General features: G+C 43.5%; 3 protein-coding genes across 11 annotated transcripts; 2 read left to right on the top strand and 1 right to left on the bottom strand.

Moving 5' to 3' along the window:
• The first annotated feature begins 31,698 nt into the window (after positions 1 to 31,698).
• Positions 31,699 to 43,747, top strand: LOC125454505 (frizzled-5-like). The gene has a single exon (XM_048535372.2). It carries the CDS (start codon positions 32,580 to 32,582, stop codon positions 34,296 to 34,298), a length of 1,719 nt encoding a protein of 572 aa, XP_048391329.1. The 5' UTR covers positions 31,699 to 32,579; the 3' UTR covers positions 34,299 to 43,747.
• Positions 43,748 to 60,400: 16,653 nt separating this feature from the next.
• Positions 60,401 to 122,777, bottom strand: ccnyl1 (cyclin Y-like 1). Of its 2 annotated transcripts, none has more exons than XM_048533694.2 (10): positions 122,257 to 122,777; positions 104,918 to 104,992; positions 96,421 to 96,455; positions 88,405 to 88,505; positions 87,565 to 87,600; positions 81,285 to 81,336; positions 77,859 to 77,978; positions 69,211 to 69,377; positions 66,397 to 66,559; positions 60,401 to 65,118 (listed from the first exon to the last, which is right to left on the bottom strand). In XM_048533694.2, the coding sequence occupies exons 1-10, from the start codon at positions 122,450 to 122,452 to the stop codon at positions 65,002 to 65,004; spliced, it is 1,062 nt and encodes a 353-aa protein (XP_048389651.1). In that variant the 5' UTR covers positions 122,453 to 122,777; the 3' UTR covers positions 60,401 to 65,001. The 2 variants fall into 2 exon arrangements, with proteins under 2 accessions (XP_048389651.1, XP_048389652.1); XM_048533695.2 differs by lacking the exon at positions 122,257 to 122,777 and adding an exon at positions 103,263 to 103,351.
• Positions 122,275 to 131,875, top strand: mettl21a (methyltransferase 21A, HSPA lysine). 8 transcript variants are annotated; one of them, XM_048533697.2, is made up of 5 exons: positions 122,305 to 122,338; positions 124,057 to 124,300; positions 128,785 to 128,967; positions 129,641 to 129,752; positions 130,716 to 131,875. In XM_048533697.2, exons 2-5 carry the CDS (start codon positions 124,292 to 124,294, stop codon positions 131,111 to 131,113), a joined length of 702 nt encoding a protein of 233 aa, XP_048389654.1. In that variant the 5' UTR covers positions 122,305 to 122,338; positions 124,057 to 124,291; the 3' UTR covers positions 131,114 to 131,875. The 8 variants fall into 8 exon arrangements, with proteins under 8 accessions (XP_048389656.1, XP_048389654.1, XP_048389658.1 ...); XM_048533701.2 differs by lacking the exon at positions 124,057 to 124,300 and adding an exon at positions 127,998 to 128,170 and having other exon boundaries at positions 122,306 to 122,338; XM_048533696.2 differs by having other exon boundaries at positions 122,309 to 122,441.
• Positions 131,876 to 144,179: the final 12,304 nt, after the last annotated feature.

The following is a 144,179-nucleotide window of genomic DNA, read 5'->3' as shown; positions in this document are numbered from 1 at the left end:
AGCGGTCGATACAGAGAGGGGGCCCTCACCTCCTTTCTCCTTGAAAACCTCCAGGAAGCACTCGCAAAGCTTGGTACTCCTGAAGGTCACATCGTAAAAACCTCCTCTAGGGAAATCCTGCAGGCAGTAAATGTCCGCAGCAGCAAACCCACAACAGTCCAACAGGACCCTCTTCACGAAGAAGGTGCGGTCCACAGGTGCACCTTCATCCACCTTCTTCACGGAAACACGGATGGTGTTCTGGATCCCCTGACCTGGGGCACGAGCACTTGCCGCAGCCATCATTGCAGGTTGGCAGCTCCCCTGAACGAGCGTTAGGCCGAAGCCAGCATTAAGATCCACTGGTCGCAAGGGTGCACAGCCAATCCGACATCTTCCTTCCACCTCCAACACAGCGCTCTCCTCCTCTCGGTCCACAAAAGAGTGGGTCTTTATTTTGTTCCGGATGTAAGCTGGTTCACTGAGCTGGAAGGTTAGTTTTCAGACGTTTTAACACCTTTTTTTTATTTGAAAAAATATACTTTATTCGTAAGATGTACAAAAAATAAAACATATTTACACACCTACCCAGTCACGCAAGCCGCTCTGGGTTACGCAGGGGGTACATACACCAACTAAAGGAAAAAAAACAAAGCAAAGAAAACACCCCGGCAGTCGTCACCCCGCACAGTCCCCGTTGGCCCCCTGACCAGTTGGGGACGGCGCCAGCTGGGCCCAGCTACCAGATAGGGTTCTTTTTTCTATTCTGGACGAGGGGTTTCATACGGTGGTCTTTTCCCACCGCGCCTTGGCGGCGGCTGCCCCACGCTTTAGCGCGTCCCTCAGCACATAGTCCTGGACGTTGGAGTGCGCCAGTCTGCAACACTCGGTCGGGGTCAGTTCTTTCAGCTGGCAGACCAGCAAGTTGCGGGCAGACCAAAGGGCGTCTTTCACCGCATTGACGGTCCTCCAGGCGCAGTTGATGTTGGTCTCGGTGTGCGTCCCCGGAAACAGCCCGTAGAGCACGGAGTCCCGCGTCACGGAGCTGCTCGGGACGAACATCAACAAATACCACTGCATCCCCCTCCAGACCTCCTGCGCATAGGCACACTCCAGAAGGAGGTGATCAACAGTCTCGTCCCCCCCGCAGCCACCTCGAGGGCAGCGTGCGGTGGCGCAGAGATTCCGGGCATGCATAAAGGATCTCACTGGCAGAGCCCCTCTCACCGCCAGCCAAGCAATGTCCTTGTGCTTGTTTGAAAGTTCTGGCGATGAGGCATTCTGCCAAACGACTTTGGCAGTCTGCGTGGGGAACCACACGACGGGATCCACCCTCTCCTTTTCCCGAAGGGTCCCGAGGATACTACGTGCTGACCACTGCCTGATGGCCCTGTGGTCGAAGGTGTTTCCTTTCAAAAATTTCTCCACGAAGGACAGGTGGTACGGGACGGTCCAACTACTCGGAGCGTTCCGCGGCAACGAGGCCAGGCCCATCCTTCGCAACACCGGGGACAGGTAGAACCTCAGTAAGTAGTGACATTTGGTGTTTGCGTACAGAGGATCTACGCACAGCTTGATGCAGCCACACACAAAGGTAGCCGTCAGGGCAAGGGTAGTGTTCGGTATGTCCTTGCCCCCATTTCCCAGGTCTTTGTACATGGTGTCCCTGCGGACCCAGTCCATCCTCGACCCCCAAATGAAGTGGAAGATGGCCTGGGTAACCGCAGCGGCGCAGGTCCAGGGAATAGGCCAGGCCAGCGCCACATACAACAGTACTGAAAGCCCCTCGCACCTGACAACCAGGTTCTTACCCGTGATGGAGAGGGACCGGAGCGTCCACCTGCCCAGCTTCTGCTTCAATTTGGTGATACGCTCCTCCCAAGTCTTAGTGCACGCCCCAGCTCCACCAAACCAAACACCCAGCACCTTCAGGTAGTCTGTCCTGACGGTGAAGGGGATGAAGGAGTGGTCGTCCCAGTTCCCAAAGAACATGGCCACGCTCTTACCCCTATTGACTTTGGCACCCGAGGCCAGTTCAAACTGGCCGCAGATGTCCAATAGCCTTCTCACCAACCGACGATCGGTGCAGAAAACGGCGATATCGTCCATGTACAGGGAGGTCTTGACCTGAAGGCCTCCGCTGCCTGGGATAGTCACGCCCTTCAGGCTCACGTCCTTCCTGATGGAGGCGGCGAAGGGCTCTACACAGCACACCGACAAGACAGGAGAGAGCGGGCAGCCCTGCCTGACTCCAGATCTAACAGGAAAACGGTCTGATTCTCACCCGTCGATCGAGACTGCGCTAACGATGTTGGTGTAGAGCATCTGGATCCAATTGCGGATGCCCTCCCCGAACCCCAATTTGGAGAGGACGTCCCTCATGTAAGCATGAGAGACCCCATCGAAGGCCTTCTCCTGGTCCAGGCTGACGAGGCAGGTGTCCACCCGCCTTGTCCTGTACGTAGGCGATTGTATCCCTGATGAGCACAAGGCTCTCAGCGATCTTCCTGCCCGGCACAGCACAGGTTTGGTCAGGGTGAATCACTGACTCCAGGACAGACCTGACCCGGCTGGCTATGACCTTTGGCCAGGATTTTGTAGTCCACGTTCAAAGGTGAAATGTGACGCCAATTCTTAATTTCTTCCCTCTCCCCCTTCCTCTTGTAAATGAGGGTGATGATGCCCTTCCTCATGGACTTGCACATTTTCCCTGCCCGAAGCGCACTATCGTACACCTCCAGCAGGTCCTGGCCAACCAGGCCCCACAGAGCGGAATACAGCTCAACCGGTAAGCCGTCGCTTCCGCGAGTCCTATTCCTCTCCAAGGACTTGAGGGCTCTGGTCAGCTCGTCCAGGGATATCGGCCGGTCCAGCCACTCTCTCGTGCCGTCGTCTAAGACCTCCGTGATAGACGACAGGAATGACTCGGAGGCCGTGCTGTCCATGGGCTTCATGTCGTACAGTCCGGCATAGAAGGATCTGCTGATCCTCAAAATGTCGGGCCGAGACGACGTCACCGAGCCGTCGTCCTCCTTCAGCCGGCTAAGCTCAGAGCTCTCTTTGTGCACCTTCTGAAAGAAGAAACGCAAGCACGTCTCGCCCCACTCCACGGAGCGGACCCTGGACCGGAAGATTATCTGGGAAGCCTCTGCGGCGAAGAGCGAGGCTTGCTAGCGCCTCACCTCGCGGAGGTCCTCCGTGACATCGACCCCCATCAACTGCAGAAGGAGCAGGTTCTGCACCCTTTTCTGGAGTCGCGACAGCTTTCCCCGCCTCTCTCTTGCCTTCTGAACACCCTGGAGGACAAAAAACCTCTTGATGTTCTCCTTCACCGTCTCCCACCAGTCGCCTGGAGACTCAAAGAGGGGTTTCACGGTTCTCCAACCGGCGTACTCCCTCTTAAGCTCCTCGACGTTCTCTGGGGTCAGCAGAGTCGTGTTGAGCTTCCACGTCCCCTTGCCGGCCGGCTGGTCGTCCTGTAAGTGACAGTCGGCCAACAGGAGGCAGTGGTCAGAGAAGAACACCGGCTCATCGCCGGTGGACCTGACAGAGAACATCCGTGACACAAACAGGAAGTCTATCCTTGAGTGAATAGACCCGTCTGGCCGCGACCAGGTGTACCTCTGCTGCGCTCCTTCTGCAGGGGTGCTGAAGACATCGAGCAGCTTGGCGTCCTTCACCGTGCCCATCAGGAATCTGGACGTGACATCCAGTTGACTTCCCCCACCCGCTGTCCCCACGCCGGATCTTCCATCTGCATCAATGATGCAGTTGAATTCTCCGCCTAGGATGACCGGCCTGGACGTAGCCAGCAGGGGTGGAAGCCGCTGCAGGACGGCCAACCACTCACTCCGTACCGCTGGGGCATACACGTTGATCAGCTTCAGGGGAGCATTCCTGTAGGTGACGTCAGCCACTAGGAGGCGCCCCCCCAGCACCTCCTGAACTTGAGAGATGGTGAAGTTGCGCCCCCGCAGCAGAATAGCCAGGCCCGAGGAGCGACAGTCGTTACCCCCCGACCAGATCGAAGGCCCACAGGTCCAGGCGCCGGACCATTTCCCGTGCCTGCCAAGGTGCGGTATCCCGCACTCCTGCAGAAACAGGAGGTCCGACTTGACGATGGTCAGGTAGGCCAACGTGGACACACATCTCGCGGTTGACCTGACACTGCGCACATTAATGCTCGCAACTCGTACCGCCATTGTGGGCAGTGACCGCAGTATCCTCCCCAAGTCTAACGTCCAGCCCCTCCATCTGTCCCATCATGCCCATTGCCCGGGCTAACTGCTGGACGCTCTCCGGGCTCAGGAAACCGCCCGTGCTGCCTTCCGGGTGGCATCCCCCCGTCAGGGGTGCGGAGGCAGGAGGGTCCGGCTCCGGGTCAGGCTGGGGACGCGCTGTTTCCTCCTTCCCGCCTGGAAGTTCCGGGGGACCCTCCAGTGCTCCAGCGGCACTTGACTGGGTGTCGGAGGGAGCCTCACGACGCCTCCCATCACCTGGAAGCGGGGTGCTGCTTTCCTTCTCCCTCGAGATCTTTAACTTCTGTTTCGGGTGGGCCCTCTCCGAATCCCCCTCGTCAGAGGAGCTCTTATAGCCCCCCTGTAGCTGCCTCTTCCCGCCTGATGGTTGCGGTTCCTGGGCCCGTCGACGCACCTTCCTCCTCACTTTCCGGACTGTTGTCCACTCCCCTGGGTCGCCTGTCGCCGCCTCCATCGACTCCTGGTTTTCGGCGGGGGAAATCAGAGCCTGCAGGGGTGCTTTGCTGTCCTTGGGCCCTCCTGCATGGCCTGTCCCTCCTGCACATTAGTGGGGTCCTTGCAGGGCCCTGGTGCCTTCCTCTCCTCCGGGGGGGGCTGGCCCCGCATTGCCACTGCCGGCGACCTGGGCGTAGGTGGTCCCCCGCTGCAGGCATGCCCTATAGAGGTGGCCCGCTTCCCCGCAAAGGTTGCAGCTTTTCTCTTGTGGGCAATCCTTTGCAAGGTGTTCCTCCTCCCTGCAGTTCCTGCAGATGGTGGCTTTGCAGTCGGCCGCCACGTGACCTGACCTACCACAGGCATGGCAGACTTTAGGTTGCCCTGCATAGGTCAGGTAGCCCTTGCTCCCGATCGCGAAGCTGGACGGTGGGTGTACGACATTCCCGTCCACGCCCATCCTCAGCGTCACCTTGACCTGCCTCTTACTCGTCCAGATGCCAAAGGGCTCCATGATGTCAGTTAGGTCCCCTTCCACCTTCACGTACCTTCCGAGGAAGGTCAGGACATCAACTGCTGGCACATGTGGGTTGTACATGTGTACAGTCACCATACGGCTCCTCTGTGCTGGCATCACGAACAGTGGGACAGCGGTCAATACAGAGAGGGGGCCCTCACCTCCTTTCTCCTTGAAAACCTCCAGGAAGCGCTCGCAAAGCTTGGCACTGCTGAAGGTCACATCGTAAAAACCTCCTCTAGGGAAATCCTGCAGGCAGTAAATGTCCGCAGCAGCGAACCCACAACAGTCCAACAGGACCCTCTTCACGAAGAAGGTGCGGTCCACAGGTGCACCTTCATCCACCTTCTTTACGGAAACACGGATGGTGTTCCGGACCCCCTGACCTGGGGCACGAGCACTTGCCGCAGCCATCGTTGCAGGTTGGCTGCTCCCCTGAACGAGCGTTAGGCCGAAGCCAGCATCAAGATCCACCGGTCACAAGGGTGCACAGCCAACCCGACGTCCTCCTTTCACCTCCAAGACAGCACTCTCCTCCTCTCGGTCCACAAGAGAGTGGGTCTTTATTTTGTTCCGGATGTAAGCTGGTTCACTGAGCTGGAAGGTTAGTTTTCAGATGTTTTATCACCATTCTAGGTAACATCATCAGTGAGCCTCCGATGAAGCACTGGTGTTATGTCCCGTTAGGTTTCTTTGGGTTGGTGATGTCATTTCCTGCATTGTTGATGTCATTTCCTGTTTTTCTCAGGATGGTAGATTGATTTGGAGCCAATGTGTTTGTTGATGGAGTTCTGCCAGTTTGTCCAATATAGTGTTTGTCACAGTTCTTGCAAGGTATTTTGTAGATGACGTTCGTTTTGCTAGTTGTCTGTATAGGGTCTTTTTAGGTTCATTAAGCCTGCTGTTTTAGTGTGTTGGTGGGTTTGTAGGCTACCCTGATGCCAGCGCTTCGTCAGAGGCTCACTGATGATGTTACCTAGAATGGTGACAAAATGTCTGAAAACTAACCTTCCAGCTCAGCGAGCAAACTCACATCCAGTAGTGTATTTGTTTGGCAGTAGAGACTCAATGCGCTGAAGGGCCTCCTCTGTGCTATCTGATTCAACAACAGATCTTGTGACACTACTTTGGAAGATAAGGTAATCAGTATAGATACACCTGGATGTACAACATTAGCTGGTCATGAGATGGGCTTTGGAGAGTCAGTACCAGTAAAACAGTACTCTTTTCAATGAGTTCCAGAAAACAAGCTCAGGTGGAAACAAGGTTCAATACATTTAGGAAATCACTTGAATTTTGTTTTATTCATTCATGGGTGAGTGTTGCTGGGTGAGCCAGTATTTATTGCCCACCCCTAGGTGCCCTTGAGAAGGCAAGATTGAGTCACATTCTTGAGTAGCTGCAGCCCACTTGGTATGGGTGGACCCATAATGCCATGTGTGTGTTGTCTTTATCCCTCTAGATGCTACTGGCCATGGGTTTTGAACATGCTGCCAGAGGAGCTTTGCTAAGTTTCTGCAGCGCATTCTGTGGATGGTACACACTGCTGCGACTGAGCGTCGGTGGTGGAAGGGAGTGGATGCTTGCGGATGCGGTGCCAACCAAGCGGGCTGCTTTGTCCTGGAAGGTGTTGAGCTTCTTGAGTGTTCTTGGAGCTGAACTGATCCAGGCAAGTGGGGAGTGTTCCATCACACTTGTGGCCAGTAGATGGTGGAAAGGATTTGGGGAGACAGTTACTGTGGTATTCCTAGTCTTTGACCTGTTTCATAATCAACATAATGTAAGTACAGTCCAGTTCAGTTTGTGGTCAACTGTAACCACCAGAATGTTGACTATGGGGGATTCAGTGATATTAATACCATTGAATATCCAGAGATGACGGTTAGATTGTCTGTTGCCTCTGAGAAATTACTGCAGAGATGTCCTACAGCTGATATTCTTGATCTCCAACAACTTCTATCATCTTCCTCCGTTCTGAAGATGGGTCACTGCTAACTCTGATTTCTCTTCACAGAAGCTGCCAGACCTGCTGAGATTTTCCAGCAATTTTTGTTTTTGTTTATAGGGTAGATGTTGTTTACTTGGACTTTAGCAAAGCCTTTGATAATGTTCCGCATGGAGGAGGCCAAGGATGGACATGTCACCAGGGGAGCGAGAGGAGGAATTAAAATGGATGGCAACTGGAAAGTCGGGTTGTTTGATGTGTGCAGAGTGCAGCTGCTTCACTAAATAGTCCCCAAGTCTGTGTTTGGTCTTCCCAGTATAAAGGAGACTACATCAGGAGCAACAGATACAACAGAGCAGGTTGGATGAAGTGCAAGTGAATCTCTGCTGGATCTGAAAGGATTGTTTGGGGTCTTGGACAGAGGTGAGAGGGGAGGTGTAGGGGCAGGTGTTGCACCTGTAATGGTTGCAGGGAAAGATGCCCTTGGCTCGCGGCCCACGGCCCACAATGCACGCCCACCACCTTTTCCAAAACTTTCCCCGGTCCACAACACCTCATCTTCACCATGGAGTTACAGCCACTGTACACCTGTATCCCCCCACATGGAAGCCTTAAAAACCCTCTGCTTCTTTCTCTCTCGTAGGCCCAACCAGACCCCCTCCACTGATTCACTTGCACTTCATCCAACCTGCTCTGTTGTATCTGTTGCTCCTGATGTAGTCTCCTTTATACTGGGAAGACTAAACACTGACTTGGAGACTATTTAGTAAGCATCTGCACTCCACTGACGTTTTCACTAGCTTGAAGGAACTGGTCTTCACCTTCAACAATTTTTCCTTCGATTCCTCCCACTTCCTACAAACCAAAGGGGTAGCCATGAGCACCCCCATGCCTGCCTCTTTATAGGGCTTGTGGGAACTTTGCCCTTCCACAACTGCACTGGCACCATCCCTCACCTCTTTCTCTGCTATATTGATGACTGCATCAGTGCGGCCTCATGCGCCCATGAGGAGCTCGAGGTGTTCATCAACTTTGCCAACACCTTCCACCCTGCCCTTAAATTCACCTGGACTATTTCTGACATCTCCTTCCTCTTCCTGGACCTCTCTGTTTTCATAGCCAGAAACAAATTCACCACCAGCATCCATTTCAAACCCACTGACTCCCACAACTACCTCGACCACATCTCCTCTCACTCACGCTCCTGTAAAAATGCTATCCCACACTCCCCATTCCTCTGCCTCTGCTACATTTGCTCCTGTGATGAGGCGTTCTACTCTAGGATATCCTAGATGCCCTCCTACTTTAGGGACTGGGACTTCCCCTCCACTGTAATTAATGATGCCCTCAACTGCATCTCCTCCATTTCCTGCACTTCTGCTCTCAAACTCCCTCCAACAACAATAAGGATTGAGCCCCCTTGGTCCTCACATATAACCTCACCAACCTCTGAATCCAATGCACCGCCCTCCAACATTTCTGCCACCTATAATCAGACCCCACCTCCAAAGATACTTCCCTCCCGACCCCTGACGCTTTCTGCAAGGATGTTCATTCCATGTCAGCTCTACACTCCCCACCAATTTCTCCACAACACCAGGCCCCTTTCCCTGCAACTGAAAGAGGTGTAAGACCTGCCCCTACACCTCCCCTCTCACCTCTGTCCAAGGTCCCAAACAATCCTTTCACATCCAACAGATGCACTTCATCCCGATGTGGTCCCCTCCGTATCGGGGAGTCCAAACGCAGACTCGGAGTCCGGTTCGCAGAGCATCTGCACTCTGCACACATTAATCAATCCGACCTTCCAGTTGCCACTCATTTTAATTGCCTGTCCCACATGTTGCCATGCCAACATGTCCATCCTTGGCCTCCTCCACTGTCAAAGTGAGGCTGAGTGTAAACTGGAAGAACAGCACCTAATATTTTGCATTAGGTCCTTATAGGCCTCAACATTGACTTCACCAGCTTCAGAATGCCCCCACACCCAGCCTTATCCCGTGTCCAGCCCTCCCCCCCCGCCCCTCGCCTACCCGACCTGACCTAACCTGTCCATCTTCCTACTCCCCTATCTGCTCCATCCTTCCCACGGGACCAATCAAAATACCTATATCCACCTATCACCATCTCTCCTCCCTATCTGCAGTCCCAGCCCCTCCATCTATTTATTTCTGGGGTCCCCTCCCCTTCCCCAACAAAGGGTTTCAGCCCAAAACTTTGACTTGCCTGATCCTCAGATGCCGTCTGACCTGCTGTGCTTTTCCAGGTTCACATTTATTGCCTCTAGATTCGAGCCTTAGATTCAGTCCTTCCTGTCTCCTATTATTAAATTGGAGAGGGCTCAGAAAAGATTGACCAGGATATTGCTGAGAATGGAGGGATTGATTCATTAATATAGGCTGGGACTTTTTTCTGTGACGTGTAGCAGGCTGAAGGATGACATTATAGAAGTTTATAAAATCATATGATGCATGGATAGGGCGAATAGCAAAGATGGGGGAGGTATCAAAACTAGGGAGCACATTTTTAAGGTGAGAGTAGAAAGATTCAAAAGGGACATGAGTGGGCAACCTTTTTACACAGAAGGTGGTTAATGTAGGTACAGTTACAACATTTAAAATACGTTAAAGTAAGTACATGAATGGGAAAGGTTGGAGGGATATGGGCCAAGCACCAGCAGGTGAGACTAGTTTAGTTTGACAACATATTTTGCATGGACCGGTTGGACCAAAGAGTCTCCTTCCTGCGCTGTATGACTCTGACTCTGGTGGGGAGACTGTTACACTGAGGTCTGTCTGCCCTTGGTCATAAGACTCCATGGAGCTATGTCAGAAAAGAAAATGGGAGTTTTCTTTGTTACCATGACAACTTTTTTTTAAAATCCCTTGATCAGCATCCCTATAAGACAGGCATGACAAAGGCTTTTGGCCAGAAGTGTTGAATTACCTGCTCCTAGGGTGCTGTCTGACCTGCAGTGCTTTTCCAGCCTCGCACCTATAGATTCTAGCTTCCAGCATCTGAAGTCCTCTTTGTCTCTATCATCATCACGTTGCTGTTTGTAGAAACTTGCTGTGTGTAATTTGGCTACAGTATTTGCAACCATAATGCATTTGGCAGAAACCTGAGGCTGTGAAAGGCTCTATAAAAAAAATTCAGGTCAGTCTGGAGACAGCTCTGACATTCTACCCCCCAACCCTCATTGAAATGCCTCAACTCGTTCCTGTAGTCTAATCACAGTAACTGCAAGGTGTGGTAGCTTGCGGTTGACATTTCGTTGATGCATTTCATAGGATATTCCTGCTTTTTTACTACTTAATATTTCTTTTAAAATTACGACAGGTAAGTATTCCAAAAGCAGGACGCAAGCACTTGCCTGACAACACAAAGGCATTGTTGATTGCATCAGGATGCTCTACCTTCACAGTGGTGACAACACCCTCTTTGAGTAAGTACATTTATAAATCATTCACACAGAGCTACACATGCCTGGACTGTTATCGAGCTGTGGTGTTAAAGGGTAAACAGTTCGTAGATAACTCTCTGCTGTCTCACCTCATTCCAGCTGGCGAGAGATAACACGTTTTGTGTAAAACTGAGAGCGCCACACCATAACGAAAGGATTGGCATGAAGTCCTCAGAAAACTGAAGCTAATCAACAGCACAGTTCGGCGAGAGACCCACAGAGGAACGAAAGCTCTTGATGGTTTTTTTTTCCACAATCTTTGAAGACCTTCTTTCATTAGTTGTAAAGAAAGGCATTGGGTTCGTATTAGGAAGGTTGTCTGGCTGGGTGAGATGGGAGATAATATGATGAAAAATCGCCCAGGAATGGATCCAACCAGAACTGTTCTAACCCACTAGGGAAACAACTTACTGATCCGATGTTGTGTCCATATGTGTGTACATGGACATCCCAAAGACCACCAAAACAGCCATAGCTGCTGAGAAGCCAAAAGGAATGCTCTGTTCTTTGATAGGAGTGAAATTTAAGGAGGCACTGATATGTACTTGCTAGCCTTTCCAACTATCCCCAGGTTTGGAAAAGAGCAGGTACATATCAGAGCACACCCCCCAAGTTCCAGATTTTTAGTGTTGCATATCCTGCAACACCCTTTCACCAGCGCCAGCCTCTTTCATATTCTGTTCATCGTCCCATCCGAAAGGTCTCTGTGATACAAGTTTGATTTGTATAATCTGTCCCCACATTTAACATTGTCAATCTGTCAGATCTGTGCCATACCTAGTCCAAGGTTATTGTATCCTTGGAGTGGTGCCCAAAACTGAAGACATAGACCTGCCTTCCACTGATGGCTGTTGAGTTATAGACCTGACTCTGCTCCCAAATGAGGTGGCGTGGCGATGGGATCTTTGTCTTCTGTGTTCCTTCTTCAACACTGTATTTCTGTCATATCTTTTGGTCCAGTGTCTTCAATCCCTCTGACTCCAGTAACAGTTTCTACCCCTGTAACTGCCTTCCTTATATTTGAAACCTACCTCTGTCCCTACAACACTCCTTATCTCTGTAACATCCTTCAGACCCAACAACCCTCCTCCTTTCTGTAATCTCCTTGAACCATTAAAAGGCTTGGTTGCTAAAAGAAACCACCTCCAGTCCCTCCCACCCTTCCCATCTCAGTAACATGCCCTACCTCAGTAATATCCTCCTTCAGTCATGACGCTCCCTGTCTGTATAAATCACCCATCCTAACAAAGACCCTGATCACTGTAAACAGCTCCTGCCCTCCAAACCTCCCTGTCTCCATGAACTGCTGCAGCCCCTACAGCTCTCCATATCTCTGTAGCCTTCTTGTGTCCCTACAACTTTCGCTACTGTGAAACCTGTCGCAGCCCTACACCTCTCCCTATCTGTAAGTAGGGGAAATTGTAAAACCTGGAGGATGTTACTGAGGTAGGAAGGGTTGTGAAATCTGGAGGCTGTTACTATTTGGTACTTTTTAGATGCAGGGTTAAATCAAGGATTATCTGATCAGACCATGGGATTACAAAGCAAATTCACAAGCCTGGGACCCTGCTTGGTTGATTTTGAAGCTCAAATCAAGAATGGCTAAGCACATCTTCAGGTTTCCAGGCTGGGAGGTGTGAGTTCAGATATATATCGATTTGTCCATTCTTTGTGTGCCTAACACTGATCTGGTGCTGCTCTGGTAGATAGCACTCTTTATGCATTTGGTGACTCCCAAATCTGCAAGACTGACCAAAGTTCAGCTCATCAAAGACTTTGTTTGGAATAAGTTTTTTTTTCTGATCGTTTGAGAGAAGCAAAAATTAGTTTCCAAGTGGAGAGAATGAAATCTTTATCATTGACCCTGATCCATGTGGTGCAGTTTCATGGATTCAGTTATTTTCTACAGAATGTCAATAATAGGATTGTTTAAGAGGGCATCTGAGTACAGATTTCCTGTGCTTGGTAAAGTTAGTCATCAAGTGAATTTAATAGTTTATACCTTAAGACCTCTGGTAGGATATTGTATTCCTAGACAGTCTGTATCAATGTAAATACCAATTCGATGCTATCTCACCAACTGGCTCAGAGGTTACTACACTGGGTCCTGAGCAGCAAGAGCTGTAAAACCTCATGTCCTTTGTATATCAGGCTGGGCACCAGATCTGGGCGAGCGCAGCTCACTGAGGAAATGTCATTTAGGAAGCTTGGGATCTTCCTGTTCTGTGTATGCCTGTGCCATGGAGCTATCTCCCTCTCGTTAAGTGAGCGGTTCCATTCTCCAGTCCCTACAGTACACCCTCACTGTAAGCACCTCCCACTGCTGAACATCTTCCATTCTATCTAACCACCTCGAGCCTGTGCAGGGAGAGAGAGGAAGGCATTGATGACGGGTTTATTGTTTGAGAAACACTGACAAAAACGGTTCCACAAACTCCTCTTTGGGATCAATCTTCCCATTGTGATTGTCTCAGACAATGTGAAAATTGAAGGTCCCCGGATTTATCCCAGTATCTTTGATACAAATTCCAATAATTTCCTATTTAATGTAATGCCTGACAATACAATACTGTTGGGAGGTCAGAAAACTGCTCTCCTGTTTAGTTTTCTGACACTTCCTATTTCTAACTTGCATTCATACTGATTCCACTTCATAATCTGGGAACAAATTCTTCCTCGGTAATGCCTTTGTTTTCCCGACCCACTGGTTTATCCTTCCTGTTTTCCCACATGGCCTGTCTCTCCACAATGTGGTGCATCCTCAAACGTTGACTTCCCATCTTTTCTTCCCCCTGTACCCACGTCTCCCTGATTATGATTTGTTCTTAATCATTTATCCATTTGTCTATCCATCATATTGCAAATACATCATGAATTCTATTAAAGAACGTATTTGTTTACTTTTTGCCACTATTTCCTGTCACAACTTATTCACCAAATTACTGATGTTGAATTTTAATTAAACTCTGTTCCTTTGTGTTTGTCCTAACCCACATCACCTTGCTTTGGATTTGGAAATCTTTTTCTCTCCTGAATGCTGCCCCTCTTCTCTGTCAATGTAAAGTCCAATCCTTAAACCTATTTGTACCAGTGGAGACCCTCAAATGTCTTGCTCACTTTCCCTGAACAATGATGCCAGTGCCCCTAAATCTATACTTTTTTGCTTCCACACCAGTTTCATCCTGAAATCTTCCTGCCTTCTGGATGAAGTGGTAGATTCTGATTTTGATTTGATTTATTATTGTTGTGTGTACCTAGGTAGAGTGAAAAGTTTTGTTTTGTATGCAATACGGGCAGATCATACCATACAAAGTGCATTGGGTAATAGAACAGGGCAAAGAATGCAGTGTTACAGCTGCAGAGAGGCTGCACCAAGAACAAGATCAACATTAAATTTAAACGTCAAGGGGTCCATTCAGAAGCCCGATAACAGCAGGGAAGAATCTGTTCCTGAATCATTTGGTTCATGCGTTTAAGTTTTTGTTTTGTCTACCCAATGGAAGAGGTTGGAAGAGATTATAACCGGGTTGGGAGGGATCTTTGATTACGTCAGCTGCTTTTCCGAGACAGTGAGAAGTATCAATGGAGACAATGAATGGAAGGTTGACTTGCGTCTTGCACTGGGGTGTGTTCACAGCTCTCTGTAGTTTCTTACGGTCCTGGGCAGAGCAGTTGTCACACCAAGCCCTGATGCATCAGATTAGGATGCTTTCTATGGCGCATAGATAAAAGTTGGTAAGAGTCTTGGTAGGGTATAGGTATGGTTACAACATTCAAAAGACATTTGGACAGGTACGTGAATAGGAAATATTTTGAGGGCTATGGGCCAACTCCACCCCAACTCCCCACCTACACTCACCTTTACTGGCTCCATCCCCGCCTCTTTGACCTGTCCGTCTCCTCTCCACCTATCTTCTCGTCTATCCATCTCCTCTCCACCTCTCCCTCTCTCCCTATTAATTTCAGAATCCCCTTCCCCTCCCCCATTTCTGATGAAGGGTCTAGGCTGAAACTTTCCAGCTCCTCTGCTGTTGCTTGGCCTGCCGTGTTCATCCAGCTCTACACCCTGTTATCTCCAATACAGTGAAGTATTGTTTTGAGTGCAGATTGTACCACACAAAGTGCGTCATGGTAGCAGAACAGAGTGCAGAATTTAGTGCTACAGTTGCAGAGAAAGTACAAAGAGAAAGAGAAATCAGAATTAACATTTGAGAGGTTCATTTAAAAGTCTGATAACAGTGGGAAAGAAGCTGTTCTTAAGAATCTATTTGTACATGTATTCAAACTTTTATATCTTCTGCTCAATGGAAGAGGGTGAGAGAGGGTACAACCAGGGTGGGAGAGGTTTTGATTATGTTGGTTGCTTTTTTTAAGCAGTGGGACGTATAGACAGAGACAATAAACTTCCCGAGATGCATCGGAGAAGCATGCCTCTATGTTCTTTTGTCTATGTTCGATTATAAAATTTGATAACAAACCACAAATAGAGACATTAGACACAGGGAACGAAATAACTTGACATAAGGGCTGTTGTAAATTGAGACAGAAATGAGTAGAAGTTTAAGAAGGGAAGCCTGTCCATTGGCAAGTTTAAGATAATTTGATTGAAACTAAGGATGACCTCAACTAATTAACATACAAAACGATTACTTACACAGATATTTACCCGAGAGCACACCTGTGAGAGGCCACCAACTATGGGTAATTCGACAAGTAAGTTTTACAATATCAACATCTCTTGAACAAAGGCTCTAGACAGTCAAAATTAGGGCAAAACAAATAACCATCCAGGAATTTATGTACTGAGGGTGCTAAATGAAATTGGAGACAAAATCGACTGAGTGCTGATGGTTATCAGGAACGAGTCAATGCAGACAAGGGAGATCAAATGAATCCTATCTTATTTTTGAAAAAATGGTGATGACAGAAACATAGTTAACTATAGCTCCCAGAATGTTGATTATGTTTCTCAAACATTGATGGCTGCCATAAAAGTTGTAGCAGTTTAGGTTTTATAAATATTGGCTTAAAGTACAAAGTAACGAGATAATGATAAAGGTGTTGGCTGTGGCTAAGTGTGTAATGCTCTTGACACTTAGTCAGAAAGCTGTGAGTTCAAATCTCACTCTAGAATTTACGTTGATGCTCTCAGTGCCGTACCTGTGCTTGAGATGGGATATTAAACTGACAGCCTATTGGACCTCTCACGTAAACGATGTGTCTATTTCAACAAGTTCTCTCTTGTGTCCTGGACAAGCATTTATCCTACAAACAATATCAGCAAAAGCAGAGTTTCTGCCCATGATCACATTGCTGTTTGTATGAGCTTTTGCAGCCACACAGCATGGAAACAAACCCTTTGGACAACTAGTCCATGCCGACCATGTTCCCAAACTAAACTAGTCCGAGTCAATAAATGTGAAGCTGGGAGAGCACAGCAGGTCAGACATAAGGGGGAAATAAATAGTGGGGAGGGAGGGTAGATGGGATGGAGATAGGTGGGTACAGGTTAGGCGTTATTGTGGTCGGTCAGTGGGAAGGGTGGAGCAGTCAGATGTGTCAGAAGATTATCAGGTTGGGGGTGGAGAGATTTTGAAGCTGGTGAAGTCAATATTCAAGCCATTGGGCTGTAGACTCCCAAGGCAAAATATTAGATGCTTCTGCAGTTCATGATTGGCCTCCTCCAATGTCACAGTGAGGCCAATGATGGACATGTCACCCGGGAAATGGGACTGGAGTCAAAGTGGAGAGCAACCAGAGAGTAGGGGTTGGTTGGTGCATGCAGAGTACAGATGCTCCATGAGCCGGTCCCCAAGTCTGCGTTTGTAGTCCTTGATATAGACAAGACCACGTCGGGAGCAACGGATACAGGCGATGAGGTTAGATGAAGTGCAGGTGATTCTCTGCCAGACCTGGGAGGATTGTTTGGGACCTTGGACGGAGGTGAGAGGCGAGGTGTAGAAGCAGGTGTTGAACCCTCCTGCAGTTGCAAGGAAAGGTACCGGGTGTGGTGGTAAGGTTGGTGGGGAGTGTAAAGCTGATGAGGGAGTCACGGAGTGAGAAGTCCCTGCCTGCATTTGGCCCGTATCCCTCTGCATCCTTCAAAATGTTGTAACTGAAACTGCATCAACCCCTTCCTCTGGAAGTTCATTCCACACACGAACCACTCTGTGTTTAAAAAAGTTGCCCCCAAGTCCCTTCTAAATCTTTCTCCTCAACTTAAAAATATGACTGCTAGTTTTGAACTCTCCCGCCTCAGCAAAAGACCGTTGCTTTTTTACTTTATCTACGTCCCTCATGATTTAACAAACCTCTATAAAGTCACCGCTCAAACTCTTGCACTCCAGTGAGAAATGTCCCAGCCTCTCCATCACTCAAACCCTCCATTCTCGGCAATATCCTGGTAAATCTTTTCTGACCCCTCTCTCTAGGAGTATCTTTCCTACAACAGGGTGACCAAACCTGCATATAATACTCCTGAAGAGGCCTCTCCAACATCCTGTAAAACCTCAACATGACATCCCAACTCCTGTACTCAAAGATCTGAGCAAGGAAGGCAAGTGTGCTAAATGCCGCCTTAACTAGGCCTGTCCACCTGTGACACAAATTTCAAGGGACTATGTATCTGAACTCTTGGGGCCCTCTGTTCTACAACATTACCCAAGGCCCTACTGTTGATTGTAAGAGTCCTGCCCCTCATTTGTTTTCCCAAAATGCAATACCACACATTTACCCAAACTAAATTCCATCTGCCACTCCTCAGGCCATTGACCATTGCTCAAGATCTCTTTGTAACCTTGGATAAACTTCCTCACTGTCCACTATGCTACCAGCTCTGGTGTCATCTACAAACTGACTGAACCATGCCTCCAATATTCTCCCCCAAAGCATTTGTGTCAATGACAAACAAAAAGGAACCCAACACCGATGCCTGTGGAACACTGATGGTCACAGGCCTCCAATCCGAACAATAGCCCGCTACATCTACTAGTGCAGGATCATGGAATTCAAAAGCACTTCAGAGGCTGTAAAGCACTTTGGGATACTACAGAAGGCACTATGCAAATGCAACTTTTCCTGCGGTGTAAAATTTGAGTAATAAATGTGTGGAAATATCAGTTTTATTCCAGAAGGAAAGAATTGGCCAGGGGAAAGTCCATCACCTGTCAATCACAATGATTGTGGAAATGATAGGGCAAAATGATTTCATCTCCCCTGCAGGCAGGCCACTAATGATGGTAAGTTATACCATTAAATATTGGTCAGTTGATTATTTTCACAGTCAGTCCAGCAGAGGTTTTCGGGATGTTGTTTAACTTGAGAGGGTGCAGAAAAATTTTACAAGGATTTAGTTGATGGGACTGGAAGGCTTGAGTTATGGAGAGAGGCTGAATAGGCTGTGTCTATTTTCCCTGGAGTGTATGAGGTTGAAAGTGACCTTATAGAGGTTTATACAATCACGAGGGGCATGGATAAGGTGAATAGCCAAAGTCTTTTCCCCAGGGATCTAGAAGGGCATAGGTTTAAGGTGAGTGGGGAAAGATTTAAAAGGGACCTGAGGTGAAACTTTTTATGCAGAGGCTGGTGCGTGTATGGAACAAGCTGCCAGAGGAAGTGGTAGAGGTAGGCACAGTTACAACATTTAAACGGCATTTTGAATAGGAAGAGTTTAGAGAGGTATGGACTGAATGCAGGCAAATGAGACTGGGTCAGATTGTTACAGAGAAAGTAGGAACTGCTGATGCTGGAGTGTTTCGGCACTGCCTCGTGCTCCCACGAGGAGCTCGAACAGTTCATCCACTTCACTAACACCTTCCACCCCAACCTTAAGTTTACCTGGACCATCTCTGACACCTCTCTCTCCTTCCTGGGCCTCTCTATCTCCATCTCTGGCATCCACCTGGAAACCGGTATCCATTTTAAGCCTACCATTTCCCACAACTACCTAGAATACGCCTCCTCTCACCCACCTTCCTATAAAAAGGCCATCCCATATTCCCAATTCCTTTGCCTCCACCGCATCTGCTCCCGAGATGAGGTATTCCGCTCCCAAATATCCCAGATGTCCTTTTTTTTAAAGGACCACAACTTCCCCTCTACAGTGATCAAAAATGCCCTCGACCGTGTCTCCTGCATTTCCCACAACTCATCCCTCACACCCCCATCTGCAATAACAACCAAAACAGAAACCCCCTCATCCTCCATACCACATTTCTGCCATCTACAGTCTGACCCTACCACCAAAGACATTTTTCCCTCCCCACCCTTATCTGCTTTCCAGAGGGACGACTCTCTCCGTTACTCCCTTATCCGCTCCACGCACCCCTCCAGCTCCACCAGCCACGGCACTTTTCCCTGCAACTGTGGGAAGTGCTACACCTGCCCCTACACCTCCCCCCTCACTCCGATCCCAGGACCCAAGACCTTCCACATCAAGCAGATGTTCACCTGCACATCTGTCAATGTGATATACTGTATCCGCAGTTCCCGTGGTGGCCTCTTCTACATCGGGGAAACCAAGCGGAGGCTTGGGGCCGCTTTGTGGAACACCTATGTTCTGTTTGCAACAAACAACTGCACCTCCCAGTCATGAACCATTTCAACTACCGCACTCCCCCACCCCCCGCCCCGCCGACTCCCCGGACGACATGTCCATCCTGGGCCTCCTACATTGCCACAATGATGCTGCCCGAAAGTTGTTGGAACAGCACCTCATATTTTGCTTTGGAATCCTGCAGTCCAAGGGTATCAAATCTCTCCTCCCTGACCACATGCCAAAACTGGCCCAGCTAGTCCCTGCCTCCCTGACCATTCCTCCCACCTCAATCTCCACCCCCATCTCCTACCCACTAACCTCATCCTGCCTCCTTGACCTGTCCATCCTCCCTGGACCGATCTATCCTCTCCCTAACTCCCCACCCACGTTCACCTTCACTGGCTCTAACCCTGCCTCTTTGACCTGTCTGTCTCCTCTCACCCTATCTTCTCCTTTATCCATCTTCTATCCGCCTCCTCCTCTCTCCCTATTTATTTCAGAATCCCTTTCCCCTCCCCCATTTCTGAAGAAGGGTCTCGACCCGAAATGTCAACTTTCCTGCTCCTCTGATACTGCCTGGCCTGCTGTGTTCATCCAGCTTCACACCACGTTATCTCTGGGTCAGATTGGTTTGTCTGGTCAGCATGGATGAGTTGGACTGAAGGCTGTTTCTATTCTGTACAACTCTGGCTCTGTAACTACTTGCAGATTACATAAATATAACATGCAATAAACTTGTTCTGTCCCCGACCAGAGCCAAGCTTACTTTGCCCAATACCCGATGGCATCATTACAATGGGTGGTGTTTACTGCGCTCAATCAAGTATTTTCCCTTTCAGACTCTTTCATCCCCATATACTACATCTCCCCTAGAGACTGTTTACCTTTACACCAGTATAATTTGACGACTGGCTCACCGTCTCCACACGCCCCCTATTCCAAGTCTTTGCAAATCCAAACAACCTGGAGGTTGAGAGATAGTAGGAACTGCCAATGCTGGAGAATCCGAGGTAACATCATAAAGACTCATCAGAATTCTGGCTTAACTCACAATAGTCACATCAACCCCATTAGTTGCCTCTCTCCGTTAACCTGTGGAGATCATTGGTGAAATCACTCAAGCATTCACCTGCACTGTCTTACTGAATTTTGTCCTTTCAATTACTTTATAAATTCTGAGGTTGAAATAATTATCAAAGGTTTTCAATATTCCTTCACGTTTGACTGATGTTTCACTCGTCCTTTGATGTGCTACACTTCCAACTGCATATTGTGGTGATCTCAGCTGATGTTATTACTGAATAAATCGGATCCCAGACTGAAACACGGCTTGATAGATGATATATTATTTAGTTTTTTATTTAACAAGGTGGAGTTTCACTGAAAAACAAATACAAAATGCTGAAGATGTTTTAAAAAATTAAAAATTATGTTTATTACACAAAAGAAATGAAGATAAAATAGAATAGATCAAACTATTACATAAATCAATGTGAATGATTTTGAAATGCACAGGACAAATATAATCCTGTTTATCTCAACACCATCATTTTTATAGTTCTGAAATACCAGATAAAATTCACTTATCAATCACACCTATAGGTATGATTTAAGACCAGGAATTTTAAGAAACAATTGAGAGTTTGATGGCATCTTCCTTGTATATACAGATCTTTGACTTTCTTAACTTTCAATAATCCATTCAGTGTTCTCACCAAATACTGCTGGTCTGGAATTTGTAAACCAAAACTCTTACACTTAAGGTATCAAATTTCCTAACTTTTCAGAACTAACTCCTTTCTCCAGGAGAAAGGGTTTCATGCTTCTGACATCATCCAGGATTACTGGAAAGTGAAAATAAAAGTGTTCTGAGCTAGAATTTGGAAACTATTCTATACGGTCAAAATTCATTTCTCAATGCTGCTATTTGGCCCATCTCCGGAATTAAAACTTCCTGGCAATACAACTTCTGATGTCATTGCTTCCTATAGTGCTTTGGGAAAATGGTCTGGATTGTCCAATGGCCATACATTATTCAACTGTTGATGGGAGTTTTTCATGGGGGTCCTGTGGAATTCCCATTGAAGTACACTCTGAAGAAATTGCCTGGGAAATGATTCCTTCCGCTGGGCAATTCATCTATTTCTGGAACCTTCTGAGTCTCCATTTAAATGACCAGTAGGGTTCTGAAGAAATTAAGAAAGTAATTACTCAGGAAACGTTAGGCTATTCAATACATAGTCTGACTCCTGAGTAACTTTTCAACAGACTCCATACTTACTTCACGTACGCTCCCAACTGCACCTCCCCTCATATGCCTTACATCCCCCAAATCCTGACCCAACACCCATGATGTTCCGAATTGCCTCTTGACCCCCGATCCTATTCCCCCAAGACCAGACCTGACTCAATGCCTCTTCCCTTGCTACCTTTCTCACCTCCTGGCTTTCCCTGCTCTGTACATGACCCATCAAGTTGCTTCACCAACATTACTGGACGCAGCCGTGTCAGACCTGTGCCCTGGACCTGACAACACTCCCTTCAGATTTCTCCCACCCCCACCCCAACTTACACTGCATCACCTATCTAGCCCCTTTGTCACCTTGTACCCTGGCATTCCAACCCCTTCCCATATGACATACTACACATCGGGGACTCTTACTCCTAATCCTGCTGGCACCCTGCCTACTACTCAATTGGCATCTGATATCATGGAACCACACTCCTTCCCTAGCTAATACCATAATTACCTGCACTCTACCCACCTGGCACTCTAACCTCACCCACATGGCACCCTTTCCTCCCCCTTAACCCATCTGGTACCCTACCCTCATACAAATTTTGTTTTCTGACTGTTTGCCAGCAGGTGTTGAAGTGGCTGTCTGGGATTTTGATCTTTTAAATGTCAAAACACAGCAGCTGGCAGCTCTGAATAAGACAGGTGACATTCACCTCCTTCTGGCTATTCTACACTGTGAAGGAGCTGTCAGGATGGAAGTACGGCTCCAATCTGAGACAGCCCTGATCGAAATCTCCTCTTGGAAATGCTGAGCTCCCTTCCTTTGTGGAAGGGCAGGGCTGGAGTGCCGCTCCCCGAAAAGCCCAGCCCTTTATCTTATCTGCTTTAAATATTTTGATCAGCAATTTCCTGGCTCTCCACACCCTGAATAAATGAATTTTCCGTGGTGCTCCTTTTTTGTTTCTCCAGCCCTGCCTTATGGGAGGTGATAGCCAGTCAGAGCTGCAATCTCATCTTTTAAATTATTGCCCTTTCAACTTGAATTACTGTGTCATTAAGGTTTCACCCATGTGCACAAGGGACTTTTGACTTTAATTCAAGCAATCCTTGATGAATGTTTGACTTGTTGGTTTAACTCTGATCAGAACCACTCCCACAGACCCATTCCCTCATGATACTGGCTACATCTCTGCCTTGGAGTTGCAGATACGTTTTGTCAGGCCTGAAATGCTTTCTGTGTCATTATGTGGGGCTCACTGTTGTCAGCATTATCTGTTCGTCTTGAAGTCTTCTGGGTCAGGAGCTTGCTTTTTTTTGTATTTTTTGCCTGTGCAGACTCAGAAACTAATTTGCCTTAGTTGGCAGCATGTGGAGAAAATTGCCAGTGACTGGACCCTCACAACAGGGGCCACCATTGTCACCATGCCATATGAGTGTGTGCCTGTGTGTGAGTTTTTGTCTGTGTGTGCCTCGCTGTCCCGCGTGCCTGTTTGTGTGTGTGTGTGTGTGTGTGTGTCTGTCTGTCTGTCTGTCTATCCTATGTGTCTGTGTTTTTTGTGTGTGACTGTCTGTGTGTAAGTGTCTGTCTATGAGTGTGTTTGTGTCTGTGTGTGTTTTCTTTCAAGCCCAGCGTGGTGTTGGGTGGATGAGGGCAGCTGCTGCAAGAGTCTTGTTCAGTACAAAAGATGATGTTAGTTGCGTTAATGCAGCTATTTACAGATTACATGACATTACTACAGACACTCCAAGGAGTTCACTAGCCCCAGGTCCATCTCCTCCTGCTCCTTCTTTGCTCCTGCTTTACTCTCCATCTTTAGTCCTTACTTCAGTTCTTCCTTGACTTCGTCCCCACTGCCGTCTTCACAGTGGACAACACTTACCTCATTCAATCAAGTATTAACCTTATTAGGAGTAGGAAATTGATGTGTCGGACCTATAAAAGGGTCTAGGCCCACAATGTCAGCTTTCCTGCTCCTCTGATGCTGCTTGGCCTGCTGTATTCATCCATCTCTACACCTTGTTATCTCAGATCCTCCAGCATCTGCAGTTCCTACTATCTCTGATACAATTTTAACTCCACTGCGAAGCCTATTAAGGATGCCTACCTTACAAACCATCGGGTATTTTTGGAAATGCAGCCAATTTGCTCACAAGGGATCATGATCGTGGTCAGGTACTGTTTTTGTCATTGTTGATTGAACAACAGGGAGGTCTGCCCTACCCTTCATTGAAACAGCATCATGGCATCCTTTACATCCACCAAAGAGAGCAGATGGGACATTACAATGACACGCCTGAGAGTTTAGCATTCCCTCAGCATTGCACTGGAATATCAGCCGAGGTTTATGCACTTGCATTTCTGAGTGGGATTTGAACCCTTGCCAACATCACTGGCTAGATCAAAATTTTGTTGCCCATCCCTAGTTTCACAGAATGAGAAGCGGGACAAACTCTGTGTCTAATCTAAATCATACTCTAGGGAATCACACTGTATTCTTAACCTACCTCAATAACCTGGATTCAAACAGGTGATAGAAATTGGCTAGGGAGCGAGCAATCCAAAAACTGTGCAACATTGAGTGGAACTTAATACAGCTTCAGCATTAACTCTTTCAGAGCGTCTTGCCTGACCCTTGTTGGTCTTCCAGAACAAGGAGTTGGCCTCAACCGAGTGTTGCAGACTGGCACCTTCCAAGGTCCAGGACTATGTGCTGACGGACACACTAAAGCTTGGGGCAGCTGCTGCCAAGGTGCAGTGGGGAAAGACCACTGTCTGAGATCTTCCTGCTGAAGTTAAATGGGGGTCCGTTCAGTTATTGGACCCTCCCAGAGCGTCAAATGCATGCAAATGAAGTTTTGTACAAGAAAAAGATGCCTTTGGCCTGTTTATTGGATAGAGTTTAACTCTAATGTTTATTTGTGTATGTATGTATGTATATTTATATATATACACAGATTTTTTTTATGAATAAAGTATATTTTTGAAATAGAAAAATCTTTTTCCAAGTTTATAGAAAAGGCACAAACCTGATCCCTGGAAAAGACAGTTTTAACCTAACTTGCTAGGTAAGGATTCCATGGGTCAAGTTGGAACCTTAGTCTTGCATCCAATCTGATGTTACTCTCCATTAGAAAAGGCTACATGCATTTATATAGCACCTTTTAGAACATCTAAACAGCCAGTTAAGCACCATTTGAAGTATTGTAGCACAGGTAACATGAATGTCAATGTGTAAACTGCAAGCTCCTACAAAGAGCAATGAGATAAATTATTTTGGTGATGCTGGATGAGAGGGTTATGACTGTGGGAGAGCTCCCCTGCTCTTCATAAATGAAGTTCAATGAAGGAGGTGATGGCCTACTGGTATTATTACTGGACTGTTTAATGCAGAGACCTAGAAAGCATTCTGGGAGGCACTGGTTCACATCCCACCATGGCAATTTGTGGAATTTGAATTCAACAGAATATTTAGAATTAAGAATCTAATGATGAACATGAATCCATTGTTGGGGAAAAATCCCACCTGGTTCACTAAGCCCTTTAGGGAAGAAAACCATCATCCTTACCTGGTCTGACCTCCATGTAACTCTAGACCTACAGCAATGTGGTTGACTCTCTGTTGCCCCCTGGGCAATTAGGGATGGACAATAAATGCTGTCTGGTCAGTGATGCCCACATCCATTAATGAATAAAAGAAGAAAAAGAATTAATGAAGATTAAAGTTGCATGTCTTGTAAAAGCAGTGTTGCACCCGCACTTAACAGTTCTTGGATAGTTTTGAATAGCTCTCAAAGCTTTGAAAAGAAACAACTGAGCGAGTAACATCCCAGAAGTGTGTGCCAGATTATGGACAGTTTGGAAATGCTAATTGCGTGCACCCCTTTTACATTTTCTGAAGAAGGGTCCACACCCGAAGCGTTAGCTTTCCTACTCCTCTGCTGCTGCCTGGCTTTCTGTGTTCATCCAGCTTTCCACGCTGTGTTACCCCTTTTCAGGTTAAACCCGACCACAATCAGGAAGTCTTCATCACGGAGGGGAACAGTACCTGGCCCCACAATGAGAAAAACACTGTGGCTATTATGGGCTCAATCATCTGGACTCGTTCCTTTGTAATTGTCCTGCGAAAGGGTTAAGCCAACCTCTTAGCACCGTTCTGAGACCTGGCAGCATCTTGAGGGTAGACTGGAAGGGTTAACGCAATTCGCGTTGTCATGCCGAGGGATTCCAGAGCACCGCACGCTGTCTGACTGGCCAAAGAGCTAAATGCGCTGTTACTTTCAGCAGAGGCTTGCCTTTCTGCTGCCAGCCTGTGCTGGTGTCGACCTACTGTTTCGTGAGCCTCTTCCTCCGAAAGCAACTTATTTGAGGAGATGAATCATAATTCCTGAAGCCATAGAAACCCTTTGGAGAAACACCCTGACCTCTTCAAGGCTGAGTAAACACGCGTTTGTTATATTACCAAAGACGTTTATTTGCTGAACATTTCCGATACGAAGAGAGGGTGCAGTGCAGTTAAGATGAGCTATTCTTTGGCCTTTCTTTACGCCGCTTTCTAACTCTTCACTAGCTCACAGTAACTCACTATCTGCTTTTCTCATATGAAAATTGGCTTGATTCACGGGTGTACCTAAACTGGGAGCAAGATGAGATCAATCCTGCTAAGCCAAAGTTTAACGATTATAAAACAGCTCTCACACTGATGCACTTGGCTCTGAGTGCAGCCTCTCCCAATGGCTGATTACACCCACAAACAAGTGCCCCAGAGGCTAAATCATACTTCCGATGTATGATAACTTGTCAGCCAAACGTGTTAGCGTGATCGGTCACACTTTCTGGCTCGGACTTGTGGGTTTAAGTAACACTGCAAGTTTTGCGTACAAAATTCAGCCTTTTCAGTGTTTCAGTGCAGTACTGAGGGAGTGCCTCACTGTCAGAGATACCAGATGAGCTGTTAGACCAAGGTCCTGCATCTTTCAGGAGAATGTAAAAGATCATAAGGTATTATTCTGAAGAAGTAGAGAAGAATTTTCACGGGTGTCCAGCCCAGGTGCTTATTCTTCAACCAATATATAAAAACAGATGGTCTGCTCAGGGTCACATTGCAGCTATTGGATCTTGCTGTGCACATGTTGGCTGCCACATTTCCTACAGTGCCGCAGTGACTACCGCTTCATTATCTTTTTAAAGCATCCTGAGGCAGTGAAAGACACCGTAAAAATGGGAAAAGGGGGGCGAAGAAATCTGCCAGGATGCCCACTCTTGATAGCCAGCGTGTAGTCTGAGACTTCTCTCCGCATGGTTGGTCAGGCAGGCATTTGTTGAATAGTCTGCCAGCATTCGCTGCCATTCGTTCGGATAATTGGAGGGCTCCCAGAACTCGCGTTGCAATTCCACAGCACAAACTACAGTGTTTAGGCAGTAAAGGGCCAAGGAAGCGCTGTAGAATCGAGATGAGTGGGAGTGGGGATATGGCTTTAGAAAACAGAAGCATTATAGGAAGGCCAGTTCAGTCCACTTTTGGCAGCTGCCCAAATTCGATGAATGCTTAGCTTGACTAACCATCAATTCTGCAAATGTACATTGTACCTTTCTTGAAAGTAAGTGCCAGCAGCAAATATATCAAGAGGCGGGCGATATGCAAACTCTAGTCTTGATAAGTCAGTTTGTTGTTGGAAACATTTCAGTTCCAACAATAATGTGCATATTTGCCTCTCATATCGAAAAGTGTCCCAGGATTTTGTTTTACAATGCATGATCAGATAAACTCCAATCCAAAGTAGGTACTGAGAGGAGTGGCTAAGACTTTAGTCAAAATGGCACATTTTAAGAGGAGTTTAATGGCGAAGACTGGTTGAGGGAGGGAATCCTGGAGCTTAGAGACTAGCCAGTTAAAGGCATAGTGGGATCAAGGAAACTAGGGGGATGTACAGAGCTGGAAGAATGCAGATATACTAGAGTGTTGTAGGGCTAGCGAAACTCAAGGGTAGTCACCGTCCCACGTTGTGTGCCGATTCAGCAACATTTTACATTTAAAACTTTCATTCAAATCTCTCCATGCCTTGGCCATTTCCGGATTTCTGCAGCATGTTGCAAGAGAACAGCCCTGTTAGACCTCGGTGCTCCTCTATTCATGACTTCATGCTCATCTCCAAATTGTATCACCCCACCACTGTCATGGAGCTATACAACACAGAAATAGACCCGTCTATCCAGCTGGTCCGCACGGACCAGGTATCCTAAACTGATCCAGTCTCATTTGCCAGCATTTGGCCCAAATCCCTCCAAACTTTATCCAAGAGACAAAATTATAAAATCAACAGCTCTTAAATACTGTTGGGAAGATTAACATGCGGAGCAGTAAAAACAGGTAACTCCATGTTTTTTTTTGGTTACCTGAAGTTGGACATAAAGTATAAATTTATGTAGATTTGTATTTCTTAATGTTTTATTTATCCTTAAATCAGTGCCTATTATAGTGTATTTTACAAAGCCCCTACATCTACTCCTAAGATGCTGCCTGGCCTGCTGTGTTCATCCAGCTCTACACTTTGTTTTCACGGATTCTCCAGCATCTGCAGTTCCCATTATCTCTGACACAATATTAAACTAGCATCCTGATTAGTACGAGTGCACCACTAGTTTAACTGATCAATCGAGCTTTGTAAATGTCTCTCTTTTAGATAAGTGATTGCAATTTCAGTGATGACTCAAAACAATTAACTGGAATTGTTTGTTACTGCCGGAGAACTGCTGATTGAAAGCGATTCCAGACTCCCTTAGCTCAGACAATATATCTAAATCCACATAAACCTACCTCCCAATTCTGAATTCTACTCTAACCTTATTAATAACAAATGTCTCAAATTCAGTAGCATCCCGCACAAAGAAAAATCAGCGACAAGTATCTTGAGGATGCCAAAGGATTTCCTTTGCCGATAGACCATTGTGGAATCTGTTTTTAGTTGAATATATAACGTATCTTGGACAAAACAGACGTCAAAAGAAAATACCACACCTTGGGAGCATCATTCACATCAGAGATACATTTGTCACTTTGTATTTTGTACCTGCTGCCTTTGTGGGCAGTTTTAGATTCACTCCTAACGAATCCTACATGGCGTTGCCTTTTGTATCGATTGACTTATACTCCCATGAATATCTAACTAACAGGGCTAAATAGATTTCTTGTGGATGACTCTTCCAGTTGTGGGAGATTTCTTTTGGACATCTGTATCATCCAGGCCTCCTTTGAACGGTCAGCAATGGGGATAAGGCGTCAGCCTTTTGGGTATCCATCTATACGGATGTTTCCAAAACAAATCTCCAATGTGTCAGAAGTGATTGTCCGTCAGAGATTCATAGAGTCATGAAGCATGGAAACAGACCTTTCGGTTCAACCAGTCCATAACGACCATAATCCCAAACTAAACTAGTCCCACCTGCCTACTCCAAACATTTCTTTTTCATATACTTACCCAAATGTCTTTTAAATGTTGTTACAGTTCCTGCATGTACCACTTGCTCTGAAAGTGCGTCCCACACACTAAGCACCCTCTGTGTTAAAAAAAAATCGCCCCTCGTGTCATATGCCCCCTAGTTTTGAAATCTCCCACTCTCGGGAAAAGACACCTGCCGTTCACCTTATCTAAACCTTTCATGATTTTGTAAACCCCTATAAGGTCCCCCCTCAACCTCCTACGCTCCAGTGAAAAAAGAAGTCCCTAGCCTCTCTGGATATAACGCACACCCTCCACTTCCTGGTACCTGAGACTAAATTCCACTGCACCTTAATGTCCAACCGCTTGGTTTTGACTTTTCTATTAGTAAGGTATTAGAAAGCTGTTCGCACTCATCAGGAATTCCATATCGGCTTCTGCTATATAAAGCTATTCACTGTTTAATCTGGTTACACCATGACCTTTCTTCCCACTTTAATACACATTAATGTGAGACCTGTCTCTCGCGCCAACAGAGGGTTCTTGGTCCTGTTTTCTGACGGAGGACTGACTACCACGAGTTCGAGCTGTGCTTCCCCACTTTCTACCCTATTCTGGCAGAGCGTGGACCTCGTTCTCCCATGCCGTCTGTCTCAACATTCAGCATTTCAACCAGGCTATAGCTTTTCCTGCCCCTGTAGCAGAAATGCCTTGCCCCTAGAATACCGCCATCCCCCTGGAAGAGATGTCCCCTGAATAAATCCCCCCTGCATTATGGATAAGAAACATTACTGGTTTCCCTGACCCGCTCCGGTTCTCTGTGAGTGTGAATGTCACCCTCCCTCCGTCGGTGTTTATTGCGAGACGAAATCCTGCAGCGAGGGCGGTGTGAGAAAACATTTTGCCTTCCACATACTGCAGCCTGTGGGCAGTGTCAACAGACAGTAGACACTATCATGGCTGGGCTCTTCCTCTTCCAGAGAAAAAGGAGCACAGTAGCTTAATCAGACAGAGCATTGGCCTGAGGAGAGTGATTAGAGAGGCACAAGGAGGCACAGTAACATTAATTCTCGTGAGAGATAATGGGAACTGCAGATGCTGGAGAATCCGAGATAACAAAAGTGTGAAGCTGGATGAACACAGCAGGCCAAGCAGCATCTTTGGAGCACAAAAGCTGACGTTTCGGGCCAATTCTCGTGTTCAGATTTCCTTCCCATTATCAATTAACAATTCAATCAATCCCTCATTCGATGACATTCTTCTTCTGGCTTCAATAGAGTAAAATGTCTCTCTAAAGCCAATATAACTGACTCTTTGAAGTGAATCTATTAAAAAGAACTGAGCAGCCTTTGAATCCAAATGACAGCGTTTGGCGGTGTTGCTTACAATTTCCCCCCGGCTAAGTCCCAATATCGCATTCTTCAACTTGGAATCCACTTTTTCTTCAGGCACTTGTCAGGGTTGGCGAGGAAAGGTTGTTTCCCCTTGTGGGAGATTCTAGGACCAAAGGACATAATCTCTGAAAAAGGGGTTGTAGGCTAAAGGCAGAGATGAGGAGGATTTTTTTTTCTCTCTAAGAGGGTAGTGAATCTATGGAATTCTTTATCACAGTGAGCCGTCCAGGCTGAGTCGTTGAGTTGATTCGCAGATTTCTAATCAGTTGGGGAATCAAGTTAGTGGAGAAAGGCAGAAAATGGAGTTGAGGATTATCAGATCAGCCATGATCACATTGATTGGCCAAGCAGCCTCGTTGGGCTGAAAGGTCTACTTCTGCTCCTATATTTTACACTAAGCACACCCCAGTAGTAGTGCCATGGGGAAATATTCATTTGTTAAAAAGCTCTGTATAAATGCAGGTTGTTGTTATTGCATGGGTTCAGGGGACTCGCTCCTGTTTATCCCTTCCAGTTCCAGCGGTACAGTGTACCTGCCAGCCCCACTAGGGGCGTTTTACTGTGAGCTAGATAAACAGACTGTACTGGTAGCGAACGGCGCGAACCTTTGGTAATCGATTGCCAAAGCTCACTCAATCTGTCCTGTACAAGGGTTGGCAAGTGGCGGGCGCGGATGAATGCAAGGGGTTGGCGGTGGCAAGAAATGTGATTTTCGCTTTGAAAGTGGAGTTAGCTGTGGAGATGTGGATCACTCAGTTCATCGGCCGCTATAAGAAGTGTAAAAAAAAGACAGTTGCCTCGCAAGGTTAGCGAGGGAGAAAGAAGCAGACTTCTATTTAAAAACCCAGACTGCTGATGTCCGGTTTAGGGTTTCAAAGTTTCCAGACAGCGGACTTAAAACCTGTATCAGTGCCAACCGTGTGGAGTGCAGCGATAGAAATCGCGCGCACCCTTGACTGTCACTCCAACTGGAGTTGTTTAGTCTGTTGCAAACACAAGTATTCTAAAAGGTCATCCTGCAATGTGGAAGGCAGCGAGTCTTAGTGCTGCTGTGTAACTTCTACACTCCCTTAAAGTTTCACGCGACCGCAAATGTGAGTAATATCTCTTTAAAATTGTAAAACGAGCGATTGAGACTATCCGTAGGCACCTTTCATTGATTGGTCCATAAGCTAAGAGCGGGTCATCGGTCCGTCCATTTGATTGGGCCAGAATGGGAAGGGCGGGAACAGGGAAAAAGCAGCGTCCGCTCAATGATTGGTCTGAACTCGTTTGGAGGCGTGGCCTGACTCCGCCCTGCCAGCCTCCAGTTGCGAATGGGCAGCGTGCCCGGAGTCTGGACTTTGATTGGTGGAGTAAAAGACAATGGGAGGCGGTGCTGTCGCGACGCCGCGGCTCCCGACTGGACAAAACGGCTGATTGGCAGGCCGGGCGGAGCTCCCCCTTGGCTACATTGTGTTTGAAACAAAAGTAACAATGTGATCGCGGAGCCGCGAGTGGTGCGGAGCGCAAGGGATCGGCAGGAAGAAAAGGAGCCGGATCCCGGCTCACACAGCAGCTCGAACCCAACCAGAGGCACACACAGATAGAGTGAGGGAAGCGGCAGGAGAGGAAAGAGAAACTGCGAGAGGAAAGGCCACGAAGGGCAAACGCACGACGTTGTCTGGGGAGGAGAGCTGCAGAGCTTACCTGGGCTCCGAATTTGATGCGAGAGATTTGTGCCCGTTTGGGAGAGGGAGAAGGCTTGACGGCAGCGCTCAAGAAGCCTCATACATGCTTGGAGATTACTCTCGAAGTTAAAACTCAGAAGATCTCAGAAAGTTTATACCTGGGGCCCCCTTGGTTACTTGCGTACCGCAGGCGATTTCACCTTCGCGCGATTCGAGAGAGGGGGAGTCGGAGACATCGGAGCCTACAAACCCCTCAACACTCCTGTCCAAACCTTTCGAGATACCTTGAAAGTTATCACTTAAGACAAAAGGTGTGGAGAAATCGCCCGGGGACGGCAGGAAGAGTGTGAGAGGTGTTGAGAATCACTGGAAGTGTTTCCATGGCATGTTTGTCAATGTTGCATTTCGAGAGCGGCTGTTTCTCCCTGCAGTAAAGAGCCGAGCTGGATATTTTTGTTTTGTTTTCACCGGAGCGGCTAGGAGTTTCCTCTCAGTTCCAGCCGGTTATGGTTTGAGGCTGGCATCAGGTGTCTGACTGCGGCGTGCCCTAAGGCGTTGGAGAAGGAGTGGGTAGGGTGCGTGGAGAAGATGGGAGCTGGGGGCCAAGAGATGTGGCTGTGCTGACCCAATGCAGGAGTAAGTTGGCCTTTAGGAGATCGGAGGCGGACTGTGACCATACCCTGTGCCCACTTGGCCAAAGAAGAGGCCATGCTCCGAGCGCACAGCTCCCTCATGCTGAAACTGTGCCTGCTGGCAATGGCGGGCGTCGCTGCCTGTGCCTCCAAGGCAATGGTTTGCCAAGTGATCACGGTGCCCATGTGTAGGGGGATTGGCTACAACTTCACCTACATGCCCAACCAGTTCAACCACGACAGCCAGGACGAGGCTGGCCTGGAGGTCCACCAGTTCTGGCCCCTGGTGGAGATCCAGTGCTCTCCTGACCTCCGGTTCTTCCTGTGCAGCGTCTACACCCCGATCTGCCTGGCGGACTACAAGAAGCCCCTGCCACCGTGCCGCTCGGTCTGCGAGCGGGCTAAGGCCGGCTGCTCACCCCTCATGAGGCAGTACGGGTTTGCCTGGCCCGAGCGGATGAACTGCGACAAGCTGCCCGTCCTCGGAGACCCTCACAACCTGTGCATGGACTACAATCGGAGCGAGGCCACCACCCTGTCTCCTGCCTTCCGCAAGCCCACCCTCGTGCCCGACAAGGACTTGAAGCCACCGTCCTGGCCCCGCCCTGGGCACCAGCCAAGGGAGTGCCATGGCAGGTGCCGGTGCAGGGAGCCCCTGGTCCAGATCTCCAAAGAGAGTCACCCGCTCTACAACAAGATCAAGACCGGCCAGGTGCCCAACTGTGCCATCCCGTGCTACGAGCCCTACTTCAGCGAGGACGAGCGGACCTTTGCCACCTTCTGGATCGGCCTGTGGTGCATCTTGTGCTTCCTGTCCACCTTCACCACCGTCTGCACCTTCCTGATCGACATGGAGCGGTTCAAGTACCCGGAGAGGCCCATCATCTTCCTGTCGGCCTGCTACCTCTTCGTGTCGGTGGGCTACATCGTGCGGCTGATCGCCGGCCACGCCAACGTGGCCTGCAACAAGGAGTACGACCACATCCACTACGAGACCACCGGCCCTGCCCTGTGCACCCTTGTCTTCCTGCTCATCTACTTCTTCGGGATGGCCAGCTCCATCTGGTGGGTCATCCTGTCTTTCACCTGGTTCCTGGCGGCTGGCATGAAGTGGGGCAATGAGGCCATCGCCGGCTATTCCCAGTATTTCCACATGGGAGCCTGGCTGATTCCCAGCATCAAGTCCATCGCCGTGCTGGCGCTGAGCTCCGTTGACGGAGACCCAGTGGCCGGCATCTGCTACGTCGGCAACCAGAACCTGGATAACCTGCGGGGCTTCGTCCTGGCACCTCTGGTGGTCTACCTCTTCACAGGCACCATGTTCCTCCTGGCTGGCTTCGTGTCGCTGTTCCGGATACGCAGCGTTATCAAGCAAGGGGGCACCAAGACAGACAAGCTGGAGAAGCTGATGATCCGAATCGGCATCTTCACAGTGCTGTACACGGTGCCCGCCGCCATCGTGGTGGCATGCTTCATCTACGAGGAGCACTACCGGGAACGCTGGGAAAGGGCACTCAGCTGCTCCTGCCCCGGAAACCAGCCACGGCCGCGGCCCGAGTATGCCGTCTTCATGTTGAAGTACTTCATGTGCCTGGTGGTGGGCATCACCTCCGGGGTCTGGATCTGGTCTGGGAAGACTCTGGAGTCGTGGAAACGGTTTAGCAGTCGATGTTGCCGGGCGAGGAAGCTGGCCAACGAGGCCGTGTACGGTGAGGCCAGTGCAGCTCTGACAGCGAGGACAGGAGTCGCTGGCTCTGCTTCCTACCACAAACAAGTGCCAATGTCACATGTTTAACAGCCCCTGGTCAATGGGTTTGCTTATATTGTAAATAGATAGATACATATATATATATTTATATATATATATAATGAAAAAGTACACCGAGGTATTATTGCCTGTTATCTCATGAGTCTTTTACACTGTAAATTTGTGGATTTTAATCATTGTACAATGTGCTATTTTGTGGTGAGTGCAGAGTCGGTCACCTGTTGATGTGCTGTACCATCTGTGCTAAGAGCGGCCAGAATCTGGCCCATTCAAAACAGGAGGGAGCGGGTAAACTGCACGCTCAGTACCATGACCGGACAGAAGAGATGCACACGTTGCAAGGGTTATACTTTGTTATTGCAGTGCTTGGCTTGATGGGGGAGGTGTCTCTTTTGTGCACACATTTTCTAAAGCCCCAGGAGCTGTGCTATTCAACAGGATATGAGAGGGGGGGGCACAGTAACATGGTTATGATAAATACCAGCACAGTTCAGAGGTGCTGTACTCTTCATGTCACCCTGCTTCTCTCTCTGTGCTGCACTCTGTGCTTGGTTTGATAGTCCAGCACCATTGCCTGGTCCAGTTGAAATATTAACCTGGTGTTGTTAAGATTACAGATTGGTTAGCAGGAATCATTTTCTCCTGGGCTGCTTGGCACACCCTTGCTACTAGCAACTGGGCGAGGCTCTCTTTGCGCCTGCCCAAGGACATAGCTATATAAGTCCCTTCCCCTGTGATTTGTCTCCAGAAGCAATCTGTTCAAGCCGCTGCTCAAGTCAGTAACTGGGGTGCTGTTTATACATCAAGCCACGAAATGGTTTTGTGTGGTCTTCGAAAGCTCCCACATCACTTAAATCATAGAGCAGATGGGAACCTTGCTGGGCTAAGCTGCCTCTTCATTCCGCCGTTTTAAATCTTGATTCAGATTTAGGGAGAGCGGGCTGTATTAGGATTTAGTGTGCAAACCCAGGCAGTCTGTATTTGCAGCATGTTGCACTCGAAGGCATCCCCATCAGTGTCTGCATTTAGGGTGGGCAGTGTATGTGAATCCAGATGGTGAGTGCTCATTGAATGCGAAGGCACTACTAATTCAGGCTTTAAGTATACATGCACAAATCATAATGGTAAGCTAGTCTTCTGTTGTGTAATTGCTGAATATAGAGAAAGAGAGCGAGCCTAGTATGGGTGGGGGGGAGAGGGGCATCCTAAACTGATGGCAAGCATGTGCCTGGCATTGAGTGATTTACAATAGAACCTGTAGCAGATAGAGCCAGTGCATCTACCAGTGGTTGCACCTCTTTAGAAAGCTCATTGGTGTGCACTGCCAGGTTTAATGCAATTACTCACTGCCATCTTGAATCACCGATCTTGCCTCAGAGAGAAAAGAAGAGTGGGCAATGTGGAGCTCAGCTCTCTAACCCAGAAAGGACCCAGCTTCCTAGTTCCGGTGTTGGATTAATTGGGGAAGGGGCTGGCTTCTCGAGTGTGATACCCCTCATAGTTGCTGCCTGCAGGTACACACCGGGCATCTTTCACCTTGTGTTCCCCTGGTTTGGGGAAGAGGCCTCTGAAGTCAAAGCCGCTGACCTCTGTCATCTGTGTACTGACTGATCTCCAGAACATCAGTTTCTTAGTTTTGGGATTCTTAGCAATCCCTTCAAAGCCCCCTGTCTTTGTAGCCCCTTCCAGCCCAACAATCCTCTGGTCTCTGTGCTCCCTCAAATCTGGCCTTTGCATATCCCTAGTTTCCCATTGTTCCGCTGTTGGAAGCCATTCCTTCAATGGATTAGACCACAGGCTTGGGAATTCTGATGAACCTTTGATTGGACGCTCCTTAAAACATGCTTTGTTTTAACTACTTGTCTGAACAATTTTTTTTGTATGGCTGACTATCAAACGTGTGTCTGATTGATCTCCTTTGAAACACCTTGGAGTATCTTGTTATGTTGAAAGTTCTATACAAACGCAAAGGAGAAGAGGGCAGCCCAGTCTGTCTTGCCCAGTTTTAATGATTATTGCTGCCAACCAGTTCTCCCTTCCGCCTCCCTCATTGAGCCTGCCTGAACAAAACAAGTCTGAAATGCAGAGATAGATACAGGGAAATCCTGAAATTACTGCACACAAGTATACAATTAAGTACTAATGTTTTAGCAGAGCCAATGATCCCTAAAAAAGTAGAACAAAAATGAAGCGAGGCAGACACTGGAAAACTAGAATGAGAATAGGAAGTACTGAAAATACTCAGCAGCAGTAAACTGCTCGGTGACACTCAGTTTGGGTTCTGCCATGGTGACTCAGCTCCTGACCTCATTACAGCCTTTGTTCGAACATGGACAAAAGAGCTGAATTCCAGAGGTGAGGTGGCCTTGACATCAGGGCTACATGCAACAGGGTGTGGCATCAAGGAGCCCTAACAAAACCAGGATCCAGCAGGTATCGGGGCCAAGTCCCCACGTTTGGAGTCATGTCTAGCACATTGAAGGATGGTTGTGGTTTCTGGAGTTCAGTCACATCAGTTCCAGGAGTTCCTCAGGGTAGTGTCCTCAACGCAACCATCTTCAGCTGCTTCATCAATGACCTTCCCGTAACATCATTAGGTCAGAAGTGGGTTGATCAGCCAATGAATGCACAATGTTCAGCACCATTCGTGACTCCTCAGATACCGAGGTAAGCCCACATCCAAATACGGCAATTCTGGACGACACCCAGGCTTAGGTTGACTGGTGACAAATAACATTTGCACCAAATAAGTGCCAGGCAATGACCAACACCCAACACGAGAGAATGTGTAACCATTTGTACCTTAGTGTTCAATGGCTTTACCACCACTGAATAACCTCCTATCAACATCCTTGGGTGCAGGGGAAGGGTAACTCATCTCCCTCATGTCTGTCCACTGTCTATATGCACATGTCAAGAGGGTGACTGAATACTCTGCCCTGTTAGCTTCAACAAAATTTAAGAAGATTAACATCATCAAGGACAAAGTAGCCTGCTTGATTAGCGCCCCGTCCACCACTTTCAACATTCACTCCCTTCACCACTGATGCACAGTCTGCCACCCACCAGATGCACTGCACCCACATAGCACCTTCCAAACCTACCGTTACCACTTAGGATGACAAGGGCAACAGGTACATGGAAACACCACCACCCACAAGTTCCCCTGCAAGCCATTCACCGTCCTGATTCGGAAATACAATACCGCTCCTTCACTGTCACTGGTTCAAAATCTGGGAACTCCTCTCCTAATTGTCCCAACACCCCAAGGACCGCAGCGATTCAAAAGTAGCTCACCACTATCCTATTCAGGGCCATTATCCAGCCAACAGCTCCCACATCCCACAAAATGAGACGGAAAAATGTCTGGCAAAACTTGGGGAGAGTGAAGCGCGAATTGAAGTTTCAGATCAATGACCTTTCCAGTCAGAATTGGAAAATATTGAGATGTGTCAGGTTTTACAGAGGCAGGAAAGAAATAAGTGAAATAGATTAGAGTGAGTTCTCCACTGAGAGAGCAGGCATCAAATTTCAGCCAATTCAGTTGGTATTTGTGCTTCACAGCGTAACTTCAGGGTTCCTCTGTTAGTATCACGCAGCCCTATTGTTATTGGAATCGTACACAGCAGTGAGAGGCCAACCATGCTATCATGACTGTGCTGGTTTTATGAAAGAGCTTGCCCCAATTGTCCCACTGCACCTGCTCTTTGCCTAAAGGCCCTGAAAACATTTCCCCTTCAATTATATAGCCAAACCAATACCTTATGCCTTAACCAATAAATGCAAAAACAGTATCTGTTCATGGTCATACTGCCATTTGTGGGAGCTTGCTGTGCATAAATTGCCTGCTGTATTAGAGATATTACGGTAGTGACTGCAGTTTCAAAAGAAACACTGCATTTGTTGCAAATCACTGCGACATCCTAAAGGCGTTGAAAGGCCTTGTGCAAGTGCACCTTGTGATTTCTAAACCTATAGAGGGCTTTTGATGGAATAGCTAAACGTTTCTACTTTTCTTTATTTGAAAGTTATTATGGCAACTGCTTCCACCATCTTTTCAGGGGCTGGGCTGCTGCTATGGGTTTGATGAGTGAATGATCCATGCCAGTCTTCCCAAGGTATTAGTGTCTGTGATTGGCAGTGTATTGGATGGTTTTGGCTCTGGATTAGTTGCAATTGGTTTGTCAGATAATCAGGCTTCTCACTGGACTTTGCTGCTATCGATCTGGCTGGGGGCTGGATACACACAGACTTGCTTGCAGTTTGTTTGCAGGTGGATAATTTTCATGGTTCTCATTGGCCACTGCGCTCTTTATTTGTGTAATTTGCACTTTAATTGACCTGTAGATAGCGACGCTCCTTGAGAGATTGGGCTGTTAGTTTGGAATTTATTATCATTACTTCGTCTTGGTGAGGAGAGGCTGGTAGTGGAGGACACACAGTGTTAGTGCAACTTGCAGTCCTGCATGCTCACACACACTGAATTCCCCACTTTTGGACCGGTCTCCCTTGCAGCTGTTTCTTTATAGGTCCCTTGACAGAGAAATGGGAAAGGTTGGGGTTCTCCATCCCAGAAAGGAGGAGGCCGAGAGCTGAATGGATTGATGCCATCAAAGTTATGAAGAGGTTCAATAGGACAGAAGTAGCGAAGATGTTTCCACTTATAGGGAGGATCGCTAAGAATGCAAAGTGAAGTACAATGAGAAAATAATTTGCAGGATGACAGGCAAAAGGCTAGGAAGTGGGACCCCTCCTCCCCCCACCGAGCTGCTCTTGTAGAGAGCCAGCATGAACATGAGATAGGGCTGAACTGCCTTCTTTTGTGTTGTAACCATTCTATGATGTTATGGTGATCACTAATAAATTCAGTTGGGAAACTGACAGAAATGTCTTTACTGAGAGTGTGGTTAGAATTCGGAACTTGTTACCACAGGGAGTGAATGAAGTACCAATGTATTTAAGATGAAGCCCAAAAAGTATCTAATGAAGAATGGAATAGTAAGATAGGCTGACAGTGTATGATGAAGTAAAATGGGAGGAGGCTCATGTAGGCCATAAACACGAGTGGCCTGTTTTTATGCTGTAAATAATATGTATTTTAACTACGTCAACTGTAAAGCTTTAATGCAGACTCTGGGCACTAGGTGGCTCTGTGGTACGGGTTCCTAAAGTGTGCCAACTCTACCATTTTGCATATGTTATATTCATCAGCTGACCGTGGATATTGATATTGGAAATGTACTAGCCTCAGTAAAAACCCAATCCCCCCATACAACCTCAGGAATAAATTCCTTGCCAGGCAGAGTACTGAGCCTGAAAGGGCAAACTGATAGCGAGTTTTGAGAAAATTTGTAGCTCAGGTTGAGGTTCTGGATGTGAGTTTGCTCACTGAGCTGCAAGGTTAGTTTTCAGACGTTTCGTCACCATTCTAGGTAACATCATCAGTGGAACCATCCCAAGGAAGCCTAACCAGATAAATAGAAAGCGGGACATAACACCAGCGCTTCGTCGGAGGCTCACTGATGATGTTACCTAGAATGGTGACGAAACGTCTGAAAACTAACCTTCCAGCTCAGCGAGCAAACTCACATCCAGGGCAAACTGATCTCTGCGCAGACTTGTTCCAGAACTCACCAGCCAATGCTCCATGCTGGGCAACATCATTATGAGTCACTGTTATGTGGGCGCATGGTTGGACTTGGTTGCGATGCCTCCCATGGTTAAACAGCCAGACTAATGCAGCATAGGGGGTTGTAGAGTTACACAGCACAGAAACAGACTGTTCAGTCCAACTCATCCATGCTGACCAGATATCCTAAACTGATCTAGTCCCTTTTGCCAGCATTTGGCGCATATCACTCTAAACCCTTCCTTTACATCCAGATGCCTTATAAATATTGTAATTGTACCAGACTCCACCACCTTCCTCTGGCAGTTTATTCCATATATACACCACCCTCTGTGTGAAAACGCTACCCCTCAGGACCCTTTAAAATTTTTCCCCTCTCATCTTAAACCTACACCTCCTAGTTTTGGACTCCCAACCTGGGAAAAAGACTTTGGCAATTCACCCCAATCCGTGTCCCTCATAAATTTATAAACTTCAATATGGCCAGTCCTCAGCCTCCGAAGCTCCGGGGAAAATAGCCCCAGCCTAGTCATCCTCCCCCTATAGCTCACACCCTGGCAACACCCTTGTAAATCTTTCGCGGACCCTTTCAAGTTGAACAACACCTTTGATATAGCAGGGAGACTAGAGCTGAAGACAGTGTTCAAAAAGTGGTCTCACCTCAGCAATGCAGCCTCCAGCTTTCAGAGGAGTTTGCACCAAACACAGCAGCTGTACAGGACATGGCTGAGGACAGGCACAAGACTCAGATGAAAAATCAGAAAATAACACTTGTTAACAAAAAAGCGTGCGGTGCAAACTAATCTTCAGATCCTGGAAAAATTGGGAAGAAAGACATGCATTTATTTAATACCCTTCACATCCTTTACAGCCATGAGAATTTTTATTTTTGCTGTGTACTCACTGCTTTAGTGTAGGGAACACCCAGAAGTTGATTTCTGCACAGCAATCTCCCACAAACAGCAAGGAGACGATGACCAGATAGCCTCTTTGATCACGATGTTGGTTGGCAGATAAATATTGGCCATGGCATCAAAATTCCCATATCCTTCAAGATATTGCCAAGGGATCTTTTACATTTACTTGGGAGGCCAGGCAGGATTTTGGTTTGATGACTGCAAGAGATGCCTCACTTGTTCTGCAGTATTCCCTCGGTACTGCACAAGATTCCATTCAAGTTTCTTGCCTGAAATTTGAACTTCCCTTACTCGGGCCAAGAGTTCTGCCCATTGAGCCACGGACGCAATCCTATTTGTTTTATTAGTCAGTGTAAAATAAGGCAGACTATAGGGCAAATCAGTGAAAAACTAGGGGGAATAAAAGATTTTGGGGAATATTGGCTCGAGTTTTTTTGTTGCAAAAGACATTTGGAATGGGGTGCGTAGTATGTACTAATCTAACCACCTCTGGAAGTTCTGGGGAAACACTGAAGTGTTTGCTTCATTTGTCCAAGCTTTCCCAGTCCCATCATTGATGAGTGAAGAGGTTTCCAGTTGATACAAGACAATCAGCCATCAATCCCACAGGGAATTAAGGAGAAACTTCCTTATCAGACAGAGAAGGATGACAATGTGGAACACACTAGTGCTTGAGGTGAATGACAAAGAAGCAAATAAAGAGAAGGGGATACACACAGGAAGAAGAAAGGAAAGAATGCTGACGGGGGTTAAATGAGTAAAGGTTTTGAAAGGCTTTTGTACAGCTAGATCTGACAGAAAAGAACAGTGGTATTTCATGACCAGTGGTAGATTTGATTTGGATGCTGTTTTCTCCTGAATCTGCACTTTGGTTAATGCTTTAGAGGTGGGCCACTAATTGTGTACAGTCACGAGATTACCTAGTAATTCAGAACTGATAATCTATTTGATTATCAATTGGTCCATTTGAGACTTGGAATTCAGTTTAAATTTTGAACTCAGAAATCTAAAACAAAACACAGCTCAACTGGTTCACTCCTGTCGGTTCTGGAAAGTTGCTAGCTGTCTAACATGTGTGGGACTCCTGCCTCACACTGGCAGAATAAAGTGACCAGCGAGCCACTCAGCAGTGTCAAAGGTTTTCAGAGGCAGCCTTGCCAATGGTACCTGTGTCTCAAGACTTAGTTTACAATCATTGGTCATTATTGGTAACCTTGTGTGCTATTTGATCAAGGGATCCATATAATGCTGGATCCAAATTTAACTGGAGAGCCCCAGGAGGTCTAATTCTGTTCTAACACTTGCTTCTCAGTAAAAGTGTTGGCAGGCCTCACGAGTCCAGGCGCAAAAAGAAACCCAGGCTGCAGTGACAATGTTTTGTACTTAGAGATGTCGCCAGCATGCCATCTGAAATTCTGGTGACATCTTGTGGCAGAATATTGATAGATCCCTGTAGACTTTGTTAACATTCTCCAGAATCCCAGCTACATGTGGAAAGAGGGCTAAGAGAAGCCTTTTAGCCTTTTCAAGTGTATTATCCAACTATTTCCTGGCCATGCTATCTTCAGGGAAAGGCATCCCCTCTGTCCTCCTACAAAACAGGCAATTTGCATGCAAACAAAACTCAGAAATTCCTTGTGGGAATCCCCTATCACTGGCAGTGCAGGGCTGAGGGGAGAGCTGCACTGTCAAGAGGTGTCCTGTCTTGGCCATTGTTATCTTTCATCTAGTGTCACTGAGACATATTCTCTGATCATTGTCGGATTGGGAGCTTGCTGTGTTTGGTTTGTAACTAGAGGGAAATACCCTCAGGAACTTGTCAGGTTTTGGCCTTGAGCTGTCATGGTGTCAGGACCTACATTTGAAATGACAATGTGGTACAATACATTTAATCATGATACAAAGCCTGGAGACATGAAAGGATCCCATTTTAATTATTACTATTAGCATTAGAATGTACATTTACAATTTTTTTTGACATATAACAAAGGCACGGTCTTTGTGTTTACCTATTTGTACAAAGCAGAGCTGTGAACTTCTCTCCACGCAGTGTGACAACGTTTTGTTGAGGTTCAGTTCCACGGATTCTGAATGTCCTGGCCTGAGGTGAACCTTTTCCCCACATGGACATTTCGAAGTATCCCACCCAGACCCATCCCACTGTAACCCACACACCCCTGAACACTGCGGGCTATTTAGCATGGCCGATCCACCTAGTCCTCACACCTTTGGACTGTGGGAGGAAGACAGGTTGAAGGAAGAGTGAAAGTAGGAAATTTTAAATCAGCTCTGAGGAAGGAGTCATTCGACCCCAAACGTTAAGTCTCGTTATTTCCTCTCTGCACAAATGATGCTGAGCTTCTCCAGCAATTTCTGTTTTGTTTCTGATTTCCAGCACCCGCGGTTCTTACGGCTTTCACTTTAAAGTCAGTGTCTGTGATCTCACCCCTGTAAAGGTCGAGTGTCTCTGACTGATCCCATCTGTAAATTAATTCTGCAGTCACTGTGGCGAATGTTGATTTGAAACTCATTACCATTGGAAAGCTGCATCGCAGCTTTCAGAAGTGCCTTTCATTGATCACTTTCATTAAATCACCAACTGTTGATGTTCGTCCAGTTGTTTTATCTCTCCCTCTCTCTATATGTCCTCACTCTCCACCGCTTGTTCAGAGCCTGCTAGTGCGTGTGTGTGTCTGGCTGTTTTGTCCAGGTCGTCCCTGCTTGTATCCTTTTCTCTCCTTTTATGTTGTGCCAGATTTCAAAGGTAACCAGCCTCCTAGGAGTCTTCCTGTGCCATTTAGTTCCAGCTGAGGCTCAGTGGGCAGCCCCTTGAGTCAGAAAGTTGCAGCATGTAACGCCAGGGACCTGAAAGTACAGCCTAGACTGACACTTCAGGGCTCTACGGTGGGGTGTGTGTGTGTGTGTGTGTGTGTGTGGGGGGGGGCGGGAATAGAGTACTGTCGGAACTGGGTTTTGGGCCAGACTTCAAATCAAGGTCTGTCCTTCCAGGGGAAGTCGAAGAACCCACAACGTCCCGTCAAAGGGGAACAGAGGCGGTGTCCAGGCTCATATTGATTCCTGGATTTAAATCGAATCGAACTGTGCTGGAGGGATCTTGCTGTGCACTGGCATCCAATGAAACCGGTTCAGGCACTTCTAAGTATAATCCATTAGCAGTCACCCAAACAGACAGAAAATAGGCAGGTCACCTTTGTAAACTCGGTCGCACACTGGCTGAGTTAATCCAACCGGAAAGCCTTCAGGGTGGAAGGTTACAGTTCAACAACTGTAACGTTTTGCTTTCGAGGTATGTCCAGTGCAGGGGTTTAAAGTATTGAGTAAAAATAATGCCTGAAGGCAGGTCCGTAAAAGGACTGCGACCTGGGGACAGCTGCACTGAAATGCAGTTTGGATTAAGAGAAGCGACTTTTCGTTTACGGTAAATGCTCGTTTCCTGTTTAATCCAAACCTGTCCCTCTTGCAGTGTATTGCACGGGAAGTCTTAAGGACTGACAAATGTAAATAATCCTGAATAACAAATGTAAATAATTTTAAAGGATTCTTAGCTAAATACGGGTTCGTTGCAAGTCTATTTATACGTGGGCGCTCTCTCTAAATTCGAACTAGCAGATACTATGTAGCACCTGAATCTCCTTGAAGGAGGAAGTCAATAAACTTCACCTCTCTCTCTCTCGTTGTGGTCGTTTGACATAGGTGAATACTGTATGTATTATATTTTGGAAAGAAAGGCTTGAGATTTTATTAAAAAAATGAAAAGTAGATATTTATAAAAAAAGAGATTTCTGTTCTTTATTTTTTGTTGCTGTAACTGTCATTTGCTGGTTTTATTTTAGGGGAAAAATAAAGTTGGAATTCATGAACGTTTGATCCAGTCTGGATATCGTCTTGTTTTCTTCTTTGCATTTTGCATAAAATCACTGAAAAGGGCTAAACTGTAATTTAAGTATTCCTGTTGGCAATGGAGCCTATTACTCCAGTGTCTTGAGATAACAGTGTGGTGCCGGAGGAACACAGCACACCAAGCAGCACCAGAGGTGCAGGAAAGTCAATGTTCCAGGCTGGGACCCTTCTACAGAAATGGGGAAGGGCAAGGGAACTGGGAAATAAATAGAGGATAAATAGAGAGGAGGGCTGGGGCTGGGGAAGGTAGGTGTGACGATGATAGGTGAGTGCAGTTAGGGAGTGGTGGGGCGTTGGTCAGTGGGATGGATGGGGCAGAGAGGAGGGAGAGAAGATGGACAGTTTCTGTCCGGTCAAGGAAGAAGGAGGGGAGATAGGTGGACTGGGGGAAAAGTAGGATAGGTGGTAGTAGGTGGATTGGTCAGTGGGAATGGTACGACAGATACGTAGGGTAAAAATGGACAGGTCGCGTCAGGTCAAGGAGGTGGGGATGAGAGAGACGTTTGGACGGGGGATGAGCAGATTTTAAAACTGGCAAATTCTATGCTCAGGCCTTTGGGCTGTAGGCTCCAGATGCAGAATGCTCCTCCAAGTTGTGTGTGATGTTCAGCTCCATTCTGTGTTGTCTCTGGCTCCAGTATCTTGGACCTGATTTGAGACCATTTTAGCAGATATTAACACTTACGCTGTGTTTCATTAATTATGTGCTAGCTGTAAATCTGACAGCGTTCTCACCTGACTGTCTGTTTTGTTGTTGCCATGTACTGAGATAGTGAAAAGTGCTGTTTTGTGTGCTGGACAGGCAGATTGTACTGTACAAAGTGAATCAAGTTTCAGAACACAGTGTGACCATTGCAGGAGAGGTGCAGAGACACAGAGATCAGAATGAACATTTGAAATGTCCACTGACAAGTCAGTGATAACAGAGTGGAAGAAGCTGTTTTTGAATCTGCTCATACATGTATTCAAACTTTTATATCTTCTCCCTGACCAAAGAGAGTGGAAGAAAGTGTAACCAGGGTGGGAGGGGTCTTTGATTATGTTGATCACTCTCCTGAGACTGTAGGAAGTATAGTTATGATTAGATTCCCTACAGTGTGGAAACAGGCCGATCAGCCCAACAAGTCCACACCACCCCTTGAAGCATCCCACCCAGACCCATCCCCATCCCCCTAAGACCCATACACCCCTGAACACTACAGGCAATTTAGCATGGCCAATCCACCTAGCCTGCACATCTTTGGACTGTGGGAGGAAACCGGAGCACCCAGAGAAAACCTACGCCAACACGGAGAGAATGTGCAAACTCCACACGCAGTCACCTGAGGCTGGAATTGAACCCGGGTCCCTGGTGCTGTGAGGCTGCAGTGCTAATCACTGAGCCACCGTGCCACCCCTTAGAGTCACAGGCAGGTGCCTGGTCTGCATGGAGACTGGGCTGCACTGCCTCTGAAGGTTTGAGGTTCAAATCCCACTCCAGTGCAGAATCTAGGTTGACCATCCCAATGTGGATTGTTTGACTGTTAGCAGTGCCTGAGACTTCAAACCTCTTTGATGATATGGTAAAACAGAGCAAAAATCATCCTGGCCAACATTAACCATTCAGCTAATACAAAAAGAAAGGTCATTTTCTTGTTTGTGGGAGCTTGATGTGAGCGAATTGGCTGCAACAGTTCCATTTCAACTGAGACTGCACTTCAAAAAGGGCTTCCAGTGGCTACAGATTGTGTAGGGATGATCCAAATTAGTGAAATGCTATATAATTGCAACTCCTTTTATTGCCTTCCCTATTAAAAAGCTTGCAATCTAATTAAGAGCAGCTTAAGGTAAACTCGGACCAGTAACAGCTGCATATAATAAAAGTAGTTAAAGTGTAGCTTTTGAGGCAGTCTAAAATCGTGATTCTCATGTCTGCAGCATCTGGCACTGAACTAACCCAGATCTCCAAGAATGCCAATGTTAAAATGCTACAATAGAAATACAGCAGATTGCAATTCTGCCATTATTTACCTGTATTAAAGGGACAGGATATGAGGAATATACTGTCCTGGTTAGTCTTTCTTGGTTCGTGGGCATCCATGGCAAGGTCAAAATGTGTGGTTCATCCTTAAATGCCCTCGAGATAGTGGTAATAATGTTTGCTTTGATCCTTTTGTCAATTGCTTTGAATCTGTGTCCACTGGTTACCCAGATCTCAACGGCAGGAAACTGTGGGGAACACCAGCCATTGGAGCAACGGAATGACGCATCATATAGTTCAATTATCCTGATTAAATGACTTCCAGCGGCAGATCTGCATTCATGGAATCTTGAACATTTTCACCTTCAAACCTTTCTCCCCATTGACCCTCTTGAGAAGATTCCCTTTTGCATTGTATTATTGAATCTGTTTCTGCCACACTTTCAGATTACAACAACCTATTGCACAATAGAATCAGAGATAGTCGGAACTGCAGAATCTGAGATATCAGAGGTGGAGACTTGGATGAACACAGCAGGCCAAGCAGCATCAGAGGAGGAGGAAAGCTGAAATTTTGGGCCAAGACCCTTTTCTGAAGAAATGTCTAGGGCCAAAACATCAGCCTTCCTGCTTGGCCTGCTGTATTCATCCAGCTCTACACCTTGTTACGCACAATAGAATCGTTGCCTCATAACCCCACCGGCTATTTTTTTAAACAACTTGCAATAAAACACGCACTATGCTGCACCACACCAATCGGAATATTTCCCCAGATGCAACCTCCAACATTCCCCACCCCACGGCGTCAATGTATTCAATACCAGACTGAAGAGGCTGCAGAAGAAACGGGTGTAGGTGGAAGTAATTTTCCCTCCTGTGTTCACAGTGGAAAGTGGAGAATTTCTAAGCTCCTCAAGACCCACAGCAAAGTCAGTTCTTTAACGTTAATGATCTCTTTCTGCTCCTTCTCAGCAGCTTCAACACAGTATCCTGCACACTGCTCTGTTACTCTGATGCACCTGTATAGTACAATCTACCTGTGAAGCACGTAAGACTTTTCGCTATACCTCAGTACACGTGACAGTAATAAATCAAACCAATTCTGTCTCTTATCACAGACTGCAACAGGTTAACTGCCTGATCCCAACACGCGCTGGATATCAGAACTGGATTTTTAGAATCTGTATCCTTTCGTTAGCAACCTGCCAGCCATGGTTTCTCGTTTACTCTCATCAGAAACCTTAATCATTTCTGTTAGATCGCCTGTTCGCCTATCTGCTCTAAAGAGATTAATTCATTCCAGTCTCTCTGCAGTCACTGCTTCCTGATTCATACACCAAAACACTGCAGAGAAAGTGTAGGGGAGAGGGATTAAGTGCACAGCTCTTTCGAAGAGCCAGGGCTAGCCTGATCGTTCAATGATCGTCAGTCAGGCCCAGAATATTCTGCGCAGCAAAGCTTAGGGCATACACCGTATAGTTGTAGGTCCTCTCCTTAAGCGTTGGGTTCTAAAAGCCTCATGATTCCAAGATGGGCTAAGCTGTGCAGCAGCTCTGCGCAGAAGCATCTTCGACCCCTTCACGTCTCTTGAAATGGGGGTGGCACAGTGGTTAGCAGCACTGCCTCAAAGTGCCAGAGACACAGGTTCAATTCCACCTTCAGGTGACCGGCTGTGTGGAGTTTCCACATTCTCCTGCGTCTGTGTGGGTTTCCCCCCACGGTGCGAGGATGTGCGGGTGAGGTAGGTTGGTTGGTTGGTCGGTCGGTCATGCGAAAGTGCCCATAGTGTGCAGGCTAGGTGGATCAACCATGGAAAATGCATGCTTACAGGGATTGGGTGGGATGCTCTTCTGAGGGTCGGTTATAGGCTGAAGGCCTGCTTCCATGCTGTAGGGGGGGTCAATGATTCAATGCTTGCCTGCAATGCAAGGGCCTCAAGTTGCTGCTGTCAGTACGATGGGAACAGTGCTTGTTTACTGTGGCTTAAATCACTCTCCTTTTGCGCATGAGCGATGACTAAATATTTGTTCTGCTGCCCCCTCCCATTTGCTTTGTTTACCTAAAAAAGAAAATGCAATTTCGAACTTTCAACTGGCTTCACCCCTGAGCAAGAGTAAACTTACCGATTGCTGCAAGCAGACAAACAGGGGTTGATCCATCCCAGACTGAACGGAAAGGAAGACTTGCATTTCTATATAGCAGCTTCTGCTACTTCACAACATTCCGAAAACGTTTTTCCAACTATTAAATGTGCGGTCATCATTGTTGCACAGGAGAAGCTGCAGCCAATTTCCCCACAGAACACTGTACAAACAGCGATGGGGCATCAACCAGCTAACCTGCATTGCTGTTGTTGATTTCGGGGCAAGCATTGGCCCAGGGCACTTCCTTGCTCAGCCTCTTGGGCTGGTTTTGGGATGCAGTGGCGGGGGGGGGGGGGGCGGAGGGTAGGGGGGAGATTTTTGAAGCTTGTGAAGCCCACATTGATATCATTGAACTGCAGGATTCCCAAGCGGAATATGAATATGGACCAATGGTATCAATATGGACTTCACAAGCTTCCAAATCTCCCCTCCCCCCACTGCATCCCAAAACCAGCCCACCTCGTCCCCTCCCCCCACTGCATCACAAAACCAGCCCAGCTCGTCCCCGCCTCCCTACCTTGTTCTTACTCTCACCTCAAGCTGCACCTCCATTTCCTACCTACCAACCTCATTCCGCCTCCTTGACCTGTCCGTCCTCCCCGGACTGACCTATCCCCTCCCTACCTCCCCACCTATCTTCTCCTCTATTCATCTTCAGTCTGCATCCCCTTTTTCTGATGAAGGGTCTAGGCCCGAAACGTCAGCTTTTGTGCTCCTGAGATGCTGCTTGGCCTGCTGTGTTCATCCAGCTCCACACTTGGTTATCTTCAATCATGTGCTCGGTGCTGGGACTATAACCTTAATCAAAGGAGACAGGAGCCCTTCAGAGCCATGGCTGACATCTGATTACTAATGTGGGGAACTAATTCCATGCCTTGGGAAGAATGAGCTTACATTTATAATATGACTGTCAGACAGCCAGTGATGTATCTTCCGAAGCAGAGCCATTATTTACCGCCAAACGCGGTAATCCAGAGGACGAGCAAAAATATAAAGGACAACCAAAGTAATCTAAAGGAATTTAGGAATATCTGTTTTTCTGTTAATCAATACATTGAGAGAGTAGCTGAGATAGGAGTCCCCTAAAGACAGCTGCATGCAATATGATAATAGACAAGTAGTTGTGGGCAGATTTTTAAATTATGTTTTTCACAATAGAGTCAAAGTGTTTACAGCATGGAAAAAGGCCCTTTTGGCCCATCATGTCCATGCCAGTCATAAAACAACTTATTTTAATCCCATTTTTCAGTACTTGACATATATGCTATGGCATTTCAAGTGCACATATAAGTAGTTCTTAATTATCTTGATTACTTTGCCCCTACCACCCAGTAAGGCAGCAAGTTTCAGAAACTCCAACCTCCTGGATGAAAACAAAACAAAAACTATTTTTGATTCTTTTTTAAATTCATTCACAGGCTGGGGGCATATCTAGTTAGATCAGCATTTTTTGCCAATGCTTAATTGCCCAGAGGGCAGTAAAGAGTCAACCACATTGCTGTGCAGCTGCAGTCATATGTAGGCCAGACCGGGTAAGAACAATAGATTTCCTTCCACAAAAGGACATTAAAGAACCAGATGGGTTTACTCCTGACAATTGACAATGAATTCATGGTCATCATTGACTTTGAATTCTAGACTTTTTGAAAAATCAAATTCTACCACCTGTCATGGCAAGATTCAGACCCAGGTCCCTGGAACGCTATCTGGGTCTCTGGATTAACAATCCAATGATCATACCACTAGGCCATCACCTTCTCCTGCTCCTTGCCATAAAAGTAGGCACCTGCTTAATCCCTCTCTTAGGGGGATTTTCAGATTTTTTTTCAGTACTTGACATATATGCTGTGGCATTTCAAGTGCACACATTTCCCTATCTGGTCTCTTTTAGCTGAATCCCTCCAGCCCAGGCAGCATCCTGGTGACACTCTCTGCACTGTTTCCAGTACAACCACATTCTTCTTATAACGGGGTAACTAGAATTGTACACAAGTACTGCAGCTGTGGCCTAACATTATAGACTGCACCATAACGACATCCTTGGTCTTGTATTCAGTGATGGAAGAAAAACTAAGTATAAATCTAAATATAAGAAAAATACCAATATGGAAAATAACAGGACTTAAATTAGCTAAATCATTGCAATCAATTGCTTTTTACAATAAGGTGCCAGAAGAACTGGAAGTGAACTTCCAGTTACAGAAACTTCAAATTGCAATCTTTCTGACCTATCTTGATTCAGCAATGATGTCAGTAGACAGTAATTTTGCCAATGCCATTCCGAAAGTTAAAGTTGAAAGAGAGAGAGAGGCTTTTCTTTTTATTCACTCAAAAACAATGAAGGGACTGCAATGTTATCCCACATTAGGATAGAGTGGGTTGGCGGAGAATATACAGGTGGCAGTGTTTAAATGCTCTCCTAAATGTTACACATTTAGATCACAACGTCAAAGTAGTTTTGGTGAGTTTCTGCAGTGTGTCTTGTAAAGGATATGCAATGCCACCAACTCAGAGTGCCAGCATACAATGAAAGCTTGAGATGTTGGATGGAGTGCCAACCAAACAGATTTCTTTGTCCTGAATGACATTTTTTGGAAGTTGTTGGAACAACAAAGTCAGGGAAATGGAGAGTTACTCAGTGCAGACCTCCCAGATTCTGACATGTTATTGTAGTCAATATTTATGCCTCTTGTCTAATTATGCATCTGGCCAACGTTGACACACTGAATGTCGAGCCTAGGGGAATTCAGGAGTGACGAGGGGAGGTGGTTTGACTTCTTGCTGGAGATGGGTCATTATGAAGCACTTGTGAGGTACAGATGTTATTTGCAATTTACCGAGGCTGGGTGGTATACAGATTTGATGCATATTGGCAAGGGCTGTTTTATCATTCAGCGAGTTGTGGATAGTTCTGCACATTGTAAGATCATCAGCAAACATCCACACTTATAACAGTGGGCAGCTCAACGAGAAGGAACCTGAAGACAGTTGGATCTAGGACAAACCTTAAGGGATGTCCTAGAACTGAGATAATTAGCCTGTAATTGACGTTCCTTGTATTAGGTATGACTCTGGCCAATGGAGAATTCTCCCTGATTGCCACAGGCTTAAATTTAACAGTTAGCTGTAGAGAAACTATTGAAACCTGTCATTAAATACTCAATCTAGTCCTCAACAGAAATCACAGGAGAAATTCAGCAGATTTGGCAGCATATTTGAAAAGAGAAACAGAGTGATCACTTTAAGTCCAAAACGTCTCCTCTTTAGAATGGTTTCAGAGAAGTCATGGTGAACTTGACATGCCAAATCTGTTTCTCTCTCCACTGATGCTGCCAGATTTGTGTTTACTTTTGATCACCAGCATCCACAATATTTGGCTTTCATTTCTCAACAAATACGGATTTATCAAAGAAAACTAATATGGCACCAATTTGGGTAAATTCTGTCAGACTTTTGATTTTAAAGCATAATAGATACTTTAAAACCTTGTTTTACTAGTTGCTTTCCTTTTTCTCTTTGATGATCTGGGAAAATTGAATGAATAATTTGTATCTCTAGCAGGGACCACTGCAATTTTGTCCATCTCACCACTCCATTACAAAACTAAGAGGACAACGTACTGTTTGCTTTCCTCTGTCCAATTCTGCCACACTTAGAATTGCATTTGCTTCAGGTCTGTTCACCAGTTTCTTATACGTGGTACTGCCATTACTTACACTTATAAAAAGAGTTCAGTCTCTGTACAACAAAACTTCATGAATCATGAAGTTAGATATTTTTGCAGTCATTCTGTTATCATTTTAGTATCATCCTCCAACCTTGCATTAGTCCTCCATCACCCATCTCTAAGTCACTTTGCACATACAAAGAGTAAAGCAGGAGTCCTAAAGGTCAAGCAATACACCCAAAAGGAAGCTCACTATCTAGTTCATTCCAGTCCAAACTAAAATGGATTTCATCACCTTCTGACTCGTCATGAAGAGGCATGGATAAGGCGAAGAGCCCAGGTCTTGTTCCGAGGGGAGTCCAAAACTAGAGGTCATAGGTTTAAGCTGAGAGGGGAAAGATTTAAAAGGGACCAGAGAGGCAACTTCTTCCACACAGAGGGTGGCGCATATATGGAATGAATTGCTGGCTGAAGTGATGGACAGATGCAGTTACACCATTTAAAAGACTTTTGGATAGATGCGTGAGAAGGAAAGGTTCAGAGGGAGGTGGGCCAAACACAAGTAAATGGGGCTAGTTCAGTTTAGGATATCTGGACTGTCGAGTCTGTTTCTGTACTAAATGACTCTATGACTTAGTGTTTTTCAGAAAACACAATAACATGGATAATAATTTGTAGGTAGTAAGCATACAGATTCACAAGAGATTATTTGCAAAAAAGATTAGAGAAAATGCAATTGGAAGCAGCCTTTTGATTTGGATTGAAAATTGTATGGGAGAAAGGAAGAAAACTAGGGATAAAGGATTGTTGGAATGTGATAAATGGTGTTCCATAGCATTCAGTTCAGCAAAATCAACAGCTCACCACATCTATTAATAAGCTGGATGGAACTGAGTTTACATCACATTAAACTTTGCAAGATCGGAGTTAAGTGGGAAAGTAAGTAGCACTGATGGGCGAGAGAAGCAAATTAGATCAAACTATCTTTTGCATATCTTCACACACTATTTTTGTCCTTTGTGGCAATAATGGGGAAGTTCTGAAAGGATTAGCAAGACCATTCGCAATCTGTGTGAACCACATCACTAATGTCCCTATAGCCAGTTGTCTTGAACCGGGAGCTTCTGGCTCAGAGGCAGGATGTTACCAAAACACCCAACTCCTCCCATAGATTGAACCAGAGATCACAAGCATGTTAAGGAATTAAATACAGAAAAACACATCATCCATTTTAGACCCAAGCAAGACAAACAGAGGACTTTTCAAATGAAAAGAGAAACTCGGGACTGCAGAAGTGCAGGGAATCGGGTAGGGTGGGGGCTAACACACATCACACAAAGGTGGCACAGTGGATTGCTACCTCACAGCACCAGGGACCTGGGCTCGATTCTACCCTCAGGTGAGTGTGTGTGGAGTTTGCACATTCTCCCTGTGTATGCATGGGTTTCCTCCCATGGTCCAAAGATGTGCAGGGTAGGTGTATTGGCCATGCTAAATTGCCCATAGTACCCAGGTATGTTGAGGTTGGGTGGATTAAACATAGTGAAATCAGGGATAGGGGAATGGGTCTGAGTGGGATACTCTTTGGAGGGGCAGCATGGACTTGATGGGCCGAATGGCACATTTCCACACTCTAGGTATTCTATGAAAGGTGACAAGTACAGAAAATATATCAGTACGTAGAGCTCCAAGACTGGGGTCTATAAATTTTCCTGGTATTCCCTCTGACTTCAATCAGATCACTTTTCAAATCTCCCAAAGTGTTAAAGATTTGGTAGAGGGGAGAGAGGAATATCTATCATAGAAACCACATATAAGGGCATAATCTTAAATCCAGAACTAGGCTATCTGGGGGAAAATTGGGGTGCATTTTATGACATTACAAATTTTCTTCTCAGAGGTAGAGGATGCTGGGAACAAATGAAGCTGTCAAGCCACGATTTACAGGAAATTGGGAGCTGGATCAGCCGTGATCTAATTAATCGACAGCAGAAGAATTGCCCAGGGACTGACTGGCCATTTCTGTTCCTATCGTACCAAGACCAACAGATACTACTATTTTATATTTATTTTATTGCTGCATTGTAGTATAATTGGTGTTGAAATTTATATAAAGTACACCCAGGTTTAAGCTCTTCCATAATGATCAGATACAGTATTCCCTCTCAGGAGTGATATCCCATTAGATTAGGAAGGACAAATAAGGACAGTAACTACACAAGGGAAAATAAAACATTTTTCATCTTAGGTATCACAAGAATTCAAATGACTGACCTCAAGACACTTGAATGAATTGTTTTTTATTAGTTTTTTTTAAAGAAAAGGAACAATAAGTATGAACAGGCAAAGAACTCAGGATTTGCATTTTTTGCCTCAAAACAAATCAACATTTTCCACCCCCCACCCTTGCCAGTGGGTAGTCCAGCCACCAGCGGAATGAAGACTCAAAATGCTTGTCATTCTCAGCATTTGAGAAACAAGTAAACGTTTTGGTGGTCTTTCAGGCATTGACAAACCTGCTTTATTGCCTGCATTGTTGTTTTAAATTTCCAGAATTCACCTCTTGCCTTGTCTTTTCCCCCCAGATTCAAGCGCCCCCTCCCCACCCGGTTATATTTCCCTCGTTTATTGGTTTCACAGTGGCAGCACCTTAGTCAAGTTGAGATCAATGGCAGCAACAGCAACAACAAAAAAATGCTTCATGTTACCACATTACTTTTAACCAGGAACAAGGAAAATTTGGGGGATTCAACTGTAATGCCCATTAGCAATTAATATTTTGTTCCGTGCTAGCTGGTTTTGGAACCAAAATGATGAGCATAGAGAGGCTTGATCCAAAAAAAAATCACTTTCTATAGCCCACTAGTTAAAAACGGATGGAGTGTTTTTGTTTTGAACACAGGGAACAAAATTCCTACCGAGCATTCACAGGCAGCATAACAAGACAACCAGTGCAATTCTGTATCCATCTTCTGAATGTTGTTTTATCACATTAGAAAAGATCTGGGTGGTTCATTTGCATCAGAAAGCTTAAATGAACACAAGCAACCAGCATTTCTCTGAAAACAGGGCTTCCAGAAATGTTCAAGGGCGATGGGTAGCAAAAACGTATTGAGCAATAAAATTCAGAAATTATTTTACTCCATTCAACCTCAAAAAGGACCCACATTCCTCAAAAACAAGTTTTATTCTGCCATATTAACACATCCCTAAATGCGAGGTACATACATCTACCCCACACTAAGCGTCACACAGTTATACCACTGGGGGAAGAAATACTTAACTCAAAAGCATCCAGGTTTGCCTCTCTCAATAATACCCTTTCCCCTGAATATTTTTCTTTGTTCTGGAAGTAGGTGCTAATCCAATAGCAAATGCCCTCCACAACTCGTCTCAAGTGATCACTACTCAGGTACAAGCCTCAACAATGCCAGTACACTATCAACTGCAGAAGTCATTTTGATCGAGCTAAGTCAATCCCCCAACTGTCATACAAAGACACACCACCAGCCACCTTCCTCAACAGTGGTTGCGGTTAGCAGTAAAGAGAGAGACAAATCTGCCCGGTTTTCCCACCCGTGCCAACCCAAGGGTTCAACAGACATTTTAAAAGGATACAGCAACAAGGTGGTAATTGCAGTACCATAAATACCTCGTTTTATAACACTCAACATTTATGGGACAAAATCAAATAAATATAATTAGTCTTTAAATAAGCAGAAAAATTAAAAACATTTTCATTCACAATTTATCTTAGTAATACTGATTTAGTAAATGACTAATATTTAAGCTGTTCACAGCTGCTTTTTCCTTTCTTCTTTCCATCAACTACTATACATTAGTTGAGCCTGAGAATTTACAAAATTTACCATTTCCACAACCCTTCCATTCTTACTACAAAAAAAATGTTGAATTATAAAGTTTTGTTTAAAACTATTTTTATAAAAATGTTCTTCCATTAGTTACAAATCATAATTTGCAAGTATATATTATTCTACCATTACTTTATATGTATAGATATACAAAACATATGTGTATATGTACATATATTACTTAAGTCACACATAGGTACAGAAATTCTACTTGATATACAGCAGATATCAATCAAGATTTCATGAGATGCTGAGACTGATTTACAGCAGCAGCGTCTGACCAGTTCAAGGATGCAGAGGTTTGCACTTCCTATTGTTTGCATTCACCCTCTCCACAGCTCATGTCAGTCGATGAAATAATACAAATCTGACTATATAGAGCTGTCAATCATCCAGGTTTGCCCAGAAGTGTCTAAGAACTAAAGGCTATTCTGGCTACTTGGGATAGAAAAAAACCCGGGGAAAAAAAGAAAAGGGAACTAATCCTATCTACTTTTAGGTACTTAGTTAGAAACATTTGTTTATTAATTGGATAAATATTAGGGGATGGGAAAGATATGTTCAACTTGGCAGAGTAGAAGATCATTTACTCAATGAAACCTCCAAGAATACATCAGACTAGACAGTTCTAGCTGCAAACATTTCCTAAATGCAGGTTTCAACATCTTTAGAATAGCTGGCAGTGTCAGTTTCTGTGCTACAACATAAGATATTAAACCGGATGTACTTGGTTTTGTGGTTTGTCAGATGCACCAGTTGCACACACTTCGGTTTACAAAACTCATGCAGCGTCACTACCATGTTTTAGGACCCTGTTCTATGTGTGCAACAGCGTTATCCATAGGCCCCTCCTACAAATGCTGTGTTGGGAACATCTACGACTGGAAAATGTAACTAAATATTCCAAGGAATTTTAAAATATAAAATGCAACAGGAGGGAGTCTGCAGGCAGAACATTTGGACCCTGTTGAAAGTTATGCTGAGCAGCACGTAGAAGGATTCGTGTACACTTGAGCATGTTCTGTCTGCCTCCCAATAGTTGAGGAGGCAAAAAGATCAAGTCTTTATCCCAGCACCACATATAAAACTAGTAGATTCATTTATTAGGAAAAGGGTGCATCTGAAGATGACCAGCTGGCCATAATTGTGTACAACCAAATAACTGGGTTGAAAATTGATAAAAAGGGTAACTTATATGACAAGCAGTTTGTGTACTGACACTGCATGAACAGATATATACCACACATAAAACAGGTCAATGAATACACTGGAATCTTTCATTGCTTAAGAATGTTATGTTTCTGAAGAGGCAAAGTTTTAACTTGCAAAGTCCATAAAACTAAGTTCCTCAATGCTAGCAGAATGTTGGTAAGATTCGGTCATTGTTTCAACTGATTTTTGATCAGTCACTATTGTTTCTGGACTTGTGATCACTTGTTGTGATCTTTCCTTTCTGCAACCGTTGGATTGTTCTGTTGGTACATGCCAGCAAACCTTTGTAAACATAAAAGATTCAATAAAGTCAGGGCTACACTATCTACTGTGGTCCAATAGGTTATCCATGCAGTGGAGGGAGAAGGCTTCAAAGGCTTGTAAACAGAGACACACATGCAGAAAAAAAAACCTGAACTGTATCAAATAGTGCAGGAACCTGAAAATTGGTAGAAGCAAAATTGAATTACAATTGAATAAACTGAAGGGGCTAAAATTGCAGTGCTATGGCAACATAAACAGAGAATAGGACAAATTAGGAGCACCTTCAAAGAGCCTTCACAAAAATGATGGGCTAAATAAAGGAAGTTAAAAGATTACCAAGGCCAAATCTTGAGAACCTTTCAACGAATGAGCTTACCAGCCTGGGAGCAGCATTTGAATACTGATGTGTGCTAGTAGGTGGTTCCGAGCTTACACAACCAGAGAGTAAACTTTCTGCGATGGCTCTTTGAAGCTGTTACCCAATTTGTCCCATTTCAAAAATGTGTCCCCTTGCATTGCAATTTCAGCCACTTCAATTTACTTAATTATCTGCATCTACCAGTTTTTGCAGTTTAAAACATGTGCTTACAATGTACCCTATTATAACTGACATTAGACACTGCCAAGTTCAAAGGCCAAGACTGGCAGTGTCTAGCCTGATCATACTCTGGGAATGGACTTTGGCATGAAGGAAGGATGATGGTATTTGAACATTTACAGTGTTACATCTAAGTAGCATTACAAAATTCTCAACTGTTGGAGGTAGATTTGACATGTAATACAAAATTGGATTCCTGTTTTTGATTCGTGCATGCTCACCAGCATAAAATTAAGGAGCATACATAAAAGGTGAAGCAAAAGAAAAGTCACTGTGGTTTGAGCTCAAAGAGGCAAACTGGAAGCACTTAGACAACACAATAAAGGGAACATCAAATGAGACAAGTGTTTGAGTGAAGGCAAGAGACATACTGATTAAATTAGAGGTATCTATAAAACAATTTTTTTTGGTAATTGCTGTGAATGTGTATGCAGCACATCAGATTTCAAGATGCAGATATCATTAAACTGGCAAAACACTCTTTGATGAGCAATATGGGGTGGTAAAAGTGTTAAGCGAGTTACCATTCCAGCATTTTGCACAGAATCACAAAGAACTCAAGATTCAGATTGCAGTTGGATTTTGGGAATCAAAAAAGTTAATTCTGCTGTAAAACAGATTAAACAGAGTTCAAATCATTTTACTGAAAGGGATAAAAAAAAGGGACATCAAGTGTTCAATGTTTTTAAATCAGAAACAGAATGAAGGTGATGTAAAGTTTAAAAAATGTACTGTGATGAGAAGCCATAACTGCACTGTGTGGCCATGACAAAGAGATAGTAAAACAGCAATCTATGATGATTCTCTGGTTTCACTGACAGATGTCAAGGTCATGAGGTTTGGTTTAGATTATTCATCTAATTGTAGCAAAGCAATAAAAAAAAGATTTTAACCAAACTGAAAACAATGCATCATATACTACATACACATCATGCCAATTTCACATGTTAAAAAGAATTACCGAATAAAAGATAACTTGTATGTAACTACGGAACAATATTTGCATCAAATTCATCTGTGACCTTTGTGACCAGACTTCTTGTGGGTAGTTATTGTCAGATCATAGTGAATGCTGATGTTGGTAAATCATTGTTGTTCACAAGCAACCATTAAACTCCATTCTGCCACTTACATTTTGTTCAAAAAAAATCTGTATTTTGCTGCATTTATAAATTCTAGTACAATCACTGTAAAAGGGGGTTTAAAATGACACAATCAGTTCCCCCAATCCCACCAAATCTCTTCTACTTGTCTAACAGGTAAAGACACATTGAATGGGACAGTGAACCATAATACAAACCTGAAGACCCTGCTTTAGATTCTCAGTCAGAGCTATTTTTCATTCATGGTTATCAGTCTTCCATGTTGGTCAGCCCATGAGAAAAGTTACAAGGGCATAAAAGATTATGTTTTTTAAAATTAAACCTTCAAATACATTAGTTATAAAGATGGAAAATGTACTGCTCGCATAACAGGAATCATTCAATTAACTAAAGAGGTGTACCTTACAATTGGTGCGTGCAGTTTGTGCACCCTGAGGATGGGCTGGTGGCATTTGAAGTAACACAATGGCACATCCAGAAATATGCCCAACCAGAGTTGGCTAATCCATTTGTGCTCTTGCGTTCCAACGAGCTGCAGGACCCCACGTGAGAGTAAAAAGATTTAGATTATCTGTAGAGGATTGGGACCTTAATGGTTATGTTCCCATGGGGCAATGCTCAGTGTTGAGGCTCACATCTGGAGAATGGGTAGCCAGGCAAATCACTGCAAATTCTTCTTCCTGCAAAGTGCCGAAGCATCTGTGATGACTTCCTATGTAGTTTTAAAATCTAGAACATACCAATGAAATATGGTTCTTTCCACAAATGCCCGGCTACACCATTCTAGCCTGCTGATCACAAAGGGAGGAGATACAAAAGAAAAGGGAGATCTGGAACCAAACAAAAGCAAATCTGTTTATGTACAAACTCTACATTATGCAAAATGTTTCTCACACCATTTTAAAAATGCATTATCATACAAGCCTCAATACAGTCACCAAATGATTAGCTTTCCTGCAAACTAGACCCAATGGGACTCTGAGTTGAGATGCTGCAATGAACAACATTAACAGAGCTATGACATACTAGTCCTTATCGAACCAGCGTGAAGGGTAGAAAGCTGTTAATAGTATACCTCAGTAAGATGTTGGCTCAGCTTGCATTATTAGAAGGTACTGCAAGAAATAGAGAAGGAAAATATCCTCAGTGTAAGCCAACAGTTCACTTTTGTCAATGAAATTACCAGTCTTTTTTAGGATTGGGGAACTGAAAGATTTACATCAAGACAAGGACTGGAATTTGAAGTAAATGCCTAATAACACATTTCAATGGTTACGAAAGCAGACTTGAAATTCAAAGAAAACAAATCCTCTTACAATTGTTCAAACTCGAGTGCAGACAGGTCAAGCATTATTAATCTATACTCTTTCCACTCAAACAGCCTCTCCACCTTTAAGGTGCCACTTAAAGCCTATCTCTCACTTGTTCTAATAAATGGCATGCAGCTTGGTATCAAATTTTCCAGATAACGTCACTATGAAATGCCTTGTCACATTCAGCTGTGCTAAAGAAACTATATAAATGCAAGTTGTTAATGTCAGTTGTCATAATCTTCTTGAAAACCCCCTAAAAGAAGAAAGATGCCGATAAAGGAAGTGATGATAAGAATTTAATTTCAAATGATAGATTCTATACCTTACTATTCTACACAGAAGGCATTTGTAAAATTAGCCAAGGTCAGCCAAAACTGTCACACATTTCAGTTACTCACATGTAGATGGTGGAACAATTTCAATATGTGCTTTTTGACAGTGCAGTCATATCAGTCTGCTTTTCAAACTCATACCGTGCATCTCCTGTCCCAGTATCATCTAATTTCACTGGGAGTCAGCCCTCTTATTCCTATGATGAAGCAGGAAAACTTGGGAGTCTTCCTATCTAAATGGCAAAGACCTGCTTCAAGTTAGAATGGGTGTCCAGTATTACTTCAACCCAAACTGCTGGCACTTGCTGATCCTGGTGCCACAACATTGCCGAGTGGTGAAAGTGGGAGAAATGACGACCATTAAAGATGGCCTGATACTTTGGTTTACATCCCAGTCAAATACAGTGACCAGTCTCTTATATAACAACCATTTCATTCTTAGCGATAGCAACCCATAATTGCTTGTCTAAGAACATTAACTCCTGTAACTCCTTTGCTTTACGGAATACTCAGGAAATGCAGCATTCATCTATTCATCCATCAAGGCTGTAAAGTATATCAGCACCAGCTTAGCCAGAGTAGGCTGCACCTAAGATCCAGATCATACATTATTCACCACTAATGAAGTAAATCAATATGCTCTCCCACTACTTGTGCATATTTGTTTCCTTTAATCGCTACCTTTGAAGATGTCTGTTTAATTAGTTGAAGGATTTTTCTATAGACAGCAGTTTTGTTCACTGATCGGGGGAAAAGGAGTCTTCACAATCTACTTGCCTGCAGACACCATTAATTTCAGCTCACTTGGCCCTTGGCACCTTTGATCACACTGATCAGTATCTACTCCCACAACCCAATGCCTTCACAAGGAAAATGCTCAGCTGGTTTGGTACATACAAAAAATAGAGTTAACTATTCCTACTTGGCAACTGAACTCTGGACAAGTTCCTCCCAACGTGATGTCAGCAGGGCAGATACACTTCACTCCCTCTTGAATTAAATGCTTGTTTTCTGGACTTTTCTAAAGAGCTGTTTGATAAAGAATAAAAAGGGGGAAGGAATATTGTCGGTACTTCATGTTGAACATATCATTTTTCCTCCTCTCCACTTTGCTGTTTTACATTAGTTGATTTGCGTATTTAAATCTTCCACGCAATTTAAAAGGAACAGTGAAAACTGTATCATCTTTGTTTTTTTTTTGCATCTTCTATACATTGTAAAAAGATTTCCAGCTTAACTTTAAAATGGAAAAAAAGCACTTCAATTCTCCGTCCTGTTCAACCTTAGGAGAAAAGGGTTCAAGGTGTTGCTTGGACTGTGCCATTAGCTGCCACTGCAGTTTTCTGGGTATTAGTTATGGAAGAAGTGCTACAAGCTTGACGGTTAATAATAATATACTTCTCTAAAAAAAAAGTTAAGCACCATAAAGCCGTGCACTGTATGAACTAATCTGTGGCAAGGTGGGGTTGGTGATGGCGGTGAAAGCCAGCAATAAATCTCTAACCTAGTTTCAAAAATTTACTACCAAAACCTCTGGCTTCTGGTGAACAAACAATTTTATTTTTCTCAGATTAAATGGGATTCAGTGATTTGCTTTTTAAAACCTACATTCTGGCAACCTTATCCAATTTGTTTTTGCCAGTAACTTTCTTCATCAGTATCTCACCACTCCTCAAACTGCTACAGCCTCATGTCCTGCCTGGGAGAAACTCCAGATGCCTCAATTCCCCGGGTGCAAAAAATATGAAATTTACTTGCTCAGAAATAAATACAGAACATTGCTTCCTCTCAGTCAAATGAGACGGGAAAGTTACAGTAGCCAGAGATTTATGCCAGGAACGTAACAATTATGCAACTTTACAAGTTACCTGAAAGAAGTGAGTCCCATTAGTAAAATACTTTCCAGCAGACACAGAAGTTGAGAGATACCTTTGAGGTTATGAAAGATGTGACGGAAACAATATTTACATTTGTGGGGGTTGGGGTCTAAATTTAGGGACTGTACTACAAGGTAACAACAATGGGAAATTCAGAGCGAGTTTTTTTTTAAAAATTGAGACTGGGAGAACATGGAGCTCCCTAGATTTGTTAGAATACATGCATTTAAGGGGAAGCCAGATAGTTACACTCGAGAGAAAGGAATGGAGGCTATGATGATCAGGTGATATATGTTATCAGGTGATAAACAGAGGTAACGACCTATTAGGCCAAATAGCCTGTTTATGTACAAATTTAATGTCATTGGCTTACAAACATTCACATTTTCTATTTAGGGTCACATATATGTCAAGACAATGAGACAACGTCACAAATCAGAGGGCAACTAGTAACGGGCAGTATGGACCCCTACATGTAGTGAGGGCACTGGACTGTCATGCGTGGGTACTTACTGGAGCTGACTGAACTAGACATGGGGCTGGCAGACCCTGGTACTCCAGACACCCCCATCAGGCATGCATTCCTTTCACAAGCTCACGGCCTTCTTTGCTATCCACCACAGCCAACATTCAGCAAAAGGAAGCAATCCCAAAACTTTTTAAAAAAAAATACTGCAGTTTAAAACTCAGTAGCTTCTGTGGAAACTGCTCTCACTGTGTAGAGTGATGGTACATTTTTATTACAGGCTTATTACACAGTAAGAGCCCTTGATCTGAGGTAATACTGTCATCTTCAAGATGATAAGTTTTGGACTGATGGATAAATCAATTTAAGGCTTTCGATCTGAATTTTGACTTTTTTCCCTAACAGATGCTGCCTGGCTGCTGTGTTACTTTTTTTTGTTTTTATTTCAGATTGCCAGCCTTCTTAGAATCTTGCTTTCAGACAAACTAATGGTGTTGGGAGTGCAGGCTTGCAGCAAAGTGATGCACATATATGTATACATCACAGGTCAAGCTGCCCAGACCCTGAGCTCTGCAAATTCCTGCCCTGAATCTTTCAACCTATCTATCCTCCTTTAAAACTCTCCTTGCAAACCAAGTCTTTGACTAAACGTTTTGACCACCTGCTCCAATATCACCAATGGTTTAATGCTGGTGAGCCGGTGAAATGCCACAAGTTTTTACTTCATTAAAAATGTGCTTTAAAAAATGTAACTGGTCATCTTTTTCAGCCAGCAAGGAAATTATGTACATAATGTCCCAAAAAATACATCAAGGATAAGTTGGGTTTGAGGTGGGGGAAGGAAGGAGTTGGAATTGTGAGGGAGGATGAGAGGTGAGTTATGAGTTATGGCAAAAGAGAAATCTATTCCAATTTAAAGTCTGCATCACAGAGAAATGTGTGCGAATACATGCTGGTTAAGTCCTTCCTATGCCTGAAAGACAGCTTTACTCCTGGAGAACTCTGATGTTTGCTAACTTGCACAGTGCACATGGTCAGTTATCTGCCCCTGTTCTGTCACTATTTACTCTCACACTCGGCTTCTGTTGTCTCAGCCTACCTATAGGGTCCACGCAACATGATTTCAATTTGCTTTGGATATTGTTTCTTTGAATTAGGGCAAATTAAAATAAAAGCTTGAGGAACTTCTCAGTTACAGGCCTACACAGTAAGCATAAAAAATCTCCACACTGCAGGTTGCACACTGCTGTGTCAGTGTAGTGTCAAAACATTTTTTTCCTTCCTTCTCCTAAAAGGGCCTTGTAGCCAGGCAGGCAACATTTAATGTTAATTTCTTAAGTGTACTCTTCAGGTGAGGAGCTGCGACTTGGGATTCAGCTGTAGAAAGATTCCATCACCCAACTGGAAGACTCTGTCTCTGCTGGTGCAATACACGCCGATGGGATAGTCTCCTTCCTAGGAGAGGATGGCATTAGAACGACTGATTCCTATCAAATTGCCAGCGCTGAGTGACCGCCTTATAGCGGCCTTGCTCATGTCTTTGTATTTGTCCTCGCACAACCTGGAGATTGCCTGGAGGAGTGAAAAGAAAGGAATTATTGTCTGGTCCTTAGTTTTTTTTTTGCTAACCTCATCTGTTATTCTCCCTCTTTCACCAATACACATTTTTAAGGTTCCTCCTTCTTGCAAATTTCCCAATGCCATGTAATATCTGTCACCCAAGAACGCATGCCACCTAAAACAGCCACAGCCCTGTCAATGGAATAATGTGTTGGTTACTGGCACATTTATTCACTGTTTGGAGGTATGGTCAAACCTGGACAACCGGATATTCCAACCTGGGTTATAAGAGTCAAGGCAACAATATAGAGAATGTGGCAAGATGACTTCACAATGCTTCCGCCCCGTACCATCTTCCCTCAAGGTACAGCTTCCAAGCCAGATACTTTGATACCAAGTAGTTCCTCCATGTGAATTGAAGGCACTTACTCAGACATTCACTTTCAGAAAGCTATCCTTCCAAATGAAATATGAACCCCTTACTAAAAGGATGAATATATTTAATACAAGAATGTGCTGGAGCGGTGGGGGTGGTGGTGAATTGAAGAGAAAGGAATAAGACACACACAATGGTATCACAGTGTGGCAGTGACGTGCATCTTTTGGTACGAAGTTAGAAACCTAGGACCATCAACCCCTCAAGCCAAATTCATCATCAAATTAGATCATTGCCAGTCTTAGCATAATTCACCCATTCTGGTTCTGTAACTGTTGATGTCCTTACCTAACCTAAACACTTTTGAAATGTTCACAAGTATGACTTAAATTAGGAGCAGTGCAACATCATGCATATGCTCCCATGATTTACTATCAGTCACAAACTTTGTGGTGGTGAGCACGTTGGCACAAGTGATTCCATTAGTAGACCCCACACTGTCCTGCCTGGCCCTGCACATTGCACCCTGTATAATCAAACCTGCACAAGATCCCATTCCATCATCCTTCTTTGCTCACTAGTCTACTCACTAACCTAATTTAACCATTTCTCAGCCTTCAAAATTGATTAGGTTTAGGGGCTTGAGCACATAGTGTCAGTAAATGGCAGTTTTCAAACAGCAGTGGGTTCTCCCAGTTGTGACCAACTTAACCTTCAATCAAAATCTCAAACAAAAAAACATTATCCCATAAATTATCTCACGGCAGTTGATGCAATATTGCTGTGTGTAATTTGGGTGCTGCACTGTCCAACATTTCAGCAAGGTTATTCAGAAGTATGTGATTGGACCATTCAGCAATTGCAAAAGGCAATGTATAAATACAAGTGTGTTTGTTCTTTCTCGCAGCCATTACCTCTAGTTTCTGTGCTCGCTCTTTGCTGAGTGGCTCCAAGGGAAAATTCAAATTGTTGTCATCTGCCAGAGAGCGCAGATCAAAGTAATATTTGGCATAAACACTAGCAGGAACATTAATGTTAAACTGTAGCAGCTCTAGGAACTGTCTCTCCATCTCATTCCTGTTGGGAAAGAAAGCAACAATGACAGTCTTTCAAGAAAGAAAATACACCCGACTGATAGAAAATGGAAGATAATTGACGAAAAGGCTGAACCACAAGTGTAATTTGCTTCATCAGACCAGAAACCTTGGAACAAGCAGAAAAAATAGCCATGGCCAACAGCTAGACCATTGTGTTGTATCTTATGAGTCATCGCAACTCTCAACATAGATTCACAAACAATTTGCACATTTTCATGCTCTCGATGTATCTAGTTTCAAAGATATCTGCTCTCTCTAGTCAAATAGCCTGTTGATGGTCACCACCTATTGCTGCCAATGGAAAAACCACCACTACAATATGGTATTAGAAGATAATTTTTCTGTGGAACTGTCCTGGCACAAATCCCCACCTCTGGGAAAAGAAGGGAGAATAGCGAATTTGCTTTGTCTACCTGATAATGCTGAACAAACAATAAATTTATACTTCGACTGGAGCCTCCCCACCTGCAACTGCAGATCCTCTTACCAGTCATCGACACATTATTGGAACAATCATCATCTAACCAGAGATGGTAAGTTTAAAACAAGAGCTCGGTTAGGAAACACACCTTCAGATAAAGGGCTGAGGAAATCTAGAACTCGACACACCCACATCCCCAAAGCTGTGGTGGTTAAAGGAGAGGATCAGCCTATAAACATTAGTGACTTTGTTAGGTGCGACTGGAGGGTCATGGAATCAAGGCAAACAAATAAAGTCAAGATACAGATCAGCCACGATCTGACTGGCAGACTCAAGGAACTGAATGTTCTACACCTGCTCATAATGGGAACACAAGTCGTCAGATCCAATTATTAAACTATACGTACTCTCACATTATAGCTTTCCTATCATTTCAGTTTCACTCTCAAGGGAGCCAACTAAATCTGCAAATAATGAAACCTATAAATATACCTTTGGTTTTAAGGCACATATTCAACTTGCAAACCTGTGGGGTTGGCGGATACGTTTGCACTCCAGGCTTCTGAATTACAAAGTTGTACTCAGCGAATACACAGAGACCAAATTCAATCATGCAAATTTGACGCAAGCAAGGAACAGATACTTGTCGTTCGTTTAACAAAATTTAAGTTAAAAAAAAACCCCGGAAAGAACTGCAGATGTTGGAAATCCGAAACAAAAACAGAAGTTGTCGCAAAAAACTCAGCAGGTCTGGCAGCATCTGAGGACAGAAATCGGAGATAACTTTTCAGGTCTGGCGACTCTTCTTCAGAACTGATGGCAGCTCGGAAAAAGTCTATTTTTGGCTAGTTGGCATCACCAGATTTAGATAGGAGTACCTTTGTAATTACAATCAGTGCATATACAAGGTCTGAAGTAACATGACATCAACAGGGCATTCTCCATGTCAAGCTTCATAATGGAATACATTGCCCATAAATAGAATTAACTAAATAAAAACACTGAGTGTGTGCATGTGTTGGAGAGAGCACGAGAGGGATTCAGTCCTCTTTCTTTCTGAACTCTAGCATCTCTACAACAGATGAAAAGGATTCATATGTTATGCATTATCAACAAATGATTCAGAGCCACTTTCACCAGGATGATAACAGAGAGAGATTTACTGTGGAGGTAAAAAAACAGACACAAAGGCCTCGGGCAGTCGCCACGGCAACAAATGGACTCTCAGAATGTTGCTGTTATCATGTCAGAGGATGAGGGCCCTTGAACCTGCAGTGGCGCATTATAGAAAGGCTTTTAACAGGAAACTGCTCTTCGTTATGCAACAGGCTAATACATAGGTAGCATATACTAGGAGTGCTGCACTTTGCTGCCCTTGACATTCTACAGCCATAGAAGCTGTGCGTTTCTCGATGAGCTTTATTTAATAATTATCTTAAAATGAATCACAACGTCCACTTACTCTCATCTTTTACGAGCTTCCATTTTGAGAAAGCCTGAACAAAGGCACTAATGTTGAAGACAGCCTCAGCCTTCTTTTTAATTCACTTGTCATTCACTCCAACAATCACAACAAAGGTCTTAAGAGGAAGCATCTAAAGAGCGTAGCAAGGAAATAAGGCTGCAGCATCTCAAAAATTTGCAGCAAGTTTCCCTCTCTGTGTGACCCGTGAATGTTCCCGAGAGCAGTCGGGATCATTCATCCAAAGTGTTTCCAGAGCACTGAAATCATTCAGTACCTCCAAACAGTGCGTTGATTTTAGTAAATAAGTGACAAATGCATAGCTTGGTGCCTAATTGATCACCATCTCACACAATTAAGCCTAAAGAGTGTCATTTAGTAAATTCTAGGGTTTAAAAACTTTTAAAAGGGTACGTGAAAGACAGAAAAAACCCTATTTAGTCACGTACAAAACATTTTTGTTTACAAAGTACCAAACTGCTTTGAATTGGAATGCACTGTTTGAAAGTAGTGGAAGAAGATTCTAATAGGATTGGAGAGATAATTGAGAAAGAAATGTCAGTAAGCCTATTCTCCCCATATAATTCTATTCAACTATAAGCAGAAGTTTTAACATATTTCTGCCGAACTCCCTTCAGTACAACATCAAACCATTTTCTACTTTTATTGGGTAAGCGAGGAGTTCTAGGTTTTGTAAAACAAACTTCAAATTGTGGGCAGGTTAACAAATGCCAACTCGAATACTTACATATCCTCGACAGTCATGTCTTTCAGGATCTGGCAATAGTCCACATTCCAGACAGCCTGATCATCCCAGACCTTAGAAGCAAGCAGGATGGCTCCCAGCACAATCCGTTTCCAGTTACTAGGACAGATATCTATCTCAGCATATGTCAGCAACCTTTCTAGGTATACCTGCAAGAGGTATTGTTCAGTTATTACTGCATTTACAAACAAAATTGAAAGCAAAAAATTTACTGTGTGTAAACAAATGCCAAAAACGTTCAGATAACTCAGTCATGGAGTAGGGTGTGTGGGACTGCCGAAACAGCCATAAATAAGAGCAGTGCAGCACACAAAACGGGCAGGCACTGTTCAAATTCCAAGACTGACTCAGAGTAGAAGCCAAGCATGTTCTTGCAGCAAGGGTCATTTCAGGCTATCCTACATAGATGTGGCACTCAAGCATGACTGCCCTACACCTTAAAAGTAGCAGAATCCAGGACTGTGCCCACAAACGCCCATTTGGTTTCAGTTTTACTGTCCAAAAGTGGTGCGAACTAGAGTAAGAACAGAGATCAAGACAAACTGGTCTGCTCTTGTAGGTTTCTTGGCATTACAACTGCAGTAGCTAAGGAGTGGTAAGCCTGCTTGGTTGGGTAGTGGTGCATGTTGACCTAAAAGAGTAAAATAATGGAAAGAAAACAATTAAAACAAAAGCCATGTCAATGTGTAACTCTGACAATTTTGTTACTGAATGAATGTGGACTTGAAGCTGTGATTCACTGCAAACCAACTTCCTTTCACTTCACCATCCATGGGTAGCAAGACAAGATCAAATACTTCCCCACTACAGGGGAAAGAGAGGACAGAGTTAAAATTTACACACTTGCTGCAGCTTCAAGCATTAGCTTTCTCGGTCTGTGTTCCCATTTCTCAACATGGAACAAGATAAATAAGAAAAAACACACACTTCAAAACAAAGGCAGTAGGTCACCACAAACCAATTAGCTTCTCTCAATAGTTAGTTTCATTGTTGGAATAGCAGAGGGCACGAAACAAATCAACACTTAATTTTTTAGTTCAGGATAGTGCAGTACAAAAAGATCAAACAGACATCTAGATATTAGATTATACCTCCAATTCCCTACCCCTCGTGCAGCTGGATGGCTTTCCTGCCCAAAAGAGACCATCACCCATCGGAATAAGGTCCTGTGTGAATCAGCGTATTTATTCTACCTTGTCTACATGATCTTTGTTCAAGCAGAAACGTAGAGGCTCCAGAGAGCCAGCACTCACGAGTTTACTGTTTGCTGAGAACAGTGTAAAAGTGGCAGACATGTACTCACAAACTCTTTTGAGGACAGTTCATTTAATTGCAATCAGAAGCATGAACACTAAATAACTACTGCCTCCCAAACCTGGGATATGAACAATGAATTCTGATGCACCAAAAGAGATCACCTGAACTAACAGAGACCAGGAATTAAACATCTTTGTCACATCATTTTGAAGGTGAAAAATGAGAAGTCACAGTTAGACACGAAGAGAAAAAGTGAGAGAAAAAATGAGTACATGAAGGACAAATAATCTTATGAAGCTCAACCTACCAATCACTGAGTGAATTCTACTCACTATTTGAAGGTTTCTGAATCACAAAATCAGCTCCTTTGCTAACACTTTTATCCACACAGTACAATGTTATGAAGAAATACGCTAATGGTAATATTTTTAAAGCATCATTGGCTCTGAGTGGAGTTCAAATAATACTGTATTGGTGTGTCAGACCTACAGTTACAAGAATACAAGAGGCAGAATCAGGAGTAGACGATTTAGCTCATCAAACCTGCTCACCTGTTTCATACATTCATGGATGATCTCAGGCTTCAACTTCACTTCCCCACAAGATCACTTCCCATACTCCTCGACCCATTCATCTATTTCAGCCTGAAACAGAGTCAATGATGGGAGCGTCCACAGACCACTGGAGGTCGAGAATTCCTAAGACTTACAACTGTTTTGAGTAAAGAAATGTCCTGTCTCAGTCCTAAATGACCAGTCCCTTATCGTCATACTGTGCACCCACGTTCTTAACTCTCCAGCCAGGGAAAATAAACTATCTACCTTATTAAGCCCCTTCAGCATCATGCATGTTTCAATGAGGTCACCTCTCATTTTCCAAAGCTCCAGAGAATCTATGGCCAATACATTCAGCCTGTCATTAGAAGAAGCGGGAGCAGGGATAGGCAATTTGGGGCCTTAGGCCTGCCCCTATATTCAAAAGGATCATGGCTGATCTACCCGAGGCCTCAACTGTTCTTTTGCACCAGCTCATCAAAACCATCAATATTTTAAAAACCCACCTTCTCTTTAAATGTGCTCAGTGACCTAGCCTCCGCAACTCTCTGTGGTACAGAATTTCAGACATTTAGTACCATCTGGGATAAGAAATTCCATTGCACCTCAGTTTCGAAAGACTGCCTTCTTATTCTACAACTATGGCCCCTAGTTTGAGGTGGCCCAAAAAACTAGTAAAAAAAATCTTTTCAACATCTAACCTGTTCAACCCTTTCAGAATTTTGTATGTTTCAAGAAGATCACCCCTCATTCTAAGTTCTAGTGATAAAAGGCCTAATCAGTTGAACTACTCTTGATAAATCCAACCCGTCATCCCAGCAATCAGCCCAGTGAATCTCTTCTGAACTGCCTCCAGTACCGGTACATATTTTTTAACTACCGGAGCTAAAATTACACACTGTACTCCACGTGCAGCCTCACTAGCACCCCGCACAAGACTTTTCTATTTTTAAAGTGGGCATCCCTAAAACTAAAGGCCAAAATGCCACTGGCCTTAATTACTTGCTGCATCTGCATCTAAAATTTATGTGCTTTGTGCTCAAGAGCGCTTAAATCTCTTTGCATGGCACTTTTAATAAAAAAGTTAATCATTAGTCTGCCTTTCAATTCTTCCTATCAAATTGCATTACCACAAGCTTCCTACGTTAAGTTTCACTGACTAAGTTTTTACTTACTTAATCTATCTCTATCCTCATAGATTCCTTATATCCTCATCATCACATGCCCTGCCACTTATTTTGATATCATCGACAAATCTGGATACATTACACTCTACCCCTTTCTGCAAGATTGTAAATAATTGTGGTCCTAGGACCAATGAGTCTCATTATGATTTTTCAACCCGAAACAGACGATTCATCCCAACTATCTTCCATGTGTTAGCAAATTCTCAATCCAGTTAGTACATTACCCCTAATATCTTGAGCTCTGATCTTGCGCAATGACCTTGCGTGTGACACTTTATCTTGTAGTATCTTCTGGAATTATCATAGGACATATCAGTGATCAATCTTCTACTGCAGATGCTGCGCACAACGTAGATTGCTTGACCACTTCACAGAACACCTAGGTTCTGTCCACAAACAAGACCATGAGCTTCCAGTTGTCTGCCACTTCAACACACCACCCTGTTTCCTGGCCAACGTCTGTCTCAGGCTTGCTGCAGTGCTCCAACAAAGCTCAGCGAAAGCTGGAAGGGCAGCCCCTCATTTTCTGCTTGGGGAAAACCAACAGCCTTCTGGATTCAATATCGAATTCAATAACTTTAGGGCTTGAGCTCTTCCCTGTCCTTCACCCAAACCCCACACTAGGCCTTTTTAATCACATAGTCTGCTATTACACACCATTGTTAGCCACTAACAGTCTCCATTAACAGTTATTCGTCCTACTAGCCAGATCATTATCCACTTCTTTGTCTGTCCAACTGTTCTTCTTTCTCTTTATGCTCTATCCCCACCTAGCATTTACTCCTTATCCCTGTGACCCCAACCTAGCTTCTGCATATAAACTGACATTTTCCTAGCCACCATCAATTCCGAGTAAGGATAACTTGACCTTAAATGTTAACTCTAATTTCTCTCCACAGATGCTGCCAGACCTGCTGTGCTTTTCCAGTAATTTCTGTCTTCGTTATGAATCTTTACTGGACTGCTTCTAACGCAAGTATATCAATTCTCAACTATGGAGACCAAAATTGCACACACTACTCCAGGTGTGGTCTCAGTAAAGGCCTGCACAATTTTAGAAAGACTATCTCATTCATTTATTCCCATACACCTTGAGATAAAAGTCAATATGTCATTTGTCTTTCTAATAACAAAATGTCCCAAACTCTACAAGCCCTTATCTAGCCTATCAACCTTTTGCATACCACCTCATCAAATGTCTTTTGGAAATCCAGGTAAAATGCATCTGCTAATTGCATGTACAAAAAAAAAAAGAATAAATGTTGTCTTCCATAAAACCATATTGACAGTGGCTGATCATGCTAGGACTTTCTAAGTGCATTGTTAAGACATCTTTAATAAAAAATTCCAGCAACTTTCATGACAGTGGTGTCAAACTAACTGGACCTATTTCCCTGTTTTCTCTCGACTTGTGTGACATTCAAATTTCTTGGAGCCACTTCAGAATCCAGGGAAATCTGGAAAATCATAGACAGTGCTTCCATTTTGTCAGCAACTGTCTGTTTTGGAATGCGTGATTGTTGGACATCTGATCCTGGGAATTAATCATATTTTAATTCATTGTGTTTCATCAGATATTTCCTCCCTACTGTTATTAGTTTTTTTCACCCTAAATGCAAAAAAATACTTGGACAATAACAAGGGCTTGGACTGAAAAGCAGTAACATTCATGCCACATAAATGCCAGGTAATGACCATCTGCAACAAGGGATATTCTAAGCATCGGCATGTGGCAGTCGATGGTGTTAATTTTTGTGAATCCCTGCTATCACCATCCTGAAGGGTTACCATTGATCAAATACTCAACTGAACGAACCATGTAAATGCTGGACAGAAGTCAGAGCCTTGGAATCCTGCAATGAGTAACCCACCTGCTCTTTCCCCGAAGCCTGTCCACCATCTACAAGGCACAGGTTAGAAGTGTGATGGAATACTCCTCGCTTGTCTGGATGAACGCAGCTCCAACAACACTCAAGAGGTTTGGCACCATGCAAGACAAAGCAGCCCGCCTGATTGGCAATACATCTACAAATATTCAGTCACTCCATCACTGATGCTCCGTAGCAGCAGTGTATACTACCTACAAGATGCAGTGCAAAAATTCACCAAAGCTCCTCAGACAACACCTTCCAAACCTGTGACCACCTCCATCTAGAAGAGTAGCATATGGAGAGGAACACTAGTACCTGCAAGTTCCCGTTCCAAGCCAGTCACCATCTTGACTTGGAAATATAATCACCATTCCTTCACTGTCGCTTGGACAAAATCTCAAAATCCCCCACCCCAATGACATTGTAGAGCTACCTACAGCTGACGGACTGCAGTGGTACAAGAAGACAGTTCACCAGCACCTTCTCAAGGGCAACTAGGGACAGGTAATAAATACTGGCTGGCCAGTGACACTCACATTTGAGTGACTGAAAATATCACTGTCCACGTATCCAAGGGACCAATGTTTACTTTAGCTACTCTCTTCCACTTTATACGCTTGCATGCAATTTTTTAAAAATATAAACCTTCTCATTTTGTTCTCACATTCTCGTTAAAAACCAAAGCTAGAAGAGACTGGACAATCCTAGTCTAATTTGCTTCTTTCGGGAACAAATGAAAATTGCAAAAAAACATTTTAAATTAGAAAGGGAGAGACAGCTGACAAAAATATCTGCACTCTCTCCTTACAGAGTCCAGAATGTGTAATAGTGTTAGGAGATAATATAAAAGGTAGCTGTTTAATTGTTGTACAGAAAAGAACAGGATCTGAAAATCTCTTGCCAGCACTCCATTCTTGTCGTCTTTCATGTTTGCCTTGGTGTATAAACAAGGTTACATGGGTTTTATGCACTAGGTCAGTCTCTGGTATAATTCAAAGCATGTACATCAGTCACAGAATCAGTATAGTATAGCACATGATGAGGCCATTTGGTCCATCATGTCTACACTGGCTCTTTCAAACAGTAATCTAGGTTATTCCAATTCCTGTTTTCCAAATTCCCCATTGAAAGCTGCTACTCAAAGCTCTGTGGCAGTGCAGTGTAAATCCTTCTTCCACATAGTGACAAAACTAGAGGGAATCGCCTTAAACCTGTGCGCTCTTGCTGTCAGAGATAGTAGGAACTGCCGATGCTGGAGAATCTGACATAACAAGGTGTAGAGCTGGATGAACACAGCTGGCCAAGCAGCATTAGAGGAGCAGGAAAGCTGACGTTTTGGGCCTGGACCCTTCTGAAACGTCAGCCTTCCTGCTCAGCCTGCTGTGTTCGTCCAGCTCTACACCTTCTGACTTTCAACTCTTCAGCCATCGAAAGGTTTCTGTTCGTCTTACCCCTATCTTTGACTTCAGTTTTACCAAATCCGCTCTAAGCCATTTTTATCCTAAGAATTAGTTCCTCCAGGTTCTCCAATCTATCCACATTACTGTAATGCAAATGAGCTGTTAGGTAGAAAGGAGTAAATTTGCCTGTGACAAGCTTGAGATCAATCTTTTCATCTTTCGTATAGTTAGAACATGGTACGTACTAAAATGCAGAAATAGTTGAGGCAAAGAACATTGAGATGAAGCTAGATAAACACATGAAGGAAAAAAGAAATATGCTGATCAGCTGCAGTGAATTAGAGTCAAACTAGCATAGACTAGTTGAGTCATTCGCCTGTTGCCTTGCGGTAAATGCAACATATATAAAACAATGGAGCTATAAACAAATGGTTCAGATTCACTGTGCAAGTTGGCAAACTATTATGTAATATAAGCCAAAATATACTGCAGGGATGGGAAGCAACATTACCACCTAGTGGAGATTTTCTTTTTAAAAAAAAATACAAATACAAGCATCTTCACCACTTGTCCCAAATTTCAGACCTCAAACAACTAAAAGATTCAGCATTAGTTAGCCACTCCTCCATTTCAAATTCTGAGAATCAATGCACAACTTCACAAACTCCAAATATATTTAGAATCTTACATAAGCGATCATGCGGCTCCTTGTACTTGTGCTGTCTCTCTGAAAGAGCTATTTAATTAATTGTATTTCCTTGCTCTTTCCCCATAAAACTTGAAAATAAATATTTACACGTTCCCTTTGAAAGGTGTCATTAAATCTGCCTCCATCTTCCTTTCAGATTGTGTATTCCAGGTCATTATAACACGCTTCTAAATTTAATCTCTCATTTTGCTCTAGTTCTTTTAGATCTGTGGTTAGTGACTCTTCGAATAGCGAAAAACGTTCCTTGCGCCCCATTTATTTTATCAAAGCCCTTCAGTTTTAAACAACCTTACTGAATCTTCCTTTAGCATTCTCCACACTAAGGAAAACAAATCCAGTTCTTCTAATTTTGCCACATCATCATTGATGATTCACATTAATTAAAAAGATAAAAAGTCACAGATTTCAAAGAAGCACAACTTATGCAAGCACTGAAACTTGATGAGTTGACAGGTATGCCGTTTTTCAAAGGAAGAGTTAGAAACTGCAACATAGAACAGTTTGCTGGATTCAATTTAAAAAATTGCTTCTCTGGGTATGCAGAGGACTGATAAACACCACAGTATCTGGCTGAAAACAATGCAAGTAAACCCTTCACACAAACGTAACTACAATACAATGTTGCAAATAGATGGCAACTAAGTACTTGCAGCTGTTTGGTTTCACTGAAGCATCCTATCTTCAATCTTCAAATACTGGCCACAATTTGGGAAGGCAGTACATGCTAACACCATTCTTGTTATTGAGGGTCACAACTTGCAGAAACATTGACGAAATCACCACTGACAACTTTAATTTTGAAGTGGAGGAATTTCTGATGAACACCACATTTGCGACAACACGAGGCCCCAGAAACATTCTGTCATCAGCACAGGGGATGCTGTTTAAGTTGTGGGTGTGGGGAAAAAGTCAGGAGTAATCTAGTTGAAGATCAGTGGCAAGAGGCATTGTGCAGTGAGTTGCAGTTGTAGCTACTAACTCTGACTACAGCTTGATACAGAGAAACAGTAGGCAAGGGCAGCAAGCAAGGAAAGAGCTAAAAAACCATTTTCAGTTTCATATTTTGTGGAGAAGGTAATGACACAAAAGGATTCTCAAAAAAAAATTTTTTGCACTAAAAGCAGGCCAAGACTTCTCAGCTGATAATGGGAACTGCAGATGCTGGAGATTCCAAGATAATAAAATGTGAGGCTGGATGAACACAGCAGGCCAAGCAGCATCTCAGGAGCACAAAAGCTGACGTTTCGGGCCTAGACCCTTCATCTCTGATGAAGGGTCTAGGCCCGAAACGTCAGCTTTTGTGCTCCTGAGATGCTGCTTGGCCTGCTGTGTTCATCCAGCCTCACATTTTATTATCCAAGACTTCTCAGCTCATGTTTTTTGTTGAATGATGACTTTTACTTCAAAAAATATCGAACAGACCCCTGAAGCCATAGCAGGTCTGCTATGGATTTCTGTTCTTTTCAGATTTCACTAATTTTGTGTTAAATAAAAAAAACCTCAAAACTTTCTTTGAAGGCACTGAATTGTATGCAGATAATACTTTGTTTAGATCATGTACATGGTTAATGATTGCTGCAACGCCCTGAATTGGTGCAAAGTATTAGGAATGCATGGTATCACAGATGCACGATCTAGGGCAAGTTCCTTACCAATGTTACTATTGCACATTCTGCAGTCAATTGGGCAGCACCGAAGAGAGTCCGTACAAACCGGTATATGTGTTTATGTTCTGGGTCACGTTCACAATAATCTACTGGCACCTCTTCTCTCTGCAGCAAGATACAAAATCTCAAATAGGTATACTGATAAGACAAAACAAAAGTAAGAATAATATTTTGGCTTTACTGATGAATTCAACTGCATTCGTTAGGATTGTGCCTAATCATCCAACTCAGTACTCTGTGTCGCTTTCTCTACATAGGCTTTAATTCCTTTGACCCAAAAATGATTGTCTGAATAGCTATAAATGAGAGACGGGATGTGTAGTGAGACCTGGGTGATCTCATACACCGGTGGCTTGGAGTGGGCATGTGGGTGCAGTGTGTGGTCAGGAGAGTAGGTGGTGCACTGGGCTTTATGCCAGGAGCAGCGACATCTTGCTGCGATTGTACAGTGCCTTCATGGGACCACACCACCACGGCTGCGTGAAATTTTGGTCTCCTTGCGTGGAGACTGACATCCTTGCTGTGCAGGAAGTGTGGCAAACGTTTGCTGGGCTGATTCCTGGGAATGACAGGCCTGCCATGTGGGGAAAGATGAGGATTAATTCTGCTGGAATCAGGAAACGGGGTGGGGGGGGGAGGGGTATCTCACGGAGGCCTGTGGAATTCTGGACAGACTAGCCATGGGGGCTGGGCATGTTTCTGATGGCAGGTGTTCCGGAACTAGGGATTGAGGTCTATGGACACAGGATGGACCGGAATGGACAGAAGTCTCTTCATCCCAGGAGTGATAAGCCTGTGAATTTGATCCCGCAGGAAGTAATCAAGGTCAAAACTTTGTATGATTTCAAGAAACTGGATATTGCACTTGGGGGCTAACAGGATCAAAGGATACAGGGGAAAAGCAGGAACAGGTTGGTGAGTTGGACGATCAGACATAATCAATGACAGAACGGGCTCAAAAGGGCCAAATGGCCTACTCCTGCTCTTGTTTTCTATAATCATAGTAACGTTTCCATGACTAAACAATTTCCAGGCCATCAGGGGAATATTCTGTTCGTGACCTGCAATCCAACTACTTGGAGGGTGCAGAACAAAGGCCACTAAATGACTCTGTATCAGAGATAGTAAGAACTGCAGATGCCGGAGACTCCGAGATAACAAGGTGTGGAGCTGGATGAAAACAGCTGGCCAAGCAGCATTTCCTGCTCCTAAGATGCTGCTTGGCCTGCTGTGTTCATCCAGCTCCACACCTTGTTACCACTAAATGACTCTCCTCAGTTATCCACATGTCTGGGCAGAGTGTGCAGGGAACTGTTGGAACTAAGAGTCCAGCAATGCTGGCAACCTCAGGCACAATGTTCAAATATGCACTTACACAGCAAGTATAAACCACGTAACTGGCCGTGTGGAATGCCACAGCCAGCCAGGGCCAGCCCTCACCTTCCTACACACCAGATTTCCCAGCAGAATGAATGGGTAATGTGTCAAAAGTTGAACGCTTGGTACAGATTTACATCTACGCTAATGTAGAACACTCAACACTATCTTACCCTTGTTACTTTTAAATGAAACAACAGATTACTTCGTAACTTAATTGAAGCATTGCTACATGGCATATTGCAAATGTTCTGTGCAGAGCAGACTCTGTAGCACTACACACTGCCAGCAGATGCGGGGGAAGAAAGAAACTTAAAAATAAAATGAAATCTTATTTCCTCGACGAACTGGAGTAAGTAAACTGGTTGGCATGACACTAAGCTAGAGTTCTCATTCCTGATCACACTCCAGCAACTCTGATGGGAGGGCTTGCTTGGGAAACTATGCCTGTCCTTATTCTAGCATTCTGAACTATCTGCACTATTCTAGCCATCTGACTAAATTTCACAGAATAGAAATCAGAGGATAAAGGGTAAAAGGTGAAGAACAAGCACACTGGAAGGGCATTCCACTCCCGCACATCCCAGATGTCCACGTTCTTCCAGGACCGCAACTTTCCCCCCCGGCAGTGGTCGAGAACGCCCTTGACCGTGTCTCCCGCATTTCCCACAACACATCCCTCACACCCCGCCCCCGCTACAACCGCCCCCCAGAGGATCCCCCTCGTTCTCACACACCACCCCACCAACCTCCGGATACAACGCATCATCCTCCGACACTTCAGCCATCTACAATTCAACCCCACCACCCAAGACGTTTTTCCATCCCCTCCCCTGTCAGCTTTCCAGAGAGACCACTCTCTCCGTGACTCCCTTGTTCGCTCCACGCTGCCCTCCAACCCCACCACACCCGGCACCTTCCCCTGCAACCGCAGGAAGTGCTACACTTGCCCCCACACCTCCTCACTCACCCCTATCCCAGGCCCCAAGGTGATTTTCCATATTAAGCAGAGGTTCACCTGCACATCTGCCAATGTGGTATACTGTATCCATTGTACCCGGTGTGGCTTCCTCTACATTGGGGAACCAAGCGGAGGCTTGGGGACCGCTTTGCAGAACACCTCCGCTCAGTTCGCAATAAACAACTGCACCTCCCAGTTGCGAACCATTTTAACTCCCCCTCCCATTCCTCAGACGACATGTCCATCATGGGCCTCCTGCAATGCCACAATGATGCCACCCGAAGGTTGCAGGAACAGCAACTAATATTCCGCTTGGGAACCCTGCAGCCCAATGGTATCAATGTGGACTTCACAAGCTTCAAAATCTCCCCTTCCCCCACTGCATCCCAAAACCAGCCCAGTTCTTCCCCTCCCTCCACTGCATCACAAAACCAGCCTAGCTCGATCCCTCCCCCCACTGCATCCCAAAACCAGCCCAGCCTGTCTCCGCTTCCCTAACCTGTTCTTCCTCTCACCCATCCCTTCCTCCCACCTCAAGCCGCAGGTCCATTTCCTACCTACCACCTCATCCCACCTCCTTGACGTGTCTGTCTTCCCTGGACTGACCTATCCCCTCCCTACCTCCTCACCTATATACTCTCCTCTCTACCTATCTTCTTTTCTCTCCGTCTCCCCTTCTCTCCCTATTTATTCCAGTTCCCTCTCCCCATCCCCTTCTCTGATGAAGGGTCTAGGCCCCGAAACGTCAGCTTTTGTGCTCCTGAGATGCTGCTTGGCCTGCTGTGTTCGTCCAGCTCCATACTTTGTATCTTACACTGGAAAGGCCAATTGATAGCTCATACATTGGCAGTGACAGTAACAGAAATTCAAAAAAACCAACTGAGTGCAGTATTTGGTAAATTTCAGAATAGCACAGACCTACTAGGTTAAACTACTCAAGTCCCGTACATTCCAAAGAACAATGCAAGCATATGGATAATCACATGCACGTTTAGACCCACCAAATTGCTAGTCCTATTCATTTTTGAGATTGGTTAACGTGATGAAATTTGAATAAAATGAAAAGCACTTACAGTCAACGGGTGCATTTTCTCATCAAAAATATCTATTGATCTGTCTGAATCTCTGCAGGAAGAGCACAAGTTAACATTTACTCCTTTCATCACTTTTTGTCACTTGCAATGTAAATTCTGCTGCTCCTTCAACTTACTTTGCTGCCACCCTCTGGAACTTCCTTGGCTCAACTTTTCCACTTGTTTCATGTTTTCTAAACCTCTGTAAAATGCTGTATATCAACTGAGCTTTAAACACCCTCCAAGCATATCTACACCGACTTCATTAATTTCCTCCAACTTTTTTTTAAAAGAATTTGTTCCTCCCTTTAATCTTTCTGGGCAATTACAACAGCTTTGGCATCCTTTGCCATTTCTTATATTAAAAACCAACTGTCTTAAATAATCTTTAACAACCGAAGGACCTCCAAAATGCTTTACAGCTAATGAAGTAAGTTGCAGTGTAGGAAATTACTCTACATGGTCTAGCTCATGCTTTGCAGAGTGTTCCTTCCATCTTCCTGTGAATCATGAAGGTTCTTTTGCACTTAATGTTTACAACACAAACTACACAGTCTTCCATGTTCGACTAACTATCGCATGAGAGGATGGCACTAGGTCTTGTGGCTCTTCAGTTGCTGTAGGAGATTCTTTTCACTCCTCAATATGATCAGCTTTTTATTGTCTGATAAATTGAAATGCCCTTCCTCTACTTCCTATTCTGTCCACATTGATAGGTGACCTCCTACACTATGCATTCTTATTTTGCATACTAGCCTTTGATGTGGTACCTCATGAAATGCCTTCTGCAAACCCAATTACAAGATATCCGCTGGTTCCCCTTTATCTACATTGTTTATTTTCTCAAAAGGACCCCAACAAATTAGTGAAACATGATTTTCTTGTTCCCTGGCCGATACCTCTGTTGAGTCCTAGCCCCCAACACCACCATCATACACCAGCCCTTGTGTTTACACACAACCCATTGTAGGTAGTCTCCATTAAATGATGTTCATCCTCCTAGCCAGGTCCACTCCTTTGTCTAGCCAACTGTTCTTCTCTCTCTCTTGGGGCTCTATCCCCACCTATCGTTTACCCCTTAACCCTCCCTCCACCCAGTCTTCTGCATAAAAACCGACATTTTCCTCGCTGCCATCAGTTCTAAGGAAGGATCACTGGACTCAAAGTGTTAACACTGATTTCTCTGCACAGATGCCACCAGACCTGCTAAGCTTTTCAAGCAATTTCTGTTTTTGCTTCTGATTTACAGCATCTGCAGTACTTTCATAAATAAAAAAAATGATTTCACAAAACTCTGCTGACTCTGCCCGATTGCATTGAAATTTACTAAGTGCGCTGGTAAAACCTCCTTAACAACAGAATCCAGCATTTGCCAGCTTATGACAGCTGCTAGGCTAACTGGTCTATAGTTTCCCAGTTTCTGTCTCTCTCCTTTCTTGAATAAAGGAATCAGATTTGCTATTTTTCAATCTTATGGGACCTGGCCAGAATCACTAAAATTTTGTAAAACCTACTATATCTCAGATGGCTCTGAACAGTATAGGATGAAGTCCATCAGGCTTCTGTTTTCTTATCATGTTCTAGTTTGAACAATTTTCTCAGTATACTTTCCTTGGTGATTGTAATTGTGTTAAGTTCTTTACTCCCTTTCACATTTGGATTGAGGATTATTTCTGACATAATTATTTATATCCTCTACTGTGAAGACGGGCACAAAATACCTGGTTAATTCCTTTGCTCTTTTCCTATTTCCCATTACTAATTACCCAGATTTGCTCATCAGGGAGCTCATGCTCACTTTACTGACTCTTTACCTTTTTAAGCACCTTCAGAAACTCAGTATTTTTATATTTTTAGCTAAGTACTCTAATTTGTCTCTCCTTGTTAATCCTATTAAGTTTAGTCACTCTTCGGTGACCAATTATATCCAATCCACTGACAGCTCGTTTTAGTAAAAATATATATAATGCCTTTAGATAGCCATAGATGGCGCATCCTTCCCTCAGAATCTTTCTTATTCAGTGAAATGCATGCTTTCTAAGTATTCTGAAATATGTGCTTAAATGTTTTCCACTGTATCTCAACTGATCAATCCCTCTGTCGAATTTGCCGCTATAGAAAAGGTTTGAGGTCAAAACAGCGAATGTTTTCAAGTAGTTATATATAGTTCTTAGGGCTAAAGAGATAAAAGGACATGGGGAGAAAGCAGGTACAAAGATACCAAGTTGATGATCAGTGGTGAACATACTGAATGGCAGAGGAGGCAGTTCAAAGGGCCAAATAGCCTACTCTTTTATTTTCTATGTTTCACATGTATAACAGTTTCCCCAGTTTGTTTTAACCATCTCTAATTTCACATTCTCAACGGATCTTGGTTTCATTTAAATGATGAGTCTTAGATCCACTGTTCTGTTCCTCAAACTGAAAGCAAAATTCAATCATATTACAATCACTGTCTTTATTGAGAGGTCACTAAATCAATTATATTTCACTTCACATTAACAGGTCTATGATAACCTACTTTCTGGTGGCCAAAAACATACTGCTGTAGGAAGCTATCCCAATTACACTCCATGAATGCACCTACCATTGCAACTGTGATTCATCCCATATGTTGATTATAATCACCTATGATTATCACTGTCCTTTTCTACTAAGTCACTTTAATTTTATTTTATTGGTACCCTGATCTATCGCGTAGTTTATGTTCAGGAACCTATAAACCACTCAATGACTTCTTAACCTACATTATTTCTTATTCCTACTCAAACCGATTCTATTTTCTGATCTCCACGCTGAGGTCGTATCTTCCCATTGTGCTGATATCAACTCGAATTAACAGAACTGCCCTTCATTTTTACTTAGCTTCCTGTTTTGTGCCCTTGAGTATTCAGGTTCCAATATTTGTCACAGAAACAGAAACTGCTGAAGAAACTCAGCAGGTCTAGCAGCATCTGTGGGAAGAAAGCAGAGTTAATGCTTCGAGTCTGCTGCCAGACCTACAAAGTTTCCCCAGCAACTTCTGTTTTTGTTTTTCCAGATCTCCAGCATCAGCAGTTCTTTACTTTATCCCAGTCTTGGTCATCTTGTAGCCATGTCTCTGCAATGGTTATTTCTATTTATACAGTCGTCATTTTTTTTTAAACGAACGCTATGTACATTCAAAAACAGAACCTTTAGTTATGCCATTTTACTATTTTTGCAATCCATCACCCTTACTACTGCTGCACTCTTGGTTTGTAGACCCTAGCCCTTCACGGAACATTCTGATTACCAAGAGATAGCAAGAACTACAGATGCTGGAGTCAGAGATAACAAGGTGTAGACCTGGAGGAACACAGCAGGCCAGGCAGCATCACAAGAGCAGGAAAGTTGATGTTTCGGGCTGGGACCCTTCTCTTGACCCAAAGCATCAACTTTCCTGCTCCTCTGATGTCGCCTGGCCTGCTGCGTTCTTCCAGCTCTGTATTCTGATTACTAATGCCCTATTTTGCTACCTTGTCTCTTTGCCTTATTTGACACAGAAACAGTGAAACTAGATCCTTTGAATTTGATCATGACCGATCCACTATCTGAACAACATATCCCTGCTTACTATCCTCACCCCTTGACGCCTTTAGCATTTAAAAATTAACCAATCACTTCCTTGAATATACTCAGTGATCTAGTCCACACAGCCTTCCTTAGCAGCAAGATCCACAGGGTGACCACCCTGAGTGAAGAAATACGTTTCCTCATCTCAGTCCTAAATGGTTTACTCTGTACCTGAGTCTGTGATCTTAATTCCAGCACCTATTCCGGCTAGTCATGTTAGAAATTTGTACATTTCAATTAGATCCCTCTATCACTCCATCAGATCCTCTCTATTTAATTTATAGAACCTTGTCAAACTTTCTTTGTCTCCTCATGAAGAAGGGTAATACGTGAAACATTGACAGCTCCTTTCCTCCAGATGCTGCCTGGCCTTGTGTTCTTTCAGCCTCCTGTTTGTCTATCTTGGATTCCAGCATATGCAGTTTTTTTTGTCTCTAATCTTTATTTCTCTCTTCCACTATTTAGCTTAGAGACCTGTTTACTGCTGTAGTTATATGACTTGCCACAGCACTGGTCACAACACAATTCAGGTGCAGACCATCCTCACAGTACAGATCTCACTTTTCCCAGCACTGATGTCAGTGTCCTAGGAAGCAAAACTCATTTCTCCCTCATCAATAGATTTAATCCAGATTCAGCGTCAGAGACATTTGCACAGGGTTCCAGGAACAGGGGAATTATCTATTCTAGGTTGAAAGTTTCTAGGCAATGCCTAAATAATTCCACGTGCACAAGCCACACAGAGTTCTGCTGTGCACCTTCAATTGAATGTTTGGTCTCCGACAAGTGGGAAATGGGAAGATTTGGCCCACTGTTTTTGGAATCTTCTACCATGGAACAAATACAAAGTATTTTTCCATTATAATTTCTCCATCTCTAAGGAAACCACATTTATTTTCACTAACCTCTCCCTTTTGACGAAGCAATTTTTTTAAATATGCTAATCTACTGACTCACTGGTTTCTCTATCAATTTCTCAGCATTCCTTTGCTGAATTCAGAAGTTCTCCCAAACTTCAGGCAGTATACTCTTTTCGGCAGCATTATAAGCCTCTTCTTTTAAGGTAATGACACCTTTAAATTACTTTACTAGTCACAAATGAATGACTTTTCCAAATGATGATTTAATTCTTCAAGGGAATAATCTATTTGTTGTGCATTAATTATTATGCATCATTATGTACTAATATTTTAAAAATATGCCATTGCTTTTCAACCATCAAATCTTTTAAACTAGTTTCTTATAGTTCTGCAGTTTTATTTGGTCAGATTTAAGGCCAAAGGGTTTGATTTAAGTAAATCTCTCTCAAACGTAATTAAAATTACATTAGAATGAATGGTCCACCCAAAGGCCTTTATCTATTGGACACTGCTAAACCAGTCCTTGACATATTCATCTAGAAAACTCTCAAATGCCATGAACTCTGTTTTCTTGTGAATTTTGTTTGTTTATAAGATAATAAAAAAAGTCAATTCTGCACTGTCTCAACTAAATATACTGGAGATATCATTCAAATGAACTAAATGCACAATTAGGTCAGAAGAAGTGGTTTTCCCAGAAAATAATGGACTTGGACTGAAGGGTCTGTTTCATGCCGTACAACTCTAACTGACTAAGCTGTCAACTCATGCAGTGAGTTCATGGTCACCTTATTTCTTCAATTGAGAAATGGTGTAATTTCTGGAAGATGTGAAGTTTGCCATCTACAACCTCGTAATGTTGTTCAAGCCATATAGATCTTCTGGACTAGCTTTAACCACTTAAAGAGGTCAGATAGAAAACAACCAGACTTCATGCTTGCACAATTGGCCTAGACTGTTTGTTTTTCCTTGAGGTTTACTTTGTTTTGGTTGAGATGGCAAGTGAATGCAACATAACAAGGACGTTATAATTGTGTTAAGGCTAGAAGGATAAGTAGGCCTTTTCCTCCATTACTGTTTTGGTTTTTCTCAAAGTTTCAGGTTTCTCCAACCAAAGAAAACACTATTCATGCCTTACCACATCTTGATTTGACTATTCCAATGTTCTCCTGGCCAGTTCCCCACCTATAAACTCCAGCTGATCCAAAACTGCTGGCCACATTCTAACTTGCTTCATTCACCTGTCACCTTCATCCCCACTATTTGCTGACCTAAATTTGCTTCCAATGCAGCAAGCTCTTAATTTAAAATTTTCATCCTCATATGAAAATTCCTCCATGGCTTTACTCCTCCCTAACTCTACAATCACCTCGAGCCCTACAACTCTCCATGAGCACCAAATTCTTCCAGTTCTGGCCTCTTCTAGAGGCCATTTTACACCACTTCACCACTGATAAAACTTTAAGGTTTTATTATGCTGCAGTTCCTATATAAATACAAGTTGATAAAGAAGACAACCTTTCCTCTCTTTTTAGTTTTGCTCCATTAAAATTTATTACAGTCAATAGTTTAGGGCAGTTATCAGAACTATGAGTGGTAGAGGAAATCACACTGGTGGCCGCAGAACCCAAGGCAATGCATTGCACTAGCTTTTAAAAATTGACTTGCTGACAATTCACAGGGGTTTACTGACAGCGTACTAACATGCTGTGACATCCACTTTGTAGAAAAACCTTGCGTCTTGTGAAACACTACACACCAGCTGCTAAAGGAAGGCACTGGCTAATCAGTAGTGGTCAAAAGGAACATGAGAAAATTGAGATTACCTGTTCTTTGTGTGATAATATATTGCAAGTGTAACGCTGTTAGAAGAGGAATACAAAAAAGTTATTAAAACTTAAGCTGTTAGACACAAGCAAATGTAAATAAAAGTTTTCACAATGGGCTGACAAATATAATCTTCCACCATTTCTCACCACTAACTACCTTGCAAAGCAAACAGCATGTCCCTACCATCCCACCACCCCCACTTAACGTCAGACTAGGCTTCATTATAGAACTTTTACTGGCCGACTTACATCTGCATTTAAAATATAAACAAATCACAGTTTAAGATGCAATGGTACAAGTAACTTGCCAACAGAACGCGAAGACAAGCACAGGCCCATCACACTTTCCAGACATCTCAAAGTACTTCAAGCCCAAAAAATTACTTTAAAAGTGCAATCATTATTGCTGTGGCAGATTTGCACATGACAAAATCCCATAAAAGACAAAGAAAATTAATGATAATTTAATCTGTCCCTGGTGATGCTACAATGAAATAAAATACTGGCTACGAAAAAGGGAAAACCCTACTTGCCATTCCACCCAAAGTCATTCCAAGTGATCTTCCATACTCAGTCAGAACTGCCGCATCTTAATCTGAAAAATGGCACCTCCAAGCTTGTCAGCCCAAATGATGCGTTTACATCCTAGACCAGGGCTGGAGTCTACAACATATGGTGCTGAAGTGAGCATAAGGGCAGATACTTGAATCGGGATGATTCATTTCGGTAATTCACAGCAGTTAAGATGATGCATGTAAACATACTTGAACTTTTAGTGCCCCACAATTAGGTAAATCTAAACTGACAGAAAGGCAATCTCACTTATTAATCACCTACCATTTAATTGTGCTTTTTAGGTTAGGTTGGCTTACAGTACTGTCGTCAATAAATATTGTTGAACACGAGCTGTATTTTTTAGTAAGTTGACCAGGAGATACCTGCATAAAGAAATGAAATCAAATCAGTTTGGTGGAAAAATTTGTAGCACAGCAGCACGGGACACAGATTACTGCACGATATAGGTATCAATCTTATGTAATGCAAAAGCCCAAAACATCAAGAATTTATTATTATTAATACAACGTTTTATAGCTCATATCACCTTGAAATTTTTTAAACCACCTCATACAATGAGTTATCATGCAGACACATGCACCAGCTATTATGTAAGCAACTCCTCGTAAATAGTAACAGCCTGTTAATTTGCCCCATTTTTGGTTGAAGGAAGAATACAAACTCTGACACTTGAAGAACTTCCTGCTAAAAGCTACTCCTTTGACCAAAAACTTTCGGTTACTTGCCTTAACGGCTCTTTCTGTGCCTTGGCATCAGGTTCTGTTTAATAATCGCTCCTGTATACCAGCTTGCGATATTTTGTTCTGTAAAAATGCTTTATAAATACAAGTTCAGCTGCTGTTGCCCTTGAAATAGTATGATAGAAACCATGTCTACTTGAAACACATTTCCATCAGTGAAACTATACTTGTACTGAATCAAGAGCAGGCTTTACATATGACTATTCCCCAAATGTTTTGATAGCCTCATTCAAACATGAAGCCGAAGTCTTTTTCCAAGGTAGTCGAGTATAAAACGAAAGGCCATAGGTTTAAGATGACAGAGGAAAGATTTTAAAAAGGGACCTAAGGGACAACTTTTTCACAGAGGATGCTGCATGTATGGAATGAGCTGCAAGAAGAAATGGTGGAGGCAGGTACAATTTCAACATTTAAAAGCTATCTGGATGGGTACACGAATAGGAAGGGTTTAGAGAGATATAGGCCAAAAGCTGGTAAACAGGACTAGATTAATTTAAGTTATCCCGGTCAGCATGAACGAGTTGGACAGGGCTTATCTATATCCTTTAAAGGGAAGCCGAGAGTTTTAAAAAGCAGCTTCACTCTTAATATCCCGACTGTAGCAGTAGCAAGGAGTTCTGAAACAAGAGACGGAGGTTGTGTTCAACCTCTAATTTGGAGCACTGTCGTCCACTTTAAATAGTGTTAATTTTGTAGTTAACCATAATTTACTCTCACCTGCAGGGTAGTATTGTTTGACATTTATATATCATTTAAAAATGCCTGGGAAATTCCTATTCATTACTAAGGCTCACACTGTAGTACATTCTGGAGAGAGCAAGTTTACAAACAACCTTCAACTTTCTATGAACACCACTATATCAGCAGAAGTGACTGACTAAGAGCAGCTCAGCAGGACCCACCACGATTATGGCACATTGTCTAAACTCCATCTCTGTTTCTCTGCAGCATTGCCATGTTCTCGTTCATCGCAGTGTCACCAAGAATTAAAGATCAGTCTCATTGACATTGCTTTGAATAACACAGGAGAAAAATTGTTGAAATTTTTTTTTAAAAAAGTGACATGGCATGCTTTTCTAATTTCCTTAAACACGTTCATTCATTGGTTGCAAACATTTCAAAAATGGGGGTGGGGGAAAAAGAGTGCTGTGCGATCGGACAAATGGTTAAAAGGAATATTGCATGAAGCAGCGTCCAGGGGCACGTCTCACCTAGCATGTAACAAATATTACATGAATCTGCTTGTACAGTGCTTCAAAATTAAATATACTGTGTTTGAATCAATATTTTTCCTAGCTACCATCAGTTCTGAAGAAGGGTCACTTGACCTGAAATGTTAACTGATTTCTCTCCATATATGCTATCAGACCTACTGAGCTTTTCCAGCAATTTCTGTTTTTGTTTATGACTTACAGCATCCACAATTCTTTCAGTTTTATCCAAATCTAAACCAACCAGCAACATTCTGAAAACTGAATTGTACACAAGCGGCACTATTCAGGGAGAAAACAATTCGGCTCTCAAATTAATTTTTTGGCCGCAAATCAATTCCAAGTATATGGTCTTCCATTATTGAGGCTTGCAATGTAAGAACACCATTATTATCTGCAGGAGTTGTCCCTCAGACATGGTCTGTCATTCAATAAGATCACGTTGATCTCCCACTTCATCTCCACAGTCCCACCTTATCCCCATAACTCTTTCGTCATACGGCTGCTGTGATATTTCATTAGTCAGCTGAGGACGTTGTCTAAATTTTCTGACTTCCTGTCTCAACGTTGCTGAGTCTTGCTGGGGCACCATTCCAAATCTGCCAAGCACCCTTGGCTATTTCCTGCAAGTGGGTGTCTTTCATGTATCAACCTGGTATGTTATAACAATAACTAGCATATATGCACCACTTTCAACATTGTGGAATATCCAAAGGCACACAACCGGAACATCACCAGACAAAAAAAAAAATCTGGAAATAAAGCCACAGCATAAATATGAAGAAAGTTGAGCAAAGATTTAATCAAGAAGGCAGGTTTTAAGGAGGGTGTTAAAGAAACTAACATAAGTAGAGAGGAAAAGATGTTTAGCGTGAAATTCCAAAATTAGGCGCCGTGAGAGCTGAAGGCACAGACACCATTGGTGAGGTCGAGAGTAGGAATAAGGTCAGAATTGGAGGAATGCAGAGCATGTGGAGGATTGTCAAGTTGGAAGAGGTTACAGAGATGGGAAAGGCAAAGTCATGAATGATTTGAACATTTAACCATAACGAGCCCGATGCCGTTTTCAATAAACATAGAAGGCATCTTTGTGAAACAGTTCACAATGAGTATCTTGACTGATCTTTCTTCGCTTGTCAGTTTTTTGGCAATGCTGTCAAAAAGATTCTCTCAAAAGAAACAGAAGATCAAAAAGTACAGTCTAGTCTGGAGTCAAGACTTGCACTTATACAGCATCTTTCACAACTTCCGAATATTCCAAAGTGCATTCAATCTAATGGAGGAGTCACAGCTGCAGTATGGGAAATATGGCTGTTAGCTTTGCACTTAGCAAGTCTTACAAACAGCAATATAAAAATGACTGGCTCACCTCTGTTAAGGCATGTTAGTTGGTGGATGAATATTGATGATACCTGGATGCTCTCCCGCCCTCCTCTTCAAAATAATGTTGTGGAATTTTTACAACCAACTGATAGAACAGCAATTGTTTACACATAAAATCAAGACGTGACTAGCCAATAAGTCTGTCAAGTTTTCTCCACCTTTCGATAAGTTCATGGCTTATCTGTTTGTGATCTCAACTCCAATTTCCTACTGCTCACCATTAGCCCCGGCCCCCTTGTCACCAAGAATTTGTCCAACTCAGTCTTAAGATGTTTCAGTAACCCTACCTCCATGGCTTGCTGGGGAAGAGAATTCAACAGACTAACAGGCACAGAGTAAAAATTTCTCATTACCAGATTAAACACTCCTTATTTCAAACTGTATCCTCTAGCTCTAGTCTCTCTCACAAGTGGAAATACATCCACCCTTCACATCATCTCAGCATCTTGTCTGTTTCAATAAGATCATTTCTCATTCTTCTAGATTCCAAGAGTAACAAGACCAGCGCTTCCTCCTAAAACACCATCCGCATCTCCAGAATCAGTTGAGTGAACCTTCTCAACTCTGCTTCTAATGCAATCAAGTCCTTTCTCAAATTAGGAGACCAAAAACTGTACACAATCATCCAGATGTGTTTGCACCATATCATGAAGCCTCCCCAGTTTTATATTCTATCTGCCTTGCAATAACCAACAACTTTCCATTTGTCTTCCTAATCCTTTCCTGCACTTGGAAACTACATTTTCCTAATTCACATACCAGGACACCCAGATCCCTCCCTACCACGGTTCTGCAATCTCTCTCCATTGAAATAATTGTGCTTTTCTATTCTTCCTGCCAAAGTGGACAAGTTCATATCTGTGTGAATTATACTCCATTAAACAAATTTTTGTCCATTCAATCTATTCAAACCCCTTTGCAGACTCCTGATTTTCTCCTCACAAATTACTCTTTTCCCTATCTTTGTGTTACTAGCATAATTAAGAGACCCTCCATTTGCTTGTTTCATCCAAATCATCAACATGGATTAGCTGACACGCCTGCACAGATCGCAGTGACAGTCAACTAGTTACATCTTGCTTCCTCTGTTAGCTAGCCAATCCTCTAGCCATACTAATACCTTAATCCCTACTCCATGAGCTCAATTTATGGACTAACCTCCGACAAGGCAGCTTATCAAATGTTTTCAAGAAATCAAGAACGTTACATCTGCAGGGTCCCCTTTGTCCATTGGTTCGTTACTTCCTCAAAAGAACTTTAATAAATTAGTCAAAAATTACGCCACTTTAAAAAACCGCACTGATTCTGCCTGATTACAGTGAGATTTTCTAAGTATCCTGCTATAATTTCCTTAACAGTTTCCTGTATTTTTCCAATGGGAAATGTTGGACCAACTGCACAGGTAACGTCTCACTATCTTGTGGGCGCAGACATGTTAGATTGAAAGGTCTATTTCCGTACTGTATGACTCTGACTTTATAACTGGTTTGTGGTTTACTGCTTTTGGTATCCCTCCTCTTCTGAATAGAGGAATTACATTCATCATTTTCCAATTTGATGGGACCTTTCTGGAATTTTGATAAATTGAACCCAATGCTTCTCCTACTTCAAGTAGCCACTTCTTTTAAGACCCTAGGAGAAATCTGTCAGTGTTTAGCTCTAATAATGTTCCCAGTAACATTACAATCATCAAAGAAAGGGTAAGTTCCTTCCTCCCTCTCACCTCAGATAGGGAGAGGTATGCCTATGGAATGATTTGAAGCAAGAATGGGAAATTTAAAAATAAGACGTTTTGTAACCAGGGCTGATGTAGGTCAGCAAGCACAGAAGTGACGGGCAACTAGAATTTGGTGCAAGTTAGGACGCAGGCAGCAAAATCTTGGATAAATTTGTATTTACAGAATGTAGAATATGGAGCCAGTATATCAGAATAATCAAGTAGCGGAGGCATAGGTCAGAGTTTCAGCAGCAGGCAAGTTGAGGTGGCATGCACTTGGGGATGGAGTAGACAGATGGTAAAGATGCTCACTCCTGGGTCAAATCGACGGCAAGGTTACAAAAGAGGCCGATTAAGCCTCATTCAGCTGCCAGGGAGTAGGATGGAATTAACTGCTCATGAACATAGGAAGTTATTGTCTTCAATGGCAAACTAACAGCCAGCTGAAGAAATTTCAGGCTCATCCAGTACTGGATACCAGACAGTCAGTCTGATAAGTTCAAGATAGCAGAGAGATAGGAAAAGGTGGTGGTGATATGAAGTTGGGTGCTGTTGATGCACACGTGGGAAGTAACTTTAAATGTTATTGGATAACGTCACTGAGGAAGACGTGCAGATGAAAAGTAGGATGGAATTGGGGCAGATCCTCAGGGTCATGGCAGATAACGATGCAGGATCAAAAAGATAGGAACGGAACCAGGCAAGTGCTGCTCCATAGTTTAGACATTGGTGGAAAGACACTGGAGGAAGGCGACGCGGTGAAGCAAGTCGAAGCTTCAGATGTATCAAGATGATCAAGGACAGACAAGATGCCTTGGTATTAGTTACATAGGATGTAGGGTTAATAAGTATTATACCTCTATCAATGCAGCACACACTCAATAGTGCACTGGAGCGCCGAGGAGTAGTAGTTTTCCCACATTTGCTTTTGTTTAAAATAAAAACTCGTGGGCTGTGGACATTGCTGGCTGGCCGGCCAGCATTTATTGCTGGCCCCTAGCTCCCCTTGAGGTGATGGCGTTGAACTGCCTTCTTGAACTGCTGCAGCCAATGTGCATGTAAATTGGTGGCATGCAGGACCTAGACTGCATGTTATCTTGTTGTAACATTTTGGTTAAAGCACATTCCCAATCATAGTGATCTGTAAATTGCTTTCCTGACACTGCAGCTGAACATCCAGAAGTCCAAGTGAAAATCAGGTTTCCTTTGTTGCACATCCAAGAGGCCAAAACCTGGCAGATGTTATAACTTGCTGTGAAACAGAAAACATCTGTTGCCGGAGCAAAAAAATAGAAAGACAACATCCAGCTTTTTAAAATATTCGCTGTTTATATTCAGATGTTCTTGAATACATTTCACACCTGAGTTATGGCAACACCAGCAAAGAGAATTCCACTCAATGTTCAACATTCCAAAAGGATGCCAAACAGTGTTAACTGGCTCAACTAGAAGTTAGTTTTCGCATGATAACTGGGTTTGCATATAGTCTGTCTAGAGCTACTTGGAATGAATAGGCTCTCTAATTGCCTGGCTATACAGCATAACAATTTTCTACATACGTAGTTCTTTGGGCTGAAGAAGACCTACATTTGAGCAACTACTCCACCCACTGGAGCACACATGGTTTCTCCCAGTGCTGATATTATTTGTGCCCCCCATTCCCTCTCTCTCAGGCAGGAGGGAGTGCAGAAGAGAGGGAAGCAGCAAGCAGGTGGATTGAGAGCAGCATTGTGTCTGTGATCTTTGATGCAGGCAGGTACCCATGATGCCTCTATCAGTTCTTTGGGGCATTCTAAAGTTGTGACAGGCTATATAAATGAAAGCCTTTAGAATGCACTAGGCTGGGTCTCCCAATAGGCAGTTACGTTGTATTTCACATCTCGGATCTGACCTTGAGAAAGAATTCTCTCAGTCTGGATTGCCTTAGACCTAGCTCCTAATGTGAACCTGAGATAACAAGGTGTCGAGCTGGATGAACACGGCAGGCCAAGCAGCATCAGGAGGAGCAGGAAAGCTGATGTTTCGGATCTGGACCCTTCTTCAGAAATGGGGGACGGGAAGGGGACTCTGGAATAAATAGAGAGATCAGCTCGATATTCTCCACATCGGCAGTCCCTACTATCTGAGTGAGTTTTAACCCCGCTGTGAAGCCTCATCTATGGATGCTTAATCTTGAAGAAGTTACCCTACTTCCTCTGGAAAGACCTCAGTGGATCTGTCTATGTATTCCAGAGTCCTGTGCCCCTCCCCCATTGCTGAACAAGGGTCCAGACCCAAAACGTCAGCTTTTCTGCTCCTCTGATGCTGCCTGGCCTGCTGTGTTCATCCAGCTCTACAGCTTGTTATCTCAGATTCTCCAGCACCGGCAGTTCCTACTATCTCCTAATGTGACCCGCTCAGTTTTCCTAGCACTCATCCAAACACAAATGTAAATTCAAAGGACTGTTACCCATGAAATTGCACCTAGGAAATTAGTGAACAAATATTTGTGCTTCTACGAAACACCTCACTTTCAGCATAACTGCTAAGCTACTGTTAAAACAAACAGATTAGGCCTCAAATAAAATTTCAGTGGCAAAAATGTAAGCAGTCATATGCTAAATTTCCTAGACTGTGATTTCACAGCTGACATCATTTAATAGCTCATGCTGTCAGCCCAGTGCAGAAAATTTAAGAAATTTAATTTCAAATGCTCTTCACAGAAATTTCTCCCAAATTTGAATGCATATACCGAACATAAGATAGCACTGAAAATTCTGTCATATGTCTAATGTTGTCCATGCTGGTGCTGAGCCAATTAAGCATTTCAAATTCCAACTCCCAAGTTATTCAGAACCATTTTTGCAAGTGTCTCAGGATGATGAAACGCAGATGTATACACTCCACTGATATCACAGCATCAATGAAAATATACGCTGCAAGATTCAATTAATCACAAACGATATGATAATTTGGGTCAGGAGACAGAGCATGTGGAACAGTCTGCTAATGAAACAACAGTGTTAGATTAAAGAAGAAAAATTGTTAAATACAAAAATAATGACAGATACATTACAGGTCAACAAATGAGCTGCAAAGAGACAGGTTAATTTTTGGGTGTTTTCACAAAGATTTTAAACAATGGCATTTGTCAATTTTAACAACAAAATCCTAAAGCTTTACTAAAAGTTTTGGTGGCCTCAATGATAGAGCAGATAGACAGCATATCTAAAAGGACTGCACTTACATGGTTTATGTGGTTACTTTTCCTCTTCTCTCTCACTGTTTAAAATAAAAGAAACACATTTAAAACACGTCAGCAAACTAACACAAATGGTTAATACTTTTTGAGCCAACTTTTGACTTTTAAAGTGGTGTTCCCTCTGGTTAACCACCCACCCTATTGGCATGCAATTGGCTGTCTTGACTTGTCTACTCTCCTCACCCAAAGAACCAGTCTTCTGCTGAAGCTGCTGTATTTCATTCTCTCAGGTCTGACCCTGACCTTGGCACCAAAACTACTGTTAAAAGTGACACCTGGTGTACTGATTTCTACATTCAGGTGCTGAGCACCCACTCTCAGACACTTCTCACCAGTGCTTGGGCCATGACCCCATTGCTGAACATCACGCTGTCAGTTCCCTGACCATCACTTACCTCATCACCTCTGGATTTCACCGCTGCGCAGCTTCCTACGTTATAGTCCCCCCCCCAACCCAGAACAGCCCACTTAACTCCTTCCCAAAATTGACAAAGACCCTGGAATAAACCACCATTTCAGCCTTTTCTTACCTTACTGTACTTATTTTCTCTCCCTTATCAAATCTCTCCCAACCTATGATCTTGAATCTCCAGACGTGCTACAACATTACAACAATTTCCAGGGTCCTAGTGCTGACCTGCACCTCTGTCACAGACTTCCAATTCCTCTACACTTCTAATCACATCAGAACAATCTGAGGGCTCGCTGCTTCTTCCTTGAACTAAGGTACAGACAGCATCCACCCACCACTATCCCCCTCTTGGTAAGGATAGTTCTCTAATGGAACAATTGCTCCTTTAACTTGTCTTGCTTCCTCCAAATAAAAGATATGGCTACAATTAGTCTATTTGTTCAGTGTGTAAAACATCTGCTGTTCCAGTCCTACTCAGGCTTCACCTACAACAATACATCAATGAGTTGTAATGATACAGTGGTTTTAAGAGGTGTGTTTTGTCCTGGTTTCTTTTCCAGAGAAACTGGGGAACATGCGTCGATCAGTCTATGAGAAGATAAACAATTTGTGAAGCCTTGGGTGTTGTTTTTAAAAAAGCTGGAACGGTGGAAGCAGCTTGACAGGTGTGGTCAAGCTCCTACTCACAGAACCAGATATTTTTAGATTAGCTTTCAGCAGTTTTTGCTGTGGTCTCAGCAGGATTGGACAGCAGTGAATCTCTCCTGGCTGCTACATTCCCTCTCAGAATTGTCTTTTCACGTTCTTTCCTCCTGGATTGGAGGGTGGCATGGTGGCGCAGAGGTTAACACTGCTGCCTCTCAGTGCCGGGGACCCGGGTTCAATTCTAGCCTCTAGCGGCTGCCCGTGTGGAGTTTGCACATTCTCCCTACGTCTATGTGGGTCTCCTCTGGTTTCCTCCTACAACCCAAACATGTGCAGTTTAGGTAGATTGGCAATGCAAAAGTGCCCACAGTGTTTACTGTTGTGTTGGTTACGCGGAGTAGCCATTACATTAGGGGTTCAGGGATACTGTGGCAAGTCTGCATGGGACGCTCTTTGGAGGGTCTGTGTGGTTGTCTTGGGCTGAATGGCCTGTTTCCACACTGTAGGGATTCTAGTTAAAAAGAAATGCATGTGAAACAAATGGTTTTCTGAATTCACCTTTTGCCAAGGATGTGTTTATGAGATGTTATTACATTGGAAAAGTTACCGTTCAGTAGTAAAATAACACCACTGGAAAACTTAACAGAATAATAGATTAAATTATTCCAAGTTCCTCTTTCTTTTGTTGTATTTTAACTAGTGTTTGAATAATTTGTGTACTGCTTCGTAAAGTAGTTTGATCAATTGAACTGCATCTGGAACACAGCATCTCACATTTACCTTTAAATAAGAAAGCATTAGGGTCTAGGCTACCTTCTTAATAAATTTTGAGGGGGTCTGTATCCAGAATGCTACCAGCTTCAACCGGAAAAATTAGCCATTTTACTTCCAATTTCCACCTTTCACTTACTTTAACCTGGTCCATCTCATATTCTTCCCTTCTCTTCATTGACTTCTCAGTTTCTACTTCTAGGGGATAATTGTCTATGAATATTTATTAAAAACCAAACTCCACAGATAGCTCAACTCCTTACACCCACTTTCCTTTTTGGACTACATTTTATTCTCTCTTTCTTTCTGTTGCTGGCATGCCTGTTCCCAAATAGACCACCTTCCCTGACAGTGGCTCTATTTTTCCTCTACAAGGCCCTCAGCCATATCTGACCCACACCCGTCATCACTCTTTCCCTTCCCCTTGTTTACAGAATTATGGTAGGATTCTCCGATTCCTGCTTTCCACCCCACAGGTCTTGCACGATTCTCTACCTTTCACACACTTACAGAACGATGTCACCACGAAATACCTCTTTCCTCCTGTCCCCATCAATGAAGGGGCTGTTTCCTCCGCAACATCTGGTCAATTCTTCTAACCACAAACATCTTAACTCCTGCCTACACCACTTGCCCCTATATACACAGAAGGTATAACATCTGTATTTTTAGTCGTTCAAGGCCTCAAAAACTCCATCCAGGTGAATTAACAATTTACTTGTATTTATTTTAATATAGTCCATTATATGTGCTGCTCACAGTGCTGTTGCCACTCTACTGAGACAAAACGCAGGCTGGGTGCTGCTTTAGTGGAACGTCTCCACTCTATCCACATCATAATTACCTTCTGTCATTTTAATGCATCATTTTGCTCTCATTCTGACAATTCCATCTTGGACCTGCTTCACTGAAACCCAGCAAAAGCTAGTGGTTCAATTTCCCATAAGTTACTTTACAGCTTCTGGACTCAACGTTTAGTTCAATAATTTGAGATCATGAACACTGTTCTCCATTTTGATATTTTCTGTCTCAGTGTCTATATCTTATGTTTTAATTCCGCCATTAACACTCTCTCTCCTTTATGATTACTACTTCCTTTGCCTTTTGTTCCAATTCCTTTGACCTCTAATCTCCCTCGCCCTTTGGGGTTTTGAGCACTTTGATTTAACTTCAAATTAAAGCATGATAAATGAGAGTGTTTACTGAGATGATTGCCAGCACCTATCAATCAAATTACAGCCTCCACTGACCAAAGCAGAAGACAAGTACTTACGACATTTATTGGCAGAATGGCATAGAGCTGAGGACCACTATCATGTCTTGATGGCATGTTTTGCTATTGAAGTGTACCTGATAGAAACTGGTGTTTCTACCATAATCATTACTTTTGGAAGGGTAAAAGCTTCAAAGATGTTTTGAGGGATACAGGCCAGCAGCAAGCAAGTGGGGCTAGTTTAGTTTGAAATTATGTTCGGCATAGATTGGTTGGAACGAAGGGTCTGTTTCTAAACTGTGACTGCGTGTTTCTATGATTTAGCGCCTACAGGCATTGCATTTTTTGATTCTTCATTGCTTTGGTAAAATACACTTAAAAACTGAGTAAAGTTAAAACTTTTCATGAAGACAAACAGATTTTTAAAAACCTGAACAACAGATAACACTGCTTTTCAGAGCTGCAAAAACACCAGATCTTCAGAAGTGGCGGGTTGTTGTATCGTTGGAGGTGTCAACTTTTGGATGACACATCAAAGCAAGGTTCCATCTGCCCTCACGTGGGCCGAAAAGGTTGCTCAACACCATTCTGAAGTGGAGAAGGGGAGAGCGCCACAATATCCTGGGTAACATTTATCTCTCAAGGAACATGGCTATCACACATTATTTGATTTGCATCACAATTCTGTCTGTGTAATCCAGTTTAAAATATGGATGCTATATTTCCAATATTACAGCAGGAAGCACTCTTCAAAAGTACCACAATATTTGCAGAACATGTTGGAGCATCCTGAAGTTATGAAAGGAATAGTGCAACTGCAAGTTATTTTTTCATTTTAGTGATGCAATCAGTCCACTTAGAACATATGGAGGGCTGATCCACCATGGTTCTTAAAGATATAATTAATTTGCTGGGTCAAAAGGTACAATCCAATATGGAGGATTGCTTAAAAAACAATTTACAAGCAAAGTGTCCTCAAAGACCAATGGCTTCCAAACTATGGTATGAATATCCCTGGGACATGAGAGATATCACTGCAGGATAAGCAGAAATTATCTAATAGCGGATTTAAGATCCGATTTAAACTTGTAGATTATTCTTAAAATGCATTAATTCATCTCTGTGACTGCACAGATTTGTTAAAAGAGAAAAAAAACTGCAGTAGATATGAGATAACAAGGTGTGGAGGTGGATGAACACAGCAGGCCAAGCAACATCTTAGGAGCAGGAAAGCTGACTTTCTGGCCTAGGCCCTTCTTCAGAAATGGGGGAGGGAAGGGGATTCTGAAATAAATAGGGAGACAGGGGGGAGCAGATAGAGATGGATAAAGGAGAAGATAGGGTAAGAGGAGACAGACAGGTCAAAGAGGCAGGGTTAAAGCCAGTGAAGGTGAAGTAGGTGGGGAGTTGGGGGGGTGGGGGGGGGGGGGGAAGAGAAGAAGATAGGTTGGTCCAGGGAGGACCAGTCCAGGGGGCAGGATGAGATTAGTGGGTAGGAGATGGGGGTGGGGCTTGAGGTGGGAGGAATGGTTAGGGAGGCGGGGACTAGCTGGGCTGGTTTTGGGATGCAGTGGGGGGAGGGGAGATTTTGAAGCTTGTGAAATCCACATTGATACCCTTGGGCTGCAGGGTTCCCAAGCGAAATATGAGATTCTTGTTCCTGCGTCTTTCAGGTGGCGTGATTTGGCAATGCAAGAGGCCCAGGATGGACATATCGTCCGTGGACTTCATAAGCTTCAAAATCTCCCCTCTCCCAACCACATCCCAAAACCAGCCCAGCTAGTCCCCGCCTCCTTAACCACTCCTCCCACCTCAAGCCCCACCCCCATCTCCTACCTACCAACCTCATCCCATACCCTTGACCTGTCCATACTCTCTGGACTGACCTATCCTCCCCTCCTTAAATCCCCACCTACATTCACTTTCACTGGCTCTAACCCCGCCTCTTTGACCTGGCTGTCTCCACTCACCCTATCTTCTCCTTTATCCATCTTCTATCTGCCTCCTCCTCTCTCCCTATTTATTTCAGAATCCCCTTCCCCTCCTCCATTTCTGAAGAAGGGTCCCGACCCGAAACGTCAAACTTTCCTGGCTCTTCTGATGCTGCTTGGCCTGCTGTGTTCATCCAGCTTCACACCTTGCATTCTCAAGTTACTGGCCTCCTGGTTTCCTTGCAGTGTCAAACTGTACCAATCTAGGCAAGAAATTCAGAGCTCCCAGCTCTGAAAAAAAATCTAACTTACAATCTCAATGAATCAGAAAGTCTACACAACATTTAAGTGAAACTCCATGAATGAAACATCACCTTTTTTTTATATAAATGGATGCATCACAGACCAGTGTTGAGATGAGTACGGTGAGGGAAAATAAAACACGAATGATTTGGCTGAAGATGCAACAAAATATTTAAACAAAAGCTTTTGTACACATCTCACTTGTAATGTGAAGAAACATGCCCCGTGGGACTTCACAATAGAAGCCGCCAAGGAAAGGCTGTGCAAGACATGAAGAAAAAGACCAATACGGCATGATGAAAATCTGGCATATAAAAATGCTTTTTGGTGAAGACCTTTAAAGGACCAGAGACTGGCAGTCACACGAAGTGGGGTTAGAGGGCCAGTGAAACCAATGTCATCAAAGGATGCAGCGCTGGTGAACCAGAACAAGAGTTATAGTGGAAGGAAAAAGGAATCAGATTCAAAGGTTTAAAGGATGCTATGGACATCTTGTAGGATGCTGTAAAGCTGCAGCAAGACAATGAGGAATTCATTAAAATCAAGCAATTTAAATTTAATATTTTATGGGACAGCAGCCACTGTAGATCAATAATGGGTAAACTGGACCTTGGGGAGAAAAGGACTTTGTTGCTTTTGACCAACAGGATATTTTGGAGGACAGAAAGGCATCAGAATAGTCAAGTTGAAAGTACAGTTCAGGCAAGAATGGTCAGGTAGCGGGGTCACAGTTTTGTACAAGTGGAAATAAATGGTATCAACTCTCAGGAAGTGAACTATTTAAAGTTGCCACTTTAACTCTTCCCAAAGCATGCACAAAATGATAGCAAATGGATATCATTCCCATAGTGAAATCACTGGCAACACGGCTGTGACTGTAAGATGTTAGTGGAGAGTTAGGCACTGAAGGCTAACAAAGGGATGCACACTTAGGACAGAGTTGAAGAGGAACATCTTCAGCCAAAGGGTTGTGAATCTGTAGAATTCTTTGTTCAGTGAAGCAGATGAGGCTACCTTGTTGAATGTTTTTATGGCAAAGATAGATTTTTGAACTGTAAAGGAATTAAGGATTATGGTGAGTGGAGGGGGGTATGGGAACATGGTAAGCAAGGCCATGATTTTATTGAGTGACAGAGCAGACCTGATGAGTCAGATCGCCTACTCCTGCTCCTTTTTCTTATTTTTTTAAGGAAGTAATTTTCACCCAAATGTGGAATGCACAAAACCTCATGTTCTGAGCTGTATAAGACTTAGGCTAGCACCCTACACTTGCCCCTCACGTTAATAATTAGTACTGTTACAGGCACTGAGCAAGTAGCAATACGTTTTGTATTTATGTATTTTAAACAATATTTGGGCCACACAGGTGTGAAAATATTTTAAATATCTGATGGTTGAGATATGGTGGCAGTTATGAAGTCTAGAAAATCAGTACAAATGGATTAGAGACCTCTGCCCTGGGCTAATCTGCTTCAAAAAAATACCTTTTAAAAATTACAAACTCCCTCATTTGATTGAGTTACTAAAATATCAATTTTAAGAATTTCTTTACCTTCAGAGTTGTTGGTCATCATGACCCCCAGGTTGCTGTTATATTGGCACCTGCGGTCCTAGTCATATCCTTATGGATGACAGACAGCTCTAAAGGTAAATAAGCAAAAATAACCTTCACATTATATCCCAGCCATCAACAGGGAACAAAGGGGTCAAACCCCTTCTGCCACCTTTGCCAAGCAATTTTGGGAAGTGCAGTACTTAAATGGAAAAGCGCTGCATGGAGGAGGATGAAAAAAGATCAATGAAACCACCCACCACTGAGCTAAAGGCAACATATTCATTCATGCATGTTAGAAATCTTTAGGAAATTAGCAGTCTAAAAGGTAATGCTTCTTATCAAGTAGAAGTTTTAATGTTGGTGAATGAGTATTATGCATAATAGTTTCTCTGGTTAGAAAATAAATCACAATATATTTCTTTTGGGAACAGGATAATTGCTCCACAGTGGAAACTGTAGGTAGCTATTGTAACGGCAACCATGAAGCATCAATAAATGCAGAACATTACTCTGCTAGATAATGGACAAGAGAGTCCTGGAGTCATACAGCATGGAAACTGACCCTTTGGTCCAACCAGTCCATGCCAAACATAATCCCATCCAAACTAGCCCCACTTGCCTGCTCCTAGCTCAAATCCCTCTAAAATCGTTCCTATTATTTTTCATGTCTTTTAAATGTTGTAATGATATCCACATCCACCACCTCCTCAGGAAGTTCATTCTACACACTAACTACCCTCTGTAAAAAAAAATTGCTCATGTATTTTTAAACATCTCTCCACTTGCCTTAAAAATGTGCCCCCCACTCTTGAAATACCCCATCCTAGGAAAAAAGGCAACTACCATTAGTTTTATCTATACCCCTCATTATTATATAAACTTCTATAAGGTTGCCTCTCAAAATCCTATGCTCCAGTGAAAAAAGAAGTCCCAGCCTATCCAATCTCTCTTTTTAACTGAAATCTTCCATACCAAGCAATAGCCTGTTAAATCACTTTTCAAACCCCTCCAGCTTAATAACATTCTTCCTATAATGAGGGGACCAGAGCTGGACACAGTATTCTAGAAGAGGCCTCACCAATGTCTTGTATAACCTCAACATGATTCCCAACTCTTATACTCAAAGGACTGAGCATTGAAGGCAAGCATGCCTTCTTAATCATCCTATCTATATATGATGCAAACTTCAAAGAACTGTGTAGCTGCACCTCTAGGTCCCTCTGCTCTACAACACTACCCAAGGCCATACCACTAAATTGTATAATCCCTACCCTTGATTGTTGTGCCAAAATGCATCACCTTGCATTTATCCAGATTGAACTCTCTCTGCCATTTTTCAGCCCGTTGACCCATTTGAAGAGGATCCCTTTGTAATCTGAGAAAATCTTCTTCATTGTCTATTAATTGGCGTTGTCCGCAAACCTACTAACCATGCCTTCTATATGCTCATCCAAATCATTTATATAAATGACACACATGTGGATATCCTCATATTAATGTGGTTCATATAAAACTCACTGTTAGAGGTTTCTTGTGATTTAGCAGCAGTGTCTCTACCTCTGGGCCAGGAGGCATGGGTTCAAGTCCCATTTGCTCCAGAGATGTGGAATAATATGTTTGATCAGTCTGTTCGGAGATATATCTATACTCACCATCTGGCTGGGACTTGCTCAGGAAGATGGTGCTGGCTCTTGGGTGGTCAGATGGGTTTGATTCTAAGTTCATATCTAGAAAAAGAAGGAGACAGAGGAAAAGATAACAACTGCAACTAATTTTACAAAATTCTAAATTTAAAATAAAATATTTCTGCTTGTAGAGAAGACCAAAATGTCATACTTTTAGACGAACCAGAGGTGGGAAGAGACTCATATGGAGCATAAACAAATAGTACAAAGCTGAATGATCTGCTTCTGCACTGTAAATGATAAATTTCCATGCACATTTTTTCTTGCCTTATTTCCTGTCAATCTCCCGACATTCCCATCTCACAACTCTCATTAAAGGTCACGCTTTGTGTCCCATAGCCAATCGGTTGCACAGGCATATCGGGAAGACTGAAGTCATTGTTCTCACACCTCACTTCAAAATACTACTTCCGGGAAAACAATTTTATCTTGCTCCCTGGCAACAGTCTTAAGCTGAACCAGACAATTTGTAAGCATGGTGTCATACTTGATGCTGAGATGAGCTGCTAATCGTTTACCACGTCATCACCAAGACCAACACGTTTAACCTTCATGACACCATCCTGACTCTGCCCCTTAGCTCAACTGTTGCTGAAACCCTCATTTCTGCATTTTTACCTATAGACTTAAGTACTCCAATACACTCTGCAACAAGCTTCAAAATTCTAATCTCAGAGAACCTGAGGTCACCCAAAATTCAGCTGTCCAGGTTCTTGCTAACACCAAGACCTATTTGTCTTTCACTCCTGCACTCACTGACCTACAGTGGCTTCTCGTTAAGCAGGGCTAGAAAACATGGATCTGCAAGAGAGCAGATCTGGACCTGTGCAGAGATCTAAGAGGATGCTACGGCAACAACCTGACTAATCATTCATATGTGGCTTAGCTCAAATTACAACGCAACGACTGATGGGCACAAGATACTTGAGATGACAGAGAAAAAAGCTGAAATTTTCACCTCCACCCACCCCTCCCCTAGTTAGTGCAAACTTTAAGTCAATTAGACTTTAGCTGAAGAAAAATGAGTTTGACTCACTCATCATTGACTTAATAGGTCACTTTAAAAGGACTTCTAGGCATCACTTTTCTTTCAATAAAGAAACAGCATTTGCCAAAGTCAGACCTACTTCCCTTAAGATACACAAGTTATTAATTTTCTTGTGGTCCATCTATCCGGAGAACTAGGCAATTGAAATAATCAGGATACATTGGTGCCTCACACTATACTTCTCAATTATCTCAAGATAACACACCAACAGCATCTGAGCTGCTGCACAAACAAAAATGACAAACATTTTCTTTCTTTATTCATCAGTTGGGGCTCAGTGGTTAGCACTGATGCCTCACAGCGCTAGGGACCCAAGTTCGATTCCACCCTCAGGCGACTGTGTAAAGTTTACACATTCTCGCCAGGTCTGCATGGGTTTCCTCCAGGTGCCCTGGTTTCCTACCACAGTACAAAGATGTATCAGAGATAATGGGAACTGCAGATGCTGGTGAAGGGTCTAGGCCCGAAACATCAGCCTTTGTGCTCCTGAGATGCTGCTTGGCCTGCTGTGTTCATCCAGCCTCACATTTTATTATCACAGTACAAAGATGTGCAGGTTAGCTGGATTGGCAATGCTAAATTGCCAGTGTTCAGGGATATGTAGCTTAGGTGGGTTATAAGGGGATGGGTCTGGGTGGGATGCTCCAAGGGTCGGTGTGATTTGTTGGACCGAAGGGCCTGTTTCCAAATGTAGGGGCTTTATGTTCAATATCCATAATTGGCTAATAGTTATAAGGGTGAGTTTCTGATTTGTTACAAGCAAACTTATTTGCAAACAAAGCTTTTTTTAACAAGATAAAATTAAATATTCTTCTCTTTTGTTTCCTGTAATGATGATTCATCCCACATCAGCACAGGTTCAGTCCAAGAACTCAGTCAGAGTTTTGGAAGGACTTCTGCACTCTTTTCGATGTCTCTTCTTTAAATTTAGTTAACACGACATTTCAAAGGACTTGACGCTGTCATGGTCAAGTCAAGCATTTCATGCAATCTACTGATTTGGATTACTCCAATGGATTTTTAAATGCACAGGCACAATTTAAAAATAGGACAAAACACCCTTCCCATCTGGTAATCATCCAACCACACATTAAAGGGGAAATATGCGATTTTGCCTGCCAGCCGCAAAACACAATTAGGAACAGATGTAGACCTTTTAGCCTCAGACAGCTACTGCAGACATTATGGACTGAATGGCATTCTTCTGCAATGTAACACTTCTGTAAGCAAGCCCATGCTGCCATTTAAGTGACTGATTTGTATGTGACTACTGTACACCTTTAACAACAACAGGTTAGAATATCCCAAGGTTCAAAGGAAGGGGCATTATGAAATACCGTTTGATGCAAAACTACATGAGGAAGTATTTTGTCAGATGACCTAAAGCTTGGTGAAAGAGCTGATTTTAAAGACTGTCATAAAGGAGGAAAGCTAGGTCAAGATTTGGGGAGGTGTAGTGAGTGAATCCAGTGCTAGAAGCCTTGGTAACTGAAGGCACAGCCACCTAATGGTGGAATGTTTAAAATCAGGGAGGCTTAAGAGGCCAGAATTCGAGAAACACACGTTTCTGAGTGCTGTTGCTGGAGATTATAGAGATGGGGTGGGTCATAGAACAGGTTTTCGCATTGGCGGAATGGATTAACTTGACCTGACCTAAAGTACAAGCTGTAAATTAAAAGTCAATGAATTAATCACGAAGATCAAAATTTAAATATTCAAGCTCAGAAGACAAAACATCATTTTGACTGCATCACATACAAAATATAGCACATGCATGTCACTTCTACAGTGGATACCATCATTGATTTCACTAGACCCAAGTTACTGAAAATGATACTTTTAAATCTGCTTAAATTACTTGCAGCCTTTCTAATGAGGAGTAGGTAATCAGCCTTCTGAAGACAATCACATTCTGATTTTAATAAAGAGAGAAGTTTTTAATACCTAATGCACTTGAATCATGTAAAACATTGAACATTCCAAGAGATGTTACTTTTCTCTCAACTTGGGAGTTTTGATTGGGTTTCAAACAAAAACATTGGAGCTACACACCACTATGATAAAATAGTGGATGATCAGAGTAATTAATGAAGGGAGACTATGACAGTATCAAAATGTTTATTGGGAATACATGTTCAAAATCATAAGCTGATTAGACCACAAAACACAAACGCAAACGCAGTTTTAGAAGCAGGCTTAACAGAACCCAAACTATACTTCCCAAGATGACTCTTCAAAGTTTCTGCTGTCTGCAATAGTGATGAGAATGGACCATTTTTGATGATATAACTAAGATTAGTATTTTGTTGTAAAGAGATATGGAGCAATCACATTATGAATATGAACACTTAAAAGGAGAAACAGACTATTTTGTTCCTTGACCCTGCTCCACCATTCAATATGATCATGGTTGATCTATTTATGTTTTAAATTCTGCATTCACATCTATCCCTCCTCATCTTTGATGCCAGATGAACAGGGCACTAACTCAGCTTTAAATATATTCAGTGACAACCCGCCTCAGTTTCCACTGCCTCTGAGGTAGACAGCTCTGAAGGTACATAACCCTCTGACAGAAATAAAATTGTCCTCATCTGACCTAAAAAGATGACCCCTAATTTTAAAAATCAGTGCCCCCTAGTTATGGCTGACAAGAGAAAACATCCTTTTCACATTCAACTTGTCAAGGTCTTTCAGCATCTTATATATTTCAATTAAGTCACCCCTCACCATTCTAGATTTAAGCTGAAACAAGCCCAACCTGTGCTCATTAGACAATCCACTCACCCTCCCAACTTAACAGAACATGTTAAACATCATCTGAGATTTTCTCCCCAGCACAGCTCCACGCAATAACTTCAAGCAGAATCCAATTCATGTGGTTACATCAATTTACAATATCAACTTGCTCAATGCAGCAATTTTAATAACACAAAACACACGAGGCACTTCACAGCAGCATTATCAACAGTTAACACATTATGTGAGGAGGTACTAGGACAAGTTCAAATGTTTAGTCATTGGTTTCAGATTTTAAGGAGTGACTTAAAAGAGGGAGATAGATTTGGAGAGGTTTAGGAGCCCGAGTGGTACAGGTGATTCAGCTCGAGCCTCTGAACTGAAAGGCCCCTGATTTTGAGCTCTACTCTAGCCATTTGCACCCTTAGTAGAACTCAGACAAGCCAAAGTATATCAGTGCTGGTCTCTAGACAGGTTATTTGGAGAGAGCTGGTGGCACGAAAGTAAGTACCTGAACTACCAAATCAAAAGAAAAGGATGATCAATCAACATTTCAGCAGCCCTATGTAAGGTGGGAAATAGCCAAGAAACAGAGTTGGAAGGCTGAGAAGAAATTCAGAATTTGGTGCAGGCTAAGGTATACCCATCATTGGTGCAACAATAAAAAGTAGGGATGCACAAGCAGTTAAAAAGTTTAGCTTCATACACAAATAAATCAAAACAATTTATTTTCCCACTTGAGAGTCAGAGTATTTTAACTTACCAAGTGATGCTGGTCCGGTGTCACTAAGAAGGCACACTTTATCTTTTACTTCAACATTATAGTCATTCAACAAGTATTTATGGTGTAATTCTATTTAATGATGGTATGCACCAATGCTCCAGTAGAATCCTTTACAACATGTGACCATATAAGTTTTACAACCTGAAATTGGAAGCTTCAAAAACATCCCCAACCTCAGCAATGGCGAAATCCAACACAACAGTGTGAAAGACAAGGCCAAAGCATTTGCACCCTTCTTCAGTTAGGAGTGATGAGTGGGTGAACCATCTTGGTATCTTCCTGAGGTCCCCAGTGTCACAGATGCCAATCTGCAGCCAATTCAATTCACATCTCGATTTCAAAAACAGCTAAAGACACTGGATAATAAAAAAGCAAAGTACAGACAACTGTGTTGCTGAACGACTTTGTTCCATGGCTCAGGATTTCCTTCACCAAGCTGTTCAGCTACAATGGAATTAATATGACAGTGTGGGAAAATGTCCAGTTCACTAAAAGGGCAAATCCAATCTGGTCAACTAATGACCCACCCGTCGCTCTCAATTATGAATGAAGCAATGGAAAATATCCAGAGACAGAGTTTCCAACAGCACACTAACTGGCTCACCAAGGATCAACTTGGATTCCACCAGGTCCATTCAGCTCCAGATTTCATTATCAGCATGGTCTAACCATAGACAAAAAAAAAAGAGATCAACTCCAAAGGGAGGGTGAGAGTAACCATTTTTGACATCAAGGTAATACTTAATTCAGTGTAGTTTCAAGAATTCCTAATAAAACCAAAAGTAAATGGGAATCAGGGCAAAACCTGACACTGCTTGATGCATAATCAACACAAAGGATGGTGGTTGTGGTGATGGTTGTTGGAAGTCAATCTTGGAGCTCAAGGGCATCGCTACAAGTGTTCCTCAGGACAGTATCATAGGTAGGCACAACCATGTTCAGTTGCTGGATCAGTGCTTTTTTTCCCCCCCTCTGCATCATAAAGTTCAGAGTTGGGAACATCTTCTGAAGATTGCTGAGTGTTCAGTACAACCTACCGTTCCTCAGATTTTGAAGCTACCTTTGTCTGAATGCAGCAAAACCTGCACGTTTAATCAGGCTAATAATAAATTGGGCAAAAGTAATGCCACTTAAGCGTCGAACCATCACCAATTAGGGAAAGAAGCCACCTGTGCTTGACATTTAAAGGCAAGACCACACACCAATGCTGAACTTCCCCACAATGAACAGCCTGGGGATCACCAGTAACCAGAAACTCCACTGAACCAGCCACATAAATACTATTGGTACAAGAACAAATCAGGGACTGGGAATTCTACAGCCTCCCTCCAAAGCCAATTTACAATCGACAAGGCACAAGTCAGGAGAGTAACAAAATACTCTCTGCTTGCTGGATCGGTGCAATACTAACATTACTCAATGATCTTGAAAACATCCAAGACAATCCACTTGATTGGTAGCCCGTCCATGACCTTCAATATTCGCTGCTCCCACCAACACACAGCAGTGTGCACCATCCACAAGACATTCTGCAATAACTTACTGAAGCTCCTTCAACAATACCTTCCAAGCCTATGAACCCTACCAGCTAGGAGGACAAGAACAGCAGATGCATTGGAACACCAGCAGCTGGGAGTTTTTCCTCACGCCATTTTTCATTTTGACCTGGAACTATATTGCAGTCCTTCACTGTCACTGGGTCAAAATCCTGGAACTCCCTCCCTAACACCACTATGGGTGTATGTGTACCCAACAGATATCAGTGATTCGAGGTGGCAAATCATTACCACTTGCTCAAGGGCAATTTAGGGACGGGATGTCAGCGATGCCAATATCCAGTGAATACATTTTTTAAAAAGCTACAACATCAATACATTCATGTGATTCAAGTCGCTGATACTCTATTTACCCACCAAATTCACACTGGAGTGTTTCTACATTTCAGGCCTGGAAAGCAATAGCTGACGGCCTACCAGGCCCCCTAACGAAAGCAGCTAGACTTCCATTGCTCTGCACACTAAATTCCCACAAGCACCAGATTATTGCTTGACACAGCACAAGCCAGCAACAGCATCTCTTATTCCGAGTGTTTCTTCCTATTGCCCTAACAAATTACAGTACTAAAATTAAAGGGTTCAAGGATGCAGGGGCTAACACTCAACTTTGTGTTTACTCAGGACTGCAGGGCATACTATCCCCTATTCCTTTAAGGGGTCAGCCTTAGCTCAGTAGTAGCAATCTCACTTCAGTGAAGTTGAGTTCAAGTCACTTTAATACAAAACCTGTGAACAGTGAGATAGAATAAATATTTGCTACACCCAGCAGAGGGCTGGAAAATTCTACATGAGTAAGCTAAAAGAACAGTGAGCAGTCAGGTTTATCAAGTTGAAAGCCAAAGCAGCAGGCTCATAACATTGACTTGAGCCTTCCCCTGCACTCTTCCATCTTAGATCAAAGAAATTCATGCACAAAATGTCATCTAGACCACTGCTCCTGTACCAAGGTTATCACTAACCAATTCTAAAACTAATTTCCTTGCCCATTCTCTATGTTTTAACTTGCTTCCCAGCCTTACTGAACTTATTGGGCCCATTTTAACGCTGACACTATACAGTCTAGCTTAAATCTTTATTTTAAATCATTGCTTACAGTTAAAGGGTCCCTAATGGTTTGGAAAACTTGCATGATAAAGAACAAATCAAGAAAGGTTTGGGAGCATTTCTGATTCAGGTTATATGGTCTGTAGTGAGTACAGCATTGAATACATGCTATAATTGGCTCCAGTACCCTGTTATAGAAAGAGAAGAGAAAATCTTACATGGCCACTGTTTCATTCCTTGAAATGCACGAGTGTGGATGTAAAGCCAGAATGGGGGTCAGGGTCCACAGTGCTGCACAGCACAGATTCAAGGCAGCAGTTGAGCACCACCTTCTCAAGGGCAAGTAGAGAAGGCAATAAATACTGGGACACATCCCATAAAAGAATAAAGAAATGTTTCATGCTATCTTCGGGTAAATGGTTGAGAATGTCAAAAGTCACAAAAGAAGAATAATTTCTGCATCAGGCTGGGAGACCTCTTGCTACAGATTTTTGTGGTTTAAATTCTACTTCAGATCTCGTCCCACCCCATTTCTGCTGCCACTACAGTTGACACCATTTAACCAAATAGAGAGCAGTAAACAAAACACAGACATGGAATAACTTGACCCATCAAGTCCATGCTAGAGCAAGCTAAAAATAATCTTATTGTACTCCTGTTCCAGGGCTTAAAATATTTACCAACTTTTAAAAATAACACATCACCTAATCCCCATGGGAAAACATTCTGTGCTCTGACAATTCACTGCAGAAGAAAATGTTTTCCTAATCTCTCTCTGGAGGCATTACAAAAAATTTTTTACATCAATGACCTCTTCATTGTTAATTCCACCACTGGGAAAAACAGCCTCTCTAAATTCATTTTTAGTCTGCTCAGCACAAACAACTTCAATCTCAGTGTTGTAATAGATGTTTCCCATCCCACACACTCATCTCACAAATCTAAACTGCTCTCCATGTACTTTGCTAAACGGGGCAGTTAAACCTGCAGACAGTCCTCTCACTGTGGTCACTACCATTGAAGGAATTCAGGAGAAAATTCTTTACCTAGGGAGTGGTTAGATTGTGGAATGCGCTACTGCAGGAAATAGTTGAGGTAAATAGTGTAGATACATTTAAGAGCAAAATAGAAAGGTACATGAAGAATGGAGGATATAGTGAGAAGGTGAGATAAAATAAAACAGGAGGATACTACAAGCTTATGACAAGTCCATGCTTTTTCTTTTTGGGCACAATGCACCACTTTATCCGCCTGTACTTGCATGTTAAAGCCAGTATACATTCCCCGAGTAATTACCTATTGGTTAACTAATTGAGACATCAGGAAATGCTATTACTCCGTTCTTAAATAAATTGTTATTTCAGACAGTCTTGGATACATTGGTGCAAAGACAACAAAAGACAAAAACTTCTAGCATCCTGAACAAACAAACCTTGCAGTCTGGTCAGTTATGTACTGTAACAATACAGATAGTTACTGTTAAGAAACAGAGTGGAAAATAAACAGAATTTCCACACGAACTTTTGTCAGTTCACAAGATAATGCTGGCATGAATGCTCCAAAAGAGCCTCTTCCATTTTTCTTCATCTAGTCCCATCTGTAATCCTTCTGGGTACATACCCACCTTCCTCTTAGGTTACTTTCTCCTGCCACGTCAGTAGTGAGTTCCACAGTCTAACCGCTCACAGGGTAACGAAGATTCTCTCGAACTCCCTATTGGATTTTGGCCCCTGCTAAGTAGGAACAACCTCTCCATGTCTACTCTCTGCAATTCCTTCACAGATTTAAATACTTCCAAGTGGTCACCTCTCCGTCTTTTTTGCAAGAAACAAAAAGAGTCCCAAACCACTGCATCCTTTCTGACAGTCATACAAAGTAAATCTTATGGAGGGTCTCTGATGAAGGGTCTAGGCCCGAAACGTCAGCTTTTGTGCTCCTGAGATGCTGCTTGGCCTGCTGTGTTCATCCAGCCTCACATTTTATTATCTTGGATTCTCCAGCATCTGCAGTTCCCACTATCTCAAATCTTATGGGATGTGGGCGCCTCTGGCTAGGTAGCATTGATTACCCATCCCTAGTTGCCCAGACAGCAGTTAAAAGTCAACCACATTGTGGTGGGTCTGGAGTCACATACAGGCCAGACAGTAGTTTCCTCCCTACAGGACATTAGTGAACTAGATGGGTTTTTCCAACAACTGACAATGGATTCATGGTCATCATTAGATTCTTAATTCCAGATATTTATTGAATTCAAATTCCACCATCTGCAGTGGCAGGATTTAAACCTGGGTCCCCAGAACATTATCTGGGTCTCTGGATTGACAATCCAGCGATAATACCAATAAACTGTGGCCCCTGGTTCTGGACTTCCCAATCATCAGGAACATTCTTCCTGTATCTACATCATCCACTCCTGTTAAGATGTGGTAGGTTTCTATAAAAAAGTCATGTTTCTGAACTCTAGTGAATATATTCTTAGCTGATCTAGTCTCTTCCTGTACGTCAGCTTCACTTTCCAGGAATCAGTCTGGTAAACCTTCTTTGCACTCCCTCAATAGCCAGAACACCCATCTTCCAATACAGTGATGAAAACTACACACAGTACTTTATGTACGGTCTTCCCAAGGCTCTGTACAGTGGCAGCAAAACATCCCTGCTCCTGTACTCGAATCGTCTTGCTATGACGACCAATGTATCATTTGTCTTTTTCATCCCTGGTCCACCTGCATGCATTTTTTCAACTGGTGCACAAAGACATTCAGGTCTCATTGTGCAGTACCTTCCACAATTTATTCATCATTCAAATTATAATCTGCCTGGTATTTTTGCTGCCAGTGTGGATAACCTCACATTTATCCACAGTATAATGCATCTGCCGTGTGTTTTCCCACTTACTTATCCAAATCGCACTGAAGTTTCTCTGCATTCACCTCATAGCTCACCCTCCCACCCAACTTTGTGTCATCTGCAAACTTGGTGGTATATCACGTAAATTCCTCATCTAAATCATTAACATATATCATGAATAGCTAGATTCCAAACACTAACCCTTTTAAAAAGATCTACTTATACCTACTGTTTGCTTCCTGTTTGCCAACCAGTTCTCAATCTATTTAGTACACAGCTTCAAAGCCCAAATGCTTTAATTTGCATGCTAATCTCTTTTGTGGGATATTATCAAAAGCCTGAGAATCCAAATGAACCATACCTACTAGCTCCCCCTTTTCCATTTTACGAGTTACATCCTTGAAAAGATTCTAGTAGATTTGTCAAGCACAAATTCCCCATCACAAATCCACGCTGACTATCTGATTCTGTCACATCCTGAAGAACTCTATGATGAAGGTGACTAAGCATTGAGAGTTTATCTGCTTTTAAAGCAGTTAGCTTCCCCAATACCATTTCCCTACTCATATTAATTTATTGCAATTCCTCCTTCCTATTAGACCCTGTACTCCCCATACTCCTGAGAAGTTTTCCTTTGTGAACGAAGGGCTAAACAATACACTTAGTTGGTCTGCAATCTTTGTTCCCCATTATAAAATCCCTGACTATAGGGGACCTATATTTGTCTTTATTATTCTTCTTCGCTTAACGTACCTATGGAAGCTTTTACATCGGTTACGTACGCTCCCTGCAAGGTTACTCTTAGACTCTATTTTCCTTCTCTTAATCAATCTTTTTGGCTCCCTTTGCTAGAATCTAAACTATTCCTAATTCTCAGGTCTGTTTTTTTTTGGCTAATTTGAATTCCTCTTCCCTGGATTTAACTTTGCCACTAATTTCCTTTGTTAGGCATGATCCCTGTTTTGTACTTATGCTAGACTGGAATGAATAATTTTTGCAGTTTGTCCATGCACTCTTTGAATGTTTGCCATTGCCTACCTATGCTCATCCCTGTAGGTAACACTCCCCAGTTTATCATAGCTAGTTCATGTCTCACACTATTGCAATTCCCTTTATTTAAATTCAGGACCCTGGTCTCCGAAACAACTATGCCACTCTTCATCTTAATGACGAATTCGATGTTATGGTGGTCACACTTCCTTAAGGATCCATATGCACAAGTAGATTGTCAATTATTTCTTCCTCATTACACAAAAGCCTTTCAGGTATGGCCTTTGTTAGAAAAAAAGTTGGTTCCTCAACATAATGATTCAGAAAACTATCCCACGTATACCCCAAGAATATTCTCTCAACAGTATTGCTATGGATTTGACTTGCACAATATGTGCAGACTGAAGTCAACCATAATAACATGTATCCCTGATTTTCTTTTTAGTGCCTTCCCCAATATTGTTACAATTGGGATCTACATACCATTATCAACATTTTCTGCTCCTTGGCATTTCTAAGCTCAGCCATACAAATCCTATTCACCAGCGCTAATAGCCACCCTCACAATTACATAAATTTCCCCCTTTTCCACTGTTTTTTAAAAATTGAAAACCCATGGATATTGAGTTCCCAATCCTTGTCACCCTGCAGCCACATTTCTGTAATTCCCAATTAATCATAGGCGGTTAGATCTATTCATGTGACTAACTTATCCATATTACTGCTCATGCTCCACACATTCATACATAAGGCCTTAAGGCTCATTTTTTTTAGCATTCTAAGTCCTATTCACTGTGGCCTTGCTCGATTCTTATCCTTGAATTCTCTGTCTTTCACCTTTCTTAAATCCCATCTGTCTTTCATTCTTATCCTTATTTCCCCGGGCACCTGGCTTCCTGCCAGGGAGGAATAGTACGGTATTGAACCACACGTATTGACTTCATCAGAAATTCAAGGCTTGTCAGTGCTGAACTAGCTGATCACAGCAGTGAAGTTAGGTTCTACATTAGCCTCACCACCCCTCACAAGGAGGGGAGAGTATCAGCTGAAAAGACGACTTGTCAACAATTTTCACAGTCCAGGCTTTCTGCTGGACCCACTGTCAAATGGTGACATGCACATCACTGGAGTGAATTGATAAAGTGATTCGGGCAATGTACTAAGAGCTTTGTGGGGCTGGTAAATATATTATAACCAGAGACTTTCACTGAGATGGGAATGGAAGAGAAATTGAAGGAGACAGCATAATGGCAAAGTGGTTAGCACTGCTGCCTCACAGCACCAGGAACGTGGTTTTGACTCCAGCCTTGGCCGACTGTCTGTGTGGAGCTTTTTAGAATTAGAATTAGGTTTATTATCACATGTACTCACGTGCAGTGAAAGGTTTACAAGGTCACCGCTTACAGTGTCATCTTAGGTTTAAAAAAAATCTTAGGAATAAATTCAAAAAATAAAGAAATATAAAGTTCAGCATTGTAGTCCTTCAAGCTGACCATGCCAGGTCCTGCTACCAGTTTGCATCAGGCCTCACCTCCAGACTGCTCATGTTCTCCCCTTGTCTGCATGAGTTTCCTCTGGGTGCTTGGGTTTTCTCACACAGTCCAAAGATTAGGTGGATTGGCCATGGTTGAGAAAAAAAACCTCATACAGGGTTACAGCAATGAAGTGAAGGGGTGGGGAAGCTGGGATGCTGTTGTTTGGAGGGTCAGTGCAGACACAATGGGCTGAATGGCCTCTTTCTGTATTATAGGGACTCTATGATCAACTGTATGCTAACACTGGTTAAGGTACAGCTGGAGTAGTGTGTGCAGTTCTGGCCACCTCATGATAAGAAAAATGAAAGTGCACTAGGCAGCATAAGGAGAGATTTACGGAGATGCAGATTATGTTGCCAAGATTAGAGGACTTTCATAGAAAGACTATGGTTGCTTTCTTTGAAACAAAGTAGACGTAAAGGAAATCTTACAGAAGTGATTAAAATGATAATGGGATCTAGACAGAGTGGACAAGGAGCCTAATTCCCTTGAATGAGGGGTCCGGGTCAATCGCATAGATACAGAATAAAAGGTAGAAGGTTTGGAGAAGATTCAACAGGAAATATTTTCATTCAGGGTTACAGCCATCTGGTCCGAAATAGTAGTAGAGATACAAATCCTCAAAACGTTCCAGAGATAGTAGGAACTGCAGATGCTGGAGAATCTGATAACAAGGTGTAGAGCTGGATGCACACAGCAGGCCAAGCAGCATCAGTGGAGCAGGAAAGCTGATGTTTTGGGCCTAGACCCTTCTTCAGAAACACCTTATTATCTCTGTTTCCTCAAAACACTTAATGGTATTTCCACACAGACCTCTATCGGCCGGCTGACCTACACTTGGGTATTCACTTGAAATGCTGTAACCTATGAAGTTCTGGACAGAAAAGTGGAACACGGGAATAGGTTAGATATGCACTGGTCAACTGGTGCAGAAATGGACCGAATGGCCTCCTCCTGTGCTGCACATTTTTACAGTTCTGTAAAGATACCCGGGTAAAGCCTTCCAATCCTGCTTATGCACAAGTATAAATAACTCTGAAGAATGCAAAACTGCTCTGCGAGTTTAGCGCACTTATAAAATTCCCCCTACAGTTCAGGTATCTGCACGCACTGCTAGCACACTGCTCACATTCGGGAAGACAACCAAAATGTGAACTATGCCTTGAAGTTAAACTAATCACCACCATGCAGAGTGGAATTTACATCCTGCAGTCTCAGAATGACAGAGAGAACCAGCTGCAGACTCTTTTTCACCACACATATTATCTGTATCATTTGGAAATATCCCTCAGCTTCCCCACCCTGCCCCCACCAGCCAGAAGTGACTGAAATACTACACAGTGGATCATGTTACTGAGAAAAGAGTATCTCTCCCTGGAACAAGACCGGAAGCAGAAAGTAGCCTGCCCTTGACTTTTAAAACTCAAGGGGAGAGAATTGCATGGAACACCCGCTCCAACTCTATTTCTCCCATCCAATCAGAAGAACAAATTCACTGTTCAACAATAACCAGACACACATTTCCTATCATTCTTGGATTCTCAGTGCAGTTGATCATCATTATCTCCAGCATCAGTTTAATTCTGTACTCCCTTAACAAACCTAACATTTGACCTTATTGTGATATTCAAGCAGCATGGAAAATTATGACAACTCCCAGATTTCAGTAGATTTTTTATAAACAATATTTACTGAATTTGCTGATTATACAAACCGTAAACACTTTTCACAGAACATCATTACTTTTGTTTGCACGTATGTTTTGCATCCCATCTTTTCTGTACTATCTCAGCATTGCCTAGCATGAGTTACACGATTTTGAAACTTGTTAACTAGCATCTTTCACACCATTAGGATGATCCAAAATACTTGTGTCAATGTTGTTAAGTCCAACAAGAATGCAAAATTCTCCTTATCAATCTATGTGCCTTTTGTTTCAAGGTGATGCATGAATACTGCACAATATTCAGTAAAAAGCAAACAGATCAAAAATAATAAAGGCACTTTCAGACTAGCCGTTCCAAGTGTTAGCTGTGGCTCAGTGTGGCATTCTCATCTCAGCAACTTAAGATTGTAGACTTAAGCCCTACACCAGGGATAATGAGCACAAAATCCATAGAGTCTAGTCACAGAGTCACACAACACGGAAACAGACTGGTCAGACCGAAGGGTCTATGTCGAACATAACCAAACTAAATTAGTCCCACCTGCCTGCTCCCATACCACATCCCTCCAAACCTCTCTCATTCATACACTTGTCCAAATGTCTTTTAAACATTGTAACAAGTAACACATGTTACACATGTAACATGTGTAAAGAATTTGACCTTCCTGCCTTTTTTAAAATCTCTCTCCCCTCACCTCAAATGTGTCCCCTCGGCTTTAAATACCTCATCCTTGGGAAAAGGCAACAATAACCACCATCATTATTTTATAAACTTCCATCAAGTCGCTTCTCAACCTGCAATGCGACAGTGAAAAAGTCCCAGGCTATCCAGCCTTTATTTATGACTCAAACCTACGATACCCGGCAACATCCTGGCAAATCACTTCTGAAACTCTCTCTAGTTTAATAATTTCCTTCCTAAAAGTGGGCAACCAGAACTAGACACAGTATTCCAGAAGGGGCCTCACCAATGTCCTGCACAAACTCAACATGACATCCCCATTCCTATATTTAATGTAATAAGTGACAACTTTGGGATGAGATGTTAAACTGAGGCGTCTGTAAAGGATCTCATGGCAGAAGAGCAGGAGAGTAATCATTCTATCTGATCCAACATTTATTCCTCCACCTATCTCCAAAATCAGATCATCTGGTGATTGTCACAATCTTATTTGTTATATGCAAATTAGCTGTTGCATTTCTTACAATACATCACTCCCTCTAAAAATGCTCCATTGGCTGTGGGGAGAGTGCAGGGAAGTGGAGTTGAAATGCCCATCCGCCATGATTTAAATGGGCCGAATGGTCTTACTTCCACTCCTGTGCCTTATGGCTGAAGTGCTTTGGGACATCTTGAGATTGTAAAAGGTGCTGCAATAATGTTAGGCATTTAACAAAGAACTAGGATATGGACATTAACCAAGTGCTATAGGGAGCATATTGCAGGACATGCTGATGGCAAGAAGCTACAAAAGGACTTTGTTGACATCAACAACTCCGTGTCAGGCTATTCATGACACACAGACAACTGCTTCCAATAGATGCCTTTCAGAAATTTGAATCATGCTTCATTAAAATTCACTGGTATTGAAAGGAATAGCAAATTACACCACAATAATCTCCCTACAGAGAGAAACTTAGAGATGTGTGTTGTTCATATTTACACACCAATCAGGCTAGAATTCACATTTCTCAGGATCACGTGCTTAATTTCAAGAGTGAAATGAGCTAAAGAAAGCTTTTTTTGGGTTTCTGTTTTCTTTGGGCCAAAATGCACTCTAATCACTGTGATAGTTTGTGTACCTCAATAATGACCTTTCACATACAGATACACACATTACCATTCAGCAGATTCTTATTTGAAGGTAACTTTGCCATTCAAATTTCTTCCCTTGTGTCCTGAATCTGTTAACTCAATTTGGGTGTGGAACCTCATGGACACCAGCCAAACTCTGGTCTCTTCCCTCAAGTGACCATTCTTCATGTGTGGGTCATATTAGTGATTAATATTCTACTTGAACCGACATCACAGGTAAATCCAGTCCTGATGTTACCCAGAGCAAAGAAAAAAAGAGGGCGAAACAAATTAGTTTTCTTGTTCCTGCCCTATTTACCCAATTCATGTGCCTGACACTGACATGCAATTTTAAGGCAACACTTGCAGAATTGCTAGCTCCTATTGCCACAGTATTTATATGGTTAGTCAAATTCAGTTTCTGGTCAATAATAATACCCAGGATGCTCACAGTGGAGGATTCAGCAATAGTAATGCCAATGAGCATCATGGAATAATAATTGGGAGATGGCCTTTGTCTGATTCTTCTGTGATGTAAACTGTGTATGCCACTTATTGGCCCAAGCGCGAATTCATCCAAATCTTGCTGTATATGGACAGAGAACGTTTCGGCAACCAAGGGGTCACAAACGATATTGATTACATACAATCAAAAGCATACATCTCCAGTTTTGACCTTATGCTTGAAGGAAGGTCATTGATGATGCAGATAAAGATGGTCAGGCCAAGGACACTACCTTGAGAACATCCAGTGATGTCCTGAGACAGAGGTGATTGACCTTCAAAAACCATCTTCCTTTGTACTAAGAAATGACATCAAGCAACAACGGCTTTCCCCCAGATTCCAACTGAATCCACTTCAGTCAGGGTTCCTTGATCCTATACTCAGTGAAATGCCGTCATGATGTCAAGGGCAGGTATTCTCAAATTGCATTTACAGATACATGCACTCAGTCTGGTATGGTGTGATTTAAGACACAACCTTCTTGGGTCACAAAGAGCCAGATGAGGGACCTATTAAATGATCCTGCTCCTACAAGACTCATTCAAATGGACACACAGGCAACGTAAGAGGAAGAAAATATACAGAAACCACAAGCACTTTTAGGTACCAATTATAAGTGTGATTTTCCGCTGAGATGAAAAGTTAGTTGCCAAATGCTCAGTCTATGCAATGACACTTCAGTGAACCTGCCAGCTACAACTTTTGCACTCACTTCCACTAACTCAGGCAGTGTCTGTGACATCACCGGTGCTACCGCCTCTCTCCTCCCACCAGCCGCGCGGTGTCGCAGCTCTCACCTTCCGGTGCTTCCCTGTCACTGATGTGCTGCAGATTGGTTCCGGGGCTGGGCTCGGGTTCCCGGAGCTCCGCCTCCACTCGGTAAGCGTCGATCCGCTCCTTCTGCTGCTGCCGCTCCTGGCCCCGGAGCCCGCCGCGGCCTGACAGCGTGGGGCTTGCCCCCGGGGACACGCAACAGGACAAGGTGTTTCCCATCGTCTCTGAAAATGAGTGAAACCTTTAGCCCCCGTCCCCAGGACTCCTGCGGCCTAAGAGCGGGCTTTCCTTCAGAGAGGGAAAGGAAGGGGAGGGGAAAGGAGGGGGAGCGCTGACGCTCGACGTCGCCGTCTCTCAGGTGAGGAAGGGGATCTTCGTTCTCCTCCTCTGGTGAATGGAAACCTCTCCCAACGGCACCTGGATGCCTTCGAATCCCAGCCTCAGCCCTGCGGCCTTGGCTTCATTTGGCCGCGCGGAATTTCTCCGCCATTTTGCGCCGCGCCTGGACCCCGGTCTCCGGCATGGCAACGGGGCCCGCCCAGCGGAAGCCCCGCCCTGTCCCTGATTGGATACCGTTAAGCCAATCGATCACTACTGCCGTCTGCATTGGTGGAGGCCGACATCAATCACCCTTGCGCAACCCCCATTGGTCAAGAGCAATGTCAATCACCCGCCCTCATTGTTGCGAATTAAAGGCGCTTCCCCTCCCCTTTAAGTCCTCCCACTTTTTTTCCTTGGCAAAATTTCAAAGTGTCATAGACAGCTGTTCGTGACACACGCACACACTCTTATACAGAAAAGCCTGGCAGCTTTGCCCTGGTTGAATCGGATAGGGACGTTTTGCTGTTGTGAAATGTCCCTTGATTTGGACATGTTAATGTTTTCTGATCTCCACGTGAACTTTGCACCTTCTTTATCCTGAGACACTGCTATAAAACCTATTTGATGTTCACACTATATACTCACTCTACAGATAGAGAAAATTAGAAAAACAGTTTCCAACTGCTCCCATGTGATGGCTTCTGTTTGTTTTTCAATATAAATTTAAACTTAAAACAGTATGTTCAAAAGTAATGTCCAAACCTACATATTTCCACTTTTTGTAACTTTCTCAGTCCATTTTCTCAACTTTTTAAATGAAAATCCCACATCCTCTTCCAACCCCACTGACGCCTCCCTCCTGAACAATTCCACAAGCACTAGTATCCTACAGCCAAGTGGCTGTGTTCATTTGTATTTTAACAATGAAGCTGGTCAATATCAGGGTCTTCAGGGTTGAATTTAGTTCACTCCTTTCTTAATGTGCATCATGCTGGATAGCAATGAAGGTTGTGATCCAATGATGTCACCTGTAAAAGCCCCATTCTTATGAATAATAACTAATCACTATTTACTATTACTGCCATCTCTCTTGGTTAAGTGGTCCCAGCCTCCATGGTTTAGTGACTTCAAGGCTGCTTCCTTGAATAGGATATCTATTGCCTAGCAAGAAAAGAAGCATTACTTGATTTAACTCTGGAAATTAAGTTCAGCAAAGAGAACTAACATGAGAGTAGGAGAACGGTTGGGAAATAGCAGTTGTGACTGTTATAATGCAAAGGATAATGTGCAGTTAAAGATAAGGATGTTGGTTTTGTAAAGGCAAAGTTTTGTGAGATAAGACACAACAAACTTAACTTGGCAGAAAGCTTAAGAAACAGTGAAGTCACAGAATCCTTACAGCATTGAAGCAGGCTATTCAGCCCATCGAGTCGACACCAACCCTCCATAGAGCATCCCATCCAGACTCACCCCTTAGCTGATCCTTGCATTTCCCACCCTAGACACTGTGGGCAATTTAGCATCGCCAATCCACCTAACCTGCACATCTTTGGACTGTGGGAGAAAACCCAAGTACTTGGAGGAAACCAACATAGACAAAGGGAAAATGTGCAAAATCCACACAGACAATTGCTCAAGGCTGGGGTTGAACTTGGGTCCCTGGTGCAGTGAAGCAGCAGTGCCAACCACTGAGCCACCCTGCTGCCCTTAAACCATGCAGGGATTTTCAGCTTGGAGATGGATAAGGTAAATATATATTTTTCTCTGATAAATTATTCTGCACAAACTGAAAGGTATAAAAGATAACACAAACTGGAGCTAACAATACTAAAAATAAATTTCCAGGAAGGGGATAGGGAGAGATATAGTTTTATTTTAATGTAAAGCATTACTGGAGTGAGAAATATTTTGCTTCAGGAAGATGTTGAGCCACAATCCATTGCATCTTTAAAGGGAAAACTCAATAACTAGTTGAAACAGAGGAAGATAGCAGGCTTATTGGTAGAGGGGAAGAGTGGAGCAGCCAGATATAGCAAACCCAGTATTCATTAAGATGAATCAGCAAAGGAATTATTGAGGCAGTATGGATGTTATCACATATTCTTACTCAAATTGAGGACTGGAGACCAATTTCCTAATTCATATTGTAGAATATGCAAAAATACAAATGCAGAGTTGATTTGTCATAGAAATAAGTAGTATTTGTAATTTGCCTTTCACAACTTCAAGCTATCCCAAAGTTCTTTGCAGCCAGAAAGAATCCCTCTCGCCCCACTCCTCAAATATTCAAAACTCTGCCTTTGCATTAGCTTCTCTTGACTAACATGGTTGTAGGGTCTTTGTGTAAAGAGTTGTCACCTGTCTGGTTTTCAGTCTGTTGTATGAGAATGCCTTGTTTTGTTTCCACATATAACTCAATTTTAATTTGGTTTTCTGGGACTGTAAAGTGTTTCACCCAAAGAGGAAGGTAGTGACAGCTTTACATCATGCCCTCCTTAGCCATTACACAGTTTAAACACTTTGTTTAAACAGATTATGGTTTCAGGTCCCACTTCAGAGGACTGAGCAGAAATGTATAAGAGGAGCCATTTTTAAACAACTTGTCCTTATTTCGTGCCTTTACAATAATAAAATGTCCCAAGGCTCTTCGCAGAAACATCACGAGATAAAGTTTGACACTGAGCCACATAAGCATAAGGTCTTGTTGTGCAATTTATCAGATGGGACCAAGGCCGCTTTGTCTGCTCTCTTGTGAGTGCAACAGATCCTATGTCACTATTTTGAAGATGAACTGGAAGTTCTCCCTAGGGTCCTGGCCAATACTTATCCCTCAATCAGCATAACAAGAACAGACAGCCAGGTAGTTATCATACGATTGTTTGTTAGAACTTGCTGTGCGGAAATTGGCTGCTATGCTTCCGATATGATAACAACAACTTGCATTTATAAAATGCCTTTAAGGTAGTAAATGAAACATGACATTTCCCTAGAGCATTATCAAGCAACATTTAATGCTGAGCCATCTGAGGTGATATTAGGACAACTGAATATAAGCTTTACTGGTGAGCAAAGTAGTTTTGAAGGAGGCTGGGTGCCAGGAAAACCATGATGTTTACAGAGGGAATTCCAGCGTAGGCAGCCAAAGGCATGTCCGTCATTTGTGTAACAATTAAAATCAGAGGTGCACAACAGGCCAGAATTAGAGAAGCACAGAGATTTTGGAGGATTGCAGGGCTGGAGATGGTGAGAGTGCGAGGAGAAGGGTTTACTTGAAGAGGGATTTGAAATTCGAGTTGATGCAGGGTAATAAGCCAAAGTAGGTCAACAAGCATAGTGGTGAAGGTGTAAAATAGGACTTGCTGCAAGGAAGAAGTTGAGTGGCAGAGTTTTGGATGAACTCAAGTTTAAGGAGGTTGATATTAGAAGGTTGGCAACTAGAAGATTGGTGAAATGTTGGTAAAAGCTCAAAAACACCATGTGAGACAATATTTTAATGGAATAGTCAAATCTTAGTGTATCCGAATACAGAGGCATGCAATGTATTCCGCCTGCAAATATGTCCTAAATCCACAACTTCAAAAGTAAATCTGTTCTCCCTCCTGACCCTCCCCAAAGAATCTTAAATTTCTCATCAACACATTTCCAAAAATAAGTGATAAGTATATCGTTGTGGCACAGAAGAACATAATTTGGTGTAAATGTTTCGTAACAGCTTGAAATCATGAAAGGTGCTATATTGAAAGTCTTTTTCTGGATGTGTCCTAAAATGCCTGGTATTGCAGGAGGTTGTGGTAGGGGCGGAGGGGTGTACGGGTACTAGGAATTTGAAAGAAGAGATCACAGAACATAAATTGTGTGGGAGTTTCCTTAATTCATTCATACGATTTGTGGTTTAAAAGCTCGGCGAGCTATTTATTGTCCGTTTCTAATTGGCCCCTGAACTAAGTGGCTGGCCAAGGCCATATTAGTGAGTAATTGAGATTCAACCACATTGCCATGGATCTGTGCCCACATGTCAACCAGATCAGGTCAGGGCAGCAGCTTTCCTTCCCGAAATTAGTGAATTAGTTTTTTTTAAAAACAACAGTTGACAATGGTTACAATTAAGCTTTTAATTCCAGATTTTCTTTTTGCTGAATTCAAATTTCATCATTTGACATGATGGGGTTTGTACCCGTGTTCCCAGAGCACTAGGCTGGGTCTCTGGATTGCTAGTCATTGAGTTAGATATCATGGAAACAGACCCTTCTGTCCAACTGGTTCATGCCAACCATGTTGCCAAACTAAACTAGTCCCACCTGCCTGCTCCTGCCCCATATCTCTCCTATTCATGTACTTATCTAAATGTATTTTAAATATTATAACTTTACCCGCATCCGCCACTTCATTAGGAAGTTCATTCCACACGCAAACCAACTTCTGTGTCCAAAATTTACCGCTCATGTCATTTTTAAACCTTCCTCCTCCTTCTTGAAAATATGCCCCTAGTCTTGAAATCCCCCATCCTAGGGAAAAGACACCTTCCATTAACTCTGTCTATACCCCTCATTATTTTATAAACCATGATTTTATAAGATGACCTCTCAACTTCTGAACTTCCAGTGGAAAAAGTCCCAGCCAATCTGGCCTTTCTTTACAACATAAGCCTTCCACACCTGGCAACATCACATATCTCTTCTTAACCCTTTCTGCCTTAATAATATCCTTCCTATAACACTACCACTGCACCGTCACCTCCCCTAAATATAAAGGGAAATTATCGATATGAGCTAATACCAAGACAGAGCCTCGCCTCAGTGAGCAGGTTGTGTTTGTTCTCCATGATTAAAGAGGAAGACGGCTGCTAGTAAACTCCCTCCTAGTCCAGCAGCTGCCTGGCCTCCCCTGTCCTTTTGGCCCCAGCCACTGACTGTGGAGCTGCGTCAAATCCCACGTCAGGGAATAGTGGAACAAGCGTAGGAACAAAGGGTGCAAATAGTCACAAGAGAAGGAGAAAAGAATGGGAAAGCAGAAACTGTTGTTACTGGAAGATTTTATCCTGCTGAAGCCATTTGCATTATTTTGCTGTGTTCTGCTATTTCCTGTGTCTCATTCCAAAACTTTTGTGGCCTTTCAAAGAAACAGAGCATATGTTGTGTTGTGATGAAGGGGGTGTTATTGACAGTCTGTGATAGGAAACGCGTTGCAGCGAGGTTACACTTGGGGAAGAGACACTATCTTTAAAACTGTTAGTGTAATTATGGAAAAATGGAAATATGTACTTAATTATAGAAATTGCAGGTAGGTTCCTGTAAAGTAAAATCCATTAATTCTTTATAATTCAAGTTGTCAATGTGCTGTCATTTCTAAACAGTGTAAGACATAGTTAGCTATAGAGCATGTAAATCAATTGTTTTCTTGAAAAGTCATCAACCGGCAACATTAACTCTTTCTCTCTCCACAGATTCTGCCAGACCTGCTGAATATTTCTAGCCATTTTAGTTTTTGTTTTTGTATTTGTGACAACCTCATGCTACAGGCATCCCAAAACAGCCCCAGAATCACCTGGAGCACTGCACTATCCAATGTGTTGTCTTCTGAAGGAGGCATTAAGCCAAAACTTGCCCCCACACCAAGGTGAGGGAGTTGCCCTCCATTACTGAAGCAGATAAGGCAACCACAGTCATGTTGCTGTTTGTGATGGCTTGTTGTGTGCAAATTAGCTGCAGCATTTTCTATGTTATAGTGGTGTCTGTACTTCTAAAGTATTCTAGTGTGTTTTGTTAATGGGATAGAGGCATTGCTGGCAAGGCCAACATTTGCTGCCTATCTGTAGCTGTCCATGAGAATGTGGGATGCCTCCTTCTCGAACTGCTGCAGACCTTGGGCTGTAGCTACACCCACAGTGCGGTTAGGAAGGGAGTCCCCGGAGTTTGACCCATTGACCCTAAAGGAATGGTGATAAATTTCCAAATGAGCACAAAGTGAGATTGAGAGGGGAACTTGCATGAGGTGGCTCTTGTTCTTCCGAGTGGAAGAAGTAGCGGGTTCAAAAAGTGCTGCCCATTGAAATTTGGGAGGTAAACTTTGGTGGGTGGCACGCCAGTCAAGTGAGCTGCTTTGTCCTGCACAGTGTTGATATTCTTACATGCTGTTGGAACGGCACTCATCCACACAAGTGATTGCGAAACAATTTAGGGTGGCCTGACGCTGTGAAAGATCCTGTATAAATGCCTGCCTTTCTTTCTTAGTTTTACAGTGTGCATGATATTCAGGACTGGAACATAATGGCTTTGCTGCCGTACGATGGTGCCATGATTCCTGGACTCCGGAAGTTCCACGAACCATCAGCAACCTTTCACTATGCCAAGCGAGACATAGTGATCAGACAGAATTGGAATCAGCTCGGTGTAGCAGCTGTAGTGTGGGATGCAGTAAGTATCAGACGAGTACTCTGTATACTTAAGGCCACAACCAAGGAAACCTGGCTTAGTATCTTATTTGGCAGGTTATTTTAACAAGCATACAAACAAGAAGCAGGAATAGGTCAAGGAGCTCAAGCTTGCTATACCATTCAGTAAGATAATGGCTGATCTGTTTGTACCTCAAATCCTCACTCTCACCTACCTCTAATAGCATTTCAACCCCGTGCTTAGAAAGAATCTATTGACTTCTGCCTGAAAAATATTCAAGGATTCTGCTTTCACTATCTTCACAGGAAGAGAGTCCTAAAGCCTCACAGAGGAAACATTTTGCCTCATTGCCATTTTAAATGGGCTATGCCTGATCTTTAAGTAGCGATGGAGTGAGACTAAGTGTACTGGTAGAAAAAAATACTGCAATAATAAGAAGGCATCAGAGAAGGGGTGAAAACTTTAAAACAGGTATGAAATTGAGGTTCAACATGAAATAGTGAAGAACATGAATGAAAACTTCCTCCAAGTATTCATAAGGGAAATTTTTAAAAAATGCTGGAAAAGTTCAGTCTGTCAGGCAGCTTCAGCTCTTTGCAGATGCTGCCTGACATGTTGAGTATTTCCCGCACTTTCTGTTTTTAATTGACAAGGGAAATCGAGGCTAAAAGAGGTCTTTCCTTCTGTGTTTCAGGCCATTGTACTTTGCACATACCTTGAACTGGGAACAATCCAGCTACAAGACCGCACTGTGATAGAGCTGGGAGCGGGTACTGGATTAGTTGGAATAGTTGCAGCATTGCTAGGTAGGTAGTGGGTTACCAGTGTTTGTTATACCCGGGTTACTGAAACCACATCTCATGTTATTGTACAAAGATCTGCATTAAAGTATAAAGTGTTGACTTTTTTCTGCGGGGAGGAATTGAGCAAATGTTTAGAGTGTCCTTAAGTTGACTTTAAGTTTAAATGATTATGAAGTAGGAAATTTCCAACATGAGACAATGTGCAGACTGACAGCTTGCTAAGCAAAGACGAGTTACAAAGATTAACATTTCTCTAGCACATCTGATGATCTCAGGATCATCCAAAGTGCTTTGCAACCAGGACAGAAGCCACACTTCATGATGTTATAGTCCAACAGGTTTATTTGAAATCATAAGCTTTCAGAGTGCTGGTCCCTTTGTCAGGTGCAGTAAGGGCTGCACTGTGAAAGCTTGTGATTTCAAACAAACCTGTTGGACAATAACCTGGAGCTGTGTGACTTCAGACCTTATCCACCCCAGTCCAAATCTGGCACCTTCCCATCATTAGAACTAATGGAGCACTTATTGAAGTGCCGTAACTGTTGCTAAGTAGGAAACACCACAAACAATCTGTTCATAGCCAGAAACAGTCAATCTGTTTTAGTGATATCGGTTGGGTGCTGAGCATTGGCTAGGGTACCGAAGTCTCTGGCAGTCATTCAGTATTGTGCTCAGTTGTCATTTTCTCATTACATTTTAGTTGAGCCATCAGCCACTTTCCCTCCTGACTTGCTCAGTGTAATTTCCCCTTGCCACCTTGCCCCATCTCCATCCCCTCCCTTAATGATGAGTCCCCTTGGGACGTTTGGTTAGAACCAAGGTTTTTAAATAGCAGTAAGCTGGTGCATTGGTGGGTGGTTGCTTGGGGAAGGAAAAGAAATGTTTAATTTCACACCCTTCACCTGAAAACGAACAGACATACTTTGAAGACAAAAATTTTTGTTTTCCTCGTTTGTCTTAAAATAGGTGCCGATGTAACAGTCACTGACAGGGAGGTGGCGTTACAGTTCCTCGAGTCTAATCTCCAAGAAAACATTCCCCCTGACTTGCAGAACAAGGTACGAGCCAGGGAGCTGAACTGGGGGGTGAACCTAGACCAGTTCGACCCGGGCAGCTACGACGTGGTCCTTGGGGCAGACGTGGTTTACCTGGAGGAGGCATTCCCGGCCCTGCTGGAGACGTTGGAATATCTCAGCTCTGAGGAGACTACAGTCCTGCTGTCGTGCCGCATCCGTTACGAGCGAGACCAGAACTTCTTGCAGATGCTTGGGAGTCGCTTTGTGGTGGAGAAAGTCCACTACGACACTGAGAAAGATGTTCATGTTTACAAGGCACAGAAGAGAATGGCAAAGGAAGATCTTTAACACCAGAATCTAGCCACTGTTGAAAGTCCACATCGGAAGAGGAGGCCATTCTTAGTTTTAAAATTTTCGATCGAGACCCCCTCCCTCCACTCCCCACCCCTCCACCCAACCTCAACATGGTTTAAGAGCAACAGAGTTCTGTACTTCCAATGGCTGTTTGTGTGAGGAAATACTTTTTGGCATTACCCTTGAATGGTTTTAGGCTTGTGGCCCCTTGTTCTGGTCTTGCTCACCAGTGGTTTTTCCCTCTATCGACGCTATAACTTCCTTTTTTAATCATCCAAATTAGATCATCTTTCCTACTCAGGGGCATGCAAATTTCATCTGTGCAACTTGCCCACACCTAATTGAGCCCACTGGGTTTAGTTGTGCCATATTCCTTCAAAGGTCAGTCTGTTCTTCCCGAGGAATGGTTCCTGGAAGCAGAAGAGGCAGCCTGCCTGACCAGCATTCTTCTCAGCTGTAAAGTCATTTCCGCCCTTTAATAATCCAGTATCTTGAGACAATGGCCTACATTCCATTCAATATTTGCATTTTTTATGTGTCCGTAGCCTTTACTGATTTCTCTCAACTTGGATCCACCAAATCTCACTGATTCTCAAATCTTCCCCAGCTTTTCGCTTTTTAGAAAAAAAGATTCAGGTCTATCTTTCTTCAGTTGAAAGTTGGTGACACCACGCTTCTGAGATCTCGTCTCAACGTTGGTGTTCAAGGAGGTCCTTGTGAGCAAGTCTAATAAAGACATAGTTATGTTTAAGGTGATGGTTTACCTGTGTGGATCTTTTAATGACATTTTATATTTATCTGCTTGAGAAAACAGCTTGGTAATTATCTGTATCATTTCAAAGTAAAAACGTGGAGCCTATCACATGCGAATGCAGATCCAACAGTATATAATCCAGGCTGAAAGACCAGTGCAGTGCTGAAGGAGTGCTGCAGTGGCTGAGGTGCTGCTATTTAAATAAGATGTGAAACTAAGGTCCCATTTGTAAGAAATTGCAAGACACTATTTTGATGTACAACCAAGCTGTTTTTCCTGCAGTCTTCATCGATATTTATCCCCAAACCAACATCATGAACACAGATTATCTTGTCATTTATCACACTATTGTTTAAGTGACCTGCCTGTGTGCAAATTGACTGCTGTGTTTCCTATGTTACAGGAGTGACAACAGATCAAAAGTACTTCACTGATTACAAAAGCACTTTGGAATGTCCAGAGTTTATGAAAGGTGCTATTTAAATGCAAGTTATTTATTTCAGCCAAAACCCTAACCTGCTGAGAGTTAATAGGAACTGCAGATGCTGAAGAATCTGAGACAGCAAGATGTAGAGCTGGATGGACAAAGCAGGCCAAACAGCATCAGAGGAGCAGGAAAGCTGATGTTTTGGGTCTGGACCATTCTTCAGAAATGGGAGAGGGGAACGGGACTCCGGAATACATAGAGAGAGCCACCGAGGTCTTTCCGGAGGTAGGAGGGTAACCTCTTCAAGGTAGGCATCCATAGAACAGGCTTCGCAGTGGGGTTAAAAGTCACTCAGAGATAGTAGGGACTTCCGATGCTGGGGAATCTAGAGCTCGTCTCTCCATTTATTCCAGAGTCCCCTTCTTCTCCCCCATTTCTGAAGAAGGGTCCAGACCCGAAACGTCAGCTTTCCTGCTCCTCTGATGCTGCCTGGCCTGCCGTGTTCATCCAGCTCCACACCTTGTTATCTAACATGCTGTGTTTCACTTTGAGAAAACGTTCGGAATCTGCAACTGTGATGAGGTACTCCTGGTTACAACTGGAGAGAAGTTGTCTACGGTGCCCATTCATAATGAAGCATGCTCCATCATGGCTGCATGGACAACAGAACAGATTGAATTCAATTATGATAATTAATGGTTGAATGTTGCCCTCCTCCAATTCTGGCTTCTTCTGCAATCCCCCATTTCCTTTACCCACCATTGGTGGCCATGCCTTCAGCTGTCTAGGACTAAGCTCTGGAATTTCATTCACAAACCACTCCACCACTTCTCCTTTAAACTCCTCCGTAGATTCTACTTCTTTGACCAAACATTTAACCGTCCCATTTTACAACTCCTGTGACTCGGTGCTAAATTCATCTCAAGCAGCCTGAGACATTTCACACTGTTTAAAAACGCTGCATTAAACGAAGTTTTCGCCGTAACGTGTGGCTGACAACCCACTCGTGAGATCGAGGTCGGTGGGCTGTTGATAGTTCCTTAACCCAGCAAGACTTAGAAATTGCAGGAGAGAGGAGGGCAGAAAACTGGACCAGAACAATTCAATATTGAAAGGAAAACTTCACATCACACTGGGACTGGCAATAGAATGATTTCATGAGATTTATTATTGTCACATGTACCTAGGTACAGTGAAAAGTTTTGTTTTGTGTGCAGTACAAGGCAGATCATACCATACAAAGTGCATTAGGGTAATAGGACAGAGCGAAGAACACAATGTAATGGCTGTAGAGAAGGTGCACAGATGGTGAGATCAACATTAAATTTAAAATTTGAGAGGTCCATTCTAATAACTACAGGGAAGAAGCTGTTCTTGAATCTAAACTTCTTTATCTTCTGCCTGATGGATGAGAGTACAATCAGAGTGGGAGGGGTCTTTGATTACGCTGGTTGCTTTCCTGAGGCAGTTGGAAGTATAGATGGAGTCAATAGATGGAAGATTGGTTTGAGTGGGGCTTGAAATTAAAGAGTTACTGCACTGCACTTTATGCCTCACTGCCTCATTCACTTCTAATTGTAAGGCGTCTGAACAATTTATGGAGAATGCAGTGAATGACAATTTAAGTAACAGACATATGAAAGGTGACAGCCACAAAGAACATCAACCATCCCTTCGCTGGGCTCCAGGGCCAACACACATACCCCTAAATCCCAGAGCAATGAAGGCAGCGACAAAGCATTCATCTATATACTCCATTACTGAGCTTTGCATGACACTTATAATTAAGACTTACATTAAGCAAGAAACCTGAGGATTTAACAATTAATTACCTAGCTGCAATATTTCTTATTTGCTCCACAGGATTTTCACTGTGCTTGTGTGGTTTGATATAATTGATTGATTTATAAGAATGAAATGCTAGCTAGAGGACTCTAATACCATAATACATTCATGTTCTTTTTTTAAACTTTTCATAATTCCACACAATGATATGGTTTGTGACACATAAATACTGCTGCACGCTACTACGTTCAGCTGAACAGACTCTGTTTTCTCAGTACAAGGCATTTACTGTACAGATTAAGAGTCTATTTAGTGTAGCGCTCTTTCTCCATCAACGTGTGCCTCTCTCTGATCCTCAAGTCTCTTTTTCAGAGTTTCTCAACATCTCCGAAAAAGGAAGACATGCAATGTTAGTGCTTTTGTAGTGTGGTCTCGGTAGCAGGAAGGAATGGCAGTCAAGTTGTGCACAGGAAGTTCCTACAAACTGCAATGTGATCATTGGAAGGATGCATTTAGATACTGACAAATATTTAAAAAAATGAAATTCCCAGTGACTAACAGGAAGGCCCAGCAGTCCACCGAGATAGATGTGTAAGATTCCTTTGTTCAAGCCAGAGTTCTGCCTAGTGCTCGGTACAGATATTTTCCTAATCAAATTGTTCAGAAATGTTATTACACCCTTCTGAAGCAGTTGGGACTTGAACCCAGGACTCCTGGTTTGGAGGTAGGGGTACTACCACTGCACCACAAGAGTCCCAGTGTTCTGTCCGTCAACCAAAGTCAACATTATCAGATTATCAGATTCTTTATCACACTGAGAGCTAGCGTGCTAGTTGGCTGCCCCAGTTCCTCCGTGACTAATAGTGACCGGATGCCAAGAAAGGGCTTCTTTGGCCACAGAAAGTTTTGGAATGCCCTGCCAATGTGGGCGGCACTGTAGAAATGTAAACTCTTCTTCCAAGAGAGGATTTAAGGAGGAAATAAAATGCTTTGGGATAACGCTGCCAATCTGCAAAGAAAATTCAAATGATCAACTGTATATACTGCCTCTCATTTCTTTTATGAAAACCTACGACGGGATTAAATAATTGAGACAGATCTGGGAGTCGATGAGCCTGCCAGAGCAAATCAGAGAAATGATTTACTACAATAAGAATAGATGTGAGGCAGTGTGTGCATGGCTGAATGCACAGTTCCCATGAATAAGAAATGATGCCTTTGAAATGCACTGAGGTGCCCTGAAACTTCATCTATTTATGTTGTCATTTAATCTGGCTATCCCAAACTAGCTACTTAATCCTGTTTCAACACAGCAGCATTCTAACACATAAGCAGAATACACTGTATGCTGGGAATGTGAAATTGAAACAAAGCTGGAAATATTCAACAGATCTGGCAGCATCTACAAAATTGGCCCCACTCTTTACCTTCAGGTGCCTATCCAGTTCCCATTTGAAAGCCGCAATTGAATCTGCCTCCACCACTCTCTCAGGCAGCACACTCCAAATTTCAGCCACGTCCTGCATTGGAAACATTTTTACTCATGTTGCCATTAGTTATTTTGCCAATCTTCTTAAATCAATGTTGGGGAGACAAAATGCAGCCTGGGCAACCGGTTCGCAGAACACCTACGTTCTGTCTGCAAAACTGAGCTTCTGGTTGCCTGCCACTTCAACATGACGCCTTGATCCCTGGCCAACATCTCTGTCTCAGGCTTGCTTTAGTGCTGAGGAAGGGTCACCGGACCTGAAATGTTAACTCTGTTTTTTCCTTCACAGATGCTGCCAGACCCGCTAAGCTTTTCCAGCAACTTTGTTTTTCATCTTGATTTACAGCATCCGCAGATCTTTTGGTTTTTATGCAGTGCTCAATATTGAGTTCAGCAATTTTAGCGCCTGAACACTTTCTTCCAACTCCTACACAATGGGTCTTGTCATCACGTGGACTGCTGCCACAACCAAGACATTGTCATCTACTAATAGCCCCCTTTAGTAGCTTTTCATTCTCTCAGGCTGACATTTACCCATTCCTTTGTTTGGAAACTGTTGTCCTCTCTCCCTCTCTCTCTGGACTCCATCTCCACCTATTGTTAACTCCTACCACTCCCCCACCCCTTCTTTAACACATTTTCCAACCTTTCCCAGCCACAATCCATTCTGAAGAAGGGTCACTGGACCTGAAATGTTAACTTTCTCTCCACAGATGCTGCCGGACCTGCTGAGTTTTTCCAGTAATTTTTGTTTGTGTTTCTGATTTCCAGCATCCGCAGTTCTTTGATTTTTCTTTAAATCGATGTGGTCTGGTTCTTGAACTTTTCACTATTGGGAACAATTTCTCCCTATCCACCGTGTCTGGACTGTTCATGATTTGAACATCTCTAACAATTCCCCTGGTCTTTCTCTGAAGAACAGCCACAGTTCCTACAATCTCTCGACATAACTCAGTCCCTTATCCCCATAGTATTTCTTGTAAGTAGTTTCTGCACCGTCTCCAAAGACTTAATTCTGTAAATCTCTCCTAAAATGTGGTGTCCAGAATTAAACACAACCCTCTGGTTTTGGCTTAACAAAGTGTGGAGCTGGATGAACACAACAGGCCAAAGAGCATCTCAGGAGCTGCTTATCTCGGATTCTCCAGCATCTGCAGTTCCCATTATCTCTGGCTTTGGCAATATGTTTTATACAGATTAATCAAAATTCTTTGCTTTTGTGCTCTGTACCTTTATTTATAAAGCCCAGGATTCTGCAACTTCATTAATCACTTTTTCGACCTGCTCTAGCACCTTCAACAATTTGTACATATAGCTGCAGATTGCTCTGTTTCTGTGTTCATTTTAGAATTGTTCCCTCTGCTTTATATTTCCTTTCCATGTTCTTCCTACCAAAATGTGCCACTTCACACACTTAAACATCCTTATGTTACATTTCTTGTTACTTTTCTACATCACACCAACCCGACTGCGTTCTTACAAAATCATAGAGTCTTAGAGCTGTACAGCATGGAAACAGATCCTTCCATCCAACTCATCCAGGTATCCTAAATTAATTTAATCCAATTTGCCCCACTTCCCTCCAAACCGTTCCCGTTCATGTGTTCTATCTATTTCATTATATGATCATGTTTCTTGCTACTTGCAAATGTCAAAATGGTGACCCGCACGCTCCAGCCTAGTTCATGCATAAATGAAGAAAAGCTTAGTGCCAATCCCAAGGGAACACTGCTGTACACATTCCTTCAGCTTATAACACAACTTCTGACCAGTACCACAAAAAGAGAAAGTGCTGGGTAAACTCAGCAGGTCAGGCAGCACCACTGGATAGATAAACAGAGTTCACATTTCAAGTTCAATACGAGTCTTCTTCAGAAATAAAGAGATGGAAAAGTGACGGTTTTCATTCTGTAAAGAAAGATGAGGAGGAGTCGCAAGTGGAACGGAAGGAAAAGTCAGGGAAAAGTTAGAGGCCAAGACAGCTTAGAGATCAAAGGTGCCATAAACTAAAAAAAAGGGAGCGGTAATATTTGTAGAGAAGGTGTGGGGCACAGGTGGTAATAGCACAGTAAAGGTCAGCTCTGACTGAAAGCAAACTTATGAAAAAGGTACAGTCACTGGGGGAAGAGATATCAAAATGGAGGTCAGAGTTTACGATCTGAAGTTGTAGAATTCATTGTTGAATCCAGAAGGCTGTAAGCTGAGCAAGTGGAAAATGAGGCAGTGTTCCTCCAGCTTGCACTTGATCATTGCTGGCGAATCCTCAACGAACCTTCTCTGGTAATCCCTCACCACCACTAGTCTCTATTTCCTGTTCCCTTGGCAACTTCATATCTACACTGCCACTTCCATTAAATTTGTTGGCGAGCCTAGGAATGTGGCACTTAATCAAATGCTCTTGGAAAGTCTACATAAAATATATCAAGTTCTCACCCTTTCCATTGCTGCATCAAAAAAAATCGTGTCAGTTAAACAGAGATAATGGGAACTGCAGATGCTGGAGAATCTGAGATAACAAAGTGTGGAGCTGGATAAACACAGCAGGCCAAGCAGCATCTTAGGAGCACAAAAGCTGACGTTTCGGGCCTAGACCCTTCATCTGATGATCAAATAAACGTGATGATGTCTTTCCTTGAGTAATTACACTTGTCCAAGTGACTGTTAATTTTGAATTAGATTATAATTTCTGAGAAGGTTCCCACAATAAACTGTTTCATCTGTACTGTCAAATGACTGCCAGACTACTCGGACCCCTTGGCATCAGGGTAGCCCACAAACCCACCAACACACTAAAACAGCAGCTAATGAACTTAAAAGACCCTATACAGACAACAAATAAAACGAACGTCATCTACAAAATACCTTGCAAGATCTGTGACAAACACTACATTGGACAAACTGGCAGGAAGCTAGCCACCAGGATACATGAACATCAACTAGCCACAAAACGACATGACCCACTATCACTCATATCCTTACATACAGATAAGGAAGGACACCACATCCATCCTAGGACAAGCCAAACAGAGACATGCACGAGAATTCCTAGAAGCATGGCATTCCAACCGGAACTCCATCAACAAACACATTGATTTGGAGCCAATCTACCATCCCCTGAGAAAAAGAACAGGAAACGACATCACCAACCCAAGGAAACCCAACCAGATAAATAGAAAGTGGGACATAACACCAGCGCTTCGTCGGAGGCTCACTGATGATGTTACCTAGAATGGTGACGAAACGTCTGAAAACTAACCTTCCAGCTCAGCGAGCAAACTCACATCCAGTACTGTTTGGTTTATCCTTTTTAACTCTCCAGTCCTCTGACACCATCCTTTAGTATCTGAGGAGGATTGGAAGATTATGACCAGTGCCTCAAGTTATCCCTGGAAACAATCAATGCAGTCCCAGTTACATATCCATTTTAATTACGTCCAGTTGTTTAAATATCCACTTTTCATCAATTCTTAGCTAGCTCAGTGTCATAATGTCCTCCTCTTCGCTGTGACTCAACAGCATCTCCTCCCTTTTTAAAGACCCTTGCTAAGTATTCATCTAGCACCTAATCTGTAATTGACCACACCGCTCCTCAAACCACCCTTCTACCACTTACAGTGAAATTGCAGTATCTCAAGGTTGGGCGACTGGGAAGTTCTGGTTATGTCAAAGTCCATGTCTAACGACAGAACATCAGTTCCCATTGAGCAATGCCTGTGATATGCCAGAGCTTTACCCTGGTTACAGTGGATCAGCCACACTTGCAAACGAGCAATATCTGACCCACTCGCTGAATTGTGAAACGCATGTGTGTTTGGTGTGATCTAAAGATGGAAAACCCAGACAGATTTCAAGCTTCGAAAGGCAGAAAGATTTGAAGCATTTTCCAACATGACTGCTACTTCCTTGTAAATGTCCAACTGGAGACCTGGCTGCTGTCAGCAGGGACAGTGTTTGGTGAATGCATGGTATCAGAGTCGTACTGGGAATTTCACAGTCTTTTTGCCTTTTCACTTCAGTGTATAACCTGTCCTAAAGGTAGAAAGTCTTGTGGCATTTCTGTCCTACAGTGAGGTACTGTAATTGCCCATATACTTACTTACTCTGCTGTCTGTTGCAAGATCACGTAAGCACCACTTTGGCGCCAGCTCACATTTCATGAGGCAATGTTTGACTTGAATTTCAAGTGGAGTCTCATGTGACTTGACTTAAAGATTATACTGTACACGCCTGTAAAAGACTTGCGGACTCTTTTTTACGTTATCTCTTCTCAAACTTTCTCTTCGCTCTCTTTTCTGTCTGTACTTTCCACAATACATGATCAAGTAAGATGATCAACCCGACGCTTGTCACTTTGTAAAAACTGAAAGAACTGCGGATGCTGTAAATCAGAAACAAGAACAGAAATTTTCGGAAAAGCTCGGCAGGTCTGGTAGCATTTGCAGAGAGAAATCAGAGTTAAAGTTTTGGGTCCAGTGACTGTTCCTTAGAACCTGTCACTTTTTTCTCTTTCATTTTACTCTACACAACTTTTGTCATCCAGGGTGTGCTAGCATTACTTTGGTCAACTTTGCTTGCTTAAGGGAAAGTACTTCAACTGTACTTGAAGCAGCTGCTCTTGATCGAATAGCCTGTAACTGTTCTGTTACAGTTTTGTCTATTGATCTGCAGTTCTAATTCACACTGGACAGATGTGTGCTCATCCCACTAAATTTGGTCACTGCACAGTTGTAATTTTTACTCCAAATTGCTTCTAGGCCTTGTCCATAGTCAAAATGAATCTTATGATATTATAATCACTGTTCCTTAAATGCCCAATAAGATCCAGTTGATCCACCTTCTTACCCGGAACCAAGTCCAGCAGTGCCTCCTTCCTTGCGAGGTCAGAAACACACTGATCAAGAAGATTCTTCTCAACATGCTTCAGAAACTCTTTCTCCCTCTGCCCGTTATGCTATTGCTAGCCAAATCTGTTTTAGGATTATTCAGGCCGTCTATTACTATTGCTGTACAATGTTTGAGTGTCCCTACAACTTCCCTGTAAACTTGCTCTTCAATGATCTTTCCCATTATTTGGTGGCCACAGAACACATCTGGTGTTATAATGGTACGGTGCCTTTATCATACCCAGCTATCTGAGTATTACCAACAATTTCCTTTTTCTTTTATTCCTACAGATTTTTTACTGGCACAGGCCTTTTAAAAAAAAATGTATAGTTTTGGGCTTCTTGCTTAAGAAAGGTTTTGAATGTATTTGGAGCAGTTCAGGGTAGGTTTCAGCCAAAACTTGGGATAGTGGCAGTATTTTACAGAGAACAGTTGGACAGATTGCCCATGCATTCATTGGAGTTCAGATGAATGAGGTAGGTGGTATACTGAAACATAGGATCCTGATGGGACTTGACAGGGATGCTGGAAAAAGAACTTTCCTCTTCTGTGTGCATGTATGTGTGGGTCAGCAGGTGGGGAAGGTGTGGGTGGGAATCAATTAAATCTAGGTTTGTGTTTCATTAAGGCTGAGAAATAGATTATCGATCAGTAGAGGAAGGGTTATGGGGAAAAGGCAGGAAAGCAGACATGAGAAATGTTGGATTAACCATGACCTTATTGAATGGTGCAGGAGGCTGAACAGCTTACTCCTGTATAAAGTGTGAAGCTGGATGAACACAGCAGGCCAAGCAGCATCTCAGGAGCACAAAAGCTGACGTTTCGGGCCTAGACCCTTCTTCAGAGGGGGGGATGGGGAGATGGTTCTGAAATAAATAGGGAGGCGGATCGAAGATGGATAGAGGAGAAGATAGGTGGAGAGGAACGTATAGGTGGGGAGGTAGGGAGGGGATAGGTCAGTCCGGGGAGGACAGACAGGTCAAGGAGGCAGGATGAGGTTAGTAGGTAGGAAATGAAGGTGCGGCTTGAGGTGGAAGGAGGGGATAGGTGAAAGAAAGAACAGGTTAGGGAGGAGGGGACAAGGTGGGCTGGTTTTGTGATGCAGTGGGGGGGGGGACGAGCTGGGCTGGTTTTGGGATGCAGTGGGAGAAGGGGAGATTTTGAAGCTTGTGAAGTCCACATTGATACCAGGGTTCCCAAGCAGAATATGAGTTGCTGTTCCTGTAACCTTCGGGTGGCATCATTGTGGCACTGCAGGAGGCCCATGATGGACATGTCGTCTACGGAATTGGAGGGGGAGTTAAAATGGTTCGCGACTGGGAGGTGTAGTTGTTTATTGCGAACCGAGCGGAGGTGTTTTGCAAAGCGGTCCCCAAGCCTCCGCTTGGTTTCCCCAATGTAAAGGAAGCCACACCGGGTACAGCAGATACAGTATACCACATTGTCAGATGTGCAGGTGAACATCTGCTTGATATGGAAAGTCATCTTGGGGCCTGGGATAGGGGTGAGGGAGGAGGTGTGGGAGCAAGTGTAGCACTTCCTGCGGTTGCAGGGGAAGGTTCCGGGTGTGGTGGGGTTGGCCGGGAGTGTGAAGTGGACAAGGGAGTTGCGCAGAGAATGGTCACCCTGGAAGGCAGACAAGGGTGGGGATGGAAAAATGTCTTGGGTGGTGGGGTCGGATTGTAGATGGCGGAAGTGTCGGAGGGTGATACGTTGTATCCGGAGGTTGGTGGGGTGGTATGTGAGGACGAGGGGGATTCTCTTAGGGCAGTTATTGCGGAGGTGGGGTGTGAGGGATTTGTTGCGGGAAATGCGGGAGACGCGGTCAAGGGCGTTCTCAACCCGCATGGGCCCCAGCTATGCCTGCCTCTTTGTAGGTTATGTGGAACAGTCCCTTTTCCGCACCTACACTGGCCACACACCCCACCTCTTCCTCCATTACATTGATGACTGTATCGGTGCCGCCTTTTGCTCCCCAGAGGAGCTCGAACAGTTCATCCACTTCACCAACACCTTCCACCCCAACCTCAAGTTCACCTGGGCCATCTCCAACACATCCCTCACCTTCCTGGACCTCTCTGTCTCCATCTCAGGCAACCAGCTAGAAACTGAAGTCCACTTCGAGACCACCGACTCCCACAGCTACCGAAAATACACCTCCTCCCAGCCACACCCCTGCAAAAATTCCATCCCCTATTCCCAATTCATTAGCCTCCACCACATCTGCTCCTAGGACGAGGCATTCCACTCCCGCACATCCCATATGTCCACATTCTTCAAGGACCGTAACTTTTCCCCCACAGTGGTCGAGAACGCGCTTGACCGCGTCTCCCGCATTTCCCGCAACACATCCCTCACATCCGCCCCTGCAATAACCGCCCTAAGAGAATCCCCCTCGTCCTCGCATACCACCCCAACAACCTCCAGATACACCGCATCATCCTCCGACACTTCCGCCATCTGCAGTCTGACCCCACCACCCAAGACATTTTTCCATCCCCACCCTTGTCTGCCTTCCGGAGAGACCACTCTCTCCGCAACTCCCTTGTCCGCTCCACACTCCCCTCCAACCCCACCACTCCCGGCACATTCCCCTGCAACTGCAGGAAGTGCTACACTTGCCCCCACACCTCCTCCCTCACCCCCATCCCAGGCCCCAAGATGACTTTCCATATCAAGCAGATGTTCACCTGCACATCTGCCAATGTAGTATACTGTATCCGCTGTACCCGGTGTGGCTTCCTCTACATTGGGGAAACCAAGCAGAGGCTTGGGGACTGCTTTGCAGAACACCTCCGCTCGGTTCGCAATAAACAACTACACCTCCTGGTCGCGAACCATTTTAACTCCCCCTCCAATTCCTTAGACGACATGTCCATCATGGGCCTCCTGCAGTGCCACAACGATGCCACCCGAAGGTTACAGGAACAGCAACTCATATTCCGCTTGGGAACCCTGCAGCCCAATGGTATCAATGTGGACTTCACAAGCTTCAAAATCTCCCCCTCCCCCACTGCATCCCAAAACCAGCCCAGCTCATCCCCTCCCCCCACTGCATCACAAAACCAGCCCAGTTCGTCCCCGTCTCCCTAACCTGTTCTTCCTCTCACCCATCCCCTCGTCCCACCTTAAGCCGCACCTCCATTTCCCACGTACCAACCTCATCCCGCCTCCTTGACGTGTCTGTCCTTCCCGGACTGACCTATCCCCTCCCCACCTCCCCACCTATACTCTCCTCTCCACCTACCTTCTCCTCTATCCATCTTCGATCCGCCTCCCCCTCTCTCCCTATTTATTCCAGAACCCTCACCCCATTCCCCTCTCTGATGAAGGGTCTCGACCCGAAACGACAGCTTTTGTGCTCCTGAGATGCTGCTGGGCCTGCTGTGTTCATCCAGCTTCACACTTTGTTATCTTGGATTCTCCAGCATCTGCAGTTCCCATTATCTCTGATCTCAGCTTACCCCTGTTCCTGTTTCTCATGGTAAATAAGGGGTTCCCGTTTCATACAGAAATGGGAAAAATATTTTTCTCTTCAAGTATTGAGTCTGTGGAACTCTCTTCCTATGATAGGAGTGGAGACAGAGTCATTGAATATTTTCAAAGCAGAGGCAACAGATTATTGTCTAAACAGAGAGTCAAAGGTCATCAGTGGTAGATGGGAAACGTGGAGTTGAGGTCATAATCCAATCAGCCATGGTCTTATTGAACGGTGGAGCAG

This window comes from Stegostoma tigrinum, chromosome 7 (assembly GCF_030684315.1).
Source record: "Stegostoma tigrinum isolate sSteTig4 chromosome 7, sSteTig4.hap1, whole genome shotgun sequence".
NCBI lineage: Eukaryota > Metazoa > Chordata > Chondrichthyes > Orectolobiformes > Stegostomatidae > Stegostoma > Stegostoma tigrinum.
The sequence above is the reverse complement of the archived record's forward strand: the minus strand, read 5'-3'. Positions and strand labels throughout refer to the sequence as shown.

What these genes read in the sequence shown, in the direction of transcription:
- mettl21a (XM_048533697.2), top strand. An exon ending in CAGCTGTAGTGTGGGATGCA is followed by an intron (nt 128,968 to 129,640) that starts GTAAGTATCAGA and finishes TCTGTGTTTCAG; the next exon opens with GCCATTGTACTTTGCACATA. An exon ending in AATAGTTGCAGCATTGCTAG is followed by an intron (nt 129,753 to 130,715) that starts GTAGGTAGTGGG and finishes GTCTTAAAATAG; the next exon opens with GTGCCGATGTAACAGTCACT.
- LOC125454505 (XM_048535372.2), top strand. Translation starts at nt 32,580, where the DNA reads ATGCTCCGAGCGCACAGCTCCCTCATGCTGAAACTGTGCCTGCTGGCA.
- ccnyl1 (XM_048533694.2), bottom strand. Translation starts at nt 122,452, where the DNA reads ATGGGAAACACCTTGTCCTGTTGCGTGTCCCCGGGGGCAAGCCCCACG. An exon ending in CTAAAAAGCACAATTAAATG is followed by an intron (nt 87,601 to 88,404) that starts GTAGGTGATTAA and finishes CTCTTCTAACAG; the next exon opens with CGTTACACTTGCAATATATT. An exon ending in TATTATCACACAAAGAACAG is followed by an intron (nt 81,337 to 87,564) that starts GTAATCTCAATT and finishes CTCTTCCTGCAG; the next exon opens with AGATTCAGACAGATCAATAG.